Consider the following 121772-nt stretch of genomic DNA (forward strand, 5'->3'; position numbering starts at 1 on the left):
GAAATCCCTCCAGTGATTTGCTCTACGGAATCAAGCAGCACACATATCAGAGCTCTCTCACATCAATACAGGCTCAGACTGCAAAACATCCACTGCTTCAGAAGAAAAGTTGCAAGTTCCCATCTTGCTTCTTTGAATATCTGTTAGATATGGTCAACCGAATCAATCAGTTCTGTACAGGCACACATTTCTTGTCAATACACACAAGATAAGTGGTTCTTTTAGAAAGCCACATTTCTGACATGTACCTCCAGTAAACGATTTCTCAAACAGTACAATTAGCAGGCACCCTTTGATATTTAACAGGAGGTGCATGTCTCCACACAGCAGGATGAAGCCTACAGACCATTAGTTTTCCTTCATCCCCTACATGTAGCCCACAGTCCCCCAGCAATCTGCAAACCAACATCTGCAAACCACTGCTGCATTGCACTGGCCTGATGTGAATTGCCTTCCAGCTGCTCTTGTCCTGGTAATTAATCCTAGTAGGTCACTATTGGTTATAAAAATCTTTGCAATTAAAACCCCATTTCTTCAATGGCCCAAATGTTGTAGTTAAAGGGACTGCAGAAGGCAAGATACCTCCGTCTTGGCCAGCAAGTAAGAGGATACAGAAATCAGTGATTTATCTCCTGATATTCAAGGGCTGTGTATAATAGACAGGAAGGGGAGGAGGCTTGCATTATAGGACTTTTAAAAAAGATGATTAGCTCTGTAATAGTTTATTGTCTTTATAATTTCAGGATACACAATCATCCAATGACTTAAAGCTAAGGTTATACCGACCACTGGGTCTTCCATGCTGAGTAACTCTAAATCTTAGCAGATTAAAAGCACCTCTTCACAGAAAAATGAACTCGCGGTGCTGACTCTGCCACCATCTGTGTGATCTCTAACTGCTGATTAGTTTGTGTATCAAAACTTACTCTAGAGATAGGAACTGGGAAGAACTGGCAAAAGAGAACTGAAAGTTACAGACGTCTCTGGAGGAAAAAAAAAAGGAAGAAAAAAAAAAAGACCCTCTTCAGTCATCCCCCTCTGCCGTGATCCGGACATAAAAGGAGAGCTCTGGTTTCTGCACCGTACCCCTCGGTCTGGTATCCATCTCAGACCACACCCTGCTACACAAACGCAACGCCTACCAGCACCGCCCCAGGCACATTCGCACCATTTGTACTACCAGCTAAGAAAAAAGGAAAGCCATCAACTTTTCCATTTCACATGCCTCTACCGAACCAACCCACCGGAAACGACTGCAAGATGCAAAGAACGAAAGGGAGAGAAACAGCACAGAAAAGGAGACGCCACACCGGCAGCAAAAAGCAGTGCGCAAGCAGCAGGGCTGCCAGGTCGCCGCCAGCCCTGGGAAGAAGACGGTCGGCCACAGACACTCCCTGAGGCCAGGAAAGTGCGCCACGGCCGCAGACCCCACGGACCAGCAGGCGGCCCACCCGCGCTCCGGCCCTGTCACTCCCCGGCAGCCACGCTCTCGACATGGCTGCGACACGAACACCGCAGCCCCTCCCCCCGCGCATCCCCCTGTCCCGCCGCGTCACACGCTCGCGTGACATCACAGTCACGTGGCGCCGCGCCTCTGCTCGCCCACGAGGGCGGGGCGCGCCTGGGGGGCGGGGCGCAGCCGCGGCCTCTGTCGCGCGCGGGGGGGCGGGGCCGGAAGCACGCGGGCCGCCGGGCCCGGGGCGCGGGGGGGCGCAGCGCGTGTTCCGGCCCGCGGCTTCCTGGTTGGCGTTTCCCGGTGCGGCCGGCAGTGAGTACGCGAGCGGCGCCGGCGCCGTCTGCCCCGGACCCCTCTCCTGCCTCTCAGTGGCCTCCCTGCTCCCCGCAGCCTGGCGCTGCGCCGCTCCCCCGCCCTCGGGACCCCCCCGCCCTCTCGGCCCAGAACAGCCCCCGCTCTGTCGCCTTCGCTCTCGCTCAGCCCCTAGCCCCTTCTTCCTCCTGGTGCCCTTCTCCCCCGCCGCCGTTACTCCAAGCTCCGAGCCCGGCTGGGCGCTCTGCGCAGCTTCCCTCAGGGGCTCCCTCGCCGGCTAGCCGCTCTGCCCCTCACCAGGGGCCCGCTCTCCCCTCCAAGCACAGCCCTGTTTTTGGCCGTTACTGGTCCCCGCAGGCCTGAGCCGCTTTTCTAGTCATACCAGCCCCAGCACTGCCCACACCCGGCGGACTCTTCACCTCAGCCGCAGCAACCGCCCTCTGATACTTCTGGCAGTACAGGTGCCTGCAGAGCCCTCTGCTAGCTCCCCTGAAGTCCACTCTGCTTCAGCCACAGCATCGCTTTCTCATAGACCCGTGCCGAGCACCTAGCTTGGTCTCCCTGCCTTGGCATCCCCCAGCCCTTGTTTTGCCTGTCTCTGTGTCCGGGCCTGTCTCAGGCTATTGCGGCCCCTCCCTTTCCAACTAGAATGAAACTGCAGCAGCCGTCCCTGAAACATATAGTTTCCATACCTGCCTTAATTTATTTATCTTAAAGGAAGACCATGTAACAGCAGCTTGAACTCTGCCAGTTGTACTAGTACAGGTTTTAATAGAGCTAAATGTCTTAAATTTATTAAACAAATCTATTTGTCATTTATGTTAGTGTCTGTCTCTGACTGCAGCTTGTCCTAACCTTTACATGAGCTCAAGGAACAAAGGCACATTAAATCTTTAGTGGCTCCAGTCTTGAACACAGTACTCTAATAGAGATCCTAAGGAGGAAGTTGGCTTGGAAAGGAGTGGATACAGTTTCATGAAGATCTCACTTAAAGGTTGTGTTTTGCTACTACATAAAACACTGCCTTCAGTAGTATACATGTGAATTGAGTCATCATTTTTTCTCCTGTTGACTATTCCAGAAACTCCAGTTCTGTATTTCTTTTACATGGGAAACATTTTGACTGGTACAGCTGTGCTAAGGTCATCAGGTCGAATTCATCTTTGATCTAAGGAAAAGCAAATCTATTCATTTAAAGATGATTGCACCCTAACCATTAAACATGGTTCTGAAAATCATTCGTCAGAAGGGAAAAATCTTCCAGAAAGCTTGAAATAAACATAAAGTGTTTTATAACTTTTTTTTTCCCAGGGTTTTGGGGGTAGGAGATGTTTTCCTGTGATCTCTTGAAGGTAGTACTTCTTATTAAACTGTTCTCCAAAAGCTTTCTTTGCTCCTTTAGACTCATTTGCACTGTGCTTGAACAAATTACAGAAAAGAAGTATTTTTTGTAACACACAGTAAATAAACATCACAGGAATGAGTTTGAGATCTCTTGGCCCTGTACAGTGCAAGTTATCCTCAGAAGAAACTGGTATCAGAGTTTAGCCAGAAGTAACTAATAGTAAACTAATAGCTAGTGTAATCATTAGATCAGCTTTATGGTGCTATCTACCTTTTTCTTGGCTGCTTGAAATTGGGACAGTAAGTACCTTTTAGGGCTTGATCCATGGAAATTGGCAGGAATAGCTATCATGATACTTATCTCATGATGCCTGTTTTGAAATGTTTTTCTGTGAGAACATTTTTATTCTAGGTTTATGTCCATGCAGGGCATTACTCCAGATATCTCAAGGCTGCCTGTCTTACCTTAGGTGACAAAAAAAAAAAAATCTTTGTTAGCTGTCTTGAATGCAGTTTGGTTACCCTTCATGCCAAAATAAGAACTATACTATTTCATTTGTTACAGAAACATGAGTGAAGTAGAACTGCCTTCTAACATTAACCTCCTATAATAAGCATACATCCATTTAAAAAAAAAAGATTTTCAGATTTGGCATTTGCATACCTTTATAGGACAGCACTTTAAATGAAAGTTTTCATAACAGTTTTGAAAATTTAAATTATTAACTAAACATAGATGGCTACATGCAGTAATGTTTAGACCTTATTCAGTTTATTAGGTGAGTGAATCAGTTTTCTGTTGACTGCATATGTGCAATGTCTGCCAGTCTAAAGTACTGGTCAGTTTATATATCACAAATATAACGAGAAAAACAAACAAACAAGAAAGACTGCTAGCCTGCACTAAAATATGAAGTCTACTGCTACTGTCTGAACACAATGGTAGAGACCTGTGACTTTAGGAAGTTTTGGTAATTTCCTCAAATGATCTTTTCTATTGTTGTTGTTATTTCTACCTCAAACAGAGAGACTTACGCTACTCTTATGTTTTGTCTTTACCTTGTGAAACAACACTGGACACATTTGTTGCTGTACCTTCAATGCAGCCTTTGTCATCAGATGTTAGATTTAACATTACTGCAAAGATCAAGCAGAGAGCAAGGGAAATAAGGAAATAGATGGAACTCACTGATTTGTGGTGGCAATACTCCACCAGTATTCTGAAAAGTTATTTTTGCAACAGCAAAGGATAAACAAGTTTCTTATTTGCAATTAATTAATATCTTCTGTAGGAGGTTTTTTGTTTTAAGTTCTCAATACTGGTTTTTTTGAAAGGGAATTCTAGAGTTTTTTGAAAGATTTTGGAGTTAACCAGAATGTGTATTTCATATGGCAAGAGGAAGAAAGAGAACAATTACTATATGGGCTCTGAAAGTTTTTAGGAGTTGAAGAAGTAAGAACAGTGGAAAGAAGTTAAGCAGAGAAAAGGAGGAAATGATAGGGAGAAGTAAGGTATATGAAGCAGTAATGGCATGAGAAAGATTGGCCCAGGCAAAGCACCTTCTGCACTCATGTTATATCTGAATGTCCCAAACTACTTTGAAATTTTGGCTAAGGAAGCAGTTTCCTGCATGCAGCTTGAAAATTGCTTTTGGTGTTTTGAGTAACTTCTGTGCTCTTTTCCCTGGCCTTCAGGTCAGCATCAGCATCTTGCTTCTGGTTGTGATCGTACTGCTGCCAATTTTTGTTATTTTACCAAGTGGTGATGATTTTATTTTTAATGGACTAGACAAAATATACTGTCAAGCACACTTTCTACATGATCTGAGAAACTTTCCTCCTCCCCCTCTCCCCAACAATTTCTAGGTATAGCCAGCTGGAGTTTTGTTAACAAATGTTTAAAAGAATCAGGTGTGGGTTCTTTTCTGTTCTTTTCTTTTTTTTTTAATATAACAACAGTAGCCCTTTACTTGAAGTGTTCTTATTTAGGGCCTGTCAGAGATATAGTCAGGTATTTTTAAGGAAAGTTGTGCTTGCATGGAAAGCTGTGCTCTGGGTTCAGTTAGCAGTAGGATTCTTGTTGATGAAGGGATAGTGTTCTCCCACGCACTAGGCTTTGAAGTTTTTTTTTTTTCTTTTAAGTAAGGGAGGCCAGTTCCAAAGTATCAAACATCTGTGTGTTATGCTCTCTGAAGTCTGTATTACCTATAAAATCAGCTATTCTGTGCAGGATCAGCTTAATTTTTTACATGGCTTTCGCACTCAGACTTGAGGAATTACTTTGTCGTAGTCTAGCTGGTAGCAAAAAGATTTAGACTATTGTGCATAGTCTACTTTCCACTTCTGAAAGGAAAGCTGAATAGCTGAGGACTGGCTTTCAGAAATGTCTTTTTCTATTTGAGTAAGAGATTGCTTCACTTTGACAATCAGAAAACAAGCAAAACTTCGTCAAGCTCTTTTCCCCTTTCCTATGGGTGGTGTTTTTGTCTGTTTTGATTAGCACTTGAACCAGGTTTTTCTCACTGTAGCATTAGGAGGTAGGATGTAGTTATTTGATGATGATGAAAGGTGGAACTAGATGTCTGCAGAACATTTTTTGGTGTTGATGTTTAGTAATGGCCTGAAATATATGCTGAATTGGAGAAAAAGAGCCCTTCAATGTTCTGCTGTTGAGTAGATCAGAGAAAAGGAAGAGAATGCCATTGTCTAGCTTGAGCTTCTGGAGCCTTAAGAGGATATATCAAAGCAATTGTAGTGCAAAGCTGCCTCTTCTTATTGCTGTCTTGTTTATGAAGTAGTGTCTGTGAGTCAACTACTTTGGCATTCCCTGACAGCTGAGATCCATCAGTCGTGTTTAGATGCATGTTTTCAGTAAGAGCTCATTTGCTTACTTTGCCTAACTTTATCCAAGGTGTGACAGATAGAAGGAAAGGCTGTTTTTGAATTAAGAAGTTTGCTTTTCGAGTATCACTAAAATTCCTGCCTGCTTCAGGGAGAGTCTTAGATTTCCTGTGTTATGGAAAGTGTACTTTTTTCGCTTCCCATTACCGACATTCATAGGGTAAATTTGCTTGATTGGAGCCAGCTCCGTTTCTTTTGTCACTCTGTGGACTGGAACTGGTTATGATCTGATTGAAAGGATCACTCCACATAAAGATGAGAGAAATTTTAATATGTGGGTGCTTATTTGGTCTGTCAGGTGCCTTTCTGTCTTTCTTTTTTTACTACCTAAAACAGTTTAAGTGACCTAGGTTTTACTTTTTCCTCATATATACAGCGTATAAACATATCTAACTACTAGTATGAAATAGGTTTACCATGGTTCTGCATTCTTTCATACTTTATTTGCCATAATATATATGACGTATATCTAAAAAAATAGAGTGTAGTGATTAGTAGATATATCCGTGTATGAGATTACCATTGCACGTATTGTATTGCTAAGTAGAGATCCCAATCAAGACTTCTAGAAATTGAGTGGATTGATGAGTTTCCGTGAAGTTAAAGGTTTAGTAAAGATACTTCAGTCCCTTAGTCATCTTTGTGGCCCTTCACTGTGCATACTCCAGTATGTTCATATATTTCTTGTACTGGAGAACTCAGAACTGGACACAGGATCCCAGATGTAGCTTCATCAGTGCTGAGCAGAGGGATCACCTCCCTCAACCTGCTAGCAACAGTCTTCCTAATGCAGCCCAGGATTCTGTTGGCCTTATCTGTTGCAAAGGTGCATTGCTGGCTCATGGTCCAAGCCCCCAGATCCTTTTCCGCAGAGCTGCTTTCCAGGCTGTTGGCCCACAGCATGTACTGATGTAGAGGGCTATTCCTTCCCAGGTGCAGTACTTTGTATTTTCCTTTGTTGAACTTCATGAAATTCCTGTTGACCCATTTTGCCAGTCTGTCGAGGTCCCTCTGACAGCACAGCCCTTTGGTGTATCACCTACTCCTCACAATTTTATATCATCTGCAAACTTGCTGAGGCTGTACTCTGTCCCATCACCCAGGTTTTATGGCACATTTGTTTAACGAACAGTATTGCTAAGTGGATGAGAAGGGAAATTTGGACTTTAATCCTACATCTGCCCAAAAGGCCATTAGAGGTTGTACATTATTACGCACAACTGGTAGCAGTACAGAGATCTCATAGTTAATGCTGAGTTGGGCTAGTGAGTCCTGATGATGTCTGCAGGTGTGCCTTCTTAGGATCTAAGAGGGTTGTTGCAGTATTCGTGGCGTGGTAACTCAGGTCGTAAGTCCTGCTAGAAGAGTTCAACACGTTAGTGAGCATGAAGGCTGCAGGTTTGTATACTACCTTTACTCTACTTTTTATACTACTTTCAGATCTGCGCTTGTGCAGAAAGTGTCTGGATACTTCTGTACCGTATCTGTTGCACTTCTAGTTTTAGGCTTAAATTATGAAGTGCCTGCTTAGGTGACTCTGCAACCCAGGTGTATATATGCTCCAAGCTACTTCTGTAAAAATACTGATGAATGTTGCTTCTCTGTTATTTTGGGCATCTATATAAGACATTACTTAGTAACACAAGTTGCAAAATACCCAGAACTGATGGAACTGATCAAAACTGGCATTTGGACACTTCATTTGGTTCCCAGTCCGTACAGGAACGCTGGATTTGAACCAGTGGAGAGCGGCTGAGGAAACAGAGCAAATTAAACAGAGCTTTGAGAAGTCAAAGTAGTTCTGGTCAAAATAGTAGCTGAGATTAAACAAGATGCTGCCTTAAGTAGCTTTTTCTATTGTTGTTACGAGAGTTTATTTTTGCAGCTAAAGTCTACACAGCCCTATCTTCTGTATATTGAGCTCTACAGTTTTTGCTCTTGTTGTTGTGAGAATTTATTTTTGCAGCTGTAAATCTGCTCAGTCCTATCATCTGTATCTAGAGCTTTAAGACTAACTTTAGCAATCCCTGCTAGTTTCAAAAAGACCAAATGTATCACTTGAAAGATGCTTTTGGACATATGTTCTTGATCATAATGACATAATCTTTTGGTTTTTTGTAGATACAGTCTATTTTCTTTCCAGAATGTTTGATGGATATGAAGACACAGAGGATATTGAAGTGTATGAAGATGAACTTTATCATGAGGAATCATCCAGTGAGCAGAGTGTTGACAGTGAGGTAGAATTTCATCTTTACAGCCAGATCCACTATTCCCAGAATCTTGGAGAAATCAGCAGGCTGGAAATAAATGAAGAAGTTGACGTTGCAGAAGTCAGGGGTCAGAGTTCAGTTTTGACTGCGAAATTGCATCAAGACAAGAGTATTGTTGAACTGACTGATTGTGATGTCATTCAGATTGCAGATGGCCATGAGATCATCATCTTGTCTGATACACCAGATGAAGACAGTGTTTACAAAAGCAAAGGAAAGAAGTCAACAAGCTCTGTAGATCCAGAGAAAAAATACGACCATCCAGGAATTTCCACACCAAATCATGCTGAAGCTGCTGAGTGTAATACCCTGGATCCTGCTGAATCAGTCACAAAAGTTTCAAGTCAAAGGAAAAGGGCTAGTGGGAAGCTTAACTCAGTTACTTCTGCTGGAACTTGTGTGATCCAAGAGGTGATGGTAATAGATGATAGCTCAAATGCGGAGGAGGAGAGCTTGATCTCTGAAAGTGATAATGTGGAGAGTTGGATGCTTTTGGGATGCGGTGCAGATGACAAAGATGAAGATATCATTTTGAACCTTGAAGGCTGTGGAACTTCTGTCAGTGAAGGTTGGTTCTTTTTTATCACTTTTTATCCTTTCACATGAGGAAGGCTTTGACTGCAATGACATTGATGCCAATACTTTAAAGGGAATATAAATACAAAGTAAATTGGAGTGTATAATGTTGTGTGCAAACTCTGATGAACCAAATAACTGTTTATAGCATTGTTATTTCAGTAGTGTCATATATGTAAGTGTACTTTGTAATAGGCTATAAAAACAGTGTTCTTGCTGCTAGAAATTTGGTAGTAGTATCAGAGTGATGTGTGCTGTGAACTTTCCGACCTTCCTTTATATTTCTTTGTTGTAAGGAGTGTGGGGGATAAAGAGGGGTACAGTGGCTTACAGTGTACTGTAAACAAAGAAAAGAGCTTTGGGACTAAAGACCTCAAGAAAATCAGAAGTAGGAATTACATAAGAATAACAAGTTTTCTGAAAAATACAGCAGGGTAGAAACATAATCAGTGTTCATAACCCGGGAAGCAGTGTCATTCATCTATTTGTGTGAGGAAACCAGACTGAAATTTTTGCCCCTCTGCCTCCTGTGTGCCTTGGCTCATTGCCCCTCAATTGTAGAGAGACAAATGTTTTTTAAGGCTTTGCTGTATGCTAGACCAGGAGAATTACAGCTGAGGAAAGAGATTAACAGTAACAGGAGATGGGGAAGAAATGGACTGGTCTGTATTTCTAAACTGTAGATTGACACTAGTAAAGTTTTTTCTCGGGATGACTGTGTAAACAATGATATTGTTCACATGTTGGTGGTGATTCTTTGAGAAGGGGGACAACGGAAAGATTTGCTTTCCTTCTTTTCCAGTCAAATACTTCTTTCTTGCCAACTCAGTAACTTTTTGCCTAGAGTGTTTCTTGTGTATGTTTTTGCTTAGTTATCCGTAGTCCTTTGCTAAATAGACTGTAGCGTGCACTGGATCTCAGATGGTTGATTCAGTGTGGTTGCCCAAGCTTCAGATAATTAAAAAATGCTTTCTATGTTCCCAGTGCAATGTCAGAGGATTGGCTAAGAATACAGGTGCTGTTGTACAAACCCAGATAGCCACATTATATTTAGAATTTATGTAACTATTTTTCCCCTTGTAAATATTTTTAATGATTGTAAAATGCAGTTATTAAGAATTAACTGTAAGAATTAAGAATTAACTCAAAGTTGCTAAATTTTATTAATAGTTTTCTTTTTATATTTTATTTTTCTGAGCTTTTCTTCAAAACTAGAACAAATCATCCTGTGTTTTTTTCTTAAAATACTCTCCCTGTTGGGGAGCAAATGTTTCAGGCCATGTGGTGACTCCTGTAATAGGGATACAGTTTGTGCATTGCACAGTTATACATTTTCAGATTAGCTTCTGTTTTTCTCGTAACTATTGTACGGGTAAATGACCTTGGGTTAGGGTTCTTGTTTTCAGATTACACTACGTATCTCCATGGGTTTATGTGCTGAAATTGCTCATGGTAGCTCTAAAGATTACCCAAAAATAGAAAAAGGTTAAAACATTTGTTTGAGCTCATGTTTGAGCCTGTAAACAAATTTCAAAATTTCAGATACATGTTTTTGGAAATATTTTGTAATTAATTTATCAGAAGGATTATGTCTAGCCTGAAAAGGTGTAACATGAAAACGAAAATTCATGTCTCTGTGCTTTCCTAATAAAGCTGTGCAAATGCTAACAGCAGCTTTTAAAAATGAATGCAGCTTTAATATACTAGGTTAGTATCAGTGGATAGTTTTGCTTTAGTTATGGTGTGTTTCCGTAATAAATGTAGTAATATGTCTCTTGTTTTGGCTTAGGTTTGGACAATAACCAAGCTGCATTCAAAGCAGATAAGGGGGGAAGAATTTTCCTGTCCTGTATAAACTTGTAAAAATGAACAGAACTTGAACTGTCTCATTTAATGTAAGAGACGTACATCTGTTTTGAGATGCATGAATTAGAAGTCACGGACATTCACACAAGAGGCTCATAAATACAACTTCTTACTTCTACTCTGTGATTTTTATTCTCCAAGCTGTTCCAGAACTACTTCAGCATTGAAAACCCTTCTTGCGTTTTGTGTAACATCAGTAATGGTATTAGCAACAGTAATCTCGTGCTTGGAGATTTAAGACATGCAGAACAGTCATCAGTCATACAGAGCAGTTTTGTACCAGGTTCTAGATTTGTATACCCATCTTTGTTTTCATTTAAGCTTTTTCCTTTTTACATATATATTACTTTGCAGAAAGTCTTAACATTTGCACATTTTCTTCTGAGTGTAAAGGAACAAGTTAATGATGATGTACATCTACTGTATGTGATGGCTAGAATAGAATAGCATGCTCTAAGGCTAACCCCTGACATAAAAATATACTCTGAGATGTAAAATGTACAGCATAATTGAATTGTAGGTTAAATCCATAGTTTTGTACCTTGTCTAAAATTTCAATGAATGTTATTCAGGTAGCTCCAGTGTAGAAAGTTTGGTTCAAGTCTTGCTGCATTTCTGACTCATATGATAATGGTGATGCAGAGACACAGTTCAAAAATAAATTTATTTGATTGCGTGTGTATAATCAAAAGCCAAAACAGCATCAAAATATTCTTAAATTTAAACCTAGTTGTTTGTTTTAGGGAACAAAAGCCATAAATCTTAATTAAGTAAAGTAGCCATAATTTGTTTATTGCGCTTACATAGCATTACTTCTCAAGTTAAATAGACTATAAAGCTTGAAATTGAAATATAAAAATTTTAAATTGAAAGAAGGAAAGGAATTTTAAAAAATTATTTGTTTTGGAAAGTTATCCCTTTAAAGATATTCTCTGCTAATTCATATAAATTATTCTGAGGCATGTGTAGTTGTATTTTCAAGGTTTCTAAAAAACAAAAATATTTAGTATATTACACAGTATGTAAATTATTATTTTAAGGCTAGAAATATGAGCAAGGATGTAATGTAAAATTTAGTGCCTGGTGAAACCTTGCTTGTTCCCTACTCCCCAGAAAGTGCTTATGGCTGTGTAAATGGGATAGAACTCCCATGACAGTTTCATGGTATATATAGAGTCCAGTTTGCTTCACATTAAAAAGGCGACTGAAATGTGAGCAGTACTCTGACCATCAGAGGAGCCTATTTTGACAGTCATTTGATGAGTCTGTTTTTGTGTTTGAGGTACTGAGATGCTGAGGTTCCACTGGAATCAGAAACAGTTGCTCAAGGAAAGGAATTGAGCATATTTCCTCTTTGTGTTAATTTTTCTACATCTTATTTGCCTACCCTGCTGTAAACTAATGGCCTTGTAATTTTTAATATTCTTTATAAACACACTTTCTTGATTCCTCCAGTACAGAGAGAATCTTCTCTGCGTATGGCCTTCTAGCTTCAGTCACCTTTCTCTCCTACTGTAACAGAAAGAGGTGTCTCTCTGCCTTGGAAAACTGAGCATTGGTTTCTTGATCATAGACCAAGATTCACCTGTACCTTTCTATCTTCAGTCAATATTTTGAAAATTACGGCTGGTCAAATCATACAAATGAAAACTTTTTCTTTCTTTTCAGACCTTCTTCCAAATTTCTTTTTTTTATTTTTTACTTTTTATTTTTGTTTGTCTAATACCACATTAAGTAAAAATATTTGTCTCTGTATTTCTATAAAATGCAGCTTTTAGTCACACATCTGCTGTTTCTTCAGCAAATCTAACAGATTTGCAAGCTTGCTTTATTTGCAATACGAAGATGGGTTCTGACTTTCTTGTTTCATACAGAGAGATCTCAGGGAGCAAGGGGAAAGTAGTTACTCTGTCTGTAGTGACTTTGACACACCTTACTCTGACTTAATTTTCTTTGATGAGATTACACATAGTTTGGACCTGAACGAGACTCTCAAAATTACATGCAATAAACCAAGTTCAAAGACAGATTGGCTATACTGACCCTACCTGTATAAAGTTTCCTATGTATATCACTTATATCCAGCTTGTCAACTTTTTAGATTTCTTTATATGATATTTAGAAAAGTATACACAGCTGTTCCTTTTTACTTTGAAGAAGAGCTTCCCCCCAATTTGTCATTTTAAAATCCAGTAAATCTAGGTCTTCAGTACAGTTGTCCTGAACTTTTAAGTTTTTGGAGCCCAGAATAAAGTATAAAAAGTGAATCATTACAAATTGTATCATTTATTAAATGTATTGAATTCATTTTTAGTGTAGGAAAGGTTCCAGGTCTTTGAAGGAGGGTTCTCCCCACCCACCTCTTTCCTTTTCTTTGCAGTAAGAGTATATATGATAAGAATGTTAATCTCCTGTAGTTGGAAGTCTTTCATCCATTCCTTCATTAAAAGCTTCCTTTTAACATATTTCCTCTCCCATGTATAGCAGCAATCCTAATCTCTGCATTTATTTCCCTCACGGCTTTTGGGAAGACAGTTTTCAAAGCTGCAGCATTGATGTCTAGCCACTAAGGGGTACAGAAACCAATTTATCTTCTCACTGTTTTATCCTTTGCACACCCAGTACCTTCCTCAGAGACAATGGGCTAATTCTACAGCACTCTGTCTGTGCCTGGCAAGTTTGTGACGTGCAATTCGTATGGTTGTTTTTGAATCCAAAGTTTCTATAAAACAGTGTATACTGTTCTCTGCTGGGATATTAGAATGGGAATGTTTGTTTTCTTCTCTTGTTCTGATTTTTTTTTCATTTACACAATAGCGAGGCGTTTAAAAGGGTATAATTGGAGATACTACTTCTGGCACTAGAAATTGCTATTAAAAGTAACAAATACTGGTTATCAGTTTTTCCTAGTAAACAGCATTACATTCAAATGCCCTTTGTGGTCATTGCTCAGCAGACTGAAAACCTCATTAGAAGCTCTGGAACCATCTTAGCAGCTTTGGCTGCATTTTAATAACATTTCAAGATGTTGACACAACATGAGATGGTTTGACTAATTTACATGTGTCCTGCATAGAGTAGATACTGTTTGGGATCCCAGCATATGATAGTTCCTGTCTTCCAGCAGTTGTGCTCCAGAGTAGATATCTGACTCAAATTTTTGTTTATATATAGTATCTATATAATTCTAGCAAATATCAGTACTGAAACAAAAAATTCTGTGTACCAAGGATAATGTTCTCTGCTTGTATCTAATTGTTTTGTTCTATGATTACACAAATGCTTTACTACTTATACCTTTAGCTTTGATGATAAATTCAGACAAATGAAGAACAGAAGACTCAACAGAATATGTGAAAGTCAGCTGAAGCTTATAGGTTGTTCTAAAATATTTTGAAATCAGTTCATCAAGTTATCGTATCACTTTATGAATATATGAAGTAATTTTCATGTTTTCTGACAGATCGACTTCTGACGTTAGCTAAAATATATATATTTTTAAGCTTCTCTGTTTGTAAAGGTTCTGACAAAAAGCGAACTTCCAAGGGATAAATTGTTTCACTTCAGGCATAGAATTCTAGACCAGCTTTTGCTGTTACAGGCCTGTAAAACTGCCCTGTACAGGAAAAAATAGTGACCATAAAATAAAGTGGAAGCTAGTATTTCCAAAGTGTTTTTTCAGCTTCATACTTTGGCATCCACTTCCATCTTATATACTGGGTTTTGAGATCTTTCTACGTACTGACCTTTATCCATAGTAACTAGATCTCTCATGTAGCCAATGAAGCTGTAACAAAAACGTGTGTCTAAGATGAAAAAAGGAATTTGAAAGCATTTTATTTTTGCATCTCCCCTCAAAATAGTATCTTCAGTGTAGGATGGAGTTTTCTATTTAGCAGCAATAACTGCAGCTTGTGGAACTTCCTATAGAGCCAAAATGGAAATAGTGGCCTCAGAGAAATTTAACTTATTGTATCTCTATCAGCCATGCTCAAAAAAGGAAAAGTCCTGTGTTAACTATCAGTGTTTAAAATGGATTCTTCTAGATATATGAAGGTCAATTTTCTTTTAACTCTTCATGATACTACAGAGACTATTAAGAAATCTGACCACATCTGTATCTTTTCTCTATATTTTTATTCAAATCCCTTAAATGTATTTTAAACAGTAAAAAAAACCGCAAGCTTCTTTCTAAAAAAAGAAAAAATTACACTAACTAGTGTTTTTCTTCTTTAATTTACTTTTTTTCCTTGACAGCTATCTTTGAACACCTGACCTTTGCAGGGTGTAGCATGTTTGTGTTCTAGAGCCTTGATATTTGTAGCAACAAGTTCTTTTTTCTACAAAAAAGTCTACAAGAAACTTTTCATTCTGTTACACCATAGAAAAAACATTTTAAAAGGCTGTTCTTTCCTGTGTTTTTGGATGTCTGAGTTTGCAGAATTGCAGAATTAAATTTAATTTTGAAAGCAACTTTTGATAAAAAATTATTTTTGGTGAAAATTAAGTAATTCAGTAGTTTTATTGATAAAATTTAGTTGTATGTGCTGCATTTCGTAACATCAGTAAGACTCACGAATGTGGTCCCTGTCCAAATTATTATGACAACACACAAAAAAAAGCAAGGGTTTACTTTGTGGTAATTATGAGTGCTTTTTTATAGCATGTTACTGCATGCGGAAGATTTGCAAACAACATACTTAATGTTGTTTTCTTTTCTTCAGATGTTTCATAGAAACTCTAACCTTGGAAGCTTGTTAAATATTGTAATTCAGTCGCTGTGGGCCATGTTGTATTAATGTCTGCTCAGCTGTCCATTTTTAAGTTTTTAGGATTTAAATGATCCACTTCAGCTCCAAGTAAAATTTGAACGCCACCTAAAAATATTCTCTTCTTAGTAGAGAGGTTTAACCACTTAAGATTGGGCAGTTGGAGGGGATTGGTGAAAGGAAAAGAAAAAACGATGCTTCGATTTAAAATGAATTTTCATGTGAAGTTAGGCTATTATCAGTCTTATTTTTCAGTATAATAAAAATTAGTTGAGATATTCAATGTGAGTAGGACAGTGCCTTCCTTAATGTGTTCTGAAGTTTCACCTGGATTTTGTTCTTACTGCTATCACAGAGTTCCATGTCTCTTGAAGGGATCAGTGTGGTAAAGATTTGAGGCCTGGAATCTGTATGTCTCAGCAAGTCATGTTTGAATTCAGAGAGCTGGCTGTAAAGACTAGTTGGTGAGACTGGGGCTCAACTGTGTGATTATTTATATGGAGAGGAGAAGCTTTTAAAATTAAAATAGAAGCTGTGGAAGTGAGTAGTCTTCCTTTCAAAGTTTCTGTGCATGTACTAGTATGTTGTCTTTATAAAGATACACTGTAGTTAATTAGTAGTTCTGTCTTCATTTTTAAGTCCTGGATTTCCATTTTATATAATATTATTCATGCACAGTGACATAGATTTTGCAACTTTATACTTATTTCCACAAATAAGAATAATTTAACAGAATTACGCTAGATCACACCAGTTAAATTTAAAATTAAGGTTTATGTCAACACCTTTGATTTATGTTTGGTTGGTTATGTATTGCTGAGGTTCTTTATCAGCTTTCTCTCCCAGAAGTGGAAAAACTAAAAGCTGAGGCTTTTCATGTAAGTTTGGGGAGGAAGGGTTCTTCCTTTTGTTTGCTAGCATCTTTACATTACTTAAATGTAATAGGAATTTTTTGTGCATGAATTATTTTAACAGAATGCACCCTCGAGCTGTAATAAGCAGTGGGAATACACCTACCTTTTAGAAGATGCATGCATATGGATATTTTAATTAAAGAAAAAATGTTAATCTTTATGGTGTAAAATGGATACACTTGAATCTCTTGATTATTAAAAAATAAATAAAACTAATAAAGTTCCTTTGGAAATCTGAAAAGATCTAGATAAAGTATACCTGCAGCCTCACCAGACCCTTTTATCTGTACAGATTTCCCTGCCTATTGTGGACCATAGCTCTAATTTAAATTTCCCATGGCTTTAGGTTGCTGACTAGGTTTTCTGCAAGAGTGCCCATGCTTACATGGTCATATATTCCGGGTGACTTTTTCACTTTTTTTTTCTTTTTTTGCTGTTCTGTTGATTCTTAAAAGGGGAATTTTTTTCCACTTCTCTCATCAGTTTGATCTTTCTTCCTTGTCTCTATTTGTTTGAGTTTTTTACAGGTGGGGAAGAAGTCTCTCACATTGTAATAGAATTTTTGAAGAGTGACAGGAAACTGATTTAGGCCTCTTAAAGGAGAAGTTAAAGATTTTTAAGTAATTAAAAAATGCCGATGACTTAGACATAACAACAAGAATATACCAAAGACAACAACCCAGGGTTTAGAAAGTAAAAAATGAAATCTGAGTTCACCTACAAAGGGACAGTATTCATGTAGGCATGTGCATGGAATAAACACAGAAAAAAAGAGTTAATTTTATCTTTGTTTAAAGTTTATTAATATAAATACACTGAAGAAGGACTAATAAGAGGAATAAAATATAGTTATTGTAATAATTTATTATGTATGTTCTTGTTTATAGAAATACCTCATGGAACTGATTTTATGTTTTGAAGTTGTGGGCAATTGAGATTGATATGAATTTACAAGGATGTCAAAAGATTTCATTTTGTGAGCTCTTAGGCTATCTTGGCATGTTTCTGGAGAAATCTAGATCTTTTTACAGTAAATAACTATATTTTTTTCTGATAGGAATGTGATACTGAAGGTTTGAAAACTGCAAGTCTGTTAAACTACTGTCTTGTGAAAACAGGCCACATGCAACATTTTAGATACTTCTGTACATGTCTTACTAAAAAGTGAGAAAAATTTACTATCACAGTGACTGTTAATCATATGAGTGTATTTATAGTTGGTATTCTCTTAATTTCTTTTTTTTTTAATGTGGAGGAGATAGGGAAGTATATTCTTGGACTGTTACATTATTTCTGTGTATGCATCTATATAATAGAAAACAGTAAGTTCTGGTATAATTATAATGGTTGTCTTTGTACTTTGTTAATTTACATAATTGATATGTCCGGTATTATTATTTATAAATGTCATGTGCACTTTATTACTTCATTTAATTTTTAAGGATTCTCTTCAACAGCTTTTACTAGGAAAGAATTGTGGCATCTACAGGCAATTACTCAGTATATCTAGATGCCAACAATCTAGTATCTTAAAATGAATGCAGTCATAAACTCTGTTTCACTTTGTTAATTGGCTTCTTTAGTGTAGAGACAGTTTCTAATCTCCAAGTTTAAATCTGAAGTACCTCTTCAAATCTCTAGAGAAATTCTGGTTTAGTAAGCTTTTAACTGTAACCAGAATCTGTCCAGTTTTCTGGTCCTCAATTTGTTCAAAATATTCTGGCTTTCCCAGAAAACTCTCAGCATTTACTGAGACATCAAAAGAGGAGAAATTAGTCAATTAATAGGAGCCCTGTCTATTTTAGAGAAGGTAGGAGAGGCAAGATTATCTGCCATCTCTGTATATAAGTTGAGATAAGTTGTAGACAGTGGATGTTTCAGGAGTTTTATGTAAACAGTCCATTGTTCAATTTTTGTTCTAAGCATTTCCAGTTAATAGTGGTGTCAATATGAAATTTTTGCAGTTGTTGAATTTAATTTTTAAGTGTTCCTTTTTAAATGTATGAAAATTTTTAGCACTAGTAATGTTTCAAATCTGCAAGGTTGAACGTTTTCTCACTGTGCATGATGGTGATCAAGTGTGTCACTTTTGTTTAATATCCTTTCTAATATCTCTGATTTAACATTTTATGCAACAGTGGTAAGTGTCTTGAATATATATTGGGAGGTAATGACATGGTTAGAAGTCTGAAAATAACAAAGTAAAAGCTCTGTATATTCAGGTGGACTTGTATTGCTGAATATGATGATGTGTGGCTTATGTACGGAAACACTGAAGCCATCACACCCAGCATATAGAAAATAGTATGTACATGAGTGATTGCAAAGATAGTTTTATCACCGGTTTTCTGGTATTTCTGTGAATTCCTTTGTTGTCTTTGTACAATGTCAAGTTTGATACTTGGTTGTTGTTTTTGTTCTTTTTGACCACTTTTTCTAGCAAATTGTAGGTGATGGGAATACACTCATATATGCTAAAACTTACTGGATATAGCACATTTTGGTGCCACATGGTCACAAAACTGTTCTTTACTCAGTGTAGGTAGATTTAGCTGCAAACACTTTTTTGTTGTTGATCTTCTTGCATAGGCTGTTGTAGCACGTTCTGCTTTCTTTAAAGCCCTGAAACATAAGAAACAGCAAAGTCCTCATCAAGCATTCTAAATACTTCATAAATCTTCCTCTATCAACTCCTTAAAAAAAAAAAAAAAAAAAAAAAAAAAAGGCAGAGGGAGATAGAGAGACTGCCAGATGCTTTTTTCGGTTTCTTTTTGAAACTCTGTGCACGGTGAAACACTAGAATTTTCTCTCCCCTTTAAACAGAGGCTGTGAAACACAGGGTTTACAGCCATTGTGGTGACAGTAATTGCTTTAACATTGTACTTACTTCTCAGTCTAGATACTGCTATGAAGGTAAGCTTGTAAAGATTGATAACATTATATCTCGTACGTTGAAAACTTCTGCTTCAAAGGTGAGGGGATTCCTCCTCCTCCCCCCCCCCCCATAACAGTGGTGGGCTCAGAATGTGTCTTGAAATGCGGCTATTTGCTCAGTTTTATGCGACTAATTTGTGATTGTATATTTATGTGTGTATAAGTATACATGTAAAAACATGTACACACAAATATATAAAAACATATATGCATATATTTTTATATATATATCTGTACATTAAATTTTAGCTTTACCGTTTGAATTGTGTTCCTGTGGAATATCTACTATGTAGGCTCACAAAGAACTACAGTGAAAAAAAAGTTGTCAACTTTGAATACAGATTTCGCCAGTATTTGAAAATAATCTCTTCAGGATGGGAAATAGTATTTCCAGTCTTTATCAAAATATCTGTAAACTATGTGATGGGCTTCAAAAATGTGATAGCCCAGCCCAGGACAAAATTCTTTCCTGATGCTTGCTTTTTTGTGACATACAAAATTTCTTCATCAATTTAACTATACTTCTGACACTTACAGAAATAAAAATGTGTGGGCATATATTATAAATTTGGCCTTACCTAGGGCTTTTCTCATTAGATTCCTAATTATTGTAATTTTGTTTTAACAGAACATTTAAAATAGCCAAGAATATTAGCCATTTAAGAAACGGAATGAATAGAATATCAGCAATTAGAGCAGAGAGACAATTCAGTTTAGATTTATTGTATATCACTTACATTGTACATAATCCCACATGAGATGTTCTGGCTTTTTTGGTGGGTTAATAGTGAAGAAAATTTACTCTTTGTGTTTATGTGAAATATTTCTATGCTGGCCTTTGGTTTTAAGGTGGTAGTGATCTTGTTTGTTTATTACTACATGCTTGTATTTTATTTAATCCTTGGTGTACCATTCTTTTCAAAAATATTTTGGAAACTTTTAAACTTCCAGATAGTAAGAGTAAATGTTTAAAATGTTCTGGTGGTGGTGCTTTATCTTTTTGTCAAAAATGAAGCCCAAGAAACAGGCATGCACTTGTGTGTATGCACTTTTTTTTTTTTTTTTTTTTTTACAGTGGCCTTTTGCAGGTAGAATGGATGCTGTTTAGCCTGTGGTTTCTCTAAAAATTAAGTGATTTAGTTATGGCTTAAAGTCATTATTTTTTTTCTTAAACAAGGTGAAAAAGTATTACAAAGCAAAGTTGAAAGGGAAGAACGAAACTAAATTAGTTGCTAGTAACAGTAATGTCTCATTTTCTTTTCACAGCAATTTGCTTCCAAGGTTCTGAGTTTGCCAGTGAGCCGTTTTTCTAGTGTGCTCATGTCACAAAAGCAGGAAGGATGTAGCCCTGTAAATATGTCTGTGAAAGGAATGTGAAATAGCTAGAGTATTCTTATTCAATAGACCTCTTTGAATGTTGACTGTCAGGAGATCCTGAAAACTCGAATGTGTGTATGTTAGTTCTCAAAGTTTAGTGTAGTATGGGCTGCTGATTTGTTCACATATTATATTCCTGTTTTTGTCTATTATTATTGTGATTGAGCAAGTGCTATTTCACTGCTACAGTCTCGCCATTAGGCTTTCCTAGTCACTAACCTTCTCACCCATCCTGTCTGAAATTGGAAGTTTTTCAAGGCAACTTGTTACATTATTTCAACTGTTTTGGTGCCAACTTCCTGAATTTTATTCAGCCAAATATTGACTTACGCTGTTACTATAACTGAAACATAATTTATACATGAATACTCTTGCTATACCTGTTACGCATAGGAGACTGTCAAATGTGCAAGGCTAGCCCACCCCTTGTGGAGCAGTTGAGGAAAAATAGGTCTCTGAAGACTAGAAGGAATTCTTTAAACTCCTAGCAGGGCCAAAGGGTCAATGTCAGATTTAGTCATGCTGTTATTTTAGCCCAGTCGTCCAGAGAGATGGCTGAAAAGTGAGTCTTTTATTTCTTTTTATGTGTGATTATTAACAGGATTAAATGTAAGCCATTGTGTACTTAGTAGCAATTAGTTTCTCATCCGAGAGGTTCATTATGATTTTTTCTGTTCTTTTTCTTGTAATATTTTTTTACTGTTTGATTAGATTTGTGAAAGAGTAAAAGGAAACATATCTAGAACTGTGTCCTATCTATATTATTGTCTCCAGAAACTCTTAATTTTGGAGTTTCTAAGGTAGAAGCAACATTGATAATAAAGACTTCTGAATCTAAATAGTTATGACGTACCTTAAAAATTGCTCTGTTAAAAATGCTCAGAAAGCTACCAACTTGGGAAAAATAAGATACTTAAAAGTGAATGAACTTAACAAAATAGTAAAATGCAGCAAAAATCAAGTTTGGTGAGTTTTATTTATTCTCACTTTCATTGAGGTCTTAAATGTCAAGTTAGTTCATTAGTTATGTATTCTAGCCTTTATGTTCTTAAAGTGCAGTATGTTTTTAAATAGAAATGACATTTCTGTGACGTATGTCAATGATGTAATTTTTATAAAGCATACATATTTACAGTCTCTTAAGGACAAGAGCTGAAAAATATTTCCCTTTACATGGAAATACACATTTGAAAATCATTATCTAATGGATTAAAAAAATTCAAAAGAGCACATGAAAATGTTTCAGGTACTGTTGATGTCTTGAAATACAATTCTATCAATATATAAAAAAGGAAGCTTAACTTCTTTTCAACACATGTTGTTTTGGCACTGGAAAGGGAAGTAAGTGTAGGCTGAGAAAGCGTGGTAGTTAGCAGTAAACCATCCACTTTTTCACAGTGTGAAAAGTAGTTAGCACATGCTGGACCCGAGACTGAGAATATATGTGTATTTATAGATAGATAAGACTGCCCTAGAAAGTAGAGTGACTTCTTTGATGAAAGGAATATTGAAACATAAATTGATAACTATTTTTAATTTTGAGAGTTACTTAGTTCTAATACATTTAGTTAATTTAAAGCTTGCTCAGTTGGCTAGTTTAGTATTTGCCATTCATCTTCACAGAGAATGCACCTTCACAGTCATCTTCCACCCTTCTTTTCATTTATTTATTTATTCATTCATTTATTCATTCATTCATTCATTTACTTCAAAGCTGGGCTAAACTTGAGTTGTTTTGTGTAAGTTAAAATACTTTAAGGAGCAGTCAGACAATTTTCAAAATGAATTCTTCCAAAAAGAAAATTTGTTGTATTATTATTTTATTTATACTGTTGCAAAAAAGCTTAAAATTTATTGTTTACTAAGGAGAACTTTACTGAAGCTTTTTTTTTTCCTTATCCAGCAAGTATCTTGATTTTTTTTTCTCAGTTGATGTTCCTATGTCACTATTCCAGTTTCTATATTACTGTAAGCAGTAATCCTTGTAAGCAATAACTTCCCAGTGTAGGTGGATTATATGCTCGTGTACCTTTGTTGTATTACACAACTGCTTAGATGCTTTGGAATCAAATAGCAAAAACCAAATGGACTTACTGTCAAAACTGTGGGTATTACTATGCAAAACTTTATTGTACGTAGCAATGTGAGCACTGCCCAACTATTTAAAAACTGTACCTTTAGTAATTGCAAAGCAGAACAGTGGGAAGTTTCTTGTACTTGTGGGATTTTATGTTTTTAAGATTAATCAACATGCGTAAGCTGTTATTTGTAGTTCATCTTCCCATATGTAATTATCTTATTTAACTTTGGGTTTGCCACTTGAATTAAAAAAGAGAAGCAGGATAGGATCAGTGACTTCTGCTGTTAATTGTAGTAGCATCGAATGTTTTATGCATTCTGATTTGAAATGGCTTTCTGCCATTATATCTACATGACTGACCAAAACAAGCTCATCAGAACTTGCTAGGATAAATCAGACTGTGAAACAACTGAGGTTTAAATGGCTGTTTCCTTTTTTAAAGGAAAGCTTTAATATTCCTGTTTAGGTGTTTTATTTTTAAATGGTATACTCATTTACCATCAATCACGAAACTTGGAAATTACTGTTAAAGGTACTAATTCAAGGATGAAAAGAAGAGAAAAAATTATTTATCCATTCTGAATGTGAAACTGAGACAGCCAGTAAAGTCTTTAGAGTTTGTTCTCCAAAATGTAAGTTTATTATTGTAATTTTTCAGTTTCTTAATAAAATGAAATATCCTGTAGGACACAATTATATATATGTGATGAACGAAAAATTAGAGCCGGTTCAAACAATTCTTATCAAGGGAAAAAGAAGAAGGAGAAGAAGACAAAACAAAGTGACATATAGGAATCAGTATCGCATTCTCTTAGCCTGCTCACATACTTAAAATTCAGTTTTCATTATCAAGCTATGTCATTGTGTTTCAGTGAACAAAAAATTAAGACAAATGACCATTAGGACAAGAGCATAAGTATTACCATTGCTTAGGACTGAAAATAATTGACAGATGACTTGGTTAATGGAATTGAGTACACAGGTGACAGTTTTGAATCTCCATACTCAGCTGCATGGTGCAGGCATTCTAGCTTTATATATGTTTAGTGTTAAAACATTGATTTTTGCAGCGCTTTGCACTAAGCAGTGAAATCCAATTTTTGATGTTTTTTAAAACATACAGTTCTGTATTTTGTAGTATTCTTTATATGTAGTAGAACATATAGAATAAGTAAAGCAATATAATAATATAATATTGTTTCACTTGTTCTGCTACATATAAAACCAGTGGTATTTTATATGTTATCACAGTAATTTAAGAAGAATGATGCAAGATAGTTTGGAGGTAATAAGCATGAAACCATCAGTGATTAAGGAATATGTCCATGATTCAGAAGTTAAGGGTACTTTTAGAAATTGAAAATGGAAAGGTCTGAGAGAGACATCAGGAGAAAGGAGGGAATGGCTTATCTTAGATAAGCCAGAGAGATGTGGTACTTGCTAATTTATATTGCCACAAATTTTATTTAATGAAATTCTCCCCTGTTTTTATATTGTGATATATTTCTGTTTGCAGGAAAATGCTTGTATTTATGCATCTATGGTACTTCTAATTATACAAACATTAAATAAAAAAGCATTTTAGGTGGTGTGCTTGTCAAGAGGTACATACTAGTTATTTTCAAATTCAGACATAAAGCAGATAATTAAAATAACTGCAAAAAACACGGTTGTGCTGTGTTGTTAACCCAGAGATTGCTAATAAAATATTAACACTGCTAAGTTCAGCTGTAAACTGTCCTAGACTGAAGTATCAATAGCTGTAATGCACCAGAAAACCAGATGAAATGAATTTGCAGAAGAATTAGCTTCTTGCATTTAAATAATCTTCTTAAAACAGCAAAAATGGAGACATACGATTTTCAGTTTTATTTTGTTCTCATTTTCTGATGCAGAAAGATGAGATGAGTTTAAGTAGGAAATGATATTGCAGGATGTATACTGCAATACAACTATAGTTAGGGGGTGATTTGTAGCTAGAATACGAGCTTTGGGGGATTTTCCATTTTTAGCACTTGCTTATCAAAATCTACTCCTTCAAAGGTAGTTTTATTACTGTATGAGATAGTTATCTTGTGAAAACTTTACAGAAATCACATTGTGACTGTTGTGTCTGTGCATGTCAAATAGGATCTACCAGAGCATAACATTTAAAGCATAAGTTACATTTGTTATTTCTTCTCTGTTTTAACTGATATCTTTTTGAGAGAGAGAGATTCTTTAAAATATATCAAGATCTTTAAAGAAGAGAAAATAAACAAATAAGAAAGAAACAGATAAAATCCTTGCTTGACTGCTAGCTATTAAAAACATTTACCGTAATGGTAACTACTGTGTTTAATAGAAGACTCCCTCTTTCTTTTTTTTTTAAAGTAACAAGTAATAAATTCATGAATAATCCTTATAAATTTTGGCACGAGTTATTTTGAAGGCTGAAAAATCACTGAATTTCTAAGATATCTATGGCATTTTTGAGAAATGTAAATTTGATGTCTTTTTCAAGAGTGACAAGTTTTAGATTTGGAAAGATGTTTTATATGTTAACATGTGGTATCAGGTTAACTGTTTTATTCATCTCTATAGTACAGTTTTTACCCCTTGTGAATGAAGATAAATCAACAATCTGAGGGAAGGAAAGAATAATAAAAGTTGTTTTTGGACTGTGTAGGCTGCTTAACTTTCCTTGAAGGTTTCTGGTTTTTGTATTTAACAAGAACTGGATATATAAAATCTGAATATTTAATTTTGTATTTAACAAGAACTGGATATATAAAATCTGAATATTTAAGGTATAATTTCACTTCCATATTAGAGATTTTAAAATGGGGACATGTTTGACATGAGGGAGAACCAGCTTTAGTTATCAAACAAAAAAGGACTAACATGCAGGGATGGTCACTTACAAGTATTCTCTCATCTCTCAGGAACATAGAGGAATTTATAAACACACTGCCCTATTTGGTTAAATCCTTGCCATAGTTTACATTCTCTTGTAAGCTGTATTATTATTGCTTTAATGTATTTCAGAATTGTGGCATTTTACCCTAGTTTGTTGGTTAGATTCCTATCCTTTAAATTACTGATAATTTTCATTAAGAAAACTGAAGAGTGCTTTAATGAGAACCCATGATAAATTTTGACAAGTGTTTTAAGAGATGCAAAATGGCAATCTAGGCCACTGATTTTTCTTAGTTTGTAAGTTGCAGATATATATAATCTTCCATGGAGTTTGAGGCATCCAAGTGGTAAATGTAAATGAGTTGATAATAGGCTTATTTTACTTATTCACTTTTCACTGTTTTCTTGAAGTATTCTGTGGACTCTTGAAGACAGGCACACCGTATTGAAAGTTGTTAAACTTCTCTCATGGTGCTTTTCTCTCAGTTTTGAATCCTTTAAAAAGCATGCCCTTGGTTACCAAAATTTATATGGTATATTTTTCCTGAATACTGCTTTCCAGCAAGTGCTTTGCACAGCTAACATATTTTAATTATGTCTTCCTAGATATGTATGTAGTGTTACATTGAACTGTCTGACTATAACAAGGTCTGCTTCTTTCATCATGTACTAGAGCTTGGTAAAACTAGAAATTGAACAGGGCAGATAGAGGGATTGATGGCTGACTGACATAGCAGGATGTAGTCAGTCCCTTCCCAAGTACAGAATACTTATTTTTGTAATACAGTTCTAAAAGAGACAGAATGTTATTTCCAGTTCCTATAGTATGCTCTTTTTTTTTTCCTGATTCAAAATCTATTAACTTATTCCAAGTCCAACAAGCGAGTTCTAACATCACTCAAAGGACAGAAAAAAGCCTATAGTAATCCTGTCAAAAGCTTTTCATTTCCATCCTTTTCAGAGTTCAAATTACTCTGCTCGGCTTTTTTTACTGTCCCCCCTGCCAGTAATCACATGGCATAATTTAAAACAATAAGAAACTTATCTTTGGAATTATACAGTGTCTGAGAGAACTGTTTTGGTTGCAAATGTGATAGCTAGAAAGAAACAGTAAAATTTTTATTTAATTGGAATCAGTTAAAATAGTATTCATTTAGGGATGCCTATATTTTGAAAACTATGATAAGGGCTAGAAAGCCACTAGCTGTCTTATGAACTCAGTAGCTTTAAAGTATATATTAGTTATCACACCAAAAAAAAAAAACCCTCTGTTAAATGTAATTGTGCAGGTATAGGTTATTTTCTTTGGCTCAGAAAGGGGAATCTTCTGCTGTTGAATTTATGAGGTAGTGTTGCATGTCTTACTGCTGACATTAGCACTGCATTTAGACTTGGTTCCTCATGTGTGGTGGCTGGAAACTAAGTGCTTTTTAGTCTAGCCGTTTACCTTAGGGCTGTGGGCTATTCCAGCTAGGAGAGCAGGCAACCCCTTCTGGCAGTAGGATATGAAAGTAGTGAAGCTGTGAATGGCATAGACTAGGCAAGGACTGGGGCAGCTAGAACCTGGAACACACAAGTGGAATGGCAAGATACTGAAGAAAAGAGGGAGTGGCCAGTCCAGAAAGTTTGAAGATTTTTCACAAATAGTGTCTCTGCTTAGCCATCTGAGCACTGGATCAATGTGTGAGATGACTGTATCTATTTTGCATTAGCTAAAATAGCAGCAGATGAGGTAACACAGCCAGTGGAAAAGCCTGATGGTGAGATATTACAAGATGATGTGGAAACAAAATGCAAATCCACCGCCTGTGGAAACATCAGCTCAATCCCAGTAGGATTTACTAGCTCTGGCCAGAAGTTTACCAGATTTGCTGGAACCGAGCTTGCTTTGGACAACTTGAATCTGTCTGCACCATGCTACCCGGAGCTCTAGTTTTAGCATGGCTGATCAGGCACAGAACGCAAAAGCATAGACTCTACTTGTAGAGTGCAGTACTACAGTAGGTTAAGAAGCCCTCCTGGAACATGGAGCACAGCGGAAATGTCCAAGTGACTCTGCATTAAGTTAACATATGCTATCAGGGCTCTTTAGCTTTGTGATGACCTGAAATGGCTGTACTGCTGAATTGGCTCTGGGATGTTCATGTAATTCTGTGCCTTACCTGAATAAATCCTGCCAGTCCTGAGCTTTAACTGCTGGCTATGGGTATCTGCACTTCTCATGGTTAATTTGTGATCTTGGTAAGGTGTTCAGCGGTAAGTGAGAGTTAACTCTGTTCTTAGGCTCAGGATGCAACACTATGTCAAGCCCGTCTTCTCCCAGTTCTGTACTGTCTCATTCTACATGCGATTCTTCTTTTATTCGGGCTTGGTTAAGAAACATGTGGTCATTTCCAGTCACGTGCCTTTGGAAGCTTTGTTTGGTTTATCTGGCTGTCAGCTATCTATGTTGTGCCAGACTAATTATCCCTTAATCTCTGAGTGATATGTGCAAATATGATTTGAAGTTGATCTTAAAGATTTTCAGTGTTAGGGAATGTAGTCTGATTTCTTTTGGTGTTTAAAGTATGCATATGTGCATTGCTAGTATGTCATCCCTAAAAACAAAAGAGGGATAAATATGTAAACATCTAAATTTCATAGCTTTGTAAAATTGTAAATGGAAGCATTTCCTGCTAACAACCAGTCTATCATTTGGTCAAATAAATGAAGGCAGCTCAAGGAGTCCTGCTGTCAGGCTCAGACTTGGAACAAAAAGGATACCTTCAGTGTTGCAAGTGGACATTTCGTACATTTGTTTACCTTTGAACGGCAAAAATCCGACTCACTAATATCTGATGTCTTAAAAATCTGTTTTTCTTGAGGAAGAGCATCTCTTTTGCAGAGATCTAGTGTTATTAAATAGAAATGACCCTGCAGTGCAGAATATCCCTGCAGGATAGGTTCAGTTTTAAGGTTCCAGGACAGTAATTCAAGGAAATTTAAGGATTACATTACCTCAGTAGTTAATATCCTACAGTGAAAAACTTCTCAGTGCATTTGTAGCAGGCATCAGAGAAGCAGCTTGGAGACTCATGCAGAGACATTGTGGTGGTATTTAAGAGTTGTCAAAAGAAGATATGTGCTACCCAGAAGGCAAGTTTTACAGGAAGGTCAGAAATAATTCATATGTGTTATTTTATTCAGATTCTTTTACAGCATGGACTTTGAGTACAAATTGAAACATTGCGTTCTGTCTAAAAATCATACATTTTGGGTAGAAGTATGTTGTGTACCACGGCCTTTCTCACTTGCATCCTTTTGTGGATGATTGTGATAAATATTTTGAGAGTCCTAACTTCAATGCATAGCACCAACTCAATGTGTACTGTTTACACATTGTGGTAAAAGGAGCAGAGTGAGAATATTAGGTGAAACTGAGCAACTTTTGATTTGTCTATAACTAGGACAAGTATTTTTTTTAATAACCTGACAAAACCCCTGCTTGCATACTACCTGCTCGTTGGTACTGTGGTGGTTCTTATCAGAATCCAGTCCTCCCAGCCTTCCTGCTCATGGCTTGGGTAGTCCTCACCATCTTCTGAACAATTTGACACCATTCGTTCTTGCTTCAGTCATGAGTAGTTCTTGCTTTATTATTTCATCCTCTGAATAACTTTCCCCTTTCTCCAAACCACTTGTGTTGTGCCAAAAATGAACTTATAAAAATGTAGAGAGGAGAACATAGAAAGCTTCTAAGGTAATCCATGCCTCTGATCCCAGTGATGCAAAGAGAAGGGTGAAAGGTTCAAAATCATGGCTGGGGAAAATTAGATGGGCAGCAGAATAAAAGATGGAGATAGAAAGAACAGACTGTGTTTGTCACGGTCAGAAAAGGAAGTGTTGCAATAATCAAGATGCCAGATGCTGAGCATTTGGACAATAAGTCTGTCTTTGTGGATAGAGGGGAAAGTGTATTGTGTAAGTAGTGTCTGGAAGTAACCAATAGCAATTAGGCATAGCTTGGATATTTGGATGCCCAGAGCTCTTAAAATGACATCCAGGATACTGCCTGGACAGCAGTACTGTGCACAAGCTATTAAGAAGAAAGTAAATGACTTTGGGATGGAAGGGGGAAAAAAAAAGACTTAAAAGACTTTGGAGTGGAAGGACAAAAGAAGACTTTGGGGTGGAAAGAAGGAGTAATACCTGTGTTTTAGCCATGAGCTAATGGCTAGATAGCCATGAGAAAGGATCTTAGAGTGATAACTTGATGTGGGGAAGAGAAACCAGAGGTATAACTGGTTGTGAGTTTTCATCTTTTGCTCTTGGCCTGAAATGTATCTTGCAGATGCCCCTCAGGCAGGGTCAGTCAGACTCCTAAACTCTGCTCTCTCAGGGGACTCCACACCATGCAAAGGTATCTGGCCAGCAAAGCTGCTGAGTACAGGGAGTGCTGCGTCTCCCACTTTCATGACACACAGCTAAAGCCCCTGCAGAGAACTGAGAGGCAGGTGGGAAAAGGTGAGCCACAGCCCACCTCCCCTTCTAGCTCTACTTTCTGGCATCTGATTCTCAGATGTTTCACTTCAAATTTTGTCAAGGCCTTGCACAGGGAATACATTCTAGTTACCATAGTTTATACAATTTCTTCTGAGCACTAGTCAGTCTTGCAGGTCACAGTATAGGGCCTCAAGGGACGTGAGTCAGATACCTGTACTGGAGAAACTCAGATTCATCCAGACATCCTGTATCATTGCCTCAAGTCATGGTACCTCAGGAAATCCTCCCTGGAAGCCCGCTGAAGTTTGCTTTTGTAGTTCTGCTTGCTTTCTAATTTGTCAGGCTGAAAGTTCATTTTTTCAGTTTCTGGTGAGCTTGGATTGAGATATTTCTCAGGCTGGTGCTCATGGTGCTCATGTGACACTTTTTTAACAACAAGGTTTCCTTAATTCAAGCAAAGATGCAGAACATATGGAACTAAATATACCTTTAGTTCTGCTTTTTTTTTAAAAAAGTCAGGAAAACAATTATATACCTTTGAAAAGCTTTTTAATAGTATGTTGGTCTTCTGTGATAAGCTAAATTTAACTATAGAAATTACAAAGACCAAAACTTATTTTTACTGCTTCACTCATCTCTTACAGAGTTCATACAACATCCACATAACAATAAAGTCCATTTACCATGGAATTCTAGGAAATACTCATTTACCATTTTATCCCTTATGCTGTCTTGATCCCTTCAGTCATTTATGAAAACAGAAGATGCACTCTTAGTCACACTGTAGCAGCTGAGTATTGTGAAAACTGTGATTGCTGTTTTCTGTAAATTGTATTTCTTCTCTAAGCATATCTCAGAAGAGGTACTGAAGTTTTGGTAGCTAAAAGTTAAAAAAGAATGATCATCCACTGCTTATAGAAGTGGGGAAAAATTATAAAATGTCGTTCATGAAATGCACCATTTTTATTAGTGTAAATGGCAAGTGTAATTCTATTGTTCATTTAGGTACAATAACTAGATGAGTTAAGTGCTGCTGAAGTTATGCTACTCTACTCAAAATGCAGTTTGACTTTATAATCCTAAGTGCTTTACTAAATACATTGAAAACAAACTTTTCTTTACAATAATTAAAATAGTAATTTGAGCAGGTTCAAGTTTTCATTGTAACAATTCTTTGAAGTCTCCCCTTTGCCTCTGCTAATACTGTCAGAAAAAAACTCTGGTGCAACAGAAAAAAATTTAAAGTTTGTGTTTTTTCTCTCATATTCCCTGTTATTTCAGGAATTCTGGCTACTGTAGTTGATGTGAGTCAATATAGGTAAATGACAACTGCACATTAAATAAAAATCTAACGGCTTCTTTTGGGAATGGCAGGGTCCAATGAGGGCATGAACTATTAATTTGGCCAATTGGATGACGTTCTTATTATTTCGTTCTACCTTGCAGAGATCCCATTAAACCCAATACCACTGGGTTTTTAGATAAAATCCAATCTATAAAAATGATACTGGGAGGAAGTGGGAGGAGCTCAGAGAGGGCCTGTGCTGTGGACAATGCACGAGTTTTGATGGACTGCTTATAAGAAGTGATGTTCTTTCAGATTCAGCCATAACTGTAAAGCGGAAACAGTCATACAGAACTTTTCTCCAAAATCTTAGAAGTAACTTACTACTGATTTAGGATAGTCGAACACAGGTTCTAGAAGCTAAAGGACTTAATTATGGTAAGTTTCTGGTCTTTAGCATTCTTCTTTTATTAAAAAGAAAAGAAAAGCAAAGCTCCTTTGGGGAAACAATCTTTGCTATCCAGCATGAGTTAGCCTTATGTTGTCTGCTGGAGTTAGGCCATTTGTTGTCATAGAGGACTAAGTGCTGAAATGCCTGGGATTGCAGCTTGTTCCATGCATATAATTTGAAGGTCGTATCCAAACCAAAAGTTGTCTTGTCTTACCTCCTTTCTGCAAGTACCTTACCTTTCTTTTTTTTTAATTCCTTTTTTTTTTTCTTTTTAGAGTGATTCAGAGCATGGTGGGGTATGTGTATGTGTGTGTGTAACAGCTTTAAAAACAAATACTGCATTTCTGAAAATGAAGCATAAATGTGAAAGCCATGCAAAGCACACTGTGTTTCCCACTTCTTTTGGATCACATCAAATCTTTTCCTGCTCAGATTTCAGCAGGCTGTTTTAGCTTTTTTGCAATTCGGGTATGGCTTCTTAGTCTGTACATCTCAAAGCCAGCTTTCCCCACTCCTCCCCACATTAAAAAAAAAGGAAAAAGCACAACATTGCTGTTTACTGCTTGGAAATGTAAACCAATCAGAATTAGTGGAGAGACTAACGTTCTGTGTAACATTCTCTCTCAGTGTAACGTCCTATTTGAGACAGAATAACTGTGAAAGATAAAAGCTTTTTAAATAAATGAATCATAGAATTTGCTAGCAGATTTTTCCAGTTAGTGTTAACCAAAGTTGCAGTTAATTTTATTATTAATATGTCAATATCATGCTATGTAAAATATATTTTTGAAAGGTACTTCCTGATTTTGGAATGGAACCAATATTAGGATGCAGTAAATACCAAAGAAATTAGAATATATGCAAAATTTGCCTTGTGCAATATTGCAAAATTTGCAAATGTATTGAAGTTTAAAAACTAATTGCTTTGAATTTTAAAATAAATAATTCATTTTCTTGCGTATGTGGGCTTACGTCACCTGAGTTTTTACATCTGTAGTATGCAAAGGCTTCATCAGTAATTCTAGCTAACTTCTGTAAAAAGGAAATTTTGTGCAAAGATAATCAATCTCTAATATGAATATATATTATTAGTATAATATTGAAGACTCAAGAAAAGCATTTTTAAAAATGAATGCTCATCTTTAATAGTATCTTACATTTGTTTTATATAATTTATTGCAGTATTTTGTTGTTATTCAGTTATTCATATACTAATCTATATTTTATAGAAAAACTTTACAAAAAACATTATTACATAATATATCTTATCTGAAATTTGGATTATATTCCAAGTCCCACTTCTAAAAGCAATTTGCGTGTGAAGGAAAGTAATTTGGTGATGTAAGATTTTCAGTGGTTGAGGCCTCTGACACATTAATGCATATGCTGAAGTTTGAAGTCAGACTAGAAATGAGTCCGTATTTGGAAAGCTTGAATTCTCAATGTCTAGTATTTCTTCCTGGCTGTTACTGGATCTGCAGATAGACTTAGTCAATAGGCAATTCTGGTTTTAAGCAGTGGTGGAATATTTGTTTTTTTGAATGCAGCTTGTGATATTCAAATGATGAAGTCCTAAATTTGGAGAATTAGACTTTACATTCATTTGTAATACAAGAACATAATGTTCTCCAAAAATTTGTTTTCCACTATGTACGTTTAAAATTTTAACACTGATACGCTGTGATCTGGTTATATAGACTGGATATGTGACAGTGTAGTTAGGAGAAGGGACATTTATGTATGACCCATTTAGTGTATGCATTTTACTTGGGTTATAGCTTTCTGATTTTGCCATACAGTTTTAACATGGTAGATATTTTATTTTTAGTGCTGGAAAATCATAGAAATAATTAGGGCTAAAGAAAAAATTGAAGTACTTAGAAGAATGAAAACCAATGTTAAGATTGCCCAGGCATTTAATTAATAATTTGAATAGTGTGCAGTGAATGAGACAGAAATACTCAGAAAGGCTTTGATTCAGGAAAACAGTCAAACATGTTTAACTTTAAATGTATGCTTATGTCCTCTAGGTTTAGGATTATTCTAGTTTAAAGCTAAGCACAAGCTTAAACGTTCACTTAATTGTAGACAGGGCATTTTAGCGTTGTTCGTGGGCATATACTATTTGGAATTTCAGTAGTGTAACTTTGGATTATTAGAGGAGTACCTATCAATGCAATGAGAAATATTTCAGTTCGTATTGACAGTAAATGACTGAAAGAGGGATGCACTCATTGGGCAGTAATTTTTAAAAAAGACTCCATTCACCACACACTACATAGCAGTCATGCAGGGGTCCAGACATAATTGTGGGCGGTCATGTAATGAAAAATGTACTTCCTCATATTCCCCATCAGGCAATGTAAAGGCCACACAGGCAGACTTAAATTTTGAGAGATCTTGATTTTTGATTGCTCTATTTTAAATGCTAACATTCATTTATGCTGCTTTTTTCTGATCCAGCAAATTATTTTAAAAAACAGCATATAAAACAGAGGCACCCTGTTCTTTTTAGCTGTTGCAACCAAATATTGGTCCACACAGCACATGACCGTATTCCAGAACAGCTGCTTCGTCAATATTGTTAGTATACTTCCTGATTTACATTTGCTGAATTGTATTAATAGCATCTAAAATATAATACACTTTGGATAATACTTGTTTTTCTCTCATTGCTTGCTGTATTTGATACAGGGTGATGTTAGTGAAATCAGAAAGAATATTGTAATGATGTTTTTTTTTCTAAAGCATTCCTGTCTCAGGTTGGCATGTATTGTCTTATCTCTTTAAGACAAATAAGTAGAATTTGGACAGGAACTTTTTCAGCTGGTGAAGAGTTATGTACCTCACTTAAAAAAAAAAAAAACATTTTTATCAGCTTTTCAACAACAGTTGAAGGAAATCTAAATACTTTACTACTTTGATTGTATTAGATTGCCTGCTGGAGCTCTCATAATGTGAGTTGTCATGGGAGGGGAGAATCTTTCTAACTACTACTGAGGATTGCGCAAGAGATGATGAACATCATCAACAGCCTTTATAATACACTGTCCTTTAACATAGGAAGCCTTTTCACTAGAAAACAGGTAGAAATGTAAGTCTGGGATCCTGTGATATTAGAGCGAAGTTTTTTCTTCTGGAAAATTTTGTATCTGGGGAAATAGCATTTAACTTCCCCTTCAACACATAGACGCACAATTTGCTTTGTAAATGCAGGCAGTAGTACCAGCAAAGACAAAGTATTTCTTCTGCAGCTTCCCACTTTATATGCTGCCTTTTTGATCTAGTATATCTGTGCAAAAGCTTGATACTAGTTCAGTTCAAAGACTAAGCAGTCACTGTTTGAGCCTTAGCTTTGTAAAACTGCAGCTACATTCCAGATAGCCACCAGATAGTTGCAGCTGGACTTAATCAAAGCAAGCTGTTCAAGCCCTTTCTGAAGTAAGGAAGTAAGTTGTGATGTGTAGATTGTGTAGATAAGCGCTGCAAATAATACGACATGTAAGTTGATCTTGGCAAACCCAGTTTTCGCCATAGGACTTTAAGAGTTTATGATTATAAATTTTATCTTAAAGATTTTAATTTTTTAGTCTGAGAGTTGCCACACTGTCTAAACTATTGGCTGTGTAGTGTTTAAAATATGCTATGTTAAATTATTGTTTGATTTTTTTAAAAGAGAATTTATTTTTATTATCTAGATTTTAGGTTCCTGTGGTGAAATCCTTTCCAGAAGACACCATATTGAACTACACAGTTAATCATCTTGTCCCAGGAACAATTTTTTTAAAAATTAAGTGGCGTATGAAAATAACTCAGTTCTATTAAATACCCAGGAGAAAAAAAAGGAGAAATGAGTCTTAATTATTATTTTGCAAATCGTAGCAGAATAAATGAAGCAACTCTACAAGCATTCTACTTTAAAACTAGACTTTTGACAGTCTTTCACATATAGCTTCTGGCACATTAAGGTCTCTGTCTCTTTTCAGGTTATAAGCTTATTAAAGAGAATGGCAAGTTTTAGCAGCAATCTTAAGGAATACTGGCATTGTCTGGCTGAGGAAATCAAAATGCTCTGCAGAGCTGTGCATTGTAGAGTATATGCAGTGTATGTATGCTCCAGCACTGTGCGAGAATTAAAGATATTCTCAAGGACAAACTAACACAATTGTTAGAGTTTGCACAAAGGGTTATTTTTTATGAATAGTGCTGCTTCTCAGAATAATACCATTTAGTATTCTGGGTTTTCAGTGCTGAGTTTGAAGTGGTCATCTGAAGCTTGCAACAGAAGAGTCAGAGTTTGTAACGTATACTGTTTTTGATCTGTGCACTCCCTCTTCAGTGTCAGTACTTCCGCATCTGTAGCTAACCAAGAGCTTTAAATGCTTTGAAATGAGAAAATTGACAGTCTTCCAGATGTGTGCTGTCAGCTTCCATTCATCTTAACATAAATTTAAAAAATCGTACCTATGCATAATTTATAAATGTCATGCATAAGACTATATGGATCTCATTTTAAAATTAAGATGAAAGATTTACTTCTGGAATTTCCTTTTAACAAAATGTTTTGGGATGCTTCTTTAGACAGCAAGTAGTTGAACTCTGTATTTCATCTGTTTAGATGTGTGCTTTTTCTATCACAGCTGTGTTTACATAAATAAATGTATCATGAGAAAACCTCTGAATCAGCACATTAATACTTCAGTTTTTAAAAGTAGGTGAGCTAAGGCATAGCAAAGTTAAGTAGTCTGCTAGAGTTTACAGAAGAGGTCAGTAGCAGAGCCAGGAAATGATTTAACAAAAAACCACTGTTTTTTCCCAAAGATGTTTTAGATTTTTTGTCTTTTTTAATTCTGTTTTGGTAAAAATACTAAGTTTTTTCACATTATATCTTGATCTCAGCATATCTGGATGTGCTACTTACATTAGCGTGAGGCACATAGGAGTAACCTCTGTAAATCTTTATTGACTTGTGAGAAAGAGGTGGAGGATTTTTTCTTTTTCTGTCAGTGTTAATGGTGTTTTCATAAAATGTGATGGATTTATAAATATGTTTAACATGTCTTTCCTTTTTTGTCTTAGTTCTTTGCTTCTAAGTTGCAGGTGCAGTGGCTGAACAATAAACTGTATGGTGTGACAGGTAAATTTCACAATTTACCTGCCATAATAGTGTGCTCCTTACTGCTATTCAATCATCTCAGAATTTTACTTGCCTGATTAGTTGAATGCAGCAGATTTTCAATTTAAATGTAACTTCATCTTCTTGATTAAAAATGTAACAGAACATTATCTGTTGCAAATAAATTTCAGAGGAAGAGGTGATTTTGCCTGTTTAAAAATAACATCTGTTTATATTGGCTGGGAGCAGATGATTAATACCTCTCTAATTTCGAGGTTTACCAGTCCAGCTCACCTGTCTCTTTGCATGGATAGCTGAAATTGATGGCTGTCGAGTATAAACATTTACCTGTTGATGTTTATTTGATGGATTTCTCTTTTAAGGATAATACAGAATCCCATCATTGGGCATTCATTTATTTGCTGCTCATCAAGATGATTGACAGTTTTGCCAGCAACATAGAAAAAGGTTTTCCTTCTTGGCACATGCAAGAGAAATTTACTTCTAAGTGATAAGTGCTTCACAGAAGAAAGCAGATTTCCAAGACTTTTCAGTTCCAGCATTTACTTTAGTTGTGTTGAATGGAGGCTTAAGGTTGGCATGAGTTCGGTAGGACATAGTGGGAGGTGGATTTCTAACAAATAGTAGGGCAATTGCACAACTGTTTTTCATGTAGTGATGACTTGTTTAAGCTTCAAAGCAAAAATCAGAAAGTGCTCACAAACATGAAAGGCAGTGATTTTGAAGAGTATTAACATGAAAGGTTAAATCTGTGAGAGTATTAGTTCAGTGAGCAAAGGTATTTTGAGGCTCGACGATGTTGATAATCTATCGATTGTGGTGTTCTTAAGAGATGTGTTATTGCAGTAAGAAATTGGAGCAATGTTAAAGCAACTGTCAAGGTGCTGGAGGTATCTGAGCCTAAGTTGACTGTGTATGTACTCCAGGTTGTCTGAGCAGATCTGATTTACAGATGGAAATAGAGGGGTGCTAGAGCCTGGTCTTTTCTACCTACTTCACATACAAACACACTTCTCTATCACCTATGAAGAGCAGTGCATCCTGGCACACGATAGCAAAAATTGTGCTCATTCATAGACCTTCTCTGACATCATAATGGAGGGAGTAGCCAAAGGAATGTAAAACTGCAGATTTCATCTGCCAACTGTAATTCATCTCCATTAGTATATGTTTGTTCTATAGCTAACCTCTCTGTTAATGGTAAACTATGTACTGTAAAATAAGATCTGCCAAAGAGTTGTCACTGTGCTGACACACTGCAGAGATTCTTACTTTTCCTGCCTGCACATTCTTATTCTTCATTGTTTCAAGTCATTTTTAGATGTCTTATGCTCACATGTTAGGTGATTAGCTAAAACTTGAATTTTGCATGTCCAAAGGATGCAAAAAAATCATGGTTTCATGATTTCAGGTAAATGTAATAAATTAGCAGGACTAAATAAAGAACTTAGAATTTTGATTGTAATTACAGGGAACACTCCAGTTTTCTTTAGACTCTGATGGCTATTTCACAGCAAGCATAGAATTTTTTTTTTTTTTAGCAAAATAAGCAGCATATATATTCTACCTCCAAGGTTGTATCTGGGTTACAGTACAGAGAATCAAGAGAACTGAATTTGTGCCTATTTTATGAGATTGATTTCTGTATGAGGCTGGACAAATTACTTCATTTATCTCTTAATTTCCGAACTTGTAACACATATCTGAAAGTAGCTGCCAAGCTTTGTGAAGCATGTGTATTTTGTGAGTATCCTGTTGTTTTGTTTCTATTAGTAAAAGACATGATTTCCACAGATTTTTTTCTAAAAAGGCACAGAGACTAGAGATTATGGAAAGGTCTACCATGATTTAATCTTGCTCCTGTCCTAAAAGTATGAAAAAAAAAAAAAAGATTTCTTTAAGAAATATAGATATAGACACAAATTAATTTGGTATTAAGGTAGCTGAGCAAATACTGAAAAGTTTGTTTTTTCTTTAGCTAAAACACTGTCATGCTTTACAGTACACACCTTGAGGGCGCAATCTTCTACCATATCTAAGTGATAGCCACAGGATAGTGGTTATGGCTTCTGATTTTCAGCCACTTAGCCATGGTGGAATTTAAAACTGGTGAGTTTTCTATGAAGTCTGTAAATGACTTTTTACCACTGGAAGAAATAAATAAAGTGATGATCTACAAATCTACAAATAAAGTGATTTCTTCAAACCAACAGTTATATATAGCTTATCTGTAAATTTGTTTTCCTTTTTTTCCTACTGTCAGAATATCTTGCAAAATTCTAGTAGAGTAATAACTTCAGGGTTTTTTTCAGTAGGTTTGGGTTGTCAAATACTTATTTAAATAAAAGTTAAGCTCTACTGTATATTGCTTGACCTTCATGTTATTGAGATTGGTAGCAAAATTCTTACTTCACCGCTGCTGGATCTGTCCCTCAACTACACCTTATTTTCTGACAAAAGTAATTGTGGATTAGGAGAGCAGCCATTGTTATGCAACCTTTTCTTCTGAATATGTTCAGGAATTTCTGGTGGACCTAACTGAACATGTAAATTTGTTTATTCTTATACAAGTGTGCTCTCCTATGAAGTAGGTTTATTCAAATACAGCCTTGCTATTGTTAGAGGCCTATTTATTTATCAATTTGATACATGAATACCATTTATTTTATATTACCATGAAGATAGCAAAGTAACATCTGAATAGCTTGGGAAAAATGTAATTTTTAAAAATTTTCATTTGTTTTTCATTTGCTAATATTACAAATATTGAATGTTATATAATGAGTGTATTAAAAATATAGAAGAGTTCTTATGACCAAGGCATAAAAATAAATCTCTTGGATTATTTTCTTTAGTATAGTATATTTCTCTTCATTATATATGAGTAGAAGGGTTATTGTATTTTTAGGTCTAGAAACTTGAAACTAATCCTGGCTATATGGAAAACAAGGGAGGGTACTTCAGAGGATTTGCTGAAGTTGTGCTATTGTTAGTCTGTGAGGTTTTAGAATGCTGTTTCAATAGGTCTAGATGACCTCATCTTTCTCTCCTCACTAATCCACAGCCTCTGTTTTCATAATGTCTTAGAAGAGTTTGTTTAAGGAAACTTGCACGGGAATGATGGTTGATGCTTTACATAAGTCATAAAGTCAAGAGTTAAATATATCCAAGTTGCAGTTTGTATACCTAATATTGAAGAAAACATTACAGATTTGCTTTTTGACTAAATTTTTATAAAGTTTTAATTTTATATAGTGATATTAAACTTCAAGCTGCCTCATACAATCTATAACTAATGCTCTAGTATTTGTGATTGAACTCTCATTTTTTTGAAATGTGCTGATTTCCTTTTTCAGTCAGTGCTAGACAGAAAATTCACAGAATCTTTCCATGTGTCCTTGCTCTCTTATTTTAAACCTGTAGGACAGTCTTGTCACTTGATAATGTTTTGATTACTGAGATACATAGCAGAGTTGTTAAACCAGGTCCCATTTTGAGCCAGGTACCAATACCTGATTGCCAGTTGGATTAGCAATATGTAAATACTGCTCTTGAAATACTTCTGTTCTTTCATTGCAGTTGATGTTGGTTGAACCAACTCTTTGCTATACAGATTTGTATCCGCTGTTTTTACCTTATTGCCATTAATTCCGTGAAGAAACCCAGGGAAATATACTCTCCAGGGTAATCCAGGGAAGTATTCTACAGTGCCTCTTTTCAGGCCTGCCTGTTGTCCCAGTGTCCTCCTCTGGCAAGAGGAGTGAAAAAAGTCTGTTGCCATAAGATCAATCTGTTAGCACAGATGTGCTTAGGTAAATTCAAGGATGTGACAAAATGCCCCAGATATAGCTGGTTTGAAGTAGAGTCTCAGAATACTTTGAAATCCTTGCATATATTTCTCAAGTCAAAGACCTCCTGATGTAAGTCATGATTGTAGTTTGGCAGAAGTGAAAAGCAGGAACAGTCTTATATTCCATGCAAGGCATGTAGGTCTCTGAGCTTCTGGAAGTAATGCAGAGGCTGTTTGCAACTAATAATACCTTAGCATTTCAACACCTTTTGAACATACATACTGCATGGGCTTCTGACACAGGACTAGCCCACAGAGGACAAATTCCTCCTCAGAAACTAAGTCTGCAAAGTTCACGTCTGCACTAGTTAGTGAGAATACACAATGGTGTGGCATCATCCTGGAGGAGTTTTAAATCTGCTGAACAGCCCTGGAGTTATTTGACAGGCTATGTTTACATAATCTAGCAGCAGGAAATGAGTTCATATAATACTTTTTTACAAAGCATTTTTAGTTGTTGTTCGTGTGTCAGTGATGGAAAGCTGAATTACAGATTTGAAGAATCAGTTGTCTGTGGATACCAAAAAATTACACCTCTCTTTAATGGTTATTAGAAGAATATCATGTCACCTCCTTTTCTAATTGAAAGCTTTAGTCTGTTCATGGCACAGAGAAGAGATAATGCTGCACAGAGGTCTTTGCTTATTGAATTTTTAAAGTAAACAGTAAACAGTAGCCACTTGCTACACAAAACTGCCTGTAGAAATCAGTTACAGAGAGAGAAAAAAGAAAAATCAGACTAGGAAAAATGTTTATGGTACTATTGAAAGCACTGTTAAGATAGTTGATGAAAGATGTGTGGGACTTGAAGTTACTTGACCAGTTATGGAGCCATAAAACAGGACTTGGAGGTTAAAAAGCAGAAAAGTAAGTGACAGCAATTAGAGCCAAATGCTTTGCTTCTTATCTGTCGTGCCATCAACTTTTGAATTTGTAGTCAAACCATGAAATGTTATTATTCTGATTATAATAAATGTCCAGTTTGAAGCAAGGGAGCAATCCATACGGGTATGCCTCATACCAGGCATAGCTACATCCCAAATACCTTGTGAAAGCTGAGACTTGCATTCTTGCTGGCATCCCTTTTTCTCACCTCCCATTTTCTTCCCAGCCCCTTTTCATCTCTTTCTTATCCCTCTTTTGATTTCAGTTAGAGAATCAGATTCAGCCTGCCAAGATGATGGCTTTGCAATATTGCACTGAGTTCCTGTGAACAAGAAAGGCAGATGAAAATGATGTCTTAAAAGCCTACATGGTACAGAGTCCCTGGCATTTGTAAACCTTCTGTAGCAGTGAGACTGCCAGATACTATATCAGAAATAGCAGCTGGAAGTTTGTCAAGACACAATTCAACTGCATTCAGATACCTTGCAAGCAATCTAGTCTTAGCCTCTGTAGTGATATCTGTGTACTTTGTTCTGAGTCTTGTTTGTCCTGCACAGGCTGACAGGGTAAGAATGTTCGCAGCTCATTACAATGGTTATATTGCAGTTCCTGGAATCTAGGCATCAGTCTTTCTAGTCTGAGCAGTATCTTCTACTTACTAGAAGACAAGGCTGAGATTTGCAGCTCTGATCTCTTATTTCCCAACATCTAGCTCTGTATGTGACTGCAAGGGGCGTTCTCTGTGTGCCAGTTAAGTCCCCCACGTCGGGGAAGAGCAAGAGGCAGCTGCCTGGGGACAAAAAATGACAGATGTGTTGCTGTAGCAGAATTACGCATTCTTTTAAGAAACTATAAATTCCATGGCCTCTTGAAAAAAGGTTAAAATGCTTCAGACCTGTGGAGTTAAGGAATTTGAGATGAATTTGATAAATCACACATTCAGAGCTTTTTGTTTCAGACCCTGCAGACTCAAGGATACTAGATCATTCAAATTCTATTTTCAAAGTTATGACTACCGACACTCCTAATTTTTTAAATTGAAGTATTGAAGGGGAGGTGAACATCATACGTAACAAAATTGATGGCTTCATATCTCAGTTGTTGTAGGCCTTGTTAAATGTCATTGGTGAAGTGTTTTTCTGAGGGTTTATTTCTGTGATAGAATTGATTTTTAGCGTACGTGAATAAGAGTAAATGTTTACGTAGTTTGAATTTCTATTGTTGAGCATACTTTTCTAGCAGTCTAAGAAAGGTTATACTTAAATAATACACAGTTATAGGTTGTTTTTTATATCCTCTTTTATTTTGCAGTTTGTATCTGACATCTGAGGAGACTTATTTCTCATGCTGTTTTCGTTGCAAGCTCCTGTTTTTAGTAATGCTAGGAAATTTTGGAGATTAGAAGAGTGACTGTAGTCTTGAATTTTTTTTGAAAGCAATTTTACTTATTTCTTCAAATAGTTCTACTAGGGGGGAAAAAAACTACTTTAAGACTAGGGCTTTACAACTCTTAGTTCATGAAACAGCATGATCTCTCCTGTATGTTATATTTAATATTGCCTATTTCTACTATTTAAGGCTTGTTTCCTCAGTACTATTCTAAAACTTAATATTTTTTGGTAAATAAGATTCTTCAGATGAAATTAAATTATTTCTGGTATTTGTCAGAAAGTTGCAGCTTTCCAACTTCAAAACTTAAAAACTTTTCCCGGGAGGCACGGGTATTGCTTCGTGGCTTCACAGATTTACATTTATTTCCATATTACTTGCAGGGGTCAGGAAAACTCGTTTGTCCATTGCAAAAAGCTGTTTCTAAAATTCCAGCTTGCTCAGTTTAGAACCATAACATCAGAGAAAGACACTTTTTTATCTTTTTTACACAGTAGTATTTTAATAGAAGATTTCACCTTTTCTGTTTCCCTGATGTCCTGGCACAAAGAGAAAATAAGATTTCAGTCAGGAATACTACAAACTGAAATTATCAGACAAACATGTATCTTCTGTGTCTCACAGCTTTCTGTAAGAAGTTCAACAGTTAACAGAGATGTGGCGTAGGGAAACATCTGTAGGCATGCTGTACCAGCATTTTCCTATTACTATAAATTGCCATTTTCCTTAGGCCTGACCTTTTCAGATGACTGTCCAGATTTTCAGGAGCATGAGTAGCTGGATTGTTCTAAATATTCATCTTTATTCTTTGTTCTTCCAGATATCCAAATCTTTTTAATTTCTTGCTCACATACAAGGCACCATGTGAAAATCCATGAAAGGAAAAAGAGAAGTGGATGAGAAAATTACCCATTTCTAAGGCTGACAATGTTTGCAGAGTAACTGATTCCCAGGATAAACAGAATACATTGCACTTAATAGCTATAAGAAATGAATTTTCATGAACTTTTTATCCAGAGCAACTGAATTCTTCTATGCAGTGTAAATGATGTTATGAAAATGTAAAGTTCATTAACAAGCTATGTATTTTTTTATCCACTTGAATGTAATTTAGAGATTATATACTATAATAGGATTTATAACATTATGCTGTTTAATCTTTATGGGTTTACAAATGCATCAAGTACAGTTGGCAGAAACTACCATTTGCCTTCAATGTGAGGGTTCTGTAACCTATGAAAACAATCCACAAACTTTTACTTAAATATTTTTTGTTGTTTTTATTGATAGATTAATGGATTTAAAGAATTCTCTGTAAACTGTATAGAATGTAACCCAATGGTTTCAGCATTTTACTTTCAAAGATAATTTGGTGCTGGTTTAAAGGAGATTTATGTTAGATACTTAGTATATTTGTATTTTCATTTTGTCCTTTCTTTATTGTCATATATTTCATGCTTGAGGATATATTTTTAAAAGTGACTTTAAAAGTATTCCATTAGGAAGAGTAAAGAGGTTTCTCCTCAACTGGAGAAACAGAAGTTCTTTACTATACTGCAGTATGCAAAGCTCATGCTTTGGGAACAGATCAGTTCTTGTTAGCAGTCTCGGGTACAGCTAAAGTGAAAGCAACAAAAACTTCAGAAGGTCTTTTGATAGGAAAGCATATAGTAGTACAACATGCTTTTTAATGTGTATGAAATGTTAGTCCTAGTCAAGCTATCCTTCCTCAGAAGAAAATTCTGTATGCTTCTGTGCTTTCTAAAATACAGCTTTTTAGGTCACCCTTTTACTCCTTAAAAAAACACAGGGAAAAATAATCCTCTGCAGGACTTCTTATTACCTAGGGTTCAATATGTCATCTACCCCTTTGTTGTCCAAAACAAGGCATTTTCCAGTAGATCTAATTTGGGGGTAAATTGACCGCTGTGTTTCGTTGGATGCTGTGCGCTTCTTTCCTGTGTTCCTATACTGAGCAGTTGGCCAGTGACTGCAAACATAGGTTGTATTATGTTATTCAACCAGGTGCTATTGCCAGGTATACACAAAGGTAGGATATTTCTTGTCCTTAATAAAATGTGTTTACTTTGTAATGAGTTGCAATTGCTGATCCGAATTAAAAGACATGATGATGCTTCATCTGTGGATGTCAAGTTGAGTATGTCATGAGTATGACTGATCTCATTTGGAAAAATGGAAACCTTCAAAACTCTTCCAGTGTTTGTTTTGCTATTAGAAATTTTGATAAATGTTTTAAGAGGTTTAACAAAATGTGCTGAGTTCATCTTAATGCACTGCTTTTTAGTAGTCTGCCTTTTTCCAAGGACAGTTGTATGCTGAGCTAGGTCTTGCTTGTATGCAAAGTAATCAAACTGTTAGCAATATCATAGTAATGGAAGAATATGAGTTAAATTCACATTCTGTCATTATTGTATTTTGACAACAATTAAGCAGGCATAAGCCTTAAAAAGTTCTAATTTTACACTGATTTTGAAACATGGTGCTATTTCTTCCCCCATGTCACTGTACATTGAAAAATCATAGGAATTGCTGAAAAAGAGGCTATTTCTGGAATAAGGATCAGAGACAAGAATTTTTGTGTAGATGATAAGGTATGTCTTAAATATAAAATGAAGTTTCAGTATTAATCCACTGTAGCTTACTTGAAGCCAGCTAATACAGGTCTTAGTAGCTTTGTCTGTGCCAAGAAGAGGTTGCTACCTTTCCTGAGAAGAAGAAAACAAAACAAGCCCTGTTTGTTCATCTGGACAGGCTTTTTTAAGAACTGGTAGAAATTATGGAAATTTAGAAGAGAGTAACTTTTCCTTTCTTCTACCCAGAATGATCTACACTTCACGAGATTTTGATTTTTAATATACAGCATTATTTAATGATCTAGAAATGTAGATACCCATTTTGCAAAAGTAAAAGTCAAAAACATTTCTATATTAAGCAAATGCATAAACAGCATAAATATATAAAATAATCAGCGAATACTATCTGCAAGTTGCCTCTCTGGGAAGAGCACTCAGTCAGTTATTTTTCTGCTTCGCCTGTATCTTTTACAGTAGCATTCTAATAACTAATCTGAAATGGAAGCCAGTTCTCAAGCCTGTTTTAAGTTTGCAGGATATTTAGAAAATAAATGCCTTTCATTTTCTGAAACAGCTGGTGCAGACAACTGTCAGAGTCTGCTAGGGTAGTAGAACCCCTGGAGTTACCCAGTATGACAGTCCATGTTTCTATTAGAAATTTTACTTTCACATTGACTTACACAATAACTTTTCCTCTCCCTTCTCTGAACCGTATGTTTCTCAACCAGCTCTTTTCATTGCTAAAAAGGGTCAGATATGTTGAGGTTAGGCTTCCCGCATCAGAAGAAATTTATTTGGAGAAAGACATCCAGAAATAAAACGGGCATGTGAACAGTGGACCTTCAACAAAGATATCCATTTGTCAATAGATGTTGCCATATAAGTCTGACTAAAATGTCCTTTTATTTTCCTCATTTCTCTGTACAGATTATCTTACAAAATGTAAACTTTTAACATTTGGGTTGTTCCTAAGGATGCATCTTTTGTTTGCACAAAATAAGCTGTGGATGCTTATTTATATGCTCAGTGAAACTGAGTTGAGAATAGTAATTATGTTGTACTAAAGAATTAATCCATTTAGTCATGGGAAGCACTTCTTAGCATTTTTTTTCAGTGTAACTTACCATTTTAAAGAATTTGAACGTAGATTTAGAAGAGAAATCTGATTTTAATAACAGTGTTGATAAACATGCTTACGTGCTTCTGTTGGGGGGGAAGAAAAAGCCTATTATTTACTTATTTTCAGAAGAGAGATATACATGGACATATATATATATATATATATATATATATATAGCTTGCTATAACATGTATTTTGCCTTTCATTTGGGTTATAAACTAGTTATACTTAATTTTTTTTTTTTAACCTTCTTGAATATTTTTAGGATGTCACTACATTGTTGTCTGGGGTTAAAAATACAGTACGAAACCATTTGTTTACTGTTTGTTAAAACTGTTTCCAGTGAAATCTGAAAAATGATATCAATGTGTCTCCACTGGTCTCAGAGTTTCCAAGAGAGTTGTTTTAGAAACCGCAGATAGTAATGGGCTTAATTGACCAGAATGAGTCTTTGAAACTGCCAGACTCTGCGTAGAGCTTGTCTGTGAGAGGCAGCGAGGTGCTCTAGGCCACCTGCACTTGGCAGAGACTGATTGTCAGTAGTCAAATCCTGAAATACAAGTTTAAACTCCCTTTAAATATGTTTGGGGGACAAGCAGTAACTTAGAAGTGTTTCTTTGGCAATAAAGCAGTATAGTAAAAGGAAATCAGTCTGCGGTATTTCAAACTTCATGGAAGAATATGATCAATAACTGAATTTAAGACTATTGATATTTGTAACAAATTGAGTCTTTATTTTAGAAAATTTAGTTTATTTTTCTGAGAGGCGATTTTGCACATTTTCATAAATATCATCTGTTAAAAAATGATAATAATTATGAATCTATCCGTTGTCCATTCCTGGAAGAATAAATCATACAGCTTCTAGGGCCAGCATTCCTTGAGCTTGTTCAATAAGATGTTTCCTAAATCTACACCTGTGGTGATCATGCATCACAGTGCAATGCATCAGATCCAGGTGTGCTTGGCCTAACGGATCTTTTATTTACGGGCTTTGTAGCCTGTCTGTGTTCTGTCTTTTATTAAAATAGATCCTATCCGTTCTCCATCTTGGGAGATGTATCTAAAATTTTCGCAGTGGGATTATATGTTTATCCTAGCATGCTTGATAGAATGGATGGTGTGTGTTCTTTGTGAAATATGCAATAGCTAACTGTACACTTTTTGCTCATTTCTTTAATACTGCTCTTCATTCTAGGCAATTGAAAAGACTGTAATGATATTTTTTAGCACAGGTTGTGAAATGAAAGGGGGAGATTGCAATCAGCCATGGTTCCTTTACATGAGGTTAGACAGACTGATACGTACCTGTGTTATCATGGCAGTTTACTTCCAGTTTTATCTTGCTTTATTTTAGGAAAATGTTAAAAAATACAAAATGTATGTTAGAGATTGTAGCTTCAGAAGTGTTTAAAGATGATCAAATTGCATCAGGTTTTGAATGCTGAAGTATTTGATGCTGAAAACTGATAGCCAGCTGTTCCGTGTTTCCCTTTTGTAATGACAAAATGCTAATATGCTACAAAAGTAGTAGGAAATTACTGAAAATATATTAATGAATATATTTATCAGCTAGTATAAAACTGATGAAGTTGTCAGTTTGCCCAGTGTCCCAGTCCCTCAGAAAGTTAATTAAAATGTATTTTAAATGATCTAAGTTACAACTAGACCAGAACAATGTAAGAAATGAGGAACTGTAGCTGTGTTAATTTTTCTTTTCTTATACCACATACATTATTGACACATGAGAAATTGAACTCAGTTTTTTTATCTTCTTGTCAAATGTTGTATCTTCACTAAAGATATGCAAAAATTTTACTTTTTTTTTTTTTTGCCATACTTGGAGGGTAAAACTATGTTAACTGAGCGTACACAAGATTATCTGACAAGAATATGACAGGAAATAAAAAATAATCCATACAGGACTATTTATTATAGAACTACAATTATTTTACTTTTATCAGCAATAAAGATGGTTGTAAATATTTCATCACTATTTGTTGTAATGTAAATCTGAATTGAACTAGGTGAGAATTATTAATAGTTTAGGCACTTAAAGTTGTTTACCATTATCCAAAATCAGAATGTGCAAATGCATTCAAAGAGGATATATGTGATACTTTATGGTAAGCTCAAATACTCTTTTATTGCCGTTGTTAAATGAGGCCTTCAATAGAGACAATGGAAGGGAATAGGAATAGGATCATAGGAATCTATAAAATAATGTGTACATGGAGAAGATGAATATTTAAAAAATTCATCATTGTCTCTTCAGTACAAGAACCTAGGAAGCCTCAAGTGTAACTGGTGTTCAAAACAAAGTGCTTCTTCAAACAGATGTCATTAAGCTGTGTAATGCCACAAGATACTTCTGGCCTTGCTTGTTTCATGGTTCAAAAAGCAATTGGAACAATTCATGGACGAAAAACCTACAAATTGAAGGCTGTTAAAAATGTCAGCCCTCCTAAGGAAGTGTTTCAGCTGCAAGTAGCTGAAGGCAGTAAGAGCAACAGGGAGACTTTTCTGTAAATACCAGCTTTTGGCCATCATTGGAGACCAGAGCTGGACAAATGAGTATTTGGTTTGAGCTTCTGCAACTGTGTTTGTATCCAAGTAAGATGCAAGATGTCTCGGAGGAATTAGGTAGCCCTGGCTCTTTGGAGGTAGAAAAGGCTGTTAACTATAGAGAAGTAAGCAGTATGATGAGCAGCTTCTTGCTGTTATTCTGTAATTTGTCATCTTTGCATTGTGAAAGAAGATAAGCATATTTCTAAATTGGTATTTCTGAGGCCATAGTCTCTACACCAGCGGCCACTTGATTTCACAGTATTTTTGCATTGTGACTAAACAAAGTAAATAAAGATGATTTCACAGTGTCTCAGCTACTCATTCTTGCCCCTTTCCTTGGGCTGACACCAGCTTTCGTGCAACTGTGCAGTTAGCCAGATCAAGGAAGCTGACAGAGCTGAAAAGTAACCTGATGATTGGGGGGGAAATTAGTTCCAATAATTGTGTGATCTGGTTCATCATGTGGCTGCATAGATGCTAGTACCAAACCAAAAGGTGAGCTGGCAGTGAGCAGTGAGGTGCATCATGCGAGGACAGCCCTCAGTGGCAGTACAAACTAAGGTCGAATTGAAGGGACTGCATAATCCCAGCCTTACATACATATTTCATATGAGGACCCAGATCTATGTTATGGCTGGTCCAGGGTTTCAGAGGCTTACCTGAAAGAAACGTAAGTTGTTTTTTTCAGTAGGTCTTGGGCTCTCCTATCACGAAGTATCTATGTTGAAAAGGAACTCTTCCAAAAACAGTCTGTCCTGTGAGCTTTGTCACCATATTGGACATTTCTATTAGTTATTCTGGGAAGTTTTCCATGCCTGGTGATTGTATGTAAGCATAGTGTTTGCTATTTGTCTTAAAATACCCCTCTACTTCTAAATCCAAAGAGGCAAGAGGCTGGTTATTTACTTTACCTTCAGAATGTTTTCTGAAAGTGAGAAGGGTTTATGCTGGTGCCAGTTCACCAGATTCTTGGTTCTGGAAGCAGTATTAAGTCATATCTCAGTGATTATGAAGAGCTTTTGGAACACAGACTGTGAACTGAGGAATGTGGTTTTGTTGTCCTACTGAGATTTGGTTGTCTACTAGCTACATCAGATTTTCTCTCCCTTTTCCTGAGAATTTCCTTAATGTTTCTTTTGCATGCTTCTCAGTGAAATGATTTGTATTGGATTTCCACAGTGGAATCTAGCAATCTAGTGAATCCTGGATTCTGTAACAAAATTAGCTATCGTAGAGTCAGAATGAAAATATGAGTTTGTCAGACACAGCAATTACAGTCATGTTCTCTGGACAGCCTGTGGTGCTTTTGCTTTGGTAGCTTGAGTGGGAAAAAAGTTGACACAATGCTCTGATGTATATCTGGAAAGTCCAAAATTTGAAGCTTGTTTAAAGAAGCAGGAGGGATGCACTAAAATTACTCTTCCAATTATTTGGCTTGATTTAAAAGTTTAATATGGATTTCAAATTTTAATTAACAACACTTGTTTTTGAAAACCTAATCATTAAATCTGGCTGGATAAGGCTGAGTATTCTCCTTTACTGTTCAGTGCTGTCCACTAAAAAAAAAAAAAAAAAGGCCTTGTAACTGGAAATATTTGGCTTTTACTTAAGAAATGTATAGGGTGCTTACAAGCTTTATGCAAACATTAGACTGGATATTTAGTTCTTTTCCACAGTTCTGTCTGTTTTCTGATGCTCACTACAAATAAAATTCTAGAGAGTTCCAGCAAGAAACCAGCGCCAGGTACAAACATACGAAGCTTCTGACCTAAATTCTAACTTGTCTGAGAATCACAAAAGACTTATTTGAAGTTCTCTCAAACTGGGATTGATTCTTTGCTCATGGATTAGCCTTGGGGCTCTGATTGTTCAAACATCCAGTCTAAGAGCTGTGCACCTGTTGTGGAGCATGGGTGTAACAGCCACATTTGTTTCTTGAACTGCCCGAAACAGATGTCTTTAAACTAGGTCTTATTTTAAGTGATGGTCTTGAAAAATAGGTTATACATCTGTATCAAAGCAGAGCTAACTCAAGATAAGGCAATTCAAGGATGAAGAAATCCTTCCTTTTCTCCATTGTAGCAATGCAATGAGGCAGACCTTGCCACAAAACATAAGAATTTTTAAAAAGAGAAGCTTTAAAAGTTTCTCTAAGAAGTTGGTGAGACATCTGCGTCTTAGGATACCAACCCAGAAAGACCTGTCTAGAGATCACACCAAAATTTTTCCTCCCTCCTGCTGGTTTACTTGCATATCCTTTCAATACCTTTTTTCATCAGCAATAATTCCTTAAAAATTTTTAGTTTCATGATTTTAAGGAGCTTTATTGTTTGTTTACAGCTGTCACCCTTCAATTTGCTTAACAGAATTACAGAAAAGATGTGGCTGTAGCAGAAGATAAGCAAAATAATTTACCTGTGGTTCCTTATTTTCAGGGAAAACTTCCAATTTTCACAATACCTAACCTATATCCCCTCCTACAATTCATTTTACCTATTTCAGATATTTTTAACTTTTACTTATCAATGAATGCCAATAGAAGAGTGTATTGAAAATATTGATTTGTTCCTCCATGTTCTGTTTTTCGTCAAATCCTTATACCATCCCAGTTTATCTTAACTTGTCTTTTGGGGGTTGTTTTTGCCTGTGAACAGTACCTAAGTTTTGTAGTACTGCAGCTAGCATTTTTTGATGCTTTTCTGTTGAGAAGAGAGGTCATTCTGTTATTTATTCTTCTATTTTTACCAAAGACAGCAAACTGTAATTGAGACCAAGTTGCAACTTGTTAAACACTTCAGAATCAGAACCTGTTTTTATCCAGCATTGATATTTAGAATGCAGCTGCTGCAGATAAACTCTGAGGCCCCAGATGGTGGCTGTCTAATCCTCATGAGAATTCATGTCCTAGAGGCAGCTCTTATCTCTCCAGACCTGACATTGTCTGCAAGTCTACTATAACCGGGGAATAATATAAACATGCTATGCATGAGTTTCACTTCCTTGAATAACACAAAGACACAGGAAGTTAAGCTAAATGTTACAAGAATAGAGTTTGCATTACCGAAAGTGTAGTTATTTATATTACACTAATAGGTAGCCAGTGGTTTTGGGGGTAGGGTGGATACTCCAAACATCGTATTGATTGTAGTTTGTTATTCAGAGTTGTGGTATATAGTATGTTTGAAAGAACTTGTTTTGGATTTCTTTTTTATTTACTATTATTTATAATTAGCTCATCCATTTAACTTTGAAGATGCCATCTTTTCACTTTCTTCATTGGTACGTGCAAATTGGTTGGAGGAGTGTTCCATGTCTTCAGTTTTCCTTATAGAAGAATTCCTTTGTTATCATCCTTTCTCTCTATTCTCCTGTGGTCAGACATCTGTTTGACTGTCTTAACAAGCAGAGGACAAACAGACTACGTTCCTTTCCAGAGCCCATCAGTACCACTTCCAGCAAACAGAGGAGTTTTTACTTACTGACATAAAATATCTCCTGTCATTTCTTTATTAAGTGACTATGCTGATACATAGCCATGATAATTTTGTTACTTCTTTAATATTTCCTTGCGTACATGCATATAAAAATTCTGTTATGTTTGAAGTGACTAAACTTTATTTTAAAAGAGCAGTGATAATCAGTTAATTCTAGCAGACACTACAGGAATTTTTGTTGTGTTTGTGTATGACTCAACTTCAACAGCAGTAACAGTTTATTTGCTGCCTAATCAGGAGGTATAAAAAATGGAATGATTTCGCAATACGCACTTACTTCATATGTTGAAAGTTGCTCCCCATCTAGTTTAATGACAATGTACTCTTGTGAACAAAAGGAGCTGCCTAAAACGGAGTGAAATCTAGCAGAGCTGTAGAGCTTAAATACCAAGTATACCAGTATGGCTGTCCTTCAAGGCTAGTTAAAGCAAAGTATTGAGTCAAAAGCTGTCTAATTAAATTAAAAAACAATATAAGAACAATATCATTGGAAACATTATCAGAGATGAGATTGGAAAGAAATTTTGGAAGGTTAACTAAGGAGTACACTTTATTAATGTCAGAAGAGAAAATTTACATTACTAAAAAAAAACACCCTAGCCTTAGTTACTACTGTAGTAGCCAGCTTTTCTTGAAAAGATGTGTTTTTTCGGAACTTTAATGTAAGTGTGATATAAATTGTAATATTTTTCAGTAAAGCCGAAATAAGTATATAATAGAAAAATACTGTAGCTTGCTTTACCGTGGGCATATTGGTATTTATACAGTTGCTATAGTTTTGCTGATTTTAAGTTGTATTTAATTCATAGTGTGCTGTATTTTTCTATTTTGTATATGAAAAATTCCAGAGGCAGTTAGGTTTCTTTCTAGTGCTATAGGAGGGTATCTTTCCCTGCTGTAATGTAGTGACTTTTGCCTGCTGCTCTGGAACTGAAAAGTAGAACATCTCAGGTGGTTTTGCAAAAACATACATCTCCGCAAGACTCTAAGATATTGCCAATGAAGTAATAATTTTTAATTCAGTCTCTTTAAAAGAGATTTATTAGACTTTACATTAATTTACATTTACATAGTTATTAGACTTCACATTCAGAAAAGAAAATTTTTAACATCTTTTGTCATATGAAATATCAGCACAAAATCATGAAATAAACAATTAGGGACAGCTTTGGTCTAATTTAGGTCCAGCTGGACCCAGAAAAACAAATATATACTTTTTTTCATATTTGGAACAACTGTGTCCCAGTCAATATCATGTTGGTGAGAATGGCACATATGTTGAAAGTTTCATTAGTCAAACTCCTTTTGGTTGTAACTGTTTCATGAAGAACAATTTGGTTTTACCTCTCTAGTTTAATTTTGGCAAAAACTGACAGTACACTTTAATAGTGTCTAACAAGAGTGGAACTAGCAAGCTTTGGCCTTCCTGCCGTGTAAGCTGTAATTAAACATAATTAAACAGTAATTAGCCAATTTAAAATGGTGTCCTTAAGTTAAAATTCAGTTGCATTTTAACTCACTCTGTAGCACTACTGGTGGCCTTCCTAGGAACTGTCATCTTTCTGTTGAACACTGTGATGCCAAGGTTAGCCATCTGTGAGTATTTTGGAGCTGTTTCCAGAAGTACATGCTCGCTAACCTTGTGGTGCTGAGTAGGATGTTTGTATAAGACTGTTCATATAAGCTATTCCAGGTTCTTAGGCAAGCTTTTATATACCATTTTCTTAATATTTTGTCTGTGCATATAGAAAAACATCAAAAATTGATTACAGTTTTACATTTTGTTCTTTCATGATTCTGCCTGAGTTCCTAAATAATTATTGTTAGCATTATTTATAATGCATACTAGTTTTCCTTGACACACATTGTTGCATCACAATAACTGTAAGCACAACAGAATGATAACCTCTCAAGAGCTGAACATACAAGATAAAAGATGTTTGAGATTAATATGCAAATAATTGAAAAACAATGGGAACAGAAGGCAAACTATACCACTTCTTGAAGTTTCCTTTTCTGTGTAATAAAACATTCAAAGACTAGAATTGTAAATTAAATTAGTTTTAACTACTGGGAGCAAAAACATCATATAATTCTTACAATTTTAGTATGGAAAGCAAGCCAGGTATAGCAGGGGTTTATTCTCAATATAATCTTAAAAAATGAGGTGCAGTAAGAATGAACTTCCCTGTTTGCACTTGAAAGATTTCTCTGTGTTCTCTTTAATTTTAATAGCATTGATATTCTGCTTGCTTTATGAAACCCTTTATTACAAACAGTTATGAATATGAACATCTCATTTGACTGCTGATGAACAGAGGGGAAAATCTAAATTAAAACTTTAAATACCACTATTTAATTACCCAAATGGCTTTGACTGTGTTAAAGAGTGCCTGGGATTATTCTGTTTTTCAATTTGTTTTAATGCTTCCTTGGTAAAAGCTGATGGATTCCCAGGCCCATTGCTGTCACTGATGAACTATATAAAGATAAATGACATTATGGTAAATTCCACTTAATGACACATTTTTAATTTTCAGAACACAGACATTTTCTGGCTAGTGAATGAAGGCTAATTACCTTAAGATCAGAACAAAATAACTCCTCATTTTGAAAGATAATAGAAAAGAAATGTTGCAGATTAATGATGCTATTTATCTTTAAAAGAAAAAAAATTCTATCTTTATCCAGATAGTGCTGTTCCCTAAGGAACATGGTTATAAAATGAATCTGAAGTCGCAACTTAATAGGTTATTAAAATTATTTGAGTGTGGGCTCCTCTGGTTCAGCCTTTCCATAAATTTAAATTGAAGGTCTGCTGTATTTCTGAAGGAAGCAGTTTGTTTACAAGACCACAGGGAGAAGACAGGTTACTGACAAAGGATGCACTTAACCCCACTCTAATTCTGCTTTCTTTTGTTTGACCTGAGTGAAACAGATATGTTTCAGACATAGTTCAGAGAAAAGTTCAAAATTTCTGGATTCTGTTACACTTGTTTCTTTTCTTTTCAGCGTGTATTAGTAGAAGAGTAAATACAAATAAAGAACATTAAGGCAAATCTGTCTTGGGGATGTGGCAGTAAATAACATTCGTTAAGTAACATTAGAATCAAAGATTTTGTAGGTTCTTGCATGGGATGATACACTATCAGTACTCATTGACAGAAGCGTAGCAGTTTAGTTTCATGTTCAGAAAGCATGGGTAGAAGAACATTCCTTTCTGAGTGTGAGTTTTACCTGCCCTGATTTGGACTGTCTTGCTGAGTTTATTGTTATTCCCAGCTATCTAACTGAGAATACTTCTTTTGTTGCATTCCATGCTAAAATTACAATTGTGTCATGAAAGCAAGTTCCTGTCAGATACTGTTCATCTGCAGATAACTATATTTTTGAACTGTGAAAAAAGTATTTGAAAAAAGAAATTTTCATCCATGAAAATATCCTTCGTTTAGAATTGTAACCTAATCATGAGAGGCTGAACTCTTATTTATTTATTGACAATCAAGTTACTAGGAAGTGTTGTATAATATGAAGTATTCCTTCCCATACTGCTCCTGTATAGTTTCTCCAGTGCCATTGCAGTTCTGCCAAATAAGCCTTGTCGTTTGACCTTGGAAGAGCTTACAGTTTTATAGAAAGATCATATTGGTGTCCTCAGCTGGCACAATTCAGATAAAAGATTCCTTACAGTTGCCAAAGACTGGAGGACAGAAAAGTCAAAGGAGAACCCTTTCACTAGATCGTGGGCATCATTTGTTTCTGAAGACAGCTGAATGTTTTCCTTTTTTATTGGCTCCTATTATGCTAGAGTTCAAAGTTCCATTCATTTACAGTAGTTTACATTTTTTCCATCCCTTCAAGCCTATTCATGTGTTCTTAATCAGTGCTGCAGTCAGTAGTGTGTATAACAGACTGCCATTTGACGTTGCAGCAGGCTGTAGAACACTACAGGTAGTACAGCCAAGCAGTTTTCACTCTGTTTTGAGGGGGGATTACAATTATGCTCCCTTTGGAGCTCCTCTTATTTGGCTGTCACTTCACGAGACAGTAGTAGAGCTACCTTAGGACTAATGAGATCATTTGGCTTCTCTGCCAGAGTCTGCGCCATGCTACGTTTGTAAGCAACTTAATGTAAAAGGGGGGAAACTTCCCAGCTCGCAAAAGCAATTGCCAGTTTCCTGAGTTTTACATCTACCAACTAAGCATAGTGCTTTTCTTTTAGTAATCACTGATAGTTTGACCTGTCTTCTGCACGTGCAGCTGTGTATGTGCTGTGTGTGTATCTACTTATGTGTATGGGCCTGTTCTCAGTCGTTTTCCTAGGCAGTGAATATTAAGGTTTCTTTGGAGTCATTGTATTTTGTATGCTTGCCTGTATCCTCCTTAAAAAAATGCTTGTTAAAAATGTTAGAACACAACCTCTTTCTGTCTTGTTTTCTGATGAGTTTACCCTGCCTTAGTTGTGAAAATCCAGAAAAATAGAGACAACACGTCAGGGGAGCGAAGGAGGATTGTTTTTGTTTTTAGCCTCCAGGACTCTTTCATGAATTCCTGAGCCCAGGCTCAGGTCTCGTATTGATTTCCAAACATGATCTTTGTTCATTTCACAGGTGAGTTGTGTGTTATACCTATAGTCACTTCTCTTACTAGCTTTAAGTTTGCCGTCTTTTAGTTTCATTTCATTTCTCCTCTGATAGTTTAGCTAGAGCTTCATTGATTCCTGCATCTTACTTATGTTCTAATATCACCATATTCAAATCTCAGATACTTCTCATGGAAGCTTTCACGGTTTCATCACATATTACTGAATCCATCTGGTTTATACTAAACACTTTCTGAATGGGAACCGCACAAGGACAGAGTACCTATCCTTTTCTCCATAGTTACGATATTTGTTCTAGAAATATATAAACTGTATGAATAGTTAGCATTCTTCATTTTTTGTCAGTGTAATTTACCATTGTATTGCTTGGTCATATAACTTTGTTAGACTTTTTTTTTGTCAAGTAGGTGGAAAGACAACATTGTGTTATATGGAAAACAAAGAATTCCTTAACGGAGGATATAACTGGTAGGCTGACAGTGTATTAACAATGAGGTCCCAGCAACACTGAGAGCTAAATGGACTAAGTACGTTATATTTTATATCATATGATATGATCATAGATCATATATGTAATACTTGGCATGCTAAAGCTTTCCTAATCTTCCTCCCCCTATTCTTGTCTGCCTCTGTTTTTATCTTCTTTTTCCTTCCTCTTACCCAAACGTGTCATCTTAGGACTTTCTCCAAAAAAGCTCATACACTATACCACCACAGTATACCAGTGGCTTCACACTTTGCAATACATGTGCATGCTATCTGTTATGCTGTCTGATATGTACAGAGCAGCACTTGCTCTGTACATATCCTCCAAAAGCTGTAAGCACTTCCCTTAACCCCTTAGCAGAGTGCACTTACTAGCCACTAAATGGCCCATGCCATTAATGAGTTAGCATTGAACAAACTGATCACAGATCCAAGTTAGTGTGTTCTGTTCTCTTTCATATGACCTGATTCCTCCTTCATTGTTTAGCCAAGTGGCTACATTTGTATTTGATGTTTTTTGATTGCCAGAGAGAAGTACGCAGTACGATATTATCTACATGACAATTTCAGTACAAAATGAAGACAACCTAATGTTTCCTTAAAGAAAATGAGAAAACACTGGGGAAATATAAAGGCATACAGTTTGCTTTCTCTGCTCTTTTGGGTTTTTATCATATAAAATCTGTATTTAAATTACTTTTCCAATATGAAAATACTATTTAGCCGCTCTGTTTCATCAAATATTTTAAAAATAATTATATAAAGGTAATAATAATCTAAATTTTGGTTGTAAATACAAATTTTTGCTAAAATATTTGTATATGAACTCTGAAATGAAGAAGGATATACTGTCTCAGGAAAAATACACAATCTTGATGGCAACAGATAAATGTTTGTTCTGTTTAGTATCATACTTGCTTCAGTATTACATATTGCTGGAACAAACTGGCTTGCATTTGGGGTTAAGGACTGAATAATTAGAGCTTAAGCCCCCATTAGAAAAGTTACTCTTGAAATGCAGTAATTTTGTTGGTGGCAATAAGAAAAAACACTTCTAGCATCTTTGGTGTTTTTACTATATTTTCATAGTTCTGAGTACTCTATGCATATTTCTTTTGCTTGTCTTTTATTGTAATGTCTTTGCTCTCTGCCTGTGACTTTGCTTTCTTGGTTGCTTATCTACTTTGTAGACCCTGGCAACGTGTTCTAGTCTTTTGGCATTTTCTAGCCAGAACAAAATTAAAACACTTGGTTACCATCAAGAGAGACAAAAAACCAAGGAGGTCGGGTCATAAGCAAGTAATACGTAATGCTCCAGTAAAGCAGCAAATACAAAGCAGTTTTATTTCGGCTGTTTTTTGAAAATATCTTAAGCCAGGACTAGTGCCTGTAGTATAAGATTCAACTGTTTGTTGCTGTGAAAGAATCAGCAATTCATACAATTGTATTTTCTATAAATTATTAATCTATTCAAGAAACTGTAATATGAACATAATTTCTGTCCTGAAGGATTATTGGAGTTTAGTTATGCAAGGAAGCAGTGGTTTACATGCCAAACCAATTTCAAATGATTCAGAAATCAGTCAAACCCTGGTGAGTTCAGTCTTGGAAGAGTTTGAACTTAGAGCATCTGCCAGACATTGACAGATACTTCTGCAGGACTTTTTAAGAAAAGAGTGTTCATTAGAGCATGCACATGCTCTTGACTGTGCATCCAAAGATTTTGGACTTTGTTGTCATACAGTACTCTTCCATGTGGATGTATTACAAGATGTAAGAGCAGCAGATTCAGGGACCATAGGCTGGAGAGATGGCTTTTCATTTCGCGTCACCAATTATGGGTTTTCTTTGCAACAAAAGACTTTGCTTCTCTGTGTATTCCTGCTGTTTTTAGGCCTAGCTTGAATGGTAACTCCACTCAGATTTTCATAATTATGTTGAAGTTAGCAGATACTTCAGAAATGCACACTGATGGTTACTGAAACAGCAAATGTCATAAGAAAAGTTCTGATTCTCAGAAGGTTAGGGTTGCAGTGCTGATTGCAGCTGCTTCATTTTTTGAAAACGCTGTATATTTTCTAGAATCTGGTTTGTCTTTGGGAATTGTCACTGTTCATGCAGTAGACATGCATCATTTTATCAACCTTCTCTGCAGAGAAGAATCACTTTGCTACTTCTTATATTGCTCTGAATTTTCTATTTGTAAGTCTGCAGACAGAGCTGTGACCGTACTATTGCACTAGTATAAGCAAGGATACTCAGTATTTGTTCAGTAAGATTTGAGAGGGGAAGATTCTATGCTTAGGAAACGGAGAAAAACTATTTTCTGACTGATCAGGATTTCTTTTTTACTTTTTCTAATTTAAGTTTTTTTGAGATTTAAAATGATAAGAGTAGTCTTCAGAAACAGCTACTTGGTAGGTTATAATATCAAAAGTATATGACTTTTAAATGTGTAATTATGATACTATATATATGGAATGTGAGTGATACATATCACTCATCTTTTAAGAAATAGCACAATGCCTTATTGTGTAGTTCTTAGTGTTAGTTTTTCCTGGTATTAACTGTAGTAGCATGCAGAATATCCGAGATGTATATTTCTATATTTTACCTAAATTTCTGATATATTCTGGTTCCGGAAACTACAAATTATGTTTTTAGGTTTTATGGCTTTCGATTTTCTATTAGAGAATTAATAATATAGCCAAATAGATCTTGTTTTTTAAATATTAAGATTTTCTTTTGATGATGTTATCTTAAGACACAAATCTATTAAAAATAGCTGCTTCCATAGCTTTTGTGGCTCATATCTAACGTTAATAAATATATTCTTCCATTCTGCTAATGGAATCCTAGTCCCAGTCAGCAGCATTTTACAACACCACAGCAATAAGCAATGTCTGAAACTACGAGTGTCCCTAAGAAGTTCTTTCATGTTTAAGCTAAAATGTGCTCAGCAAAAAGAAATGTAAATTTAAAGAAAATCTCCAATTTCCTATTCTATGCAAAGCTTTGATTTTTTGCTGATTCAGGCAGTAGAGTTGACACTGGAGCTTCTCATTCCATCTGAAATAATCACTTTTTACTTCGGAACAGTCTTTCATTTTTAGCAGCAATATCTTCTGAAACAGTCCACTTTGTATGTATGAATCTGTTTTTCTCCAGATAGCACAGAAAGTAAAACTATCGGAAACAGGTTCTCATCTATTACTTTCTTGAGCACATAGAGAAATACTGATTTTCAGTGGTGCCCATTTGGAGGCTTTTACTGATTTTTTTTTTTTTTTTTTTAACCTTTAAAAAAGACAAAAAGAGGAAGAAGGAAATACATCTGTAGTCTAAATTGACTATGCCAAATAAAACATTACATGTCGATAGAAAATGTAAAAGGAACATACTTAATATTAATAAAACTGTCAGTAAAAACCCAGTTCCTACACAATTGTGTCTGAGCTATTGCTGTAACCGTTTTAAAAATCCATGCACGACTTGTGTCTGAAAATGGTTTCTCCGGAGTCACAAACTTTACCTATGGGTTAGCAGTTATTAAGGTTATCTCTTCCTTTGTATTTCATGTACTTAAAATTAAAGACATGCCAGTTGTTCTTAATCATGTGTTTTGCTGTACAATTTAGGAGTCAAAATTAGCTATTTCAGGAGTTATTTTTTAAGGCATTTGGTGTAGCCAGGCATATGTTTTAGAAGTGCAAAAGTTTGCTGGATAATGTTGCCATGCTATCTTGCTAATATCGAATGACAGTTCAAAGTCTGGCCCTGCAGATTTTTCACTGACACAACCACAATTTTAGCCTTTTTATTTTAAAGAGAGATTGCCGTCCTATAGTGGTACGGTTAACATGCTCTGAATTAATATTCCTTGTCTTCCGTCCATAACTCCTACAGTATACCTTATTCTGCCTTTTCACCTTCTTGTAAGATCCAACCACATGCCAACTGCAAACTATAGTAGGGCTTGCCGTAGTAGTTCTTATGCTTTAGTCAGGACTGACTGTGTGGAAATCTCTGAAAGTTCCAGTTAGGTTGTGCTTACTGTCAGTGTGTGACTTAGATGTGTTGGAAACACACAGTTCTTGACTAAATATGTAGGTTTTGTTAGCTGTGATGCTGGTACAATCTCCATTTCCTATTCTGCCTCTTCACTCTGAGTAGAGGAATTACAACTTCTTTATTGCATAACCTCTTCCCGGTGGAATTTCTATTGCAGTGGCTTTGAAGGTACTCTTTGGTAGAGGGGGGAGAAAATCTAGTTTAATCGTAGCCACATTGTTTCATATGCCTTGCTCAACCTGAGCAGCAAGTTTTCTCGCACAATTACATCTTAAAAATTACTTATTTTATTACTTATCTTTTTACTGTTGCTGTTCTATAACAGCCAGGAGACGTTTGCTGCTTTTTTCACATCCTTTCATCTTACCTGTGCCTAGTACAGTACAAGTCCTTCGGATCAGGACCAGTGCTTGTCTTGTATTTATAAAAGCAACGTGTGCATGAAGATGCAATGCAGAGAGACACTGTTAAAGGCAGTCTAAGAATGTTTTGATGACATACTGAAACATGCAGATTAGTCTTTTATTTAAGAAGATATGAAAATCTGGTAGGATATCAACCTATCTGATAGAAATAGGTCGTGTAAGCAGGATGAGACGGAATCAGCAGTGCTGACATCTATATTGATTGATCTTCATTAAGGGTATTTAAAGTGCTTATTTAAAAACTAAATTTGAGAACAGTTGTTGTTATTTTAAATAGCAGAATCACAGGCTTTCCTGGCTGCTAGCAAGGGAACCCAGCTTTGATGATGTTTATTTTTTTTTCTTTCTCCCTGAAAAGTTTTGCTTCTTGCAAGGATTTACCTCCAGAGAAGACTGAGAAAAACAGGGCTTACCCTGTGATGGTTTGTAGAAACACCACCAGATTAAGTATTTCTGACATGCTCTGAAGGAAGTCTTTTCTGGTCCTCAGCTGGAAGGATAATGGATATAACTTCAGAGCTTTCGGAGGTAGAACTGCTTTAAAGAAAGAAAAAATGTTATTAAGCTGTAGTGTGAGAAACAATGATGCTGGCATGCAGTTCTGCTGTAATCATTCATAATATGCTAGAGGATAGATCTGCCAAATTTTAAAATTTTCATGGGGCCAATCTTATCTGCTTGCTCTTCTGGTCTAATTATTGCCAGTTTGTTTAAAAAAAACAACTCCCCAGATTCATTGTTTTTTAAAGGTTTGCTTTGTATTTGGATTTCCTGCTGTTATTTCTCCTTTCTTGTCACTTCTACTGTTTCAATAACCTTTTTTTCTGGAAATAAAATCCCTGAACATCCCTTCTGCCATTTCACTCTACTGAAGTTCCTTCTGTTTGGCTTCAGGTTCAGTGGAGAAATATTCTGTACTGAGGAGGTTCCTGACTCTGCCCTTCTGATAATCACATAGTGATTATTGTCTAGTAGCTTGGGCAAATATTCTTGGAGCTGCGTTATTTTGTATCCCAAAGTGGGGAAACAGCAGGATCCTAACTCTCTCCAACTGTTACATCTTTATCCTAAGCCTGTGCTATTGTGCAGCTTCAGAATGTTGGTCAGTTGGCTGGTTATTTCTGCTGAAACAGAAATGCTGTACTCAGTTTTTCTCAAGGTTCCCGCTCTCAAAAGCATCTACGCCCTTGGAGCCACTTGGACACTCTCATGTACTGACAGTCGATTTCCAGCTCAGAATGCACATTAAATCAGGATACCCTATTGCTACTGAAAGTCACTTTTAGCCAGAAACATAGCACAGTGCCTATTAGAGGTGTTTCTTCTTTTTGACAGATACGCTTTATACATTCTGAAAAGCAGATAGTTTTTAATATACCTGTGGAAATATGGCATATAACTTAGATTTTTTTAAGCAGTGTTGTTTTTGTCATTCATGTTTTTATACCCTCCTACCTTTAAAGGTAGCTTTAGTGCCTGAAGTTAAGGTATTTTACAAGATACTTCTGTAAGAGGCAGTCTTTCTTCAAAAATAACTTTTCAATTATTCTTCCTGATATCTTTCCCCATTCACAAAATTCACTTTATCTGAAAAAGCATAGATAGCAAATGATATATCTACCATTATTGTCAATGTCATGGTCTTGTGTCATGATGCTGAAAGGTATCTCCTCAAATTATTGTTCTTCAGTAGTTGTTTCTTTCAGAGAAGGCCTCTTGTATAGCTATTTGTTGAATTGTGTACCTACTGAATTAGGGAAAGACTTGGGTAAAACCATTTTTTTCTTTTCCTCTCTACCCCTCCCCCAAACTTGCTTTTGTTATGTATTGGCTTGCTAATCCTTGTGTTGAGCAGTATCAGACATCACCTTTCTCGGGGGCACTTAGTCCACTCTTCCGCTTTCTTTGTCAAAGAGCTCCCTTAATAGGAGAAGTCAACAGGGAGGACAAAAAGGATTGAAAGTTGTATTTAATCGGGGTCAGAGAGGTGTTGTTCAGAGTGACGGGCCCACAGGCAGGCTGGCCTTTTATGCGTTCCGACGCAGATGGTCCCAAAGCATTCAGCTAAGAGAAGAGAAAGCTGCCCAGTGAAAGCTATTGTAGGGCAGCATCGTTACAGTTGAGAAGGGTTGCCAAGGGTAACTAGAGAGTATCACCAGTATCGTGTGATCACTAGTCTGTGCCATTGAAAATGTTAGACTGAGGATTGCTTTGGGTCCCTTGGCTTCTTGATGTTCATGTGTAAACAGTAATATCTATTGCTAGCTTTTAAATTTTAATATCATTATTTTTTCTTTGAGGCACATAAACTGTAAAATCATTTGCATTTCTTAATTTCAGAACAGCTACCTCCTGAAAAATGTACGGCTACTTGTTATAGAACATATTGCTTTTCTGTCTCTGGGGAACGGTCTAATAATATCTGAACTTACTAAGATAACACTGTGTTTATGGAAACTTAATTTTTAAAAATTTGTCTGAATGTAAAATAGCTGAATTAAAAAAAAAAAAAAAGGATATATTATTCAGCACATATAAAGCCTGTAAGGTAGCTTTTGGAAACAGTGTCCCAGAATAACCCAGGGCGATTACTATCGTCTCCTTTTTGGTTTAAACAAATAGCGTATTGCAGCAAGTAAAACATGTTCCTGACAAAACAGCTGAATGCATTTTTTAAACAGAAACCCTACTGATTTTGTTGTTGAAGCCACAGATGTTCAAGAGATTAATTGTGCCTGAAGTCTTGCATTAAATGTCAATTGAAAGTGCAAATAAATGTGTGAAAAGTGCATGCTACCCTGAGAGAAGGTTAGCACAGAAAATTAAATGGAGGCTAAACAGCCAGCCACATATACCAGCAGTATGTAAGTAGCTAGCATTCTTAGATGCCCAAATTTGATCTGTCAGGCACCATTCTTAGTTGTAGCTGAGCTCTGCTTGCTGTATTGAAATGGGAATTTCAATTCAATGAAATGGGAATGGTCCACCTTCATACTCCATGATTGCAATGCTGGCCAGTTCAGTCTAGTACAACTTAGACAGGACATGGTGCCCAGAGTGTCTGGGAAGGATGTGGCACAGAACCAGCTATACCACCAGGAATTCCTCCACGTCAAGGGGATATTCACCTGGTTGATAAGGCTGGCTCTGCAGTTTATTTGTTCTGCCAGAGAAATGAAAGGAGCAGAAGTAGGAGGTCATGACCCAGCCTTTGCTTTTTTATTTATGTTTTTTCACAGTCTCTATTAGAGTGTAGTCCTCTGCAGTTTAACAGTGGAAGTGTCGTAAACCCACATAAATTGTACAGGTAATGCTGCTGTAAGTTATGATGTGATGCAAAATTATTGGGAGATTAAATGAAAATTTCATGTGCACCTCATAAAATAACTGGAGATTTGATTAAAAAATCAGCCATTCTGGATATTTTAGCACTTCAGTAGATTTTTAACACTGAAAATGTGGTATATGATGAAGTAACTGATCCCTTTGTTTACTTGTTTTTTTATACTGCTGCAGATCACCAATATATTTAAATCTAAGAATTCACTTCAAAATTCATAACGGTAGTGAAGTCTGTTGTGGGTTTCATGGACTTTCCAATTCTGTATACTATTTGTGTGTGTGTATATATATGTGTATATATATAATGTACATATGTATATATAGTATATGTATATTATATACATATGTATATATAATCTGTATGATGGCTTCGAGGATGGGGAGGAGGTTAAAGGTAAAAAAAAAATTAGTGGAAGAATAATGTGTCATTTTTATGATGTTCCTGTAAGACTGCAATGGAAAGAAAGATTTTGCAGGATTTCATGATGAACAGGCGTGGAAGTCAAAGTATAGTCATTATAATGAAACATAGAAAATAATGAAGGCTGGAGGCAGATATGTAATTCATAGAGTGTGTCATCAAAGACAATGGTAGAAAAGGAAACCAGTGTTTCTGCAACTCCTCTTAGCTGCATTCTTTTCAAGCAACCAGTTAAAGTATTATTCTTTATACTTCCAAGAGAGGGAGGCTATGTTCCCTTCTCAGATGAATAGTAACCAGTTGACTCTCTCATTTTCACAGATTTTGAATGCTGCTGGTGAATGATACCATCTATTTTGGTTTTACTTGGATGTATTTATGTTGAGTAGGTGGTTTTCTACTTTTGTATTGTATTTTCAGTTTCTAAAATCATATAAGGAGTCTTACTGGGTAGCAAGCTCCAGATTATCATTTATGTTATACGCCCATTTGCATTTTTTTTTAAGATAATGCCATCACATTTTTACTTAATCATTGCACTGTTGGTCTAACGTGTATTCTTCACAGATCAGTGCAAGACTGCTTAGATTGAACATATGAGAAAACTAAAACAGATGTAGAAATAATACATTTCAAATGTACAGTATTTATATTTTCTTGATAAATATAACATTTTTAAACTTGTGCAGCAGATTCTTTAATGGAAAATATATTTCTAGATTCAGTCATATTGATTCTTCAGAATCAGTGGCATATAGTAAAAAGGGGGACGAACTTATAGCATCCAGAAATTTATTTGTTGCTAACATGTCAAGCAACTGAAATAAGATTATTTGAAGTTGTTCTTAGCAGAGATCTTAGCTGCCACCCAGACATGGTAACATTTCACTTTCTTTTTTTTTTTTACTTCGGGTTTAGCCTTCATTTTAGGGATTCAGTATTTTGGAATAATATTTTAAGTCTAATTTTTAGTTGATAGTGTAGATGTGGATTATTTTTTCAAAACCATGTGCACTCAACATCAAAGCCAAGCCTTCTGATAATTCATGGCCATTGGAACTAGGCATATGTGTAGAACAGTTTTAGTGTTAGATTGCATATTGATTATGTGGATTAGTCACTCTGGACTTTGTTATATACTTTTCCCAGTTTAGTTCAGTTAATACTGTAATGAAACGCAATTCCTGACTAATGTCATCTGTACTGACAACAGGCCCTAATGTGAACAGTTATTCCAGCAAAAATGCCTTCTGCAGACATAATTCCTCCACAGTCTAGCTTGTCTTTTTTTTTTTTTTAAGTTGGATGTTAAATTCTGCCATGCCAATTCAGATGTATCTCATATCAAGTTTGCCTTATTTCTCAACTCTTCAAGACTGTATAAGAAATTGTATTGATCTGCATGAGATCTGTGGTGATTCTACCTCCTGGTTCAAAGTCTATGCTCCAGTAAAGGGTTCAGAGTATCAGACATGACGTTTTATTGCTTTTCTTGTCTCCTTCCTCTGTACTGCCTGTGGATAGAAGATGGGTGTTGGAGAGAAAGTCAATATTATTTTTTTTAATAGAGCAATGAACTACTGCACTACTCAGGAAATTGCACTTTTTAAATGAGGCACCGATAACTTTCTTCAGTGATAGGACTAGTTGTTCTTTTCTGAGTGTTGCCAGGTAGTAGTTTGCAGCCAGCTCTTGAGTCATTGATTCAGACATCCATTGCCCTTCTCCAGATGATGGGGGAAGTCCTGAATCACAGATTTCAGAAATTATTGCCCTCACATGCAATATGGAAAGTGTATTTGATAGCTTTGCGCAGTAGAGTCATAACTCTACTCCAGTGACCAATGTAAGGGACTTTTACATGATTTATGTAGGCTAAACTGATGAGATTATTCAGTCTTTATCAGAAAAGAATGACTTAAATCAAAACTTTAAATATGTTTTATTTTTCTCAGATTAATACAAACATTTCAGTTATACCAGATGTTAAGTTGAATTATATAATTGCATATTTTAAAGAATACTACTGTTAAAAATTAACATTGAAATTTCATAAAATTCCTTTAATTGAACAATATTGTAAAAGAAAAATTCTTTAAAAAAATCTATAAATATGAAGTGCATAAAATAGTATCCTACAGAAGCATTAAAATGAGCTGTAGTACTTGAACTGCAGTTAGGAAGGAATTTTTTTGTATATAAACCACTTCCCAATTTCATTAATGCCAGGAAAAAAGTCCTATTAAATATCTCTAAATGTACTGTTTTAAATAGAATTGTATCCAGCTTAATTACACCATAGTGCTGTTGTCTGATTCATTGTCATCAAAGGCTTGTTAAGCTTTCAGAATTTAAATGTTTAAAATCAAATATAAACTTGTGAGCTGTGCTTGTCCCCATACAAGTGTTCTGTGTCCTGAACTCATCAAAACAGGCTATGAAAACACCTGAGCAGCATCCATGGAAGATAATATAGTGCTTAATCATTCAAACACTTCTTTTTTGCCCTCATATTTATTTGCCCTTGGTTATTTATTCAAGTGGACAACTGTTGCATTTTTTTAAATAATTTTTTTGCAGAACAAGACTTTTGAATTTGAGTACAAATTGCTTGCAGTACAGTTATTGGGGCAGTAACTGCGTCCAGCACAAACTGTATTCATACTTGATTTCTCTCAGTAGAGATGATAGCACAGGATACATTATATATGCCTAAAAGCAGTATAGTTCTAGTTTAATGCCTGTTGGTTATAGAAACTTCATTAGTAGTGCATTCAGGGAATACGTATTGCTATTCTCTAGTTGCAGTTCAGTGAAACAGGGTTGACTTTCTCCTCTTACTTCTTTTACACATCATAGCGTCATCAGTGGCACATAAATTCAAAATCAAATGCCATTAGTTTCGATGTCAGCGTTTTGGAGTAGCTCTCAATAAAATGCCATTTACCAGTACTTGGGATCTTGAGCAAATTTACCATTCAGATTCTACTTTTCCTGGACTAGGCCAACACACAAGCTTTTATCTTGATTCCTGACGAATGCATAGCAACTTTACTGTTTGAACTTCACAACTGCTGAGAGTGGGAACACAAATGAGTTGCGTAGATACCAGTCTGACAACTGGAACCATGCTGGCCAATCCCTGCAGCTCTCTGAAGTCCTACTGAAATGGTAGGCCAAAGGGTCATGTGATAAGAAAAGAACAGTTAGGCCCATGCTTTGTGTTATGGGATTTGAGGGTGCCGATCATATCATTTCTAACATGCTTTCCTTACATGTGGTATAGAGGTACTTTGAGCGAGTGTGCAGTTATCCAGGACCTTAATTTTTTGAAAAACTCATTAAAGAAGTTGTGTTTGGTAGATCCAGAAGAAAGTCGTACTTCTTGTCAGTATGGTAATTAAGACAGTCATTGTAGAAGTTGGAGGGCTTTTCCCATTGCTGTTTTATCTGCTTAAGGAGAAAAAAGAAGTTAAGACCACTGAGACAAATAGTCACGGTGTAAATAAATACCTTTATACCTTTTATATGAGACACTTTTGACACAGCCATTTTAAGTGTCAATTGCTGTTACAGTGAGAACTTTCTCCATAATCAAAGGACACTAGCCTGTTTTCTGAAAGAATGAAAAATATATGAAAAAAATACATGATCTTTTAAATGTGCAATCCAGAAATATGCAATATACAGGTTTCAGACTGCTGGTCTTTGGATCCATTTAGAGAAAGCTGATATCATTCTGTTTCACTGGCAAGTTTTTGGCCACCAGTAAAATCCACGCTGTATGGTACAGAGGAAAAAAAAGCTGAAATCAGAGGTCTCGAATTTATCGGTTTTTGCTTGCACCAACTGGAACTGGATAAGCAAAAATTGAAGTATCTCATTGAGAACTCTTTTTTAGTAATTCTGTTGCATTCTTACACCCCACACACATACTTTCTTTTTTTTTTTTTTTTTGGATGGAGGAAAGAGAATGAGATCTTTTATGCTTTGGCCTTTGTAGCAGGAACGGAACTGTGCTAGACAAATGGGAATTAGTAGTTCTTTAGCAAGGCAACCCCATTTTTTGTTGCCTTACAATTGCACTTTTTAATATGGAAAGTACATGTTTCTGCAGAACTCCATGTTTCCTGTTACAAGCAGAAGAATGATATTGAGAAGTAGCCCATCATAGTTCTTTCATTAAGAAAAAGATACCTTTGTGTCATCCTGAACAAAATATACTGAAAAAATGAAAACTGCAATTAAAAAGGGATACTGTGTTTTTTGAGCTGCTTGCTGTATTTCTGATGCCTTGATGATGAAGATCTTTCATGAGTGTGACTTTCAGAAGAGCCAATACAATTTTGATGCATGCTGTACAAACCGTGAAGAAGGTGGTGAGAAGACCTTTCAGTCTCTTCTATGTTTGTTATGCATTCCTTCAGAAACGGACTAAAGATTTGCCTGGATCATAGTGGGGTCATACAAAAGCAGGAAGAGGAAAACTAGGGCAGAGTGTTAATACTTGAGTTTTCTTCTCAAAAACAAACTATATGATTTTACACATCATCAAGTGCATCAGTGCTCTGTTACTATTCAATTTTAAGAATGCTATATTACTAGATTGCTTCTCACTCTTCGTTTTCCCGTTAAGCACAAGTTGGAAGAAAATTCAAAGCTGAATGGGTCTGCTAGGATTCTGTGTATTCCTCTGTCTTGGCAAATGGGGAGGGTTCTTCAGCTGTCCCTTTTGGTCTGTAGGAAATCCATGAAGTGACTTTTATTTTTGCTCCTGAATTGCAGAAGTATTGATTATCAGTATGAATATTTTTCAAGAGCTCCTGCAGGTGTTTCCTGTCCCATCTTTATAATGATCCTTAGGAAGAACAGAAAGAGGAAACTGGATATCGCCTGTTCCAAATCTCTGTATTAGCATAAGTCCAAACTTCGGTTCTGCTCCCAGGTTAGTGCAGTCTTTTGCATTAGTCCAGATTCTTCAAGACACTTTTAATCTCAAAACAAAAGACAGTGTAAATATGTCTCTGTTGTGGTGATCTATCCTAGTTTAATTTTGGACTGCTCTTAATTGCTTTCAAGCACTGAACTAGCTTTGATACCTGTAAACTTTTTCGCTAGTGTTGTACTTAAGTACAGGTCTTCTAGATTTCATACTTCTAACTGTACTTGTGTAAGTGTTGTTGAAAGTTTTCCTTATACATATTTGTGAAACTGCTGTTTGATGTGATGTAACTGTAATATTTAAAAAATATGAGAAGTGATAGCCACAGTAAAACTCTGCTTAGATTAACATTCTATAAATTGCTTCTTACCAATACTAGAAGTGCTAAATCAGAATCAAGAGACTCTGTCTAATACTTGTTACGTTTTGTTCTCTAGAGATATGTTAGTCACTGCAGAGTTCATTTAAATGCTCCCAGAAAAAGAATTTGAAAGCAACCAGAACTACCTTATGAGTTATTCCAGTTGAACTCCCTTGACCAAACTGGGTCTACAGTTGTCCTGTGGAGAATTGGACCCCCTCTGGGGTTTTTTTTGTGTGTTCCAAGAGTGGGTCTTCTTCCACTTAAATGTGTTGGAAACTTTTCTGGCATTGAGTGTGGGAAGGAATTGGAGGATCATCAGAACTGGGTTGACTGAACTCATCTTTGCCAAATGGACAGATCATCAGCATGAAAGAAAGTTCAACCTAAATTCTAGCCCATACCCACAGTTTGACAACTGTCCTCCCAAGTTGAAATATGATTTCTTTCTGGGATTTTTGGAATATGTGGGCAGAACTGGAGACGTGACATAGCCCAGATTAAGCTTGACAAATTTTAGATAGTCAGACTCGGTAATTTAGTTCTATGTTTTGTCCTAATGGGAGCATCAAGAGAGCTGTGCTGTGTTCTAGGGTACAGTTGGCTTTTAAACGTCTGTTTTTAGGTTGGGGGTTCATTTGAAGCATTAATGAATCATTTTCAAGGAGCTTTAAATCTGTATTCCTCTTTACTTTTGAGAGAAGCAAAGTGTTGTTACCACATCTCTTACACTGGTGCTTTTAGGAACCGTGACTTTGCCAGATCAGAGGCGACATGCCTGAACAGAATGAGATTTCATGGGCTTTGCTCCCCCTTTAGCATTCGTATCTCCTTTGTTCTGTGTTGGGGCAAAAAGATGAGGTATGTTGCTAGAATAAACTCTTAGGCTGCAACTGTAGTTTTCCTATTAAAATTATATTGGAGAATGGAATCAGCACTGCTCTTCAGGCTCCAGTCTTAATCATTAATTGAATACCATTTTAGCTGACCGTACAGAAGAATCTGCACAAACATCAAAGTGATGCATGGGCATTGGTTAGGTTTCTGGATTCTGATAGTTAATATTGATAACCAAGAAATACCACTTTCTTTTCAAGGGCTGATTAAGTGATTATACCCAACAGTGTCAGTATCAGACCTGACTATGATGGTTCTTTGATTCTAACTTGGTTGTTCCACCTGTACATGTAACTTCTCCACAGAATAAAAAACAATCTCTTGGCTCAGAATCTGGCAGACATTCAATGGTGCTCCACAGAGGCCAGCAATAAAGTGTCTGTGGCCACTTCATTTAATAACCAGTTAAAAAGAAATTCAGTTTCATCTTGGTCCTAAGCCTCAAGTTTGTCCATGGAATATTTTAGAGTTATTTCAGGAGGAAAAAATATCTAATTCTAATGAGAATGTCTCAAAGGATCAGCAGCAGACCTTTTTATAGCAAATTAATTGCCACAGATATGTTACTCAAGAAATAGAATGACTTCAGATAATAGCTCTTTGAGTATAAGAATAATCATTGCATGTTTTACACATGATAGTAAGAAATAAAAGTCAAAATATTTTATACAAGAATGAACTCAGTGAAAATACCACTTCACACAAACTGTGGTCAATAAATCACATTTGTTTTTAGTTACCTGAAGGATGAAGATAGTTGAATGGAAGGACCTTCAGAAGCCACTCAAAATGCCTTAAGTCTGGTCCCAAGAAGAATGGATGCATGCATATTTGGCATTTGTCAGCTAATCTTTTTTAGATGGGATACTAAAAAGTGATGCATTAATGATGCCTTTGCCATTACATAGGAAATTAGTCCCCTTTTACTGGAGAAGAAGGGATCTTGTTGGAAAATACTACAGAATCTTTTTTTTTTTCCTTTCATCCACTGTTCTGCAGAAATAACACCCCCCTCTCACCTATTACGTACGGATAGGAAAAATAAAATGAGAGTATGTTACCATAATTTTAAAATAATTTTAATCATTTCAGAGTCTTTTTTCATGTGTAAATACACCATTCTATGGCATTGATATTTTTAAGAATCTAATTGTCAACCACCTGATGACAAAATCCTATGCTGCAGAGCATCGTGCCTTTTTAAAAAATCATAGTTATAAAGATAATTTCAAAACTGTAGACTTCAGAAAATAACTGTTGTCATCTTAGATATGTGAATAATCTAATTGATTGCTTTGAAAATAGTGATTATTCCGTTCAGCTATCTATCAGTTTCCTTTGCCTCTGTGACCTAAAGATTATGGTTGACAGTGTTGAGAATTAAACTGTCTTCCCTATGGTCGTCTTAGCTGAATCATCTGACAAAAGTACTCAACCCCAACCACAAACTGTCTCCTACACTTTCCACGACAACAGAAGGTCAACTGCATGCTTATCCGGCTGCCAAAACCTCCGGTGTCCTCCATGACTGCTTCTTTGATGAAGTTGTTTATCACCACTTAAAAAAAAAAAGGGCTGTTACCCAATGACAATCACTTAAAATATGCAAATAACTTTAGTAATACTAAAGTACATCATGCACAATCTATTCTTGGGATTCTATTTTTCTCATAAGAAATTTAGGATATCACTTTTATTGAACTTAAAGCAATGGATGCTTTTTAGTTTTACATGCTGGGACCATGACCTGTACTGCCCAAGCTCTGGGGATAATCAAACATATGAAGTTTTTATTTATTCTTTATAAGGTAACATTCAGTGTGATACCAGAGTGAATACTACAGGCTTGTTGTCAAATGAATGAGACCAGAAAATCAAAATCATTATCCCTATTTTGAAATTATAATTTTACTTGAAACTTACTTCTTATGAATAACTTACAGAGAACAGTCTAAGGCCATTGTTGTCATTAATCTATCCTAAACTTTCCTTTATTTTATGACTAAATTTTTTATTTTATCTGTTTATGTGTTTTTTCACATATAATTTTGAGTTAGCATTTATTATTATTCTCCTCACCAAGAACTGTTGCTGTGTCAAAGGTATTTAAGGAAACTTAATCACATACTTTAAAATGCTTTTTTTCCAATCATATAGGAAATAGTCAGAAAGTGAATTCTTGACATACCCTGTTAGAAGAATAGATTTGTATTCAGTCTTTCCTTTGCTAAATCAGAAATCGAAGTAAAGCCAACTGAATTTCTAAATTATATATTATAACTTATTCTGTGGTGGGAATAAAACGTTCATGTTTGCTTCCTTTTCTCTGTTTAACTTTGACTGCTATGAACACTAGGAAGAATAGCCCTGCAGCTGAGCTGCTTATTTTTTTTAATCTATTCATTTTATACTTTTCAGACAGATTTTTCCCCGGGGTGAAACAAAGGTTAACTGAAATTTCCTCTGTTGTGTACCTGAACGAATCAGCAGTTTGAGAAGGAAATCCCATTGATGGGCAAAGAGACTGACAGGCTCTATTTAAAGAATTCCCCCGACTGTGTGGTAGACCAACCATGCCATGAATGTAACTGTTCCTGTGGTCCCCATACTTGTACTCACCAAAAAGAGAGAAAAACCTACTTTGTTCTGCAAATGTTTTGCTAAGCTTTTAAAATCATGAGCCACTGAGTTTTGTGAATTAACATTGCTGGCAGTGGTCAAGTCTAAAGGAAGTAGTATTTACTGCAGGACACAAAAAACAGATAAAAAATTATGCTTATTTACATAATAGAAAAGACACACCACGTATGTGTATTTTAACATGTGCATATACATTTTAATAATTTAATAGCATATATATTCCTCAAGAATATGAATTACAGACTTATCTTTTGCTTTTTTCACTGTATATGTATTCCATTTACTATGTGAAATATCTTACCCACGCATAGTCATAAGAATATATAGAGTTGAGGTAGGATGGGAAAATGTGTAAATATCGAAGAAGTTGCATGATTTATCATTAGAAAAATTGTATAACAGTTATACTACACAGAAAAGAAATACATAGCCGAAATTCATGGGTGTATGGGATGCCTAACATTCAATAAAAAAGGCTGTACTACTAACACTTGGGAGATTTTTGTCATTTTAAATGACTGATTTAAATATCAAAGGCCAGCCTCTCTGCTTGGATTACATACTTTTAATTCATGTATATTAAACCTCAAGACCTGTGAGCTTTCTTGAAACTCCCAGCTTTAGCCCTACAGTGGGCCCCAACAGTACATGCTGCCTAGAGATTATAGGTACCATGTCATAGCCTCCAACTGTCAGACTTTTCTGTTTTGGCAGTGACAGTTAAGTCTACTCCCATGGGCATTGGCTGCTTAAGTTTGTTTAAAGTTACATTAATAGATCTTGATTTTTTTATCATTTATGTGAGACTATTCAGAGGTCTGTTTTTTTCTTATTTTACTCAGATATGCTCTTTGGCCAATATTGCTGTTGTTTGAATTGACTTCCAATTTTTAATTCATTTCAAACTGGATTGAGTTTTGTTGTTAGTTCATTGTCAGCTTTGGGATTTTATAATGCTTTTAAAAAACACCATGCTGGATCAAATGAAGATTACTAAAAATAAAATATTGCAGGTATTTTCCCACTGAAAAAAATAGGTTGATCATTGCTCATATATATTATATATCAAGTGAAGAGTCCAGAGAGTTTTTCCTTGCCGTGAGAAAATTCTCAGACTGGAATTCTGTGAACAACTCATTTCTCTGCGGGAATTTTTAGGTGTCTTTTAAAGTACTTCGTGCTAAAGAGGTACTGACATATAATCCATTGCAACAGCAGGTGTCTTCTTTTTACATAAATCACCTTTTCTCATCAAAGCAAAATTGAGAAATCCTTGAGGTGTCTAAGAAAAATAGAGCAGTTGGTTGCATTTCATCTCCAGAATGGTTCTAATTCAAATAATTGAATGATATGTATGCTCATCCACTCTGGATTCGCTGCATCACTTAGCTGTGATGTTCTCCACAGAGTTCTCTGTGTTCAGGTGAAGTTACCATTCACCATTAGAACTGGGAGAAACCAGAAATTCATGATGTAGATCTGTGACTGGTCTCTCGGGACACTTTAAAATCTGCTGATTGTGCAAGGAGTTACCTAGACCTCAAGGTACTCTTCTTTCAATGGGCAGTGTTTTAGGGTGTTAGGCACCTGAGCTACACTTTGTTTAGATGATCTTTGAATAGGAACCTTAAGCAGAATAATCAAGATTAGTCCTATTTTCAGTTCACACTTAGTCTTCTGTTGCTGTAGAGAAGACAGTGTACTTCAGAAATGTTGGTGTGATTTTTATATGTGTGTGTGTGTGCATATATATATGTACATATGTACATAGATATTTGTATAGGTACTTGAATGCATCTTCCTAGAAGAGAAGTACTAAGCTATAGAAAACTTAATTCATATGCTTTGCAAACTCTGATGAAGAGAGTGGGGTTTTTTTTTTCCTTTGGAGAAGGGTTATTAAAACATTAAAAATAGAAAATTCATTATAATAGATTTCATTGCAGTAATGCTTGAATAACTTTGGTTCAAACAAGGTTAGGAATTTGTGGACATATGTAAAATGTCACAACATGAAATTCTTAAAATTCCAGATCATTTGTGGGCATTTAATGCATGTCACTTTAAAAATAATATTCATGCTCCAGTAGCAGTCAGAAGCCGTGTCCTGACATGGTAAATATTGTACGAAGATATATCTGAAACAGTCCTTGCCATAAAGACTTTACAATAGAATGTAATTAGGATTCTGTATTCTGTAATGTCCTATATTAATTAGCAGTCAAAATCCAATTTTCAAAGCCCTGCTTTGAAACCTATTCACCCTGCAGGCCACATACCATACTGCCACAGCCTGAAATAGCCTGTCTCAGTGACTTGATTATAAAATAAACTAGATAGAATATATGGCTTCATGTATGTTCCCAGCAGGAGAAATAAATTCCCATTTTAGAAAATAGTGTTTTATTTGCAAAGTTGAATGTCCAACTTATACAGTTTTTCAATATTGTTAGATAAGGTAACCAAAGAACCCTTTGCGGGATAGGATGAACTTGTGCAGAGAACAGGAACATTTTCTTACAGCTCTGCTGAATGGGGAAGAATATGTAACTTTTGCCAGAGATCAAAGTCTAAGCCAAACGGTACCGTTTATTGCTGGGCTAGTGTGTTCAATTGTTGGGATTGTTGGTGATTATACAACACATAAGGAAGTTTTCTGAACAGTTTGTTGTTTGCCCTAAGTCATTTTTCTCCTGTGAAAATGTTCCTCTGGGCAATTTCAAGTTTTGAGTACTAGCCTTTCTCACTTCTCCTCTCCACACCCCCTTCTGGAATTAAAAAAAGAAAGCTTGAATGCACATTGAACAGTTGTTCTAAATCTGAGTTCACCATGAGCCCTGATCTAAAATTTACATTTTCATGCTGTGTAGTAATACATGTGAATCTTAATGGACTTTGAAACTTTGTCTTTAAAAAAAAGCAGTGCTGTTACTTACTATTCATCCTACTGTACAGGGATGCAGGACAACCAGAGTATAATAATTTAAGAAAGAAAATCCTTGAGCAGAGATTTCATTTTCATCTAAGCCATATATTACTATATATATAGTGAATCCTGTCTGTCATTTTTCAGGCTTCTTCTTTCCTTCTCTGCTTCACTGTTCTGCAACTTGACAAAAACTTTTTTTCCAAGTATAAATACAAGAAGTTTGTATGGCAAAGTCAGTCATAATTTTCTTGTTGAAATATAGAAATTAATGTAGTCTCATAAAAGAGAGCTTATACTTTTAACAAGTGAAGATGAGAAAGGATTAAAAGTGCAGATTTATTGAAGACTTTGTGGGAGAGTTATTAATATACTGTGAAAACTAGCAGATCACGTTAAACAATGGAAGTTTTTTGGCTGCAAGATGAGAGTGCAGTTCCTTCACAGAAGTGGAGGAAAGTCATGACAGAAATTATCTGACTAGCTTTTGAACTGCTGTTTCGCTGAAATGCTGCGAAGAATAAAAAGGAAGTACTCATAGCCTGATGTTTTAGAGAGATACAACTACTCTATGTATGTCACTTTCCCATCCCCCACCTGCATCCTGCTGAACATTCTGAACACATTGGATCATTTTGTCTAGGTCTGGCAGAGATGTTGATCTCTCAAAAAATGGCCTGAACATGTTTTGTGAAAATAGGCAGCAAGACAGAGTAAATAACTCTAAAATGCTTAGGCTGCAGTGTGAGTCCATGCAGTGTTAGGCACCTGAGAGTTGGCACTTGCCATGGCAACACACTTGCCATTGGAAACACCTTAGGCACTGGACTTAATAAATCTATAGGAAATCTATCTTCCTTAGCTGCTGTGCTCACAGAACTACTTTTTAAGAAATGAAACGGTTGCCCAAAATGATGTGAAATCAAATATAACAACTTTATTTCTAGAGTTTTTCTGAATTCCAGTACAATATGGTTGCAATTTACAGATTTGACTTCAGAAGAATTGTATTATTAAGGGGAAGCATTAACCTTTTGCAGGCTCTATCAGAGCAACCATGAAAATCTTGTGAAAATTTAAGTTGGGATTGTTGGTGAATTGGTGATTGAGGGCAGCCACCAATGATAATTCAGCAAATGGCTGAGGAAAGAAGAAGAAAACCCTACACAAAGAACAGAAATAAGTGTTCGTATAGTCCATATATAAAGAATCGTTATTTCAAGATGGTTTATCTCCTGACCTAAAATTTTATGCTGCTTTTTAAGACCTATATTGTTATTCTCAAAAATTCAGAATTAACTGAAAGGACAAAATTTTTTTTAATGTTGTTCTATTTTAAATTTCTAGTGAGAAAATTTTTGAATTTTGTGTTTTCTTCATTATAGTATTTTTATAGTAACAGGCAGAAAGCAAGAAAAAAGGATAAAATACGTCAATATTGTACTGAGTTTGCCTTGGAGAACATCAGATTTTGGCACCACGATAAGCAAGTTTCATTGTACCAACGTTTGCTAGATAAACTAACTTTTGGTAGTTAGCACGTTTTTACTTTATGTCTGTACTTTGTCTGAAAATTTTCAGCGAGGTAAGATGGCTTTCCCATGTAGCTTAATCTACTAAAGAAGAATAGCTTCCTATTCTCCAGCTAGCCTTTTCCAGCTGCCCTGGCTGTTTCTTCCACCTTGCAAATTTCTGGCTGGTCTTCAAATTGGTCAACAATTTTCTTCTTCCTTCCCAATGCCCACAAGTATCTTTGCCCCCATCATCACCAGGTCAGAAGGATCACCAGTGCATGAGTTGTAGATTACTAGGTCTGTCACCTCATTTCTGCTCCTGATTCCTGCCAAGCAGCTCCTCTTCATTTCATCTTGACTCCCACAGATGCTCAGCCAAAATGCTCATGGCCATCTCATTTCATCTTGTTCCTGCCAAGTGTCCCTGATTGATCTAAAAGAGCTCAGAGGCTCTTCAGAAGGAGGTGAACTTGGTTGATTGTGTGGGAGGCAAGAAAGTAGAAAAGAAACTGAAAAATGTAGTAGTCTTCTAAAAATTACCTTCTTAGTCTTGGGAGGGAATCTTGGGCTGCTGGTCAGGGTGTATGGAATGGGAACAGGAGGCTTCTTTGGGAACTTCACAGTGATGATAAGGATTGCCAGCTCTGGAGACAGATAGGCATGCAGACCAATGCAAGTTCAGTCCTCAGAAGAAGAAGTGTTTAAAATCTTTGGCCTCAAACCTGTCACCTAGGTGGCTGTCTGATTGGTGCTCTGCTCCTGAATATTAAGAAATTAAAACAAAGATTATGGATGCTACAAACCAGGAAGAGCATAGTACAAAGAAGTCTTCTGCATGTTGGTTGGTACTGCCACTGAAAGGCAAGCAGTGGGTAGCAGAATGACTGGCAGGAGATAAAGTGGCCAGAAAGTCAGCTCAGAGATACAGCCACCAAAAGGTTTGAAGTATGTTTTGAACAAGTTAATCAAACTAAGCAAACTAAATTACGGCTTGTGGACTGCCAGATAAAATGCTGTTGTCAGTGAGAAAAAACATTGCAAATTTTTCTGTATGGTCTCCACACCAAGATTTTTGTTGCTGAAGCACAGCTCTTTCTACATACTTCAGTCATAAGCATTTTTTGTAAGTAAAACCAAAGCTTTACTCATTCTGTGGTAAATTGGACCTAATTTTCAGGTCACTGAACAGATTTAATAAAGAGAGATTGTACTGTAATGTTTCATTCAGCATTAGAGCTCTTGTATTTATTTTCTGATCTGAGCAGTTCTAGTTTCTAACATTAGACATTTTTGAATCACCATATCCTGGCTTTCCCTTGTGAAATTGGGCGTTTTGACAGTAAAGAAAACAAACTTTGTTTGTACTCAAATAGGTGTGGACATGCCCAATGACTAACAGAAGTTAATTCACTTGTAATTTTGGTCTGTAGCCTGTAAACCTTTCTAAATATGCCTTTATGTGAAACAAGGCATTCGCAGCATTGATTGCCAGGCTAGAGCTTTAAATTACAAATATCCTTTTTTTTTTGAAGGAATTTACTTAACAGGCTTCCAAGTAAAAAATAATGTACTCAAATTTGCTAGTAAGTGTATTTCTTTATTTTTTATGACTAGACACCAAAAGGTCTTATTTTGGGATGTTCACAAATAATTTCCACCAAAGAAAATTGGCAAGATGCTGTCCCTTCTGTCCTCGCTGTTGGAAATCAAGCAGTCTTGAGGAAGCTGTTTCCAGGTGTACATTTATAACACTATCTTATCACATCTTATATAACACTATCTATATCACATGTTATTCTGTGTGATGCGTGGATGAAGTATCCATTTGATACTTCCATTTGGATTTTTGCTTTCCCAGTTGCTATGCAACTCATGACTTAGGTACTAGACAACACTCAAAAGCACTCTGCAAATAGACCAATTAATTTATTTTTAACATCTCTGTGATGCTTATTGCTATGGCGTTAGTGAGTGTTTCAAATAAAAATATTTTACAGAATGTTCTTGAGAGCAGAGCATATATTATTAGCCCCACATTTTGGATGAGGAACAGCAGCAAACAGGTATTATGCTTGAAAACTCCCATTGTTTTTACTTTATGTCTGTATCTCCCAACTTATATCTAGATATTGTATATTGTGTTCACTTGAGTTGAATTTCTTGACTTTTTCAGTAGCAGAGGGGTTACACATGACATTATAGATGGCACTAATTTAAATTTCTAGTCATCTGCCCTTTACTGGAAATGAATAGTATGATCAAAAGCAGTTGGATAAGTTCTTCCTTGTTTTTTCATAGTGTTTATAATTCTTGATGTTGTTGTGATTTGTGTTAGTAGCACATACAGATGTTTCAGATTTGGACTGTAGGAACAGGATGGCACACATTGCATTAAACAGTCTGCAAACGCATAGATTTTATTTATACACCGATTGTAATATTTACTGTATGAGTATAGGTAGGGCGAACACCTCTGCTGATCTAATTCCTCTTTTAATGATGAAAAGGATAATGTAGTTGTACTGTTGTCTTTACACAGTGAGAGAAATGAAGTGTTGACATAAAGAAATTTTAAACAGCTGTAGCAGCATCCATGCTAGGGATTCTTTCAGCTTATTGCCTTTTTTTTTCTTTTTTTTTCTTGTACTTCTGCCAGTAAAAAATCTGTGTATGAGAAGGTTATAGTATGACAGTTGGTAATTTAGTGTGTAGTCCTTATTTACTGCACATTAGCAAACCCTGTTTTGAAAATAGAGTTACTTAGCATACAGTTTTAATGGCTGTAGTTGATGCATAAACTCATTTTGGCATGCAGCAGTCAGAAAGCAGTGGTGAAGGCATAGATTATTTTGAATTCACAAGGAGGAAAGCTATATTTTATGCTGTTTATTAACTTCTTATTCCATTTGCTCCCATTCAGTTAGGCAAACTGTGAACTGCGTTGCAGATCCTCATGAGGAAAGGCAGAGATAATTCAAATGGTTGTGATCAGAACTTTCAGGTCCCTGCATCTCAGTAAATTCAGCCCTTGTCTGAATTTATAACACTTTTTTGGTTGGTGAGGATGGGGGCGCAGCAAGAGGAAGGTGTCAAAATCCACTTACAGTTGGGCATGTGTTGATTTTAAGGTGAATCAGATTTGGTGCCAAGAAGGCTGATAAGCTTTCCTTTACTGAAAATAAAAGTAGTTTCTCTCATGTGGTACTTTCAGAGTCTAGTGTCAGTTTTAATAACTGCAGTAATCATTATAGTTGAATATACTGAATCAAATATCAATATAATTTTAATATAATTCATTACATTTCTGTTTTTCAGGAGAAGTTGATGTGGACTGGTCCATCAGTAATAAAGACTTGGAGGTAACACAGACAACCAAATTGTTCCATGTTTTTTTTATTTTAGACCCATTGATTGTACATGGCAAAACACAAATACAGATGTATAAAAACATCTTTGTACATCATTTCTGCATTTCTTTGTTCTTTATTTGAAGAAAAGTTACATAAGGGAGAGTAATTCTCAGACAACTGTCAATCCTCCTTATTTTCAAACTAGCATAATACCTCTTTCTTAATAGCAGGGTCATTTTTCACAGCAGTCACCTGTGATGCCAGAAAGGGATGATCAGATATGGAGTGAGCAGAAAGAATAGATGAACTAAAAATACAAGACATTCATGCAGGTATTAATAGCAGGAGAAGGAGAAAAATGGAGAAAGGGTTTTGTTCTAATTTCTTTAAAAGTGTCTGTGATACACAAGTAGCTGTCTGACCTAATGGACTGCTGGAATCTAGGACCCTAGGAATGGGTCTTGGAAGTTACAATTTAGACAGACTTTACTTTATTTGGTAATTAGTTAATATTTCAAAAGAATAGATATTACTTCTAAGAATAATCCCTACTTAATGGAATGCCTGTATACAATATATACCTACTGTTATTGCTTAAAGCCATTCTCCTTTCTTTAGCATTTGTAGGCTTATTCTTTAAAATATTGCGCTTTATTATAAAAGCACTAAAGGATTTTTGGCAAAATTGATTGCCAGCTGGGATGACTTTCCTAAGGGCTTGTCTAACATGGAAGTTGCTGCTTCATAACTAACTTTTTCCAGCAGATGGTTCCTTTTTCTACATACCCTTGGTCTGTTTTGTCTTGCACCTTAATTTCATTCACTATAGTGAAGAGATACAGTCCAGTATTAATTGTTTTTAGGATAGGCCAAAACATTGTGTTTGGGATGCCTGCTGTTCATTTGTTCTGACTGAACATGACAATAACAGTGTGGATCAGACCAAAAGCCTAGAATCCTTATCACTGCTAGTTTCTGATGCCCAGGGAAGAACAGAAGACTGGTAAAGTGTACAGTATACTTTTCCTGTTTTCAGTAATTTGCAGTTCAGCAATTTCCTGAAAAAGGTGTTGGGATATCTTTGTGTTTTGGGTGTATTTTTAATTTCATAGATTTGCACAAGTACTTGGTATTCTTTGCATCCTGTGACAAAGAATTCCACAGTTTACAAATATCTTGTAAAAAAACTGACTTCTGTTTGTTTGGAGCTTTTCTACCTTATAATTTCATTTGATTTAACCCCTGGTTCTTGTATTAGGACAGACAGTTAAAAAAACCTGTTTTTTACGCTGAAAACTGCTACTTTGCATATTTGATCCTCATTTGGGAAGCCATTCCATACCTTTGATCATCTAGCTGTCCTTCCGTATTCCTTTGCTAGTTCTGCTATATCTTTTCTAAGAGGAAGGTCCAGAACTTTATGTAGTATTCAGAACAAATGTGTGCCATTTATTTATACAGTGAATAGCAATGTTTTTTTGTATTCTTCTGTATTTCTTTCCTAAGAATTCCAAACATTTTTTGCTTTTTAAGTTACTGAACTTTAACCTGATACTTGATAATATCTATTTACTCTAATTTACCTGTCTTTTGCTAGCTGTTCTCTCGTGATCAGATTTTTCATGCTTTCCTATATCTCTACTTCCGCTTCTGCATTTGGGTTCCTCCATTCAGAGCAATATGTAGGACAGCGGTATCCGGTAGGACAGCGGTATCCGTAGATGTCATATGTTTTTTTTTTTTCTTTCTGAAAGCAAGGAACAAGCTGAACAAGATAAATTACAATGAAAAATCCAGCTGTAATTTTTCTGTGGAAGTTTTAAGAATGTTCTTCCCTGAATATACAACAGCTGTTGAAAGCTGAGCTCTGATGAAGTAGAAAGAGGTTTATTTGTTGGGGTAGAGACTTCCTCTGAACCAGTTTTGGAAGAGGATGAGGGATATGGAAGCTTCTCCAAAGAGGAGTTCATCATTCTATAACGATGAACTTAATTCTTCCTTCCCAGTCTCTTCAGAGACTAATAATTATTTTGTGGAAGCTGAATCTCTACTCCCTCTATTCCTTTTGCAGCACAGTCTGCACCACAGATCTACTGTGGTTAGTAGCCTCCTTGCAGTTACAGAAGTTGGGCTCAACTTGGTAGTTGGTACAATTAGGCTGTATCCTGAAATATTTGCATTAGTTACTGGAGTAGCCAAGAACACTAAGCTTCAACTGAATTGCCCCATTCCTTCTAATTTCTTTTCCAAGGTCCAATAAAGCTTACATAATTGGGTGACATTAATGATCTCTTTTGCTTGAGAGAAATGCTCTTGTGTACCTCTTCTGTTCACTTATCTGGAATATTATTTCAGTTTTTTAAAAACTATGATGTTTACTAGGCAAAAAAAGTTCATGAGAGGATTTTCAGTTCTGTCTGCCTCTTCAGAATGTGCAAAGTCATTGGAAGAGACTGGTTTCCAGCTTCTTTCTCTCTATTTTTTTTTTAACCTTTCTTTACAATTGCAAATTGCAGATTTGGTCTAAACTTCTATAACATTGTATTTTGCGAAAAAGTTTCCCTTAATTTGTTTGGGGAACTTGTAACTTGCACTTGCAGTTAATGTTAGTTATATTTGCATTATGGGAAAATTTCAGTTCATCGTGAAATAGCCTAGTGAATAAAAGTGTCTGAACTCAGCAAGAGAAAGCAAAACTTCATAGCTGTAATTTTAAACAGCAAAAAGGAATGTCCTAAAGTGGAAATTTGAACAAGACAGTAATTTTCTTCTAAGCAATACAAGTTTCTCTAGAACAGAATTATCCAACGGAAACCTGTATAAGTAAATTGTACTTGTAAAAGATTAGATTTCTAACTGAACACTGTCAGCAGTGACCCATTCAAATCTGCAGTTCTAGCAAGCACTAAGCCGTACAATCAAAAATGATAAATGCATTTTTCTCTTTTTGTCTCCTCAGGCACAGATCTGTAACTATGCAACTGTGAGGCGTACAAGTGTCCGATACTATACAGCTGATAAAAATGTTACCTGTAGAAACTGCAGTAGACCTGGTCATTTGTCCAAAAACTGTCCTATTCCAAGGGTAAATGCAATGTTTTAATTACTTTTAGATGCAGCTGTTGTTTCTAAAGCTCTTTTGTGTTTGCCATTAGAACCTTTGCTTTAGTGGTTTATTATTTCATTGAAAGGTTGCTCCAGGCTGAGGGATATCTTACCGTGCAAAAAATCAGTTTACTTCATAAAATTAGCTGTCTTGTGAAGGTGATAGCTCTTGTCCATTTTATAAAGGAAAAAGGTCTGTAAGCATAAATGGAGCAGAAAGAGACATAACTACAAAATAAGGACATATTTTTTATATTGTAAAAAACAATTGTAAGGTATAAAATTTTTTTGAATTGATTTTCCACAAGGAGAGCCTAAGGAATCCAAAATCACCCTTAGCAAATGAATGAAAGAAGAATATCTATATAATAAATCTGGATATGAATAATGTTAAAAGTTGAAAGGATTAAATTAAATTTAATTTCATGCAGTCCTAATAAATGCCAAATATTTTGAAAGTTTGTCCTGAGGTTAGAGGTTTAAAAACCCATCATTATCTTGTGAGGAAATGATGGCAGTTGCATGAGAGTATGGATTTACTGGTCCTCACAATAAAAATTTCAAAAATCCACATCTCTCAGTTTCTGAGGCTATTCCCCACACTGACAGTTTGGATTTCAATATAAAGCAAATTTCTCTGTGATTACATCTCAGCCTGTTGAAATGTAAGGCCTTAAAGTGATGACACACTCAGTCACTGAGGAAATCGGTTCTAAACGGATGCAGTTATGGCCCAAGAATAGTTTTCAACATTTTACCTCTATTGTTTCATGCAGGCACTTACACTCATTGATATGAACCACAAGGCAAGTGGGTTAGTCATCTATAGCACAGACTGTAGTTACGGATCACCTCAGTACATGGTGTTGCATGTGATGAAGCTTGTTGCTATTATATGGTTCTATTTTTAAGCTTTCAAGAAATGTCATGAAAAATAAGAGTTCATACAGTGTCCAACATTTCTACTATGTTTAAAATATGCCATCTAATTTAATATTACTTTTTGCTGTATTCACTGAGCAAGCAATACAAGTGCATGCAATGTTTTTAGTGCTCCTGACACGAGGTCAGAAACCAAGAGGAACAGGGAATTTGTAATTTTACTCTGTTTAGTCTTCCTTCACTTCAATTTCTTCATGAAACATAATACCCATGCAGTTCATAGTAAAGAGCAGACATTTATTTGTGGTGGTTTCTTCTTTATTTCATCTTTTGATGTTTTTTCCTTTTCCTTAGTCCATTGAAACTTTCTCACTTACCATACTTCTTTTTGTATTTCTCCATAGAAGATTCCCCCTTGTTGTTTGTGTGCAGAAAGAGGTCATCTACAAAACACTTGCCCAGCACGGTTTTGTTTGAACTGCTGTTTGCCTGGACACTATTCTAAGGAGTGTCTTGAGAGAGCCTATTGGAATAAACACTGTAACCGCTGTGATATGAAAGGGCATTATGCTGATGTGAGTACCGTATATGGCAAAGAACTCGTTCACTGTTGTTTCTGTATCTGTCAAAACTGGAAGCTACACAACCAAAATCTTGTTATATTTTATATTATATTATATAGTGCATATATGTATAAACATACGAAAATGTTATAGCTAATGCTTACATAACAGCATCACAGTTTTTATTAAGAGTGATCCAAAGGAAAGAAACTGTATCTTTTTAAATGTCCAGTTATTAGTTTAGTTTTGTCCACTGTAGTTTGGGTAGTGAAAAATATGCATGGCCATGCCTTATTCATCATGTTTGGTAAAAAGATTTAAGAACTTTTACAGTCTTGCTCATCACATTTAAGGGAAAGACTTAAAAGCCTAACAAATGCAGTTCAGATAGTTTCAATGTATTGATTTAAAAATGGAGAAAAAATGCAGAAAAAATGTTTAATAAATGCAGTATTTAAATGTAACATTTTAGCCTTCTCTCTGTGTGTAAAGAACCATTAAAAATAATAGCAACAGGCACACTAGAGAATTTTTCTCATTTCTGTTGAATCAGAGGTGGTGGTAGACTAAAATTAGGAGACGTGATATGTCTCCAGCATGCCAAGTGAGAGTTAAAGAATAGCTCCGATGCTCCAACAATCCCACATCAGTAAGTTTTTTTTTACTATGATTACATATTCCTGAACAATTGTGAAAATACTGTTAGAAGTTTAAGCTAATATCTAAGTAGATTTGGGAGGCATGTATAACTCTATTGTATTTTACATCGCAAGTGTACTTTACGACAGAAATGGAAATGGTACAGTTTATTTCTTATGCCAGTACAGGTGAATGAAAATTTTATCTGGCAGTACTTTATAAGGAAGCAGGTTTATAACCATATTTATGTGCCATAACTTAGTTTCTGCCTGCTTTTCTATTATTTATAAACATGCAGTAAAAAAGATAATGATGAAAGTAGTTGTCCACTTCCATGTCCCACGGACTGGCTCATCACATATGTGCTGTAAGAGAATTTATAAAGTAGTGGAAGAGTTGCAGAATTGTATTCTCTACCAATAACAGAATAATATACATAAACGTGTTTAATGCCTGGAACCTACTGATGTTTTTCTTAATCTCACAAGAACCAAAGTGGTATTTTCTGTCTTTGGTACTACCATTCAAAACCAGATTGTTTCTATTTAGAAAATATAGTACCAGTGTAGCTCATACAGATTAGAGTGGACACTGTCCCTGTTGCCAGTCACTCTGTTTCCCTACTATGTCAAAGCATTGGAGAGTGAAAAGTACTTGGTGCAAATACTGTTCTCCCTACTTTACCTAACAAAACAACATTTGCTAGGTGTTAGCAAGCTTGCATCTGTATTCACAGTATATAAATGATTCTGCCAAATGGGACTATGGAAGTGCTTTCTTTATGTATCTGTAAGATACTTGTGAAAAAATAGAATGTTCAGTTTACTTCCTATCAGACACATGGCTATTTGTTTCAGGTTGAAGAGCAAAATGGCTGAAGGGTTTCCATTTATTTTGTAGAAGGATGGAGGCCCCATAAAAATATGCATTTTGCTGTTGCTATTTTGTTTACTTTTTTGGATAGCATTAAAATTTTTTCTGGAATTATTGAACATGTTCTGTTTTTTCAATGGCAAGAGCAGTTGTGAAGTGAACATGTGTTACACTTTCAAAGTTGTCCTTGGATAAATGAATAAATAACTTTGTCAGGAAAACAGATATGCAAGTGTTAAAATTGTTCAGGTATTGTAAGGATACTAAGATATGCTTTAAGAACTCATTCAGATAAAGTATACTTTTTTTGCATCTGATGTTCATTTTGGAAGAAGCTGGGACATGTCTGTGCTGAAACCTTGCTTTGAAATCTTGCTGTGTGGAGGGAGTCACCAGAGAATCTCTCTGAAATTAAAAAGACAAAATTAACTCTAACCAGTTAACAGGACTGGATAGTAGTTATCCAAAAGTTGTAAAGGAACTGAAGGTAAAATAACCAGATTACTGAAGGTAGTATGTAACCTCTTTCTTTATAGCTGATTAGTAAATGAGAGGCAAATGCAGTAAAAATTTTTAAGGTTCCAGGGAGATTTGGGTAATCAGATCTTGCAGCCTGATGTCTATACCAAAAATATCAATAAGAACAGCAACAACAAATAGGATGGTGGAATGGTGGTAAAATGTGATATTCTTGGGAGGATCCAGGATGGCTTTTTTGAAAGCCCTGCTTCTCAGATCTCTGGAATCATTCAAAGGAGAGGTCAGTAAGCATGTGTGTAAACATAATCCAGCAGACATAATATACAGTTTCCAAAAGGCATTTGACGAAGTTCCTGACCAAAAGCTGTTAAGCAAACTAAACAGGTGTGGAATAAGAGGATAAAGGTGCAAGGTTTGGATGGATAAATGTTTGGTTAAAAGGTAGAAAGTGGAGAGTAAGTCATGCTTGCAGTGGCATTCTGGAGCTCTGTGTTGTTCAGTATATTCAAGCATTACATGGATGAAGGTGAGCAATAGGGTGACAAAACTTTCTGAGAATTGTTTAGGGTGGCAAAGATGAGAGCCAACTGTGAAGAACTGCACAAGGACTGTAATAGATGGAGGAAAAGTGCAATAAAATGGCAGATAAATTTTATTGTCAATAAATTTAAAGTGATATGCATGGGAAAAAATAATCCCAGTTGTGCATATGAAGTGATGGGCACTGAGCTAACTGTTACCCTCCAGGACTAAAATTTTGGAATTATGAGAGATGTTTCCATAAGAATATCAATTTGATGTTCAGACGTTATGAAAAAAGATGGTCAAGTGAGGAATTACCAGGAAAGCAATAGAGAAGTTGGTGCATTTTTGGTCCCTGTCTTCTGCATCCTCCAGCACAAGAAATGATAAAGTCAGCTAGATCTATTCAGCCTGGAAGAGAGAAGACATACGGGATGATCTACTAAGAGCTACAGAATCATCCATAAGTAGGCTGGAGACAGTGGTTAGGGATCAGTTGTTCACTGTTTCTTCCCATAAACAACTTAAGGGGCATGTGACAAAGGTAGTAGGAGCTACATTCATAACAGACAGGAGGAGGTGATTCGTCATGCAGTAGGCAGCAGACCTGTGAAACTTTTTATCAAGGGACATAGTAGATGCAGAAAGTCTACCCAGGTTCTAGGGGAGACTGGACCAGTTCATGAAAGAGAAATTCACTGAAGCTTATTAAATACATAGAAATTGCATCTAGCTTGGAAAGTCATTGAGCTGATAACAGCTGAATGTGGAAGAGAGCTGGGCAAAGTATGCATGTCTGGTCTGTTCTTAAACTTCATGAGGCATTGGCTTATGGCCACAGTTAGAGACCATGGCAAGGTCTGACCTAGTATAATAATTATAGTTTTCATCCTGCGTTAACTGTTCATAGTAACAGATCTACATGTCTATGCCTCTGTTACAGCTGGTAAAGAGTTATGAGTCCCCTACAGGGCATTTTATCAAAAATTTGGAAGTGTTTTACCAAGCCCAGTAATTATGGCTGTTCTGTATCAGTCTTCCCTTTGTGGTGTTTCTGCTGTCCATGTGAACTGGAGGCAGACCACAGCTTTCACTCTGAACCTGATGTTAAATTGACCCAAGGGAGAAGTTCACCAGAATGCTCTGAAAAATCTAGTGTAGCCTTCATAGAGCAAATTGATTTAACTGACATTGACAACTGATTAAAAACAGTTTCAGGGTAATAAATGTTTTATGCATTAGTTCTGTCATTGTCCCTGAAATAATCCTGAAAATCCATGGAGTTGTCTTAGATTCTGAGTCATATTGGAACCAGCTAAGTACAGCGTGATGTCATCAAGTAGAATACAAAAGAGGTGTGTAGCAGAGTTGTTCAGTCTCGGGTTCAGCTCTGGCCATACACTGCTCACCCTAGGAAACAGCACATCAGCAGTCCGCAGCATCACTGCCCAGCCTTGAATGTGTGTGTGGATATATATGTGTGCATATGTATACATGTGTATACATGAATATATATGTGTGTGTACATTTGTTTACATATATGCGTGCTGAAAAGCGCATAATGGGAACTGTCTTTGCAAACTTGGCAACTGTTCAGGTACATGTCATGAGATACAATGATCAGCGTTCTCAGCCAGTTACTTCTCTCTCATTAGGTCCTCCTCTAGTTTTCCAGGAGTCATTAGCTTGTTTCCCAAGAGTGATGCTCTTAACTATCTATGAATTTTTCTTCTAGAGCCTTCCACATTAAACTAATTTTTAAAATTTATTTAGGGAGAAGGACATATTCCTTTATGTATTATTAAGTATGATCTGTTTCAGAAGGAATGAACAGGATAATACTTTGGAATGTTTATGGAGTTAGTATCTGAAGCTGGACAATACCGTTGTTCCGAACAGATCCACAGAAATACTCCTTACCAGGGCTGAACACCAGAGCTCTTGTGAAGCTCCACTGCTGTGAGAGTAGAAGAGAAACTTCATAAATAGAACAGTTTGGCAGGGGAGGCAAAAATGGTAGACAGAGCAAGATTTTCCTTTACAATTAGGAAGAAACAGTGTACAGAAATTCTGTGGGCTGCCTGACCTTATCCTTTGAGTTAGAAGGTGGTAGGTCCCGGTCTCCTGAGCTTTTAACCGTGCTATGTCTACTGGCACTGTTTGCATAGAGACATGTGCGTATCTGCACACCTCTAGCATAATCTTGTTAGCTAGTGCATCTTCACAAACAGTGGAAGTATATTTCAATAGACATTTATCTTGACATCTCTTTTGGTAGGATAAACCACCTTTAGAGTCAGTTCTCTCAGAAGATTTCTTTTTTGCCTTTGTCATTTTCAAAATTTTTACTGTCAAGTGCTTACCATTAATGATGCACCAGCATCTGAGGGATTGGATGTGTCTCTACGCATACTGAAGCTGAAGTGGCTAAAAGTCTGTGAGGGTTCTATTACGGGTGCTATGATTGGATGTTTTTCCTTGAGTTACATTACATACTCTCACTCTTTTCTCTCTCTTCCTTTTTGTTGAGTCTCTTAGAAGAAACCAATGATTTTGCCAATTTTTCCATGTGATCTTATTCCCTCAGTGGCATTCTGTTTTTTTCATGCCTGCTCGTAAGTCAATTTCTATCTAATCGTAAGCATATGTAAACATTACAAAGAGTCTTTTTAATCCCTGTGGTTAAACACCTTAATTCTTTTGAGGTGTCAGGAGATTGTGGTCATGTGAAGCTTGTTATGAGGGAAGAGTCTTTACATCTCTTTGTGTAAGAATGTTTTTAAAGTGAAGCATTTTATTCTTTTTGCAGTTGTTTTTATACAAAGGTAATGAAAAGTGTTTGTTTTATTAAATCTTTTGTTTTACTATGGTGACTTGCATTGGGGCAGCTCCTAACAGCCGCCACTTTGACAAAGCACCAGAGGATTCTGTTAAAAAGTTGTGTTTAGTAATTGTAGTTGTCGTGTCAGACCATAACTGACTTGGAGCTGAAGGATTTTTGTGAGATGAGTAGCTGTGCCAGCAGGGACCCAAGTCTCTTGGGCCAGCCGCGCTCTCATTAAGATTTGCCGCTAGCCGTGGCGGTGTTCGGCAAGTATGTGACGTGCATTCTGTTATTGTATGCTTGGCTTGTCAGCCTGCAGCTTTCTGACACTCACTTATGTCACTCTTTATTCAGAGAGGAAGAAGCTTTTGATAATTTGACAAGACAAGCTCTTAAACGATCTAGGTCATGGCCTTCACTGTCTGTGATTGTGAACATATTTCCTGAAAGCCCTGTCACTCATCACAGCTACATTTTCTCCCGGGGAGCCATAGGCCCGTCCTGGTCTCTTGTCAGCTCATACATTTTGGTTATTCATATACCAAATACAGTAGTGGGGTTTTTTTCTTCACTTTTGCAAATGCTAGCATGTTAGTAAGGCTAATCCTTTCTCCTGTGTTGTGTTCCCAGCAGGGTTGTGTTCAAGGGTTCTCTCTAGTACAAGGCAGACAACTGGCCAAGGGGAGCTGAAAAGGAGGAAAGGCCGCTTAGTGCTGTTTTTGTGTTTGTTCATTGTTGTGGAAATATGAGAACTGGTGGCAAGGGCCTTGTCTATTGAACACTTGAGTCTTGGTCTGCTGTCAGGGGCTGTTTAAGATTGAGTGTTTTATTTTCTTTGATGTTCACATTTGAGAATAGGGAAGTGGGAATTAAACAACAGATGCATTAAGCCGTTGTTCTCGTAAAACAATAATTAGCACCTGATAAAATTCAATATGGGTTGAAATGCACAATATACTGGCTAGATTCATCTGGTGTGGCAGACTTAGTTGGTTCATGTTTGAACAGTATGAATAATAACCATTTCATAGTACTCAAATATGAGTTACAATAAAAATAGTATTAATTTCCAAAAAAAGAATTGTGCGGAATTTAGAAAAGGCACAGAGATGTAGTTAAAGATACTGGAAAGTGTACTTTGTATATGTTTTGTGAAGCTGTAAAGTGGTGGAACCGCTTTTAATAGTAGGCACCTTTTGTGTTCATACATCTATATGCTAGTAAGGTCAGACCACTGGGGCAGGAAATAAATGCAATTTTATTTTAATGTAGTTCATCACACTGCTATCATACTTGTATACCACAAGAGCTTTTCTTTAAATGAGGGCAATTCATGGTTAAGTACTTTTAAATAAGCAAGAAAAATCACAGATTCAGTTGTTGTTGTATTTGGTTATGCCTTTTTCCATAACAAACCACTTTACTTCATTTGAGAAGCCAGTATTTGGTAGTAAATGTTAATTACATTTTTTTGTCATTGCATGATAAGAGATACAGACAATAGTTCTGAGTTGATGCAAAGCAGTAAAACTCCAAGTTAAAAGCATCATTTTTAAAAGGCCGTTGTTTAGCCAGACAACCATTTTAGACTATTGTATTGCACTTCTGAAGTTTTTTGAGTGATCATTGTGATTATGAAAAGTATTACATTGAATAACTCTCTGAATGAAGAAATATGCTTGGCCAATTTTCCTTTAGCTTCCTCTTCCTGCCTCCCTTAAGTTTTCCCACAGCCTTAAAACAAGCTTAAAGATGATAATAATAAAACCTACCTTTTGATAGAATTGCTAGTAGTTGGGATTGTTGCCATTTGAGTATTTTGTTAAAAGCTCTGCCAGTTGTCTGCCAAAAGCTCTGCCTTTGTGCCAGGTCAAAAAAATACTATTCAAAAATCCTGGTTTTTTTCTTTATTAAATAGTTGCTGTGTAAGTAAAGGTCATATGGCAGAGTGGCATTTTGCCAGTGTATGAAAACTCATTGATTGCAATTTTTCAACCATATTAGTGTGGGGACGCTGTGGTAATCAAAAACTATCCAGAACTAATGTATAAATAACTGCTTGCTACCCCTGTGCTAAACCAGCAAAAGTGTTGTGTACAGTTGAAGCCCTTTATGGCTTTGAGGAAGAAGGCAATGTCTTTCCTAGAATTTTTGTTATTGAATAGAGAATGTTTATATATTGCATTTGAGAATCCTATGTAAGTGCCAAACTAGGATCTGTTTTGGTGAAGGAAGAAAATCCTTTTGTTTGCATTCCAAGACAGCCTGAGTGTGTTCAAACCGTCAAATGTTGTAGTGTTTTCCACTGTTAGAGATGTGGTGTATTTCACAGTTTCCTTATAGAAATATTAATATAATGCTTAAATATTTACATGCAGTATTTGAGTAAGAGGAGATATGTAGAACCATTACACAGAGCAGATTGTAGATTTTTCTCCAGAAAATTGTGTCACTGACAGAATGAATAATAAATAATATAATTTCCATCACATCCGGGGAAAACATACTGTATATGCCATAGGGTGACTGTCAAAAACTCAGATCATTTTTTGAGAGATTCTGTTGCTAGTATTGGTTGTTGTTGCTGTTTTTTAATTAGCATGCTCTGTCAGTATAAAAGAAGGCAAGAATTTAGGCATGAGAGAAAAAATTCGTCAAAATCTTAAGAAATGTTAATAATACCAATTTGCAAGTAGTCATGAGACTTCAATATTTGAAATTAGAACTACAACATGTTAAATAGAAGCCACAGAATAAGTAATATTTCTTCTTAATGTACTAAAAACTGAGACTGGCAAACCACCTTTGTAATTGTTCAAATGATCGAGAAGTTATTTTACTGTAAGTGTAAATGTTTTAAAACTAGAAGACCTCCACTGAAATAACTCTGTACACATTCTCTCAAATGCTAAAATGGCTAATAGACAAAGTACCAGTATAGCTGTAGCTGTTTAGGGTTTGGGGGAGAAGAAGAGGAGCAGACAGAAATACCATTAATTTTGTAAAAATATTAAGAACCATTCAGAAAATATCCCCTGTCTCATGGATAATTAACACAATCTTATTTTGTTAAAGATGTTTCACATTTTGCTCTTTTCTGTCTCTTACCTATTCTTCAGGATATTGCGGAATAGTTGTGACTGAAAATCTGTTCTGTACATTTTTTTTACAGTGGACTGCACTTAGAAGTTTGTGTGCATGATTGGCAAAGTAAAAAAAAAAAAAAACAATCAAGGAAGCCATTGTAAAAATAGAAACATTATAGCAATCTGTTATGCTCCTTGTTTACAACTCATCTGACATGAGGCTACTAAGGATTATTACATGTAACAATTATATTTTGATTAGGATAGAGATATGTACAAAAATACTAAAATATTCCTATTCCTGCCTGAAAGGAAAGTACCCTATGATTTAATTTCAAAAACATTATGTAAATTTAAAAAGTTAGAAAATGTAGAATTTCAATTTGTTTGTGTTTATTTTACAGTATTAATACTTATTACAGTTAAGAGCATGTTACTCTCCCCAACTTCTAACCTTTAGAGAAGAAAGAGAGAGAAAAAACTGTTACTGGCTTTCTGACAATGGCAGGGAGTGTGTTAAACCAGTGTAAAATTCAATTAAACTGTCTAGCCAGGTTTTTGAAGCTGAAATGCAGACCCTTTCAGTTAAGCTTCTTATTTTCCTGTGACCGACACCGGTGGATACTGTGTTATGCCAAAACCAACAGGCTGTAAAGCACCTTGTTTCATGCTCCTAGCTGATCAATATTTTTATTTTCCAGGCTTGCCCAGAAATATGGAGGCAGTATCACCTAACAGTAAGTAGAAACACCTTTTTTATTTTCTTCTACACCCAGTCTATTTACTCTTCTGTGAACTGCTGACCATAAAATATAGACAAGTATCTTCTGCAAGAAGATAATAAACATCTGAAGAGTTTTTGAACTGAAAAATGCAATGAAACATTGTCACTGTTTTTTAAACATCTTTAGAACTTCTGATTTGGTTTTAATACTATAACCATTAAAGGAGTGCCTTGCAGCACGCTGTCCTTTCAGTGACTACATTTACTGTACACATATTAAGGAGGTTAAATTTTAACTTGAGATACACAGTAGAAGTAATAGTCCCATCTCACATATCCCAGATTCTGTTAACTAATCACTATGAATGACAAAGCTATCTTTTTAAAAGAACAAAAGAAATCTTAGTCAGAGTAGAGATATTAATTTTAGAAATACACGTTATAAAGTTTTGTAGGTAATTTCTAATGGGAAAGAAGATAGTTCTAACGTCTTCTTTGGCCTCTATTAGTTGATCTTTAATCATTTAAACAACAAAACTAAATTTACTGAACTGTACCAGTGTAATATTAGAGCTTTTCCCTCATATGTAAAATAGAGATAAAAATAAAACAAAAGGCTTATATTGAAACCTGGAACAATATTTAACTGGTTCAAGACAACCATGGATTTGTATCACAAAGCTTGAATGTATTCATTTTTGAAACTATTGTACATAAAAATGTTCTTGAATATGAGGGGTTTTGTTGTTCAGCTAAATATTTGCTCTCAGAACTACCCAAATCCGGGTTATATGTATTTAACTGTTAAATATTAATAGTAGATGTTATATGTACAAGGCAAAGTAGTAAAGTTTGTCCATAACTTTTCATTTCTATTCCTTGGTGTAGATTTTTCCTATTAAGTAGTAATGTTAGATGTACTTTATCATGTCACCTCTGCCACTTCCTCACAACGGAATGCTCTTTTTTCTGTTTTTGCTTCTAAATTTAATTTTTATGGAAACTCTGTGCTAAAATCTTATTGTTTTTCTTTTCTTATTTAATAATTTTAAAACAAAGATCTGCTTTGGAAATCCTCTGCTCTCTCTGAGGAGTTACTTTTGTCTTAAACAGGGTTGGTATAGACTTCATAAAAAGAATATGAGCAATAGGTGCATTCAGTCACTGTTTCTGTCTGTTTTTTTAAAAATGCATGAAGGAAAAAGGTAAATCTTTTCTTTCATTATAATCCCCAAGAGTGTGTGTAGAAATGATTTCTGAAAGGTTTATGATATTTGGAATCTAATAATTAGATAGGCTTATTAAATGCAGTAATACAATGAATTCTATTTTCTTATTGGCCTGTAAGGTTTAATTTTGCTTGCCATTATAAGATTTGCCAAATTTTTGCTTGCCAAAATAAGATTTAATTACTTGAAATTCCTCAAAAAGTGAGTTACGATCAATACTTCAAAATAATTTTTTTTTTAGTGTGAACAACCTGAAAACTGATTCTTTCAAGGAGTTAGTATGAGGTAGAAAATTTTAGCAGTGAATTCTGTAGAAAGTGTTCTGAGTTTACACTTTGTGTGAAACTAACAGCATTTGTCAAAACAAGCTCTACTTTAGAAAATGGAATAGTTATGAATACAAGTTTATTAATAAAAGTGTCAATTTGGAGCTTTTTAGTGCTTTTCAGAGACGATTTTGAAATGTGGTTAGATGTAGACACACCATGATAAATTTAGTTTTTCATTTCATGTTAAAGGAATTTTTGTTTGCAGTAAACTCCAGATTATTTGCTAATAATACAGATTTCTGATATATGGGAAATACTTTGAATTTACCCATTTTTGGCTTGGGAAAAATAATTTTGACTCAATTTGAGTTACAATCAAATTAAAACTAGAATTTCAGACTTTAAGTAGTAAAAGACATACTTGATGTTTAAAATGTAATACCACAAGAAACCATATTATCTGAGTTGTTTAAATGTTTGAGCCCCAGCTTTTATTTTTCCATTTAATATGCTCTTTGACATATAAAGCAGAAAAAAAGTAGATAGTGTTCATTGCAGGAATCTACATTTCTGTACAGAATAATGTGTATTGTATATTTTTCATAGAATTGTAACTAGAAAGTAGGTTTACTCTCATAACAGCACAGTGGTTTCAATACAGAAATTATTTTAAAATTTCCCTAGTTTAGAACAAATATTTCTGTACAAATGGGGCAACCGTTTAATAAAAATCAAAGAACTGAAAATGTACTATTATGGCTGTTACTTTGCTGTATAGAATAACCTGACTCTAGCATACAGACTAAGACTAAAATGAATTTTTCCTATGCTTTAACCATAGACTCAACTAGATTTAAATTGATTTTGGTGAACTGATCATAAGTATCACACATACAGGTACCTGTGTTCACAAATAAAACCATGCATTCAGGTTTGTAATAAAAAAGTGCTTTTATCATATTATTTAAAAACAGCTATTACAAAGTCTGTCTAAATGCTTGTGCATTATTTAAAGTATTCTTTGTTAATTACTGTGAACGCTTGTTGAAAACAACAGGGTCTCATACTTTCTCTTTGTGAAGCTTTTGGTGATTTTATTCGTTGTCTGGCTCTTTCCTAAGAGATGGACTGCCATCTATTGACTCCTTATAGCCCCTGCACTGAAACACAGATTCAGTAGGAACAATGACTAAATACTAAATCCATTCTGCTGTTATGGATGGTAGTTGGTTTTTGTTGACACTATTATGGTAACAAATTTTGGCACATTACAAATACTTTGTAATACAGGCGGAAATCTCTTGTTCTAACCAAAACTGACTACCAGTACAAGAAATCTTATGAGCAATTGAAATGGCAAAAAGGATTATAAGATGATTATTTTAATTTGTTCTTTGATAGAAAGAAGATAATCATACTGTATTCAATGAAGCTTCAATTTAAAGGCTCTATGATAATCAAATCTTTGTAACTGGATGAAGTTACTTTCTTTGAACTTGTCCTTTCAACTCTGTTAACTAAAATTATTCTGCAAAAACCAATCAAAGTCAGCAGAACAATCCAATTCCCACTGTGTGTTAAAATAATATTTAATAACCTCTTTAAGATGGTGATTTAAAACTTCTGCAAATTATTTCCATTGTGTCTGCTCTCTATATATTTCTCCTTTATCAGAAAAGCAAAATAACCTTTTGTGAAAACCTATTTTATGTTTTCCTTCATATAGATGTCTATCTGCAATAAATAGATTTTATACCAGCTTAGGTTTATCAAAGAGGTTATTATCAATTCAAAAAAAAACCCCACAAGGACTGCATTTGCAGATCTAGGATAAACAGTTTTGATTGTAGCTTGATAACATGTAAATAATAATAAGTGTTGTAATTTTTTCATGCACAAGGAATTTGAAGGTATTGTAAAACTCTTTGTTCTAGGTTAATCAAAAGCTTAGCTTATAACTTTGCTTTTCTAAGTACCAGTTTGCAGTACTCTGCAAACCCAGAAAAAATATGGCCTTTGTTCCAAAGAACATGCTGTCGTGCCCCTTTTTCCCACATTAGGGATGTTAGACGTGCTCATAGTAGCACTTTTTCGTACTCAGAATCTTTGACTCTTCTTAATTCTTTTTCTCTTGTCTTTTTGAATTTCAACTATAAATATAGATGCAATTATTAATTTTTTTGTACTTAACTACAATCCAGTTTATAGCCCTTTGTTTACAAAAGAAAGTCAATGAATAGGCTTTTGTGATTAAGGCACCGTAGTTTCCAGCTTACATTTGTTCAGTTTTGCAATTTATTCTTAAAAAAAAAAAAAAAGCATCCCTCTGTGTTTGGATTGATAGCTGATTGACTACCTTTCTTCTTGTAGCAGCTCCCATTTTAAGTAAATCTCTGCATGTTGGACAAAAAAAAAAAAAAATCTACCATCCTCTAACCTCAGATGTTCATTGTGGAGTATTTGGTTGTGAGTTTTGTAGAACAAAGCCTTTCTGAAGTTCTGGAAAATGTGTAACTAAATATGAGCAATGCCTTACATAGCAAGACATGGGTCTTGGTAGATAGAAGGAGCTGGAACTGACATTATGTGGGATCATCTTTTAATGGAAGAAAGTTTTTTTAAATACTGTACATACACCTGTGAATGAGACGTTGGATCCAGTCCAAGTCCCATTCTGTAGGTAGTTCCATGGCTTTAGCATTTTAGGTACCTGGTAAAATTGATGATAGGTATTCTGGAAATTTTTTTCAATACATAGTAATGTATGTTTTCTTTAAGTTGCAAAACTGTATACTGTGTGTGTTCTTTCATATGAATCTGGCAGAAGTGCAACTTTTATGTCTTTTCTGTATTTTGGTAGTTGATAAGGGTACTGCGGAAAGGTCAAAATGGCCCCCTTGATACGTTGATATAAAATAAAACATGTACTGGTTTATCTTCCCATCTGTGCTATACTGTTTCATAATTCAGGGGGATTAATGGTATGTGGAATTGAATATAGCAGGTCCAGCTCAAGAGCGAAATGTAGATACAATAACCAGACAGGAACTAGTGTTGCCAGTATTAGTGTGTTCTTCAATAAATATATAAAGATTAATGAAATTCCATTCCTATACTGGACAGAGTAGAATTTCTATTTTTTTATGTTTCTCAATATATATGCATATGTTAAAAAACAAATTCTACTCTTTTTAGGTTGTTTCTTTCAGTAAGGATTGCTCGTTTTTAATAACCTCTCCATCCCCTTGTACTAACTATTCTGGCAGTAAGGACCCCTTCCCCCATCTCCTGTCTTCACCAGTCTCATTTATATTAAAACTCCTAGGCCAAGATGGCCACCAACAGAGTTTTACAACCATCAGAATTTTTAACTAGCAGAAGCTATCATTTAACATGCTTTTTGACAGTTTGTTAATCTTACTTTTAATCCACTTACATAAAAAAAGGTGAAACAGGAATTGGCTGTTTTGGCCTTTATGCGTAAAAGACATGAAGGGACAATACATCTTTTATGTTTAAATTTTGCGCTCGGATTTCTTTGTATGCCATTATTAAAATTTCTTGTGGCCTGCCACTTTTTTTTTGAAATAAAAATGTAAGCAGTGTTGCTTAAAGTCAATTTAAAGTCTTTAAGAGGTGACTTTCAGAAAGAGAAAATTTAAAATATGGCTCTGGTGAAAAATTTGTTTTCTAGAGAGACCTTTGTAAGTTTTGTGCAGGCAAAGGATGAGCTTAGAAGTACTTTAAAGAAGAGTTTAAACCTCAGTTTAGGGTTAGGGATGAGATTGTTGCAGTGGTTTTGAACATGGCTGCAATGTCAGCTCTTCTAGTCTTACATGAAGTAAGATTGCCAGGCCACTAGATTGTCACATTTATGTTAATTATATTGGATTTCATCATTTGAGCAGTTTGTCTTTAGGTGTTTTAAAATTATTTTTAGTAACTTACCTTTCAGTAGGGTAGACCATTAGACAGAGTTCTTTCCCAAATTTTACTTTAAAATTGTATTTAAAATACTAAAAGAAAAACAGATAGCTTCAATAGCATTGTATAAATACATAATGTGTGCAAAAATATACTATCTAGAATGTTTTTTCAGGAAAATGATAGCTCAGCTAATACATCTACCAACCTATGCATGCTGAATAATCTTTTTTTTTTATTTGCTGGTAAAGTTGAAATAAAAAGTTCAAATGACTTACCAATAAATTGTCCCCATGCCTTTGCACTTGCACGTTTTCATGGGAAAAAGTTAAGGTTTTATGGTAGTTCTCTATTGCTACGGACAGATCCTTAATTGATACATATTATTACATTACAGAGTTGCGATAGTTACCCCAGTTAAGGATCCGGCCCTTGTCACATCAGACAACAAAGTTGAAATGCCTCTTTAGAATTCTAGGCTCCTACATGGACCTTCAGAAGCTATTTTGGATGGACTGTATAATCTTCCAGCAACAAAATAATCAACTGTCACTTACCTTAATCATTTAAACATGGTAGTTTCTTCCTGCGTGATCTCCCTAATATTTTCTCTGACTCTTGCTCTTCCCCATCTGTCTCCCCAGACAATAAAATGAATAGTAGTTTTACATTTAGTGTTAAAGAGCAGTTACACTTTGACCAGGAATTGTATTGTGATATATAATTGGAAATCCAGGAGTTGGAGGAAATATAAAGCTTGGCTGATTGAACCAAGTGATCTCTATTTCTTTAATTTGGGGATTCCAAGTACAGTACACTCTTCAAACTGTTCATCTTTGATAAATGTCATGTTTCAGAGAGTCTCTTACTTCAATGTGTACATTACAGTTATTTAAGGAACTTCGTATTTTCTAGAAAAACAGTAAGTTTTGGTCCTGCCTTTAAATGGAAAAGGGAGAGAAGAAAAGGGAATGGAAATTCAAACTTAGATGTTTTAATATTCTGAATGTTTAAATCTGTAGTTAGTTAGTTACCTAACTCCAGAGTACGTAGGAAATTGTTTGTGTAACATATATTATTTGTGTATCATGTAACATTTTCAACTGCTGTGACATTTGCTGGTGGCAGGATGTGCCCAGAACTGGAGAAAGAATAAGAACCAATTCCCACCCACACAAATTTGTTGGCAGGAATTGTTCTATTCTCGACATATTATAGTCTTTCTTTGCTCAACATGTATTATTTGTGTTATATGCCAGAACTGTAGTTAATTAAACAGAAAACAGGATAATCATGGGAAGATTCATTGCTGAAATGTCTGCCTATCATATACATAAGTCCTCTTCATTTAATCAAAAGAATTAACATGAACTTTTCCTTAGTGCTTGCAGCTTAGATTTTTTAAATTTTTTCCTTTTATTTAAGTTGAATAGATAAATTTATATGATCACATACATAATTCTATTATTTCAAATATTAACCATTTAAATAAGGAAAATAACTTTCAAAATAGAATCAGATTTGTGATACCTTTTGGAAACAGACTCCTATTTGAGGAAAAAAATAACTATTTCTGTGAGGCTCTCCTGCAGTAAATTTTGTATGTAAATATTCATATTCAGGTATCTAAATTCCTGAAAAATATTCTTCTGAGCTTGATACAAAGGTGTTTAAGGTGTCTTAGTTTTGCTGGATCTTGGAGATCTTTTCAGAATTTCCATATGCAGGCAAAAATTATCTGCAATCAATCAGATGAAGTACACTTTCATGTAACTAATATAAAATGTGTTTTACTGAATTTTTGTATTACAAAGCAGTTAAAATATAAATTATCAGCGGAACATAGATATCCACAAACTGTTTGTATGTTCATAATTATAAACAATGTTTTGCCTGTCAAATATCCACTCAAACTTTCTAAAATTATGCTTGATCATGCTAATAATCTATGGATTAGGTTTCCCAAAAAGTATTCACTGATTTAATTCTGAGAGGGTCTACCATGTCAGTAACATTAACATATCTTGTTATGCCCTGTCATGTGAATAAAATCATCCTAGTTTTGGTTTCATTTTTAAAAATATCAGACATAAAAGGAATTAAAAAGAATTAAAGGCCTGTATAGTGTGATGAAGAGTGTAGATTTAACAGATTATTAAACAGATACTGTTTTAGCTCAGTACTGGAAAAGTCTCAGAGTAGTGGTGATCTCTGAGATCACATATGCTGTAATACCTATGTGTAGCAAGGAGGATATCTTCACTTAAAATTTTTTGGCTTCTGGAGATCAAAGCTATGCTTACAGCTTTAACTTATTTTTGTATATTAATTTTTTTAAAGCAACATTTAACAAATGTATTCCAAAAGCCATGAATATAACACTCAAATACTTGTCTTAGTAGCACTTCAAATTGAAACAAACCATGATACCACTGTCGCTGGTGCTTCTTTTCATCTCCAGCAGAATTTGATAAACTTTTGCGAAACTTAATTCACTCTATCGTATGATCCGTGTCTGACTTGAAGAAAAGGCATCTTTCATAACTTCACTTTCTGTACTTTTGCAATACAGATAGTGCTACAGCACTGCTACTGCCTACTGTAAAGCAGTATTATGTAGAAGGGGCATGGTTGAAGTTTTGATACTCCAGAGATATGAGGGAGGCAAGATTTACAGGAAGAGATACTATTTTGATAGTAGACCGGCTGATATAGTTGGAAAAAAGGGACAGTTACTGCTCAGGTTCAGAGTTCCACAGAAGCAACTTTGAGTCCAAAAGCTGCTTGTCTTTTTTTTGTCCAGCTTATGGTTTATGTGCCCATAGTAACTCCTCATCTTGTAGCTAACAGAAAATACTTTATGCATATACACCGTTTTATTTTGTTTCTTGACCATGCAATTAATTCTGTTTCTAAAATATATTTGTAGTGTTCCTTGGCACTTAAAAAAATAGCTAGTGAGTGCTTGTGCATGGGCATGCACGTGTATATCCATGAAGAATTTCTCAGGACTGTGTGATAGTCCTGTAGTATTCTCTGCTTTAAAATTAATTACACTAGATTTGCACATTATATATAGTCTCTATCTGGCTTCTTTTGATGGCAGGCGACAACCTGGTTAAATTAAATCTCCTTTTCTGATGACGGTGTGAGGGGGAAAGAGAGGGAATATGGTTGCACTGACATACTCTGAAATAGGTTTGGAGAAAACAATTTTGATCAGTGAGGTATCTATGTGACATGAGAGACGAGAAATTTGAAACATGTTCTCATCCATTTTTATAAGCTATAGACTATTCAGTGTTCCAAGTCTTATTAAAGTGAAAACTGTTTATAGTATTCAGACTACTTTAAAAAAATAAGTGTGTGAGATGGGCTTAGAAAAGTTTTTGTGTTTTGATCATTATATATAGGTGATCAGACACTTCCTTAAGGACATATTCTGGATGAATATCATTGTTACAAGTAGGTAAACTTAATTACAGTAATACTGAATATATATGATGCTTTTAAATAGAGAAGGCGTGAAAAAATGATAAACAAGCATTAACACACAAAGTTAACATGTTGGTAATGTAAGGAAATCCAATGCTACAGATTCAAGGCTAGGTGCTGTGAAGTTTGAAGTTTGAAGAAGAAATCTGAATTATTATTTATTTAGAATGTATGCCAGTAAAAATCACATTTCAGACTGATGCATCACTCTTGCAGCATCTCTTATACTCCAGCAGCATTATGTTTTGCTTGTGTTTATTTTAATTTTAGCTGTGTACAGAAATCACTTCAAAAGAAATATTTATTAAAAATTCTTCCTTAATAGAAAGTTACTTCAAATGTGGTACTTCCTTCTTTTGCATCTGATAGTGAAAGGTGATTAGTACATGACATAAAGGTTAAAGAGAAAGAGGGAGAGAGAGAAAGGAATCTGTAAATCATCTAGAATGACAGTAAAAATTAAAACCTTGGGGTTTGTTGGGCTCCCCAGTGTATTAGCTAATAAATAAAACCCTGCTTTAGTTCTGCTTTTCTTCAGATTTTACAGGCTTTGCAAATGTTTGTGTTCAGATTAACATATAAATGTATGCGTAAGTGTACATATACTTAGTGTCATGAGTGTGTGTATATAATGTATGCCTATGTGTTCTCCATGTGCATATGTTTGTGTATATAAAAACATTTGATAAATTTCCTAATAAACATACAAATAAAATATCCGTGGATCTCCATACGTTGGTTTCCTCCTCCTCCTTCTTCTGCCTCCCTCTCCATTGCTTCCGCCTCCCCCACCCCACTTCAAAGCTTGTGGTCCTTTTTCCATCCTTGTACTAAAAGGTTTCTTTGTAAGCCAGGCCATTTGTTCATCATTGTTTGGGGTCCAAACAGTGGTAAAATACCCTGTCACCGATCCAGAGTGTTGTGAATGGCAGCTTCTCTCTGGACAATTGGCGGTGGTGCCGAGAAATATTCCTGAGAGGATTATTTAACCTTTCAATTTAGGGGGCACAAAGCCTGGCTGATTAATGAACTTTCTGATGGGCGCTGATAAGCGGATCTATTTCTTTATTTCCACTAAAAGTGATTCCTTCTCTGTCCCACATTACTATAATCTTAAACATAAAATGTGGCAAATAGATTAAAAAACAGCACTAAAGAGTTTATCTGGCTGGCAAACTGAAGGAGCTAAATTAAAATTGGTAATGAAAGCAGTGGCTGAGCCCTGTATATGGTTTTTAAATGCACTGTGTATTTTGAAGAGACTTATTCTCCAGCTTGCCTTGGTAATGACTGCTTTTGGTGCACAGTCCGGGGCTGGCTTCTGTTATCCCCCCAAAAAAATGAGTTGTGTTATCTGGATGACTGCAGACACATATGCATCCCCCTTTCTCACTGCATGGGCAGACAAGGTCGATAGCATTACAAGGTATTTGTGGCAGTGCTTGTTTCAGTTTTCAGAGCTGCCAGTTTCCAGCTAGATTTGAATTACAAAAGAAGAAGCTGGCATGAAAATTGAAAGGGTTTATCGGCTAGTCTGAAGCCTCATAGCACATTGCTTATTTATGCAGTCCATTTGCACCAGGAAATGTAAAAAGGAAATACATTTTAAAAATAAGGTCATAAAGACCCAGATATGTTTAAGATGGCAAATAAAATATAGATACCTATACTATCTTTCCAGGAAACGATTTCACTTAATGTTGCACATTACTTCAGAGGACCATTTATGTTACTGTCATAAATTTGTGCATTTGTGTCACTATACAGATAGTCTCTGGGGATTAAGAAGGAAGTGTTTGCTAACTTACTTTGAAATTAAAATAGAAGGAAGGTAGGTTTGTAGTTTGAGAGCTACATCAGAAAGAGTTGAAGTTTAATGCACCATCCTATTTTAATAACATTTTGCATTCCATGTAAAATTAGCCATAGACAACTGGATAGATGCCACCACCTTTGGAGAAAATTGGGATGCCTCTTAACCATGAAGATTTCGAAGCATTCAGGGAGTGTATTGTTGTTACCCTTACTATCTTGCATATATTCATTTTCTGTACTAACCAGAGATTTTTTGTTCATTTTTCAGAAAAGACTTCCTGAATTAATATTTTAGTATTTTATCTTTGCTTAGAAGACTATCAAAAGATTACATTCATTTCTTTTAAGTATATTATTTTGTAGTTTTTGTCTGTTGCCCTAACCTTTTCTCATAGTCATTTGTAGATGCTATTTGCATCTATTTAAAATGCATTATATAAATGTTTTATTTCTGTAGAAAATGACCACATCATAATGCTTGTCCTGTGGACTGAACAACTTACATTCCTTCTTCTAGGAGAGACTTTGTTTTTTCAGACTATACAATCAAAAATAATACTCTGTCCACTGATTCATGAGTTAATGTGTATCATTTACTTAAAAAAAAATTCCAAAATTCTGATTAGTTCACTATTTTCTGGGTTATTTTCTTGGTTAATTTGCTGTGTTTAGTTCATAGCCAAGGGGGTGGGAAAGGATGCTATAAACACATTTAGTAAACTCAATTACAAAGTGTAATTTGTAGTAAGAGACTGAGGTGCAATTTAAAAAGGAACAGTTCAGTGTTTGGGAGACATCCACAACTTCTTTTGGAAAAACAATTTTTTTTAGTTGAATGAAGAAATGAAGAAGTAAAATTCAGTAAGGAAATGATCCTATTCAAAATTGGTTAGAGTTTGGAGGCCTTAAAGGTCAAAATATTAAATTTGGGTTTTTCTCAGATTTTAGCATGCATCAAGCCCAGTATATATGTTTCATGAATTTTCATAAGTATTTTTACTACGTAGCCTGTGTGGCTTTAATGATGCAATCACCTGATAGACTAGGAAGACTCTAAAGGAGACGTTACGGTCTGTTGTGTACATAATACTTGTTTCAAAAATCTGCCTAATTAAGGAATTACCCAATGGAGTGCAAGTCTACTGGGTGCATGACATGGTTAAAGAAAATAACAACAACAAAAACCGTCAGTATAATTACAATATTACAAGATATCTTATATTGGCAATTTTGAATATAAGAGAATGATGCTTACCTACCATTGTGTCAGCTAAAATGCAAGTAGACTATGATAATTTGTAAAAGGAAAATAAACTTGTATTTTCAGTGATACAGTTGTTTTCACCATTTCCCTGTCCAACTCTAGTGACACCTGCAGCGTGTAATGATTCACTTGATAATCATCTTTCAGGGGCTCAAGAAACTGGTAAAACATCACTGCTAATGACTTTTAGTCTCAGCCTTCTGTCTTGTTTGTCTCTGTGAGTTGTGGAAAGATTAACCTGCATGCAAAACTCTTCCACTGATTCTGATAGGTCCTTTGTTAGAACAAGGAGCACCCCAGATCATCTGTTTGGTTTGTGTAGGGTTTTTTTTCCCCTCTCCTTCTTTAATCCATAATTTAAATATTTAGTGCTACAGTGCAGCACAGAATAATAGTAAAAATGAATTGATAGATTAGGTGTGAACATAACAGTTAATACAGTGGATCAGAAGAAATAACTGTCTCTTCTCAGCATGAGAGAATAGTAGTGGATGTCTTAGACGTGGTATGAGTAGCCTTACATTAGGCAATCCTAGGACATACTCTCTACAGAATTTGCCAAATTACTATGTCACATGCTAAAATGGAGTTACCTAAAATACTGCTTGGTTTAACCAAAAAAAAATCAGTGCAAGCCTTAATCACAGGCAGTATGAGAGATGATATAAGCTGACTGATATACGAAGGCCATGACCTTGGTTTCTTCTGATTATGGGACTCTGGTAGGCACTTTTCCATTTTTCTTAGTTGTCAGAATAGTTTCACTGTCTATGTATGGTGGCAGGTTTTCTTTGTAGAAGGTACATCATCTTTCAGGTTGGATCAAATGCATCTCTGTGACTTATTAGAGAGGACCCTTTGCACAGGTCAAGTTCAAACTAGATTTGATTGTTAATGATGTTGGATTTGTGTCTTTGGGTGAGTTTGAATCATGACATTTGCTTTACCTTAAGAGTCAACTTATATGCATAGCTGTGAAGTACGATTGTCAAATATGAGCAGTTTGATTTGCAGAGAAGAATCTCTCTTCTGGTTCTCTGCACCATAGAGGTCTACACACTGTATAATATAAAGGAGCAGAAAATACACAAAAATGGAGATCAGAACATTTTCTTTAGTAAAAGATTGCAGATACTAAGTAGCAGTGAGCTTCATAAAAGCAAGCCCTCATTGGATCAAAGTCAGTTTAGATAAGGGCAGTTCAAGGTCACAGAGGGAGCTGCCCAGCAGGACTATTTGCATAAAAAATTACTGACAGAAATAGGCCAGTGAGGCAGCCCTGGCATTTTGATCTCTTGGCCTTTGTCATGGAGATTCCTAGTTGAGAAGGGAGGAAGGCCAGTGTCCCAGATAATGATTAACTGTTTTAATGGCATTCATTCATTCATTCCACACTAACTACTCATGCAGAAAAAAGGGTTATGTAAAATGACATTAGAAGAAAATCATTTGTAATCGTTGCATCAGGCTGCACTTTGAGGAGACATTAGGAGTAAATCCATGGCGTGGTAGGCTTATGCTTTATCTTCTGATATTTACTGAGTTTACTGGTGCATGAAAAGCTTTCAGCAAGAATAGCAGATGGGATGGACCTTTCATAGTTAATGCTATCTACCAGGTTATTACTTCTATATATTGATAGTGAAGTAATCTCCAAGATATCACCCTACAAATATAGATTATTTAAATGTTTGTAACAAAAAAAACCTATAACATAGAGAAGCTACGTTCATGAATAGTTTATTTTGTACCCATATGGCTGGAGTCTTTAGATGCTTTTTTAAGCCTTAAGTAATAAGAAAACAGAGGGTTTATAAAATACAGGTTTCATTTTTTGTTTGGCTTTGGAAAGAAGTAAAGTTATGTAGAGTTGTAATCTGACCAGTAAGTATTCGGTTTAATTTCTGTCCTTAAATGTGACCTTTTCTATTAGCTAAACAAAAGGAAATGTCATGGTGGAGATTGGGTGTGGGGGAGCTGGCTTAGGAGGGAACGCAGAGCAGGAGAGGTTGGGGTCACATGCCTGATAAGACTCTTAAAGATTCTTGTACACTACAACAGGAAAACTTGGTATCTTTGTGTTCCTGCCAACTAAGTTCTTATGTGAAATTGTTTCCTGATGAGGTAAAGGTTTTCAGATTGCATTCATCTTCTATTAGTGAGATTAGGTACTAGAGTTAAAAGATAACATACAGATAACACTTTGCAGTGCCATTAGATTTTCAGCTTGCTACATGAATCTCTCTTAGCAGCTAAAAACTTCACTTGTTCAATAGTGAAAAGTATACCAGCCACAGAATGTCAAGCATAATTTGTTAGGTAGCTGAGTTATTCTTGTCTTCTGCTGTATGTTTAACTTTTGGATTAGAATGAGACACCTATTGAAGGAGTGTTTAAATGCTGTTTGCTTACTAATTTAGCCATATAAATCACTACAGTGCTCTGGTGAGCATGCTCAATTTTGTGTCAACATCTTAGCTGGCTTTTATTTTCAAAACTGAAAATAATAGAAGATGTTATTTATCTTTTTGTATAAAAAGTAAGTGCCTTGAATTCAAGGTACATTTTAATAGAATTTCAAAATAAGAATACTAATAATAGCCTAAATCATAATTGTTGAAGTTGGAGGGGTACCATTCAATAGAGGAAGGTATAAAATTCTTCAGTAGGCATTTTAGCAGACTATTTTGGAATTTGAATCATTTAAATCAATCTCTAGCATGACACTTTTTTTTGTAACTATATGTTCTCATTACACTGCACCTTACAAAGACCAAATAAAATAATCATATCATTTTCAGAGTGAAGTTATGGTTCATTTTAAGGCCTAGCTGGCCAAATAACAAAACAGTAACATAATGGTCTTGATTCTCTTGACAGCTGTATTATACTAGCATGCTAGATGCAGAGTTCTCTAACAAACAAGAGCTGACTGAAGATAGTGACCTGTTGGGATTTTGTAGCAGCATCACAGTGTAGGCTTCCATTGACATCAGCTTTGAAAACAGATTTAATATATATAAAATTCTACATGATGGGAGGCAGAGGAAAGTATCATTTGTAGGATTTATTTCTGCTTTTAGGAGCCATATCCAAAGTGGAGGTGATTTCTATGGCTGAAGACTATGCATTTCTCATGTTCAAAACTAATCAGAATAGATGATTCTTCCAGTAAATTAAACCCACATATTTTTGCCCAAAGAGATTATGCAAATATTTTTGTGGGTTCTTTTTTCTTGTCTACTCTATTTATTTATGATAGAAAGAATAAGTGAAAAACTAAGATGGCTTAAAAAGTGATTTACACAGTACTGTTAGATGAAGATGAGGAGCTCTCATTGTAAGGCATGGATGAGAATTATACAAATTATTGGATTTTTTTTTTTTTTACTATTTCCCTGTTTCCCCCCACTTTTGTCACAAATCATACTGTTTTTCATGCCATTTATTGTTGGATGTGTCACTTGTTAGTCTTCCTTCACCCTCCTTTCTGGTGAGAGTGAATTTAGTAAAATTAATGTGAAACACACATTTAAACCCATAGCTGAAGGGTGTTCAAAATAAGGTGACCCTGCAAGTGTGATCAGATTCATAAAAAAATAGTTGTGGAAGAATTCTGTGGTTTCTGTATATTTTAAAGGCATTGTGGTCATTCTTCTGGAGACTATTCAGGAAAAGACAGTGGGTTGAGTAGTAGATGAACATGAGAAAGATTTAAAACCAATTCCTATAATGAGTTTTACAAAATATTACTAATTTCTTTGAAATCTGGGGCATTCTTCTGTGCTTTTTTAGAGTCAATGAGAAGGAAATGCATGGAACTCTAAAAGTAATAGATTGTTCTTTCACCTTGGTGTTTTTTAGCCACAATTCATACATCCCTCGTTTGAAGCTGTACTAACTCTTACTAGACATGGCCTCTGTTGTAGTTATTCTTATCCAGTGAATGAATCTTTATGTGTGTGTGAAAAATAAAAGCATACACATATGCTCACATATTTCATCTATTAGCTTTAAACATGAAAAAATCCCATCTGCCTGTTCCACTGATTTCAGTGGAGTGTGCTAAATCTTTCTTTGCATTATATAAACCTAAAGAACGTTTTGAATTTGAACAGCTAAACACCATACTGTAATTTTCTGTTCGAAGCAGAATCATATCCTCCAATTGTCTTGAAGAGATTGGCAGGTTCTCCTTTAGTGAATATTTTTCCTGAGTTTATTTTTGGAAGTGGATGTAGATTTGGGAATGCAATAGGTGAAGGTCTCGTATCTCTGTCAGATCTTTGCCATATTGCTTTAAGTGAACACTGCTGGGAGGGACTAGTTTAGCAATACACAAATGTGCCTATCCAGCTGGTGGATGTAGTATCTGGTGGCCCTGTCTGTCCCCTGGGGATAGTGGGGCATCTGTGAAAGGGGGGAGGGGTCTGGGAGAAAAGGAGGAGGAAAGAGAGATAAATCAGCAACCTATTTTCTTGTATTTAGAGCAGAAATAAAATAGCCAGGTGGAATAGATACTGAGGTTGCGTCTTCCTGCCTCGTTTATGATGCTCAGGGTTTAATTTGCCCTGCAAGATTACAGTAATATGAGCAAGTCATTTCTTTTTCAAACGTAATATTCCAGCAGCAAGGAGGAATATATTGATTTAAGCAAAATAAAATTATATTTATGCAATTTTAATTTATTTTTAATTCAGCATTCAGAAAACTGTCAGACCTAATTCTCACCAATTTCCATCTTTCAGACAAAACCAGGACCAATAAAGATGGCTAGTTCTCACTCCGAGCACTCCGCTTTAGTGTACTGCTACAACTGTTCCCAGGAAGGACATTTTGGATATGTAAGTCTTAGTAATGTCTGCTTCAGTGTTGAATATATCTGGGGTGTGCAAATTCTCATCTCTGCCATGGTCTATGGCTGGAGAAAAAAGCTGAAAGAATCAGGCTAATGCTATAAAAAGAGCCACTCTAACGGAATGTTTGTGAGTTTGTAGCATTGATAGAATCATTGGAGGCCAGTTTAAAGTGATCTCACCCATCTAATTTAAAAATTACTTTAAAAAATGTACTGTCTCAGCTTTTTGTTGATTTGTTTTTTAAAACCTAAGTTAAAGTGAGACTGTTTCCAAAAGAGGATATTCATTGGAAAATAGTTGCTGAACAGACCTCTTTTCTCTCCATTTTTCCTGTGGCTCATGGGATGAAGTATTAGATCATTGCTGCCATGTTCAATATTGTATAAATTCTTTCACCAGAATCAGCCTGACTGCTTGAAATTTGTTTGTTCAGACTATGACTGATGAAATCTGTTTAGGAATTCCCCATTTCCCTGCGTTAGAGAATCATTATTTCTAACTTCTTATTTTAATTCATCACCTGAATTAAGTTAAACCTCATCCTTCCTAATAGTACAAACCTTGGTGATGATGAATACTGTAAGCCTTAAGTGGTTTCAGTAGAATTTGGAGGTGTCTTGCACCCTGTGGTATGGAGTATTGGTGTTTGTCTTGATTGCTAGCCTCCTGTCATGACAAGTGCAGCCCTAAGATCTAAAAACAAAGATCTAAAAACAAACAAAATGTTAGAAGATTCTAACAAAGATCTGCAAAGATCTAAAACAAGCAAATGTTAGTCTTTTTTTTCTTTTTTTTTTAATGGAGTAAGCCTAAGAGCCACTAGTACTTAGAAAATGATTTCCTCATGCACTGAATGATATGGTTATGTTTTTGTACAGCTTAGAGAAAGCAAATTTCCAGTAAATTCCTTCCTTCCTTTCCTGCCTGCTCTGTATGTCTACTCTTATAGCTACTGAAGCTGTATCACTAAAGCTTGCTGCCGTTTTTAACCTTGCTATTAGAAAAGGACATGTCCATTCCTAAATACTTAATCTATGTGGGGAATAGTAGGGCAGGTAGGGCAGTTTGTTTCTCTTGGCAGAGCTGTAAAATGAAGGGAAGAGTTTTAAAACTAAAGTTTCCTTGAAGCCAAATTAAGATTTCTCTGAATAGTGCATTGTGACTATGGTGTACCTGCTGCTACATTCTGGACACATTAGAGCCTTGACAGGTGGGTTGGAAGGCCCAGGAAATAAGCAGCTGTTACAGACCTACATAATGCTACCTGAAAGAGGAGCATCTGTGAGCAGCCTAGTGTTATCTGTAGGCACCACAGGCACTACCTTGGCAATAGTACAAGAGTCTGAATCTTAGACTTCATGTGCAAGATATCTGTTTAAGACATAGCTATACATCTGGTGACAGTGCGATACCTCAACACTTCAGTCATGTCATACCTTGTTCTGTCCAGTGTTTGAGAACATAGTTAAGAAAACCTTCAATGAGGAAAGCATTGAAACTGATTACATTTCTGTAGACAAGCAGAATAAAGCCCATATGAGTAATACATACATTACAATGAGCATATAAAATAAAACTGAATAGAGAGGCTTGAAAAAAGAGAATGATTGTTGACAATTCGTAAGGAACGTAAATTGTCAAAAAACAACATTCAAGGAAGGCAGCCACACATGGTTACAATTAAGGCTGCAGTAAAAATATTTAATGAAAATGTAGGAGGAGTCAATAGCAGTTACTCAGATGAAAAAGGCAGAAAAGGTATAAAAACAGTTAAGGATTAAAATGATTCAGGGACAACATTCTATGACTATCAGAGTTTAAGAAGATAAGATGGTATTTTCCTAGTGTACAGGAGCACAAATAACCTGAAAAATGACTGAATGAATATGGTAGAAGTCAATAATAACACAGAAGAGCAGAAATACTCCACAGATCTTTCTATATGCATATGGAAGAATATACACGTAACACATTTGGTTAATATAATAATGATTGAATATCTGCCTTCAAATCACTGAAGCACTTTTTCTGTTCAAAAATGGCCAAACAAATTAGACTAGAGGCCTGCATGTGCATCTTTATCATGATCCAGCTGGACTGGAAATATATTCAAGATTTGCAACTCTTACTAGCTAAGAAAACTGTGGTAATAATCACTGTCCTTCTTCATGCAATGGGCAGCCCTGTCAGAGCTTGAAAGATCTTACAATTAAAAGAAAAGAAAGTTTCTAAAAAATTGTTAATCTGTAGAAATTACTTCTAATGATAAACATCTCTAACATTACCTTCACATCAACATCTTAGCTTTCCTGTCTCTATACCTCAGGATCCATGTGCCATTGCCTCTATTAAACAGTTAAAGCAGTCAATAAATTGATCAGCAAGACTGGGATTGGTTTTGCATAGGCTCATTTCAATCAGTGCTTCTCACTGGAATCTCTCTCTTCTATGGTAACATTAAAACTAGCCAAAGAATACCTGAAATTCCATTTCTTTGCTAGAGATCTAGGGAGACCATTCCAAAAAACTCAGGCAACAGCAAAAAATTGTTAAATCCAAGAGTTAACGGGACCAGTTCTGGTTAGAAAGTCATTGTGGACCACTCACTGTTGTTTGCAGAAAAGGAAATAATTAAGACATAAGCTGGCAAAGGTTCCAGCACCTGACAGTTCTACTTCCTGAGTTTGGTGTATTATTTATTAAAACAAGAGTATTTTTAAATCTAAAGTCCATTAGAGAGTTCATAAAGAGAAGAATTTATTTTCTTTAGTAGACTTAACATTTTATTCCTTTTCAAAACATTGTCTCTTAGGATCCTAACAAAAACATGGTCATTTTAAGGGATATCCTGATAGAAAGGTTTAGAAATAAAAAGTTAATCAAGAACAGCCCATTGCCGTATGCAACTTGCAGCAGCAAGTTTTTAAGGCAGCAGGGATAAGGAAGTAGACAGTATCTGCAGATGTGCCTTGCATTCACATCCCAATATGCCAATCAAACAGAAAATTTCTCCTGTGGGTTGATAGCAGGCTATGTTTTCCATCCTCTGTGTGTTACCTCCAGAATGTCCCAAGAGTATTTAACAGTACAAAGTGTATGGCAGTAGTGGCAGCTTACTTGAGAGGAAGGGATATAGAAAAGTGTGTTTTGGGCACTGTTGAATTGATTTTTTCAATGCAGTGAAGTTAAAAAGAGGGAAAGAGGAGTGCTGATTTTGGTGGCATGTGCATTTCATTCCCTAAGGCTTTTCTGTCAGCATATTAACAAAATAAAAAATAGTGAAAGGTCCATGTGTGTGTAGAACAAGCCTTAGACTTAATGCAGCATCTGTGTAAGTTTCACAGGTATTAAACAACAATGAATGTGTCTTTGCATACTCCTGTGTAAAGCAGATCCATGTTACTTTCAATACCCTATTTGGCAATGTTTAAGGGTAGTATTTTCTTCCATTTATTCAATATAGTCAGACAACGTTTTGTCCTGCCTAAAGGCCATTCTTAGATTTTGCTCATCTGAAACACAGGTGTTTGAAGTGTCATTTTTCTGTTGTGCTTCTCTGTCCTCTAAATCTGAGGGAGTTAAATGGAGAAACTGAGGGAGGTAAGAGAGATGTCTTTGGGGGAAATCCTAGGTGCTTAAGCTGTTTAGCTGTAAAATCTGTTTGGCCTTCCTGGATATGCAGCTTAGAGGAGTGTCTGCTGAGAATAAGGAGTAGACTTAAATGGCCCCTCCTAGGTCTCTTTCAGCCTGATATTGCAGCCATGAAAAGGCTGGAGTCCTGAGACTTAGGTAAATTCCAGCTACAAATTCCAGTGTTACTCTGAGCTCCTTTGACTGTGTGGAGACAAGCTTTTTATCACATAACTAACAATACCCTTTTGGAGGTCACCTCAGCTAATTACCTGATTCTTCACTTAATTTCAGCCAAACAAAGACCAAATGCAAGCTGAGAAACATGAAATACCTATGGAATACGTTTCTGATGTATTAGGGAAAGGTAGGGCTAGAGGTTCTGGATGGAAGGAGTAATAAATGCAGGAAAGAAAGTTGCTTAACATGTGGTGTAGACATCAGGGTGAGTGAAAGCTCCTGAGAGTTTTTACTACAAGGCCCAGAGGTCATTAGATTTGGGCAATGTTCCAGAAGTAGGTCATATTGGTAAACTAAACAGTTAACAAGCAATTTGCAAGGAAAACAAAGTATCAATATCACATGGTACCTGAAAAAGAACAGAATCCTACCAGGCATCGCAAGTTTAGTTAGCCTGACTCACAAGGCATTGCTAAAACTTAATATGTACAATGCTGAATAAATTCACATTACTGGATCAAGTATTTGAGAAATAAACTTACATATTCATTATGTAAGCCATTCACAACCAGTCTGGTCCTCTGCCAACAGCCAGTGGTTTGTGGTTCTCTTCCTCTTCCCCACAAATCTGATACATTTGCATGGCAAAATCTTCTGCAGGATTTGTTTTGGTTTCGTATCTAAGAGAAAATTGTGTATGGTCAGACATACAACTCTGACCTCAGATGAGTTGTGTGAGGAGGCTGCTGCCTCTAGCTACTCATCACTTACCTTCTTCTTCCCTTATTTGCTCCTCCTACCCTTTGAGTCTGCCATCTTTCTTTACATGGAGTCCCCTCAAATGATCCAGGTTTAAAAAAGCTCTTTTACGTTAAGTATTTGTCTTTTGAAAAGCCAGGGCTACTGCCCATACAAGTAGTTGTGCTGGGAGACTGGAGGGGGCAGTAAGAATCAGCTAAACCAGGTAGCAGGAGAGCTTGGCTCAGCTGCAGACAGAACAGCACTTCTCCTCAGATTCAATTTGGCATTTGCATTGTATTTACCTGCTGTTCACCTAATTCTAGTTGTCTGCTTTTATGAGTGCTACATATCTGTAATAATTGAGGGAAAATATGGGACTCCTTGCATTTGCTGCAAGAGGACTACCATTTAGCTCATTTAATGTTTATGTGTTTCTGTCTGTACAGGAAGTATTATTGGAAATGAATAAAATTACAAAATAAATGAAAATAAAATAAAAAATAAAATTATTAATTAAATGAATGAAATTATCAGTGTTTTAAGAATTGTTGGCCACACATAGGTACAGCACTTGCTTTCAGTGGAGGAACCCTGATTTACACATACAGAGGATTCAGTCTGCAGAATCTAATACATTTCCTTTGCCCTAAGGTCATGATTCAACTAAATCTAGTGACTTGAAATGTGTTTTGCAGGAGTGCTCAGAGAGGCGGATGCATGGGAATATTTTCCCTACTTCTCCATTCATCTACTACTATGATGATGAATATGACATCAAGAGAAGAGCTAACAGACTAAAAAGAAAGGTTGCAGGTACAGTATGTTTTGAGAGAGTTCTTGCCTGCCTCTCAGTTCTTTGAAATACTTTCTTCTATGCTTGCTAATTTTTGAAATATTGTAGGATTATTTTCTTGTTTTGGGAAAAGCTATAGGGATTTAAAAAGGTAGTCTAGGTTAGTAAAAGATTTATGACTTTATCTGTTCCTGTCTATTTATTGTTTCAAAGACAGTGTATGAGCACTGTCAGATGTTTTCATCCAAAACTTCATTGATATTAAAATTGATATACACAGGCAGGAAGAGAATTAAACTATAATTTGTTAGGATTCTAGTTTGTTGGCAAAAAACAAGCACTGTGAAAGAATCTATAATCAGAGTAAACAAGTTGTTTTGCTGACTCCATACCATAAGGAAAACTGTGATGGCTCAGTTTCATGTTTGTGGGTGAGTACTGAAATAAGCTGTCCTGTTTTACAGAACTACAGGAGGCTGGCCTTTTGCCAATACAGTTAGAGAGCCCATGGAAGAAAGAAAAACATGTGGAACACAGCCATAAGAAAAAGAAAAAGCCTTGGAAAGAACATGGTAAACATCATAAAGATGACAGGTGTCCCAAAAAGACTAAGAAGAAGTTCCGGGTGGACAAAGCCAGAGCAAAGAAGCACAGAAATGATGCTGAAAGAGGCCACGGAATGGAGGAGGACTTTCCTACAGGGTGTAAAAAGCAGACATCGGAGAGTGGCAAAAAATGTCACAGGTCAGTTCTCCAGGCACATGGCAGCAAGACAGAATATGCCCAGGAGATTTTGGAAGCAGCTAAAAGGAAGAAGAAAAGGAAAAAGCAGAAAGACAGTAGTCCCAATATTGATGAGAATTTATTCCTTATAAAACAGAGGAAAAAGAAATCTAAACAGAAATCCATCTGCTAATGGGGAAGTAGACAGCTAGCCATATCATTTACCAGCTCTTCCTATTGTTTATTTTTATCCCTCTTTTAACCCATACAATTTTGAATCCATTTCTGAATCGACTGATGTGCCTAAGTACCAGTCATTAAACGAACTTCTGTCTCTGTTTCCAAAAGAGTATTCATGAACATGGCATTGTTCACTTGATAGGAAGTATTTAATGTCCATAGTTGAAATGACTACATTTTTTTGGCAGTTCCAGGTTAGGCTGTAAGTTTATTTTGTTTTCTTATAGTGGGCGAGGGGCCTTTGCTGGGTTTGGTAGGATTTTATTCCTTAACTGGTGAGATATTCCTTTACCTATCAAAATGGGAACTGCTAATAGGCAAATGTGATTCCTTTGCAGCTGAGATTAAAGGAGGACTCTCACGTTAGGAGGAGTCAGGGTAGAGGAAGAGGACTGTAGATCTAAAATACATTCTGGTCAGTTACTCAGCCCTCTCTGGAGTGCCAGGAAGCACTTTTTCATTTTTCTCCCTCTTGGAGGGTGTTGTGAATTTGTTACCTTGCACTTTGGGACATGATAGTCTTTCACCTTGCAATCTGATATGGTGGCATCATGATCATTGCTACACCTTTCAGTATCAAGTGCGGATGAGCTCTGAGGGAGCCCAGTCTTTGCCCTTGCTGACTAGTACACACCGCAGGAGAAATCAGTTAAGAAAATCAAACCTACACTCAAGTTTACATCTTGAATTAAATATGTCTGTGTTTTCTATGGTGTGGAAGTTGTTTCAGAAGAAGAAAACTACATAGCAAGATAGCAGAACATGAAAAAATTATTTGATTCCAGGCATACTGTGCTAAAATGTAATAATTTAATTTTTTTAAAGACAGTTATTTTTGTACTCTGGATTTAAACAATTATGCTGTTAAAAGCTTTGTAAGAATAAATGCTTGATCAAAGGAACAGCCCAAATAAAACTTCATTTTAGAGATATCCAAAACTACAGATTTATTCTACATTTTCTTGCATTGTCAAGCAGAACTATCAAAGAAAACACTGCTTCTCTGTTGTGTGTTGAAGCTACATCAACTGTAACAAAAGATTTTCTGTTCTTGAATAGGATATGGTCTATACTATAAATACCTTTTACAGAATGTGATCTATGCTATAAATGCTTTTAGTTACAACAGAGTTAGTAACTAACAGCACATTTGCATAAAGCCACGTGTCCTTGGTTAATTCTTCCTCAGAAAATGGCTTTAGCTACTGCTGCGTGTTGAAATTGGAAAGTGTTTGTAACCTGTGCAACTGTATGTATATCTAAGGAGGGAAAATTAGCACAGTATCTACACTAGTAAAAAATTAGGGCATAGTTCTGCCAGCAGTAGTGAACACTAGGATTTTGTAGATCATATCACTTCATCTTGGAAAAGTAGAGCAAGGAGCAGAGCTAAACACTTGGGAACCTGATGCCCAGTTTCGCTTAAGTATGTTCTTGTTAGCAGCTGAACTGTTTTTTTGCTTAACTTGATGGAATACTTAACTGAAAAACTCCTAGCAGTATTGAAAAAGTAAATCAGTTTTAGCCCTGATTAAATTTTTTAATTCCACTTCCCACTAACAGAGGAACTTGTCTTTTTTCATTTGCTGTGTTTTACTTCCCTTTTTGTTTATCAATGCATGGTTCCATTTGAACAACAGTTTCCAGTAGCCTACAGCTGGATCAGCACATAGACCAGGAGAGAGAGAAAGGGAGGGAGAGTTGTTTTGAATTACATATGAGATCAACTCCAGTTCTTCTGATACATCAATTTGGTGATGTGGCCAACCCAAGCCATCATGACATAAGTAAATATCTTCAGGAGTTCTGTCATTACACCCTTTAAATAACCACCAAGAGCTTAGGAGACTATTCTTGACCTTGTATTCCCTAATACTTTCTTGGAACTATTAAGAAGGGATTCCCACGAGACTAGATTTCTCTGTCTGCAGAAAATGGACAGCTCAGACTTCAGTAATTAACACTTCTGGAAGTATGTG

General features: G+C 35.7%; 1 protein-coding gene across 8 annotated transcripts; it reads left to right on the forward strand.

Annotated features, from left to right (window-relative positions):
• The first annotated feature begins 1645 nt into the window (after window positions 1-1645).
• On the forward strand, window positions 1646-121353 carry ZCCHC7 (zinc finger CCHC-type containing 7). Of its 8 annotated transcripts, none has more exons than XM_026099378.2 (10): window positions 1661-1768; window positions 2594-2762; window positions 8135-8854; window positions 82899-82942; window positions 85893-86018; window positions 87325-87495; window positions 96609-96644; window positions 113376-113471; window positions 118733-118850; window positions 119295-121353. In XM_026099378.2, the coding sequence occupies exons 2-10, from the start codon at window positions 2744-2746 to the stop codon at window positions 119744-119746; spliced, it is 1782 nt and encodes a 593-aa protein (XP_025955163.1). In that variant the 5' UTR covers window positions 1661-1768; window positions 2594-2743; the 3' UTR covers window positions 119747-121353. The 8 variants fall into 8 exon arrangements, with proteins under 8 accessions (XP_025955167.1, XP_025955169.1, XP_025955163.1 ...); XM_026099380.2 differs by having other exon boundaries at window positions 2613-2762; XM_064502814.1 differs by having other exon boundaries at window positions 1662-1768; window positions 2613-2762; window positions 8157-8854.
• Window positions 121354-121772: the final 419 nt, after the last annotated feature.

Source organism: Dromaius novaehollandiae, chromosome Z (assembly GCF_036370855.1).
Source record: "Dromaius novaehollandiae isolate bDroNov1 chromosome Z, bDroNov1.hap1, whole genome shotgun sequence".
In the NCBI taxonomy this organism is placed as follows: Eukaryota; Metazoa; Chordata; class Aves; order Casuariiformes; family Dromaiidae; genus Dromaius; species Dromaius novaehollandiae.

Coding starts and splice junctions, on each gene's coding strand:
- ZCCHC7 (XM_026099378.2), top strand. Junction 86,019..87,324: donor AAAACTGTCCTATTCCAAGG/GTAAATGCAATG, acceptor ATTTCTCCATAG/AAGATTCCCCCTTGTTGTTT. Junction 87,496..96,608: donor TGAAAGGGCATTATGCTGAT/GTGAGTACCGTA, acceptor TTTATTTTCCAG/GCTTGCCCAGAAATATGGAG.